At 36.3% G+C, this 144,179-nt stretch overlaps 4 protein-coding genes across 8 annotated transcripts; 3 read left to right on the forward strand and 1 right to left on the reverse strand.

Moving 5' to 3' along the window:
* The first annotated feature begins 20,353 nt into the window (after positions 1 to 20,353).
* On the forward strand, positions 20,354 to 24,873 carry LOC149829541 (NAD-dependent protein deacetylase HST1-like protein). 4 transcript variants are annotated; one of them, XM_090015574.1, is made up of 4 exons: positions 20,354 to 20,425; positions 20,731 to 20,797; positions 21,396 to 21,997; positions 24,404 to 24,873. In XM_090015574.1, exons 1-4 carry the CDS (start codon positions 20,420 to 20,422, stop codon positions 24,641 to 24,643), a joined length of 915 nt encoding a protein of 304 aa, XP_089871700.1. In that variant the 5' UTR covers positions 20,354 to 20,419; the 3' UTR covers positions 24,644 to 24,873. The 4 variants fall into 4 exon arrangements, with proteins under 4 accessions (XP_089871700.1, XP_089871698.1, XP_089871699.1 ...); XM_090015572.1 differs by lacking the exon at positions 20,354 to 20,425 and having other exon boundaries at positions 20,605 to 20,797; XM_090015573.1 differs by lacking the exon at positions 20,354 to 20,425 and having other exon boundaries at positions 20,605 to 20,797; positions 24,410 to 24,873.
* A 15,543-nt stretch (positions 24,874 to 40,416) lies between these two features.
* On the forward strand, positions 40,417 to 43,355 carry LOC149829542 (cytochrome b5-like). The gene is made up of 4 exons (XM_090016013.1): positions 40,417 to 40,492; positions 41,830 to 41,918; positions 42,673 to 42,739; positions 42,875 to 43,355. The coding sequence occupies exons 2-4, from the start codon at positions 41,832 to 41,834 to the stop codon at positions 43,123 to 43,125; spliced, it is 405 nt and encodes a 134-aa protein (XP_089872139.1). The 5' UTR covers positions 40,417 to 40,492; positions 41,830 to 41,831; the 3' UTR covers positions 43,126 to 43,355.
* A 22,428-nt stretch (positions 43,356 to 65,783) lies between these two features.
* LOC149829543 (rab GTPase-activating protein 22-like) lies at positions 65,784 to 76,433 on the reverse strand. 2 transcript variants are annotated; one of them, XM_090016015.1, is made up of 5 exons: positions 75,884 to 76,433; positions 73,694 to 73,829; positions 68,995 to 69,044; positions 67,478 to 67,531; positions 65,784 to 67,304 (listed from the first exon to the last, which is right to left on the reverse strand). In XM_090016015.1, the coding sequence occupies exons 1-5, from the start codon at positions 76,078 to 76,080 to the stop codon at positions 66,053 to 66,055; spliced, it is 1,689 nt and encodes a 562-aa protein (XP_089872141.1). In that variant the 5' UTR covers positions 76,081 to 76,433; the 3' UTR covers positions 65,784 to 66,052. The 2 variants fall into 2 exon arrangements, with proteins under 2 accessions (XP_089872141.1, XP_089872140.1); XM_090016014.1 differs by having other exon boundaries at positions 76,146 to 76,414.
* Positions 76,434 to 125,580: 49,147 nt separating this feature from the next.
* On the forward strand, positions 125,581 to 126,406 carry LOC149829544 (uncharacterized). The gene has a single exon (XM_090015576.1). The coding sequence runs from the start codon at positions 125,638 to 125,640 to the stop codon at positions 126,097 to 126,099; it is 462 nt and encodes a 153-aa protein (XP_089871702.1). The 5' UTR covers positions 125,581 to 125,637; the 3' UTR covers positions 126,100 to 126,406.
* The last annotated feature ends 17,773 nt before the right edge of the window (positions 126,407 to 144,179 follow it).

Raw genomic sequence — 144,179 nt, forward strand, 5'->3', positions numbered from 1 at the left:
TTCATGCACGTATCCTTGCGACTATTTCTCTATTTACTATATATATAAATATATATTTATGTTCTTTTACACACTTTACTTAACTTGATAAGTTGTTTCATTTATCGAGCCATGCTTTACGTACTTTACTTAGCCTGATGCGTGGTTTCATTCATCGAACCTTTCTTTGTGCACTTTACTTAGCCTGATGCATGATTTCATTCACTAGGCTCTTCTTTACACACTTTACTTAGCCTGATGCATGGCTTCATTCATTGGGCTCTGCTTTACGCACTTTACTTAGCCCAATGAATGATTTCATTCACCGAGACCTCCTTTACACACTTTACTTAGCCTGATACATGGTTTCATTCATTGGGCCTTGCTTTATGATATTTACTTTATCATCATGCTGTTATGCACATGTTTCTGCTTTTAATGAATATAATTGTATTATAATAAGCGTACAAATGGTGACTGATCTCTATCGCTCAAAGAGATTCAAAAGTCTTGTCACGTTCAAAACATTGTTTGGCAAAGAAACTCCTATTGGAAAGGTTTTAGATTAGCGCAAAACCATATTTACATAAATAACTAAGTCGCTAGCATAAGGCCTAACTAAGGTCTAGGTTTTCAATAAACCCTGAAAGATACAATGTACACACAATACTGCATATCTATCAAAAAATAAACATAGTGTTTTCCCCTTTAAATAGGAGAAATGCTGCTAAAATTTTTGACAAGGTGCTCTCTGAGCTAAAAAAGAATGTAGTGTGGATGGCATGATGATGCCCTCATGGTTGGAACCCTGCCAGGATGGCTCATTCCATTTTTGCCTTCAAGGGTATCATATTTGTAAAGGCCGCTGTGCCAGAGTAGCTATTGCGCCTTGTTTAGGCCAGTGCTTGTTGTGGCTAAATACGCCTGAGCAGTCGATCAAAAGTGATCCTTGATTATTCATGAATCTGTAAACTACTATATAAGAATAATACTCATAAGTGCCATTATACTAGAGTTGGTTATCCACCTACAAGAGGTAAAGCACTCATGAAGGTCGTAGATGCCATGAGCGATGTCTGCATGCATATAAACAAACATAACGATAGTCTCTATCCACACGAGAATCGGCCCGTGGTTTGAAAAATTGGTTGGGGTTGAGTTCATATTTTCCTTTATGTACAATGCACTGGTTACCTATATGGTACTCAACATTCTAATAATAAAGATTATGCCATCGAAACCCTTTAGGACTTATGATCATCATAGAAGATGATGATGGTACCATCTTGAGTGACATACTTTATCTTATGAGCCAAAGAGTTCAGGCAGTCTCCCGGTCACTCATAGGTTAGGAGGCTGGATTGACTCTAAGACTTAGGAGTTAACCCTACTACTACAATAAAAGGATGCAACTGAACCGCCCTAGCGGGGGTCTCTCGACAAAAATCTGTCAGCCCATTACGGACAAGGCCAATCAAGCTTTTGTGCAAAAAAATACATAGCATAATTAACACCTAGATGGCTTCGTTTGACACCGAAGTTAGGTTCTCTTGTGTACCAGGAGATGAACTTATAATTATCAAAATAATGCATTAGTTATAAGTACACTGACAAATGAATGGAGGAATAAATATACGTTAGTGCAACTCATGCATCAACTTATGTAAAGTACTGATCTCGGTACACTTTTGGACCGATCGAGTGAAGGACCTAAATTGTATCTACATGGCTAAGCTAGGCTCGAGGAGCTTCTGCTTTGGTCCATGGGATACCCATACTCTAAGTTATGGAGACTTTAGCTATGATGTTTTCAACTGCGACCCTCAAGTGACTTTTATGTGTTTGATATATTGTACTTGTTAATGCCTTCGACATTTTTGACATTTTTTCTGCATCCAATGAATTATCATAAATTCTTGGATCACCTATTTAATATTCACATATCATCTTAATCATAAGTAAATTCTTATGTTTAGTCTAACCTACCCCCTTAGGTTAGTCCTATAATTTATATACTACACCTGTATGTGAAGCATCAAAAGTTCTTACAACATCTTAGTACTATACTTAGTATTATATCATATGGTATGCCAATAGTAACACGATTTCTTGGACTCTTTACTTTCTACACAAGATTTGAACTAAATCTGACCTGCTTTGATACCAATTCTGTAATGCCCCCAAAATAAAAAGACTTAAAATCTTGCTAATATTTTTTACTTTTTGAAGCAAAAATAAATCTGCTCTAATCTTTGGACCCATTATAGGTAAAAAACAATATAACAAATATTTCAAAAATATTTCATTCTAATGAATGAATATCATAGTTTATGCAAGCCAAAAACATAAAAACTCAGAGACAGTTCAAATTAACCTAATCTATACCAAAATATCAATTGAGTCCTCATGTATTGTAGCCTCCATCTGTGAACCTGAATTTTTTTTAATAAAAATAAGTGAGACAACTTAATGTCAAAGTAGGTACTAGCAAACACTTATCTAGTCTTTAGTATGAGAAAATTATGTTCCAATTCTCATAGATAACATCATATACATTAACTAGACATATCTCAATTATATGTCTTTCGATAATCACAACATACTATTCATTCATTTATGCCTACTCATTTTCATTATTTTTTATTTCTTATATCATTTGACAATTATAACCGAACTATGCATTCATTCACAATCTCTTAAATCAAAACAAATATAACCAATTATAATGATCATAATGAATTGCTTGCATCTCACAATCCTTTATAATCTAACAATTATAAAGAATTGCATACATTTAACATTCTTTATAATTAAAATATCAAGAAAAAAAGAGAATAATTAGTGAAAAGAAATCAAGAAAGAAAGAAAAGGAAGAAAGGAATACAATACTTAATTTAAACAAATAATTAATTATACATCTATATGCCTATCCAATATGCATGAACCATATTCTTATCTTTTAATCTTAAATTGCTTTTGAATTAAATAGCATGCTTGCAAACATCATAAACAAATTAAATGACCATCCTGATTCAATATACCGAGGCACCACTAACTCGGCTAAAACTACATGCAATCAACCTCCATTTTTAAGGGGATATATATATATATATATATATATATATATATATATATATATATATATATATATTCAAACATTTCATTTTCTTTATGTTTGCCCCTATGCTTGCACCAAGTGTCCACAATTCCTTCGTCAAGGAATCACTCTACTAGAATATCAAAGTACACTGTTAACACACATGTACATGGTTGGATTGTCCAACTTTGCCAGCTGAGTCTACCCCCTTAATTAGCTGTGGTTGAGGGACAAAGTCTCTTTTAACCTTTCAATGTCCAAACTATTGAAAAACTTCAGACTACTTGGTCTTGGGTTTATATTCTCCCAAGACTATTCACATATGAATAACATTTTTTTCATTGGGGTACTCACTTTTGGATATAAAATCTTCATAGTGAATACTGGAAACCCACGGGAGTAGTGCTTACGCCAGTTTATATTTGACCGACTCGCTCGGCCACAATCTTTTATTATGACAAGCTCCAAATATTTTAGTGCTACTTTTCTTATCTCTTAAAAATCAATATCTCATTGCATGCTATTTTTTTTTAAATCAATGCATCATGCTCAAATATTACAATGAGTTGCACTTTTGGGTCAATACCCACATGCATCAATATGCATTTTTAAAACTCATATGCATTAATATGCATTCATATGTATCAATATGAATTTTCAAATTCCACATGCAACAATATACATTTTAAAAATCCACATATATCAATATACATTTTCAAAATTTACATGCTTACAATTTAAATAGTATGGATTCACAAATGAAGCATAATTTCACTTCCTCAAACATTTATGCATCACATTATGCATTTCAAAAAAAACTATATGAATCATTTGCATCTACATAATTTAGTGAATCATTTATGCAATATCCATAAAACATTTTATGCTTATCCAAAATATGTTAGTATGCAGAAATCATAATAATTAGCATAATTTCACATTACAGAGCATTTTTTGTTCTTTATGCTCAATTTTCACAATAATTTATTCTTTTGGATGAATACCCATAAAAACTTTTCATGCTATTCAAATGCATCAATATGCAGTAATTGCCCTAAATTGAAATTTAACATAAATAACATGAATTCACATCACAAAACATTATTTTATTTCAAAAAATATTTTGCATTACAATATGCATTTAAAATCTTTTAATCATATTTGATTGTCATAAATGATTTTTATGAATGATGCAACATTTACATGTACATAATTTAACGTATTACATTATGCATTTTTAATCATTCAACCACAAATGGATCTTTGAGTAATTCCAGAGTCCTAAGTTAGCACTCATGGCTTAACCAAATCATGCAAAACAAAATTTAATTTTCAAATATAGAATTTATTCATTTAAATTCAAATTGAGATCTTTAAGCTCAATTAAACATGACAAAAGTTTCTTATTCTATCTCACTATTTATGATTTTAAAAATTTAGGAATAATTCATATCAGTCATTCTGAGAATTCTTTTTCCTATTTTGGGATTTTTTGAAATGACAAACGACATCTACCTTATTTTTGGGATGCCAAAATTTTGAGGTTTTCTAAAAAATTGGGCAAAGCCTGTTATTAATTCAAATTGAATTTCTCAAAATTTTTGGGAAAGTACCTATTTCATGTTTGAGCAATAATGTTTATAAATCTTCTAAATGTTAAACCATACCTATCTTATAATAATTCAAAATTCCAATAATCATTTTGACAAGACTTCATCTAAATAAATTTGAAATTTTAAGGATCTTTCTCTATATTAATTCAAAAATTCAAAGATCATTTTGACATAACTTCCTCTATATCAATTCAAAACTCCACGAAACTTCCTCTATACTAATTAAAAAACTTAAAAATTCTTATAAAAGTTTTACCAGGGCCTCCTCTGTGCCAGCTTAGAAATCTGAGGATTTTTATAATTTTTTTGGAAGAACCTTCTCTATATTCTAAAAATTGTTATAAAAATTTGGACAGTGCTTTCTCTGTAATATTTTGAATATTCAAAAGATGTTTTGAAAATTTTGACATCTCCCTCTATAGCAGCTCAAAACTACTAAAATATTTATCAAATTTTTGTTAGAACCACTGCTATAATATAGTTCAAAAATTTAGAAATATTTATAAAAATTTCAACAAAACCTCCCCTATAACAATTTGAAATTCCAAAATTGCTTACAATTTTTTTAACAAAACCGCCCCTATATAGGCATAATGAGACTGATTTTTTGGCATAATTGCCATAAAATAATACGTAAAAGAGATCCTAAAAGTCCACAAAAGAGTTAAGAGGTCCTACAAGGGCATACAAATGACCAGATTAGGGCTACAAGTACATACCTACTTTTAGAGAATTTTTGGCAATGCTTGCGTAGTGCTATCTTAAAATAGCTGCTGAATCACACAAAACTTTTATTGGCCAACTCCACTCACCAATTTTGAACCGCTAGAACTCCTTATAATTCTTTTGAAACCGTAGATAGGTAGCATAGGGGACCTAATAGGATTTCTATGGTTTAGAACTAAAAATAATTAGGTCTAAATCTAAAAATTCTAGAGAAAGATTGAAGATTTTTAGAGAGTGAAAGGGGAAAATGGGAGAAAGGAGAGAGGAGAGAGGAGAGAGGGGTGAGTTAGGTGAGAGAGAAAGGAGGTGGGGGTGTGTTTATAGCCCCCCAAGTGGGGCCCACCCCTGGACGTCCTTATTCTGGAAAGGGACTGCTAGGTGTCGACATGAGAGGAGAGTAGGAGGCCAACTCACTCCCCCTTTCCCTCTTTGTGTCAACACTAGAGAGAAAGAGAGAGACATGGTTTTTGAAAACCATTGTCTCCCACTGTTTCTAGGAGATGGTTTTTCGAAAAACCATGGTCTGGATTTTCAAAAAACTCCTGAACTTTCAAAAATTCAAAAGACCTCCTGTAAAATATATTGAAATTCCACTGATCTAATTCCAAGTAACCTAGCTGCCACTTGAGTATGAAAATTACCTTTTTATCCTTCAATACTTTAAATATTTACTTGAATATACCCTTGGGGTAGTAAATTATCATTTTTCCCTTAGACAATTTAATTATTTTCTAAAATATATTCTTAGGTTATGAAATTAATATTTTGCCCCTAAACAATTTAAATATTTTTCATAATATATCCCTGAAATATAGATTCAGATTAATATCTGGATCCATTAAAAAAATATTTGTATCTGTTAAAAATATCCACTTGGATAATGTCCATATCTCCTTAAAGGATCCAGTCACTATTTGAGCATAGATCTGGATGAGTATCCAGAACCAACAAAGGATTCAGATCCTTATCTCACTTTGAACGAGCTTTTGGAACTTGAATCTCATTCAGATTCAACTCAAATTCGATGGGGTTCAAGCTTACTTAAAAAATCACACATCATAATAAAAGAATTTATTAAACTTTTGAAAATTTCAGATATTACAGCTCATGTTTCCACCAAGTTTCAATTAGCTGACACATTCACTAAACCTCTTAGAAAAGAGCAATTTCACTTCCTAGCAGACAAGTTGGGCGTCGTAGATTTGCACGCACCAACTTGAGGGTGAGTCTTAGAGTTACCGTAAGAGTCACCAGTTGTAATGGTTCCACGATTATCGTGATCCTCAACCTACCAGTCGTAAACCTCATCCCCAGCCAACTAACGATGGGTCATCCTCAGCCAACTAGCATCAAATGTGGAAGGCGTTAACAAATTCGAAATTTCTGGTTCTACAGCTCATCCAAATCGCTTTCCATTTGTTACTGTATCATAAACTGCAAATGTAAATCTGCAATCTCTGTCATCCCTATAATCAAGGGATCATTTTCTAATTGTTGTATATATTTTTCACTTATTCAAATGAAAGAACTACACGTTTTTTCATTGTTTTCTGCTCTTCACAAGTTCTGATCCTCAGCCGAGTATGAGATGCCTAGCTTAAATTGCTCAACAATCTTCATCATGCCCTTCCAAATGACAGACCCCCTCTTCCACCTATAGTTTGGCATCCAGTTGAGGGGACCCCCCCCCCCCCCCCCCCCCCCCCCAGCAACCCATACCAGCTGGGGGAAGTCTTCGGTAGCCAACCTGAACCACCATTTGCAAAGAAGAGAACTGACGTTTTTTTTTTGAAAGGCAAGCTGGGGTTAGGCAGACCGCTACCAGTTATACAACTATACCACTGGGTTTTGAACCTGCAACGTCCAAAAACAAGGTGACGTGCACTAGCTGCTCCTACCAGACTAGCTGACACCCCGTTGGTGAGTACTGATGAGCTTGTCCAGATAGCATATCCCCAAACACCCTCCCCCCCACCGGATTCTTGGGATTCGTTACTCTGTCCCAAGCCACCAATGCCTTAATATTGCTGTCCTCATTCCACAGTAAGGTTCTCATCAACTTGTTTAGCTTACATACCGCATCTTTAGGTATTTTGAAAACGCTTAACATATACGTAGGCAAACAGCTCAATGAGTACTTGATTAAAGTGGCTCTACCAGGCAATGACAGGGACTTTGAACACCAAGATTGGGTATTCTATGCCATTTTTTGCTCCAATACCTCCCACATTGCTTTTTCCTAACGTTTCCCGATTAACCTTTCAGCTAGTGCAACAATGTTTTTGGAGCTGGGGGTATTGAAAGAAGGACAATTGCCATTCGTCCTCATTGACCTTCAAACCCCACACAGCTTCAAAAAGCCTTTACAGCAGGCACACTCTACGCAGTTGGGTAGAAGATGCAACACAGAAAACAAAGAAATTGTCCCATTGTTAAAGAACTGCCCATTCACCCCGTTAACCGAAACGGAGACTTGTGCAGTGCTTCCAAGAGTGGCCACATTTCAAGGCCTCTTTGTTGATGTGCATGTGAACTTCAATATCACCCATACTTTCAAAGGAATCTTCAAAAGCAGCATGACAGGTTATTGTTTGCCTTGAAAAATCAGAAAATGTCTACCTTTTTTTTTTATTAAAGTTGAAAAAGAATATGATACATCAACTTTATCAAAAGACGAAATAGTATTGAATTTTGGTTGTTTCTTTATTTTAGGTACCCAAAAGTAGATGGCAATGGAATCTTGGGAAAGCTTCTGAACAGGACCGTGACTAATGGAAATTAAATCATTGAGAATGGAGGCATTTGGTAGGTTGTGTTTTGGTGGCAGCCTTAGTATTTATCAATGTGCTACCGTCAGTAGCATTTTCATAATGAACCCCCTTCTTACCTAACAAAAAGGCGTCAAGCTTCTCCCCCCTACGAGTGATATTCTCGATCTCAAAGATAATTTTCTTCATAATATCCAATGGAGAGCAGTTGCAGTCATATTGTGTATAACGGATTGAGTGTTATATTTAATTTCCACTGCACACCTCACGTGGGAGACGTGAGATATGTTAGAGTGGGGCCATGTACAATTCAATCTAATATTATATACAATATGATGGTAACTGCGCTCTCACTCTAATGCTACCAAAAACGCATAATATCAGAGATTATTGGTGTCCCTACTAGTTGTAGATGCTCGAAAATCAAGCAATGGTGTACCATAAAAACGAAGATCACCCATTCACTTATTCAAGCAATGCTATCCTTGTAGTCCCCATGTTTTACTTGTTGTGTGGCCAAGCACTCTTTGACGAGATTGGTCAAATTTTTTATCAGAGTGAATGACTCAATCACTTGAGACTTGCTAGAATTGAGTTAAGTGTGCTGCTGCACCTTATCACCTACCATCTGTTGTTTCGCTCCACATTGATGTTAGGATCCCAACTCCCATGAAAGTCATTTTTATGGATTCCAACAAGCAACTCTAGAGAGAGGCGTGAGCCATGAGTAGGAGGGTGTGCAACATTGAGAGAGAGAGAGAGAGAGTCGTCTCTCCTGGTCGGTTACACCGAGAAGCATGAAATAAATGGATGGTCGATGATAAGGGAGAAAAGAAATATTCATTCTTAATCGATGATGGGCGTGAAAGAGAGGCGAAAGAGAAATATGTTCTCTCATAAAACAAGAACATGAACCAAGATCAAAACTTAGAGAAATCTCTGAATAAACTTCATTAGAAAATACTTAAGCTTGATACATTTATTCATAGATTTATAAGAGAGCAAAATGGTAAAAATACACACAGTTTTCTACCTTAGAGAGGACTTTAGGGGGCATCCCACCAGAGTCCCAGCCTTTGTAGGACTCCAGGTTTCTCTAGAAGTCCTAGGATAAATGAAAACTCCCTCTGCATAGTTCCAGCTGAGTGGAACTCTAGCTAGATGGGTCCTGAATGAAGCGGATCTGATTGGTTGGACCCAAAGCAACAAAGAGTTTATAACAAACCACCTCTATCAAAATCGCCTTTCCCTCAAGGTGAGATCTCTGGATATTGAGCCGCTAGCTGGTCTTCCTTTTGCTCTTTCTCCCAAGTATCTTTGTAATCAACCTCCACTCTTAGATCAAACACCAAGGTAGGATATTCCTCCTTCGCTGTGAGCCAACCATCTAAGTGGCAACTCAGATGATACTCAAGTAATTGCTTGTCAATTGTACCAAACGTTGCCATGAGCCATAGTTTTAAAACCCGGTGACTCATCACTTGGCTCATCCCTGAGTGACTCATGACTTGGCTGAGTCAACTCGGTGACTCAGTCGGGTCATGTTAACTTTATATTTTACATAAAATATATAAATATATCTATATACTATCTATAATTTATAGTATTTTGCCAATATATTATATATAATATACACTATATGATATTTTTATAATATATTTAATGCATAATTTTATTAATACATGTATAACCATATTTTTATATATATTATACATAAAATATATTATATAAGTATATATATGCATAAGTCACCCATGACTCGCCCCTAACTCAACTGACTTATCCATGACTCGGCCGAGTCAACCCATGACTTGGTCAGGTTTTGTTAAAAATGAGTTTCACATATTTTTTGACTCGGTGACTAGGCAATTTGGGCAGAGTCAATCGAGTCACTAGGTCAACTCAATGAGTTTTTAAACTATGCCTTGAACTCATCGCGTGCATCAGGTTGTTGTAGCCTCACCAACGTCGAGTTGTAGTGATGATCCACCGCTACAGTAAGGTGAGAATTGTTGACAAGGGATGCACGAGCATAAGGCATAGCGATAATGCACATGTCACAGAGCATTGCGGCAATGCAGGGTCCAGTTTTAAGTATTTTGTATTTTGAACTCAATATGTGCCAAATTTGAGGCTATAAACCACAAAGTTGACTAGAAAATTTAATTTTGAATTCACTGCAACAAACCTTGCTGCCAAATTTCTCATGCATTGATGAAAATCATGATTCTGTTGTGCTAGACTAGGTATCACACTACAGTAACATGCTACACTACCATGGGGGAGTTGATTGCGATACGCGTTGACCCACAAATGAAGGAAGCTGAATTCGATGATGCCAATCATTTTCACAGTATAAGAAATCCATAGGAGTTATTTGAGACAACCTCCATGCTTTAAAAGCATGCTAGATGGTATACACGTGTTGCTTGGATCTTCGGTAAACTCTGTGGCCCCTTGGCTCTGATTCTACACTAGGTTTTAAGGCTAACTCTGGACTTTGTCTTCTGGTCAGAGGTCTCAAGTGTGAAAAACAATTTCTTTTGCTTTTTTAGGATTTTTATATGGTAAAAATAATTTATTTTTGGAATGGGTCAAGACTTTACAGGTTCAGTCGGGTTTTTAGGTTCTAATAGGTTCAAAAGATCGGACCAGATCTCAACAATACAAATGAATTTTTTTATCTGTAAATTGGGTTTGAAAGCTCACAGACGTATGTTCCTAAGATAAAAATTTCAGGACCTATGGATCTAAGATCATACCTAGGGATTTTTTTAAAGTTTGAAAATGTGAGATATGTAGAGTGGGGCCATGCACACTTCAATCTAATATTATATACAATATGATGGTGTTTGCGCTCTCACTCCACTGCTATAAAAAACACATAATATCAGAGATTACTGGTGTCCCTACTAGTTGTAGATGCTCGAAAATCAAGCAATGGTATACCATAAAAATGAAGATCACCCATTCACTTATTCAAGCAATGCTGTGTGAGAGTGTCATTGTGGTCCCCATGTTTTACTTGTTGTGGGGTCAATCACTCTTTGATGAGATTGGTCAAATATTTGATCAGAGTGGATGAGACTTGTGAGAATTGAGATCAAGTGCAATGTGATTGCACACTTTGTACTTCTGCACCTTGTCACACACCATCTGTTGTTTAGCCCTACAGCTGACAAGTCTTAAAACTTAGGGTTTTCAAGCACATTCAAGAAGAAACACAAAAGTAAAGATGAAGAAGTAACTTCGTTAGGAAGAAAGATGCTAGATTACAACATATAAGAGACATTTCTATTTGCTAGACTATAAGACAAATTTAGTTGACTATAATCAATTATAAAAATACAAGTGTCCATTATAAATAAAATTATATACACTTGGATAAAGGTAGGAACAAAGATATTATTACATACTCTACAAACATATTACACCCTTCAACAACAGGTTGTATCCCAAAGATGGTGGGTGATCGGCTGCAACAGCACACTAAAAAGTGTGTAATCATTGATCCTCCCTCGACTTGCGAAAGCAGTTCAAAGTCCAAGGTAACATGCACGAGCTAAAAACTATCCAAGGCATCTTGGATATCATTCATTACTAATATGAATGAAACCCAAAGGCTACTAAATACCTTATGCTATTCATTTTTCAGCCATTGATGTCATTCATCTAGAAATTGAATGGCGCTGCTGATTGTTGTGAGACAACCTGTTTACGGAGGGACCAGTCTTTTTGATGGGTTTTGAGTGTTATTTAGCTTGATGATGAATGGCATCTAAGCAACCTTGGACAGTTTTCAATTCAAGGCTTCTTGGACCTGATTTGCTCTAATCACCTGTCCTCTTTTCAACCAAAACTTTTGGGAAGGGACGTGAACTTGCCTACACTATCCATGGTTGCATTTTTTGATCAGCCGGTTCTGTTTCATTTGTGACTATTTTGGTTAAGTGGGCATTGGATCTCTTCATTTTCTGAAAAATGTCCCCACATTTCCTATAAAATGTTAGGTCTATCTTAGGGTTGATTTTTTGAAAGTTCTCTTAGGCTTTGTTTGAGAACCTCACATTGAGATGGAAGCACCATTTCTATCTATTGTAAAAATATGGTTTTGTCGAAATGTAGGGTTAATGATGGAGTTGCCAAAAGCATTCTCCTGTGAATGGTGTTGAAATGCGGTGTTTTATGGTGCTGCCAATTCCATTCCTAAGGAAGTGTTTGTGGCAATACCACTGCTCCCAAAGTGCAGAGAGCAAGAGAGCACTAGAATAAATCACAAACACCTCCCATTCAAGGCTCTCAAACAATGATTTAATGCGTTAAAGGTGGCTTCGTAGGTGTGTATTTTCTGTATGAAGTTATTTTGAGGAAAATAAAAATAAGAAATTGATGTATTGGTTACCAAGTTGAGTTGATCATGTGACGACATTCTATATACAAGCTTCTAAGGTTATTTCAATACTTTATAAACTTGTACAATTGAGAATATATGCATTTAATGAAGGTGTTCATTAATGAGTAGTATTTCATTCACAGTTGTTTTCTATCATGACTATTCAAATATTTTCGGATCACGACTGTAATCAAATGTTTTCTGATCTGATATATTTGTGCCTTTTGTATGTATAAATCATTTTTTGACCAGTAAAGTAACAAACTAAGCACTTGTGAAGATAACAAGATCAGATCCAATGCTGAATCCAGATCCACAATCCAGCGTGTGTCCAGAAATCTCCTAGAAGCTTCCAAAGTTCTCCCGAGGAATCTGGTCTTGTAATGAGTCCCTATTTGATGAGAACTATCATATTAATCAAGCGTCCAAAGATGCCAACATAACTCTTAATGAGAACGACACTCGAAAACATATATCCCAAGGGTGTAAGGTCTCTAAGCTCATGAAGAATGATAAAGTCCAAAATCAAAACCACCTTATAATTTCCTCTATAAATAAACAAGGAACAATTCACCTCCCCTCTCTGCGTCAATTTGAGAGGGAGACTTTATATCGTGGACGTATGTTGATTTCGAATAAACCATGTTACATCATGTGTTTGTGAGTTATCAATTGTTTTTGTGTTTTCTCAATTTTCATGGTATCATAGTCAAGTGGACTCTTATTGTGTTTGAGCCTACCCTGCATTCCCTGCATTTTTGAGATGTTATCATCCTAATCGTTCTTGTTTCCCAATCCTGCAATCCAATGGAACACCTTATCATCCTTAGTGCAAAGTTGGATAGGGATAACTACTTGTGGTAGCGCTCATATATCGAATCTATTATGTTCAGCCAAGACTTGATCAAATATATTGATGGTACTTGCCCGACACCAAATTAAGTTATTATCGTCCAGAGTTGATGTTATGGAAATAGGTAGATCAACTTGCATTAAGTTGGATCAAGGCCACTATTACTGAGGTCGTGTTGGGACAAATTATTTGTGCCCCACTTGCTAGAGAGGCACAAATTACGTTAGAAAAATCATATGCTTCACATTCTAAGTGTTCAAATCCTTTAGTTAAAACATGATCTTTAGAGTATGAGAAAGAAAGAAAAGACTGGTAGATTATTTGAATTATGTCAAATTTCTGGTAAACTCCCTTTGTGCTATCAATAAACTAGTTTCTTATGCAAACCTGGTTCGGTTTACCTTGAATGGGTTATTTCGAGAATATGAGAGTTTTATCACCACAGTTACTACCTCTTCTCTTGAAAAACTTCCCAAATTCAATAAAATTTATGACCTTTTGTTAAATCAAGAAAATAGGCTTTATATGTTAAATACTAAACCTCCTCGGTAGTTAGACACCTCAACCAACTCCTTTTTTTCAAAGAGGGCATGGACAAGTTTATAAAAGATAATCATTGTCTCTTTCAATTCGCTGCTAACGAGTTTTGTGTTAAAGATATCCAGAGCGGGACTACTCTCCTAAGTGGACACAGTAAAAGAAGACTTTATCGATAGCCAAGTGGGTAGTATAGAAGCAAAGACCGGTTATCTTCAATTACTTTTGCTAAAGTTAGCAATAATAAGTTTAGATTTTCTGATAAAGTATGACATTGTCGTTTGGGACATCCTAGTTTTAAGGTTTTGGAAAAACTCAAGAAAAATAAGTTTATTTTATTTATGAATGATAAGACTGCTTTATGCTCATCATGTGCTATAAGCAAGATTCATAAACTACCTTTTGGTAAGGCAAAGTTTTATGCTCATGCTCCACTAAAGCTGATTCATGTGGACATCTTGGGTCATGCTTTTGTACCATCTCATGAAGGGTACAAATTTTATCTACTTATTATTGATGATTTTTTAAAGTTCTCATGGTTGTTCCCTTTAGTCAAAGCTTGCATGTTTCATAAACTTTAAAAACATTGTTGAAAAACATATTGGTAGCCAAATTAATATTTTTCATAGTGATGGGGGTGGAGAGTTTGTGAGTGGTGATTTTACAATTTTTTAAGTCAATATGACATCAAATGTTGGCTGTCATGTCCTCACACTCTCGAAAAAAATTGCATGGTATAAAGAAAACATCGGCATGTTGTTGAAACATGTCTGGATTTATTATATCATGTCTCTTTGGATCATAAATTTTGGGTAGATTCCTTCAAAATTACTACATATCTCATTAATCGTCTTCCTACACTAAACCTTAATTAAAAGTCCCTATATGAGCTCCTCCTTAGATGTGTCCTAGGTTATGAACACTTGAATTTTTTTGGGTGTACATGTTATCTTGACTTGGTTCCCTATAAAAAGTCCAAACATGACCAAAGATTCAAAGCTTGTATTTTATTAGGATATAATACAAATTATAAAGGTTACCTGTGTTGTGATCCCACATCCATGAAAACCTTTATTTTTAGGCATGTCATTTTTATGAAGGTTTGTTCCTCTATGATAAAAAGAAAGTACCCCACATCTCAACAAGTGTCATCTTGGATTCAGAATCAAAGATCCAACCAATTTAAGAGTCCTACTATATTCAAACCTTCAAAAAAGCATTCCTCACCTAACCCAATAAGTCTAATTAACCTTGACGTCTCCTATCCTAATCAATTCGACTTTCTAGATGATCGTCCATAGGACATGTGTCTACCTGCATCTCCTAATTATGACCTAATTGTCTAGCCTAACAAACCCAATGTTATCCAAGATATTCCCACCACATACTTGGATTCACATACGTATGATTTGGATTTACTTGTTTTGTATACGCACGCTTCGAGGTTTAATTTGCGAATATATTGATAATATATTCAATGTTACTTGTGGCTATGTTATGGCGTCAATACATGGGATAATATGCTTCAGTATGATGTTTAAATGACATATGATGTATAGTTATCAATGCATGTGATAAATGTTTAAGCTCAGAATTGAGCTATGATTCATAGAACCCGGTTGGTTAAGCTAAATGCATGATGATATGACTTGAAATTTCATATGATGTGATGTATATTGAATATATACATGCTTATGCCTGAATTGATGGCCATTGACCCTATGAGTGGTCAACTTTGTTTATGCATGTATGCCAATATAATCTACTTCATAAAATAACCTGCTGAGGAACTGTTTTCAAGAAGATGATCTTGTGAGGTTTTAGATATCTAAGATCGGATAGTCTAGCCAGGATGAGCATGTAAGCAAGTACAGGTCCAACACCAATAGTCCAGTAGAGATGAGCATGTGAGGGTATACAGGTCCAATACCAGTAGCCTGACTAGGATGATTCCGTGAAGGTATATTGGTCCAATACCAGGTAGAATGACAAGGACACGCCTGTGAAGATGTATGTTTCTAAGACTAGGTAATCTGATTGAGAACTTGTTTCAATATGCGGTAAATCTTGAAGAGTGTGAATAGGTTAAATATATTGATTGTAATGATCAAATGAGCTGATTGTGATAACCCATTGTGAATCTACGGATTCAGTTGTACTCAAATTATTGTAGCATGATTATATGTTGAACTCAAATAGACTATAGATCATAGTATGATTAGAATGAATATGTTGATATATTAGGTGAATGATACATCATGCCTACAAACGAATATGTTGGCTTATTAGGTGAATGCTACATCATGCCAACTTAGTCATGTTACTAATAAACTGATTATATTTTTTTGATTGACATATATTACATATGTGTATCTGATTAAATGAATTATGTTATCATTAATGTGCTACCTATGTTAACTTTGTACACTCATTATGGGTTATGGTGTAGACCTATCAGGTTTTCACGAGTCTAACTCATTTTATAGGCATATAATTAATTACAGTTTTAGCTGCAGATGCGGGATACTGCGACGACATTGACAAGCCAATCATTTTCCTGTCCTAGGCACTGAATTCAGATACATGTTACTATTGTATTGGTTTCATAATACCCTATTCTTTTAAAATTGAAGTATTTTAAATGAGTCATGTTATCCACATTTAGATTCAGTATAATCATTTTTTTATGGAATGTAACCCATCTGTGGTTTTGAACCAAAGTTAAAAATGTTTCTACTGATGATTATTCAATAAAAGAAAAGGTTTTAATTGTTACGTGTTTTATAAGTGGTTAAAAATCTCGAGGTGTTACATTTTTCAAACTTGATATTGCATACTTAGTTAATAAAACTTGTCAGTTTATGCATGAACCAAGCCAGGACTACTGGGCCCACCCACGTAAAAAGAACCTTAACATGTTGGGAACCATCAATTTGGGCCTACATATTAATAAGTCTTCTTCTTTATGTTTGTTTGCTTTCTCTGATGCTGACTGGCAGGATACCCTGATGATCATAAATCTATAAATGGTTATCTGACTTATTTGAGAACAAATCTTCTGTCATGGAGTTCAACAAAATAATGCACAGTTGTCAAGTCTAACACAGAAGTGAATATATATAAAGCTGTTGTAGGAGCCGTGTCTCAGCTCATCTGGCTCAAGCAATTATTAACAAAGCTGAATGTTCACTCCTGCAAAGTCCCTACATTAAGGTGTGACAATCTCAGTGCCACATATCTTGTAGTAAATCCTATCTTTCATGCACAAACTAAGCATATTGAAATAGACTATCACTTTGTGTGAGAAAAGGTTTCACGGGGCGAGATCAATGTTCAATCTGTCTCCTCCAAAGATCAAGTGGCCAATATCCTAACCAAGCCTCTAGCTAGACCTAAGTTCATCTACTTCAATCCTGATCCACAATCCAGCGTGAGTCCAGAAATCTCCCAGAAGCTTCCACCGTTCTCAGAGTTGCAATGAGTCTCTAATTGATGAAAAGTCTCATATTAATCAAGAGTCCAAAGCTGCCAACATAACTCTTAATAAGATAGCCATTAATGAGAAGGACACTGACAAACATGTATCCCAAGGGTGTAAGCACTCCAGGCTCGTGAAGAATTGTAGAGTCCAAAATCAAAACCACCTTATAATTTCCTCTATAAATAAACAAGGAACAACCTCCTCTCTTTGTGTCAATTAGAGAGGGAGACTTTACGTCACATATCGTGTGTTTGTGAGTTATCAACTGTTTTTGTGTTTCTTGCATTTTCAGCTCTTACTGCATTGAATCCTGTTATAATCAACATTCAGATTCAAACTGTTATTTTTTTTAAAAATTTGCCTTTGAACTTTGATCCAGCCCGTAATTAACCCATTTGCACCCCTATAACTGTGTCCACATGATTACATACCATTCTATGCATGCTCAAGAAAAATTGGAGTAATTGTTTAATAAAGGGGGTTAAGAACCCCACTTTTGGTTTGTCATAGGCATACTGGGTGATAGCTCCACTGTTAAATGAAGTAAGATCAGGTGATAAGGGTGATCACAAGGATCACCTGATCCACCAATGCTAATGGAGGGCATCATTGTGAGTCCGTTCTGTAAGCTGTCAATAGAGTTGAAAAACCAGATAAGCCACTCATGGCTCAGCTCATGTTCGGCTCTTGAAGAGTTAATTAGTTTGAACTTGTGAAATAGGCTTGGCAAGCCGAACACGAAGCACCAATGTTCAGCTTATCTCATCTGTGTGTCGATTGATAATAAATATATTTTATATATATCATGGAGTGCAGATGGTTGAAGTGTTTGGCTTGCAAGCAATAAGTTTGAAGTACAAAATCTAATTGCTTACAAGTTTGAAACGACTATTTAGTTTGTAAGTGAGATAGTTTGAGCTTGGCTAATAGATTTAGGGTTCAAATTCTATTATTTTTAATTTTAAAAAATATAATTTTTTTAATAAATGAGTTTAAAGTCGAAATTCAATTATTTTTCCTATGAGGAGAATCTATTACTCAATCTTGAATGGAACCAGCTGGACGTGGCATCACAAATGTGTGGATTGGCAAAAACGGATCAGGTGAATCAATGGGTGTTCTTCCCACCCACTGCTTTGTTAGCTGTGGGGTTCAACCCTCTGACGAGATTGGCTGAGTTGGTGATTGCCTCCAATCGCCTCATCTTTCTTTCAGCAGACATACGTCATGTAATTATTGCTTGGGACCAGAACTAAAGTTGCTTAAAAGCTCATACTTTCTTGACCGACAGGTGTCATTGACCTTGAAACCCATCGGTTGGCTATCCTCAACTTGTCTGTCAAAAAAACAAAAGAAAGAGAACGAAAAGGTGAAAGGCATTGAACAAAGTGATATATATATATATATATATATATATATATATATATCATTTCTCGTTTTCGTTTTGCCCCCACAGTTTTGAAGTGTTTTATGATAAAATCTGAATAGTTAGATGTGTTTAGCATGCTCAAATTAGTGGGAATCGACTCTTAGATGATGCTTTTTCATAAAGAACATGTTTTTATGAGCTGGTACCTTCGTAGCCATTGATTATATAAGTTAGATTCCGATGATCCAAAAGCCTGTTTCCATTAAACAAAACCTATAAATCAAATCTATTGTGTTAGATGTGAGAAAAAAAAGGCTAAAATTGATGATTTTTTAGGGGGGTGGTCTGAAAAAGCATTTATCTATATCTATATCTATATCTATATATAACAATCTCCCTTTCAAATTGATCTATTAATTAAACCTTGAAATTAAGGAGCATCTGCATTGCATCCCCATGCATGTGAAATAACATCTTCATTCCACTTTGCTAAAATTGATCTTCAAAGGAGTCACTGCCACCTATTATTCAACATGGGTGCCCCAGTGCAGTGTAATTGCACACTTTGGGTATGGTGTTTCATTCTTTGATATACAGCTAAGCCTGTGAAACGAGCCGAGTTTGACTCATAAAGTGCTTGGTCAAACTAAAAAAATAAGCTTTGCAAACTGAATATGAACAATATAGACACTCTCGTGCAAGCTCGTTTAATAAAAAGTATATTTTTGATATATTTGACATTATATATAAGTGTAAAATATATGATTATAGCTTGTAAAAAATAGGTTTGTCATAAAATCTCCTATCTCTGGAACAATGCATTTTTCGGTAATCCTATTTCTTTCAACTCTAAACAATGCCTTTTTTTTCTGTAGACAAGCGAGCTCAAACTTTACTCGGGTTCATTATGAGCTCGAACTGGGCTTGACTCACCACAAGAATGAGCCTCAACACTTCAACCTCAGCTAGCTTACCATCCCAAGATACAGCCTGCTAGCTGTGCTGCCCAACAGCAGATGGTGGTGGTGCAGCAGCACACTTTTAGTGTGCAATTACATTGCACTTGATCTGCCCTCTGCACAACCAGGTATGCCTAACATTCATGCCTCCCATCACGGCACTAGCGTACACACACAATGCCTCCATTCGCGCGTCATGAGCTTATATTTTATCAATCCATGTCTTCATATATGCCTTGGTATGTCGTATTGAACATTTGCCATTTATTTTCTTTCTTTCTTTTTTGCACCAATATATATAAGTTCTTTTCTTTTCTTTTTTTTTGCACTATATATATATATATATATATATATATATATATATATATATATATATATATATATATAAACAATTTTTCCTTTTTTTTTGCACCATATACGTAAGCTATAGCGATCCAGAGTGCGTCGGACTCAGGGTGGGCCCACATATTTGCATTATGGAGCTCGACAAGGACTTTTGGCTACAGAAAAGCACAAACCAAGGACCTATATTATCGTGCTCTATCGCGCGGTCACCTATCTGCACTTCTTTCCATCGCTCTGCCATCATTATTCTCAATCTTCTCATTCTTCACCAAAACGATCATCCTTCCATCCGAGGACATATGAAGGTGATGATGGTGTTTTACTCATAATGCTCGACCATGTATATTTCTCTTCAAGTTGATCTTATATATGCAGCCAGGCCATAATGAACCGTCCATCTGGACATGATATATGCTGCATTCCTCTTGCCTCGAGATGTACGGTTCTTCGTTTGCATAATGATAAAAGGAAGCTTTGAAACCTGCCAACTTGATTGTAACTTTTTATGCTCAACAGCACTGACAGAGAGATTTTCACTTGTTGTGAATTTGAATTGGTTACTGATTACTTTTGCCTTCTCATTTTTCGCTTGCGTGTTTCTCTTGGTAAGATTTTCAGTTGGATACATCACAAATTCCGCGACAACATGGGCTACGACTTGGTTGCTCAAAGCAAAGGTAAAAACTAAAGCTCCGGTGCAGATGCTACATTTTTTTTCCTTTTCGTCCAAACTTTCCTTCTTTTTCTTTTCTCGCAACCTGAGATGGGTTTGCGTAGACAAACTATACCAGGCATTTTTGGTGCAATGCAACTCTAATCCTTATTTCCCAGCTACTTAAGATGAGTGAGAATCGTTTACGATGGTTTGGGTATATTCGGCGAAAGCCTAATAATGCTCCGGTTAAAAGGATGGAGAAATGGAAAAATCTATTACCTAAAAGAGATCGGGGTAGGCCTAAGAAGACTTGGATGGAGATGATAAGAAAGGATATGAATGCTTTGAACCTCACCGAGAACATGACATTGGATAGAAATGATTGGAGGAGAAGGATTCATGTGGAGGACCCAAAATGATTTTCTTTTTGATTCATATCGCCGACCCCAATTGTTTGGGATGAAGGCGTTGTTGTTGTTTGTAAGTAGCTAGCTTAATTAGACCATCTCACCTCTTCCTTCTTTTTCTTCTGTTTCTCAATAAACATTATTTCATTACTTTTGTTCTTCTTATTTTGTATGATCCCTAATGCATGGTTGGTTCTGCCATTACCATTATAGCACCTTTTATTGATCACGAGGATGACAAGGCCGAGACTCTTGACAGCTACAGCAACAGAAAGAGAGACACAGAGGCATTGTTACTTGAGCACGCAGACCTGGTCGAGATGTCACACCGGTGGCGGCTGGACCGCATCCTGACCACCGGCGCATTCGGGTTCGATGGTCTCGTAAACAGTGAACTTGAGGTGGCCATGGCCGATCAAGCTGAAGCCAAAAAGCGAGAGCCCTGCGCCCCGATGGTTAGGTTCGTTTGCAAGCCAGACCAGCTCCGGGAGTTCATGGGCTCGGCCCAATTAGAAGCGGAGCTAGGCTCGACGGATGACGAAACGGACACCGTCGCTTTGTTGCAAGCGTGCATCAAATGGGTCCGGGAGGACAACAAAAAGGAGAGAACAAAAGAGAAAGAAAGGACGACACTTGCAGATCTCTTCATGCGGCAGGACGTTGATGTTGATCAGTCGGTGTCCGAACCGGGTGAGAAGAAGGAAGATGGTGGTAGGAAGCCGACTCGCCCTACCAAACCGGGTGTGACTGTTGCCAGAGGTCAGGCCACTTCCAAGGGAGACCAATCCCAGCCCTGCATTAACACCCACTTCCAGGTTAAAATCTTTTTTTTTTTTTTTTTAATTTATAACCGGAAGAAATCTCACCCGAAGACCTGGTTTATATTCAGGTATTACTAAATCCTACATAAACAGATATGGAACAAACGGATCCAGATTATGTGGGATTCATCATATTCAGATTCCAAACGCTACTACTAAATCCAGACCTGATTAGAGCTAAAGAGCCATATTCAGAAGTGAATCTGAATCCATTTTATTAATCAAATGTATTTCCACTGAAATTTTTTCCAATTTCAAAAAACATCAGTTCTATTTGCATGTGGTTATATATATATATATATAAAGTTTTAAATATTTTGTTATGTTGATAGCTTTAAACATAATGCTTTTATGCTTATTAATTTCTGGTGACATAACACGATCCGACTCGAGACCCAACAACCCAAAGTGAGCTCAAAGTTTGGACCTGAGCTGGCTGAACCCTAGGCCTGAGTTTATCAAATCCAATTGATTTCAGCCTGACCTAACTTGGTTCAAGTCATTACTGGGTTAACCTTAGCGTGAGCGGAACATTTGCAGCCCAAGTTATGAATCAGGCTCTCGTTAGATCTTACTGGTTCCATATAACTACAACTGATGGCTGTCCAGAATGTATCTGTTGGATCTAAGTTTGGACCAGACCCAGAGATAACCAAAAAGAAAAAGAAAAAAAGAAAAGAAAATAAAAAGGAATCATGTTTTGGCGAATTACAGATCCAGGCTGGATATTTCTTACCGGATTCTGGTCTGGATCTTTATGCTAAGTTGGATATGGGTGTTGATCATGTTTAAACTGACACACTGGACAACAACATTAAAAGTTGGCTTGGATCGGCGTCAGACCTGATCCATTGTCAGCCATAATTTCGCTTTTTTCTTTCCATCTGGAAAGATAGAGATGTGACGTCGACCTGCACTCTGCTTTTGGTTCTTGCCCAAAATTACCCAAGTGCGGATCCGGTCAGGGGGACCCCTGACGCTAGATCCTCGTCTAGAGGGTCAACAATCCAACGATGGCGCTAGGGATGCCGTTCATCTCCTGACGATGATCCGAGCCTTTGCTAAAAGCTATCAAAATCAGCCAACTTGGTTTTTTTTTTTAACCAAAGTGCCTTAAAACGGCAAAATCACGGCAACCAATTTCTCTTGAAAAGCTGAAAATTTATCTTGCATTTTATCAGCAATAAATAAATTAATACATAAAAAAAGTAAAATGTAGATATATAGAAATAAAAAGGTCATTTTTCTCATAATATAACAGAATGTCAATGTTGTGATAAATTCATGATATTTTCATTTAAATGATAATTAATATCACTGTATTTTGAAAAATATCACGATATTTTGACGATTTAAAATGGTGACTAAGATGCCACATTTTTCACAATAATTTCAAAATATTGTGAAAATCGTTCCAGTCAAAAAATGGCATGCATGAGAGCCAGCTTCAGGCGCACCATAAGCAACCAGTGGTCGTAGGCCTATCTAGGGCTGTCAACGGGTCGGATACCAGACCCATCATGCTATACCCAAACCGGAAGACATAATAAATTATCGGGTTCAGCTTTTGCCCAGTCAAGAAAATGGAATACCAAACCCGGACCAGCATAATCTTAGAAATTTATTTTTACTGAAAATACATATAAAATACTCGGGTCAGGTTGGGTACATGGCAAAAAAGTTGGGTTGGGTACCCAGAAAAAATCATAGCCCAAACCCAGCTAGGGGTGGCAATCGGGTCGGGTTGGCGGGTCAGCATACCTCAACACGAATCTGACCCGTTTATTAAACGGGTCGGCTGTGGCAAACACGAACCCGACCCATTTATTAAACAGGTAACCCGATACGACATAGTTAACCCGTTTAATAAATGGGTCAGGTCGGGTAAACGGGTTGGCAGGCGGGTTGAGGTCGGGTAAACGGGTTGGTGGGTCGGGTTCAGGTAAATGGGTTGAACCGCCCGCCTAACCCGTTTATTAAACGGGTCAGCCAGGTTGGCGGGTTGGCATACCCCTAACACGAACCCGACCCGTTTAATAAACAGGTTAGGCGGGTCGACCCGTTTACGACACGAACCCATTTAAGCCAAACCCGAACCCGCCTAAGAAGCGGGTTGGCGGGTCGTGTCAGATTTTGCCTAAGCCCAGCCCACATATTTCTCGTGTGGGGTTTGGGTCAGCCCGAATATTATTTGGGGCGGCACTTTTCATGCCCATACCCGAAAATTCGGGTTCAGGTCGTGTCAGGTACCCGGTACAAACAAAACTCACTGACAGCCCTGGGCCTATAAGGAAAAAAAACAACAACATTTTTCAAATCTCTATGCGTTATAGCATTCATTTTGTATATAGTTAGTGTGTGTGTGCACCAGAGCTGATTTTTTCTGTTTGTTCTTTCAAGGTGCAGCTTACGTCTAAGATGTTGAAGAGGTGGATCCATCCGGAGATGAAACACAGCAATAACTTGAAGGGCGCAACAAAGGCAAAGGATAAAGACATTGATGATGGAATACTCACTTATGACTGTGATGAATCTGGCAATGAGAAGTCTTCCATGCTTAGAGGTTCCCCCCAAAGAAGCAAAAGTACCTGGACAAGCAAAATCTCGCACGACAATCTGAGGAGCTCTTATGCACCATGAATTTTGAGAGAATTGGACCATGTTGGGATTTTTCTTTTTCATTTCTCTTTCATTTTTTTTTTTTAACGTTTCCAAGTTTCAGTTATGATTGGTTTGTGCATGTGTGTGTGTGGTTTGTGCATCCTGATATGATTGATGAAGACTTCGAGCTCTTTTCACCATGCAACCCTCCGTCGCTTGTGTGTATTTTCTTTCCTATTTCTGATATGAAGTCATGAAGCTTTCTTTCTGCTTTTCTGTCCATAAAGATTTCTTTTTAACTGGCACTAAGCAGTAAGCACCATCCAAAAAGGGGTGAGGATATCATATGCAACCTGGGCAGTACTTTGGTGATCAACAAATATAATGAAATAATGGTCAAGAGATCCCATGTCCCAACTGCCTTTCTCTCAGACTGCAATGGTAGGCAAATGGGGGGCTTGAGTTTCTTGGTCCTTTAGATCTGTTGTGCAGAAAGGAGATAAGCTCACAAGGGATTGAGAGAGGAATTGCTGAATTTAGCCAATTACTTGCGACAGAAGTGCTTAATCCAATGTATAAATAGCTTCATTGCTAATGCTAGATATCCTAATGATTAAGTAAAAACACAGGGAGAGTTTTTTTTTGTCATGAGATCCATAACTAGCCGATCAGGGAACATGTTATCACCTTAAATAATGCGGAGAGACCCCTTTTAAGTATGAATAAAGATTATTAATTTGATTCTCAAAAGCTCTCTTTCTCTAGTCGTCCCCCCTCTCTCTTCATCTCTCTAAACGTCCTCTTTCTCTCTCTCTCAATCTATTTTCCTTCTCTGGTCTCCCTCTGATACACATAAAGGCCAAGGCCTCCCTTGGCTGGTCGACATCTTCCTTGAAGAGCTTGAGCTCTTCCTGCACCCAGACATTGCAATTTTATAGTTTTGCCACTCTGACCCAAGCTATCTCATTATGGATCTTGTGCCCATTTTCCTGAATGTGTAGGACACTTCTCAGACTTGCTACAAACCTTTAAAAATACCCTAGGTATTGATATAAACCTTAGTTAAGTCTCTACCTGCTTTCCAGAGTTGAAAGATCGAAACTGCACCCTACTAATTCGAGAAAATGAATAGTTTGGCCAGCTCGACTTCACCAACCTCTTTCATGACCCAACTTTTTATCCTTGACCCCTAAAACATATATCAGACTCTTATACATGTCCCTAGGTCACCTTAGAACCCCTAGACTAGGTCCTTTTAATTCTTGACCGAAAACCCTAGCTGAACCACTTATCGAACCCAAATCGCACTTACATGATTAGTCATTTGACATTGTTTCTCGTCATTTTGCCTCAACCGCCACCATGAGTGTAAAACACAAGATTTTTCTTTGGTAATTAAAGTGAATAAATGATGAATTATTAGTACATCTATGACTATATTGTGAATTCTTGATTTTGATTAATTATAAATTTTCATCTCATGTTATCAAAATTAAATTTGGCTAGAATAATTATAAAATTTAAAAGTTGTTTTAGATTTTGGACATTGGTTTTGGATCTAAATTCAACATTTGAATCCAATATGGATCTGAGGTGATATTTGGATTGGATCCAATGGTAATGGATTGGACTTTCATAGGAGATGTCTTATGTGGACCCCCATTCGGATCCCAAAGTCCATATGGATTAAAGTCTTATATAGTTTTAAATTAGTAAATAAATACATATAAAAAGAAATAATTAAGTTTTTTAATTAGAAAATTTAATTAAGTTATTAATCAAGATATTAAAGAGAGTGAAACATCCCATACCTCTTGAATAGATAAAAAATTAGTTTGAATTGTTAGTGGTTAGTTGTTGAATAGTCAAACTTAAGAATCTTAATCAAATAAAATTTTAAGAAAATTAAATAACTAATGAAGAAGGAGTCTAAAAGATAGAGTCTTTCTCAGAAAGAACTCCTCTCCCCCTCGACATGATTTTGGAGGGAAGAGTCCTTCACCACTTAAGACTAAGTTTGGTGAAAAGGTTATTTATACACCCTCCCACACGCCCCTCTCATTTTTTCAGAAAACTCTCTCTCTCTCTTCTCTTTTCTTTTTTTTTGTTCTTCTTCTTCCACTTCTCTAAAAAATGTCTAGGAGGTCTAGAGTAGTGGTAAGCAGCCATTAAACCTGCAAAACCTTTGGTGGTGGTAGTGGTGTAGAGATCGGACTACCCGATTTCCTTTTGGTTTAGAGGAACTATCAATTTTTCAGGTAAGATTTATGTAGTAGATGTTTTGTACCTACACCAAGCATGCATATATGTATAATATATTATTTTAGAGGTGTATTTACATGTTTAGATCAGTTATACATATTTTTCTTTATGAAGAAATTGTTATTTAGATTTGCAAAGGGTGAATCATGGGTTTTTCATCAAAATGATTTTGAAAACCATGTCTAAATAGGGTTTCTTTGTTGATTCAGGTTAGATTCAGTCATAACATATTTATTTTTGGTAATATTCATAAGTTAACCCTTATTAGATTAGGTTAAATCTAAAATACTAAAATTTTAAAGGTTTTATGATCTCAAGAAGATTTTTAGCAAAAATATTTTCTGTGAAACCTAAGTTTGAGATGACTGGTATATTATTCTTGACCAGTTTCAGAATTAATTTGGTATCTACTCAAATATTAGCCCAAAAAATCTAAATAAAAATATTGTGTTACTTGGACTTGATTTTAGAATCTTATTTTACCTGATTTGGATTTGTATTAAGGAAGAAACATCTGTCCTAACAAAGATCCAGTTTTAGGCTCTGGTTATAGGATTGTTTTAACCTATCTCTTTAGAAAGGTATAAAAGCTCAAGAAAAATGACTCTAAATATTTTATAAAACTTTTGGGTGAAGTCTAACACATAATAAAAGACGGTGTAAAAAGGGTTTTGTCAAAAATATTTTCTATAAATTCCAAGAAAATCTTTAATCTAATAAAAATCTTGTAGTTTACAGATTCTGGATTGAAATTCTATCAGAATAAGGTTCATTAGAAGATTTGTAATTATTTTTTTAATCATCATTTTTAAGATTGGTTTGGGTTATATTCTTGACAGGTACAAAAAGTCGCAGAAAAAATATAGTGATTTTGTTTGTGATCTGTCATTTTTTATACATTTTATAGAAATGGGTTATCAGGGATCTGAATTTTCCTCACGACTTGTATTTGGGATTAGATAATACCATGTTTAGATCTTATTGTTTTACTATTTTACTGTTATATTCTGTATATTATCAGTGTTGAGACACCTTATTGAATCATGAATAAAGAACCAAACACTGAGAAAAAACTGAATTTGAAATTATGCAAGTTATAGTTAAAAAATATTGCCAAAGTTTGATTGTTACACAAATTAATTATTTTGGTTTATTGCAAAGAAGATTATTTTTATTTGTATGATTGTAATCTACATTTTTAGCTTGTTAAATATCTGAACTCATACTTGACTTAATGAAAATTGAATGATTTGTATTTAAGAGAATCAAAACCCAAATTTCTCATAAATCAATTTAGGGTTTTAGGCTCTTTCTTGTAATTTGATTCATATAAATGCATATGTTGTTGAGATGTGATCTTTCTAAGTTATGTATAGTATGAACTGAATTAAATCATATGTATTTACCTTGAGTAAATATGGCTACAACTGAACATAATTGAAAACATATAAGCCTTTCGATTTGAGCTTATAGGGGCCTGGACTGGGAAAATTGACTTATGTGTGTTTTGTTATGAGTTAGTTGTAATAGATTCATTGATTCAAGTTGTTATCATAGATATTTTAATCAGGTCTAATATAATTTAAATTATTGTAAAATCAGTATATTAATTGGAGTCATGACGATTTGCTCGATAAGGGTTTATAGGAGCTCTTATCAGGAAAGTCGAGGTTCGTGGCTCTAATTATGTTTTGATATTTTTTTTCAAATTTTTTTACAAATTCTGTTTTGAATTATATCAAATCTGATATAAATATTTATGATAGAGATAGAGATAGAGATAGAGATAGAGATAGAGATAGAGATAGAGGTGAGTTAGATCTCGACCGATGAGTTATGGTTTTGGTGTAAGGATGCCATGTTTCTAAGAAATAGGCTCCTACACGAATTATATTTGATGTTCATGATCTAATCCATTCATGATATCATAATTGTATTTATTTTCATGATAAATTAAGCATAATCATAATCTTATTTGCAAAGCATGTGAAATATGAATATGGTCATGTTTTGATTGTATTGTGATTTGTCAAAATATGTTTCAGATGTATAGTTTTGGGCTACTTTAGCCATAGGACCTAAATAACTTGACAATGATTTAGAATTGTGGTCCATTGAATGATTTATATTTAAGATAATGATGCCTATAGATTTCTATTGAAATTATTTGATATCATATGAATAAATTGTTGAATAGCATGTTGATATGATTCATTATTTATGAGAATGCATGTAATGCTTTGAGATGCAGTATTTGTGAAATGCATGTAGGGTGATAGAAATCTCATAGGGTTGCATGGGCATTTTGACCTTCAATAAAATGTTGATTTAAGGTTTCAAAGAGGGAACAATAAAATTACAATATACTAGCCTAAATGGTAGATGTATTTACCCATGGCCTAATTAATAAGATAACCCTGAGCAAGATTTTAGGTATGCCTTTACCGAGGTTTGCTGACCCAAAATGGTCTTTGGTCTACCTTAGAGAAGGTAGACATTATGAAACTCCCTGGGCCTTTTGTTTCTTGTTATACTATGAGAGAAAATGCTTCAATGGCCCCCCAACCCAGAGTATTTAGGGGGGTCAGGATTGCCTCTTTTGCCTTAGCTGGGTACGTCTCTAGGTCTTTTGCAGAAGTGTGTGGTCATGATCAACGTATGGCACAAAGTCATTCCCCTAAACAGATTCTCTCTGAGCACATAGTTATGTCTCACAGCCTAACTCTGCTCTTGGAGGGACTATTTAGTCAGTTACTCAAGAAATTAAAATACATAGTATAATAAACATCCGAGTAATCTAGTCTATTTTATAGAGGGCTTATGCATACCCGATAGGCTTTTTGGTAATCAAGTGGAACTTAAACTACATGCTCACTTTACTTTTCTATACTTTTATTTATGCTCATGATTATGTGGATTCATTCATAAAATACCTCTTAATTTTATTCAAAATTTTTACTGAAAAATTATAGATCTTACATCATTACCCTCTAAGAATTTTGTCCTCAAAATTCTGTTGCAAGTACTGTGTGAATAGCTCAGAATACTTTTCCCACATATTGGATTGACAATGCTATCAACAACAAAACTAAGTAGGTGTGACATTTTTTTTACTAGTATGTCAATGTATCTATCGATTAGATATCAGATAAATAATTATGCAATCATTTACAAGGTGTCTAAGTAGGTGTGGTGTGTCATTCACCTAGTTCATTATCACATTTGTTCCAATCACAATCTTATATCACGAACTACAATCAATGTGGGTGTGCTTCTCATATTGAAGTTTAATATCAAATCATGTTACAAGAATATCAATATTGAATCCATAGTTTTTCAACTATCTATCAACCATAGTCATTCCATGTAACTATTTCATATAACCTTATCATCCTCACAAAGATTTTTACCATATTAGAAAGAGTTCTCCATCAAATTACCTGGTCTTAGAAACGTACCTCCTCACAGGCTTATCCTCGTCAGACTTACCTAATATTGGAATAGTATACCCTCATAAAATCGTCTGAGCCAAGCTATTGGTATTGAACATATACACTCGTGCAGGGTATCTTAGGACTGCCTGGTCGTGGAGTTGTACATCCTGATAGACTCGTCCTGGCCGGATTATCAGATCTTAGACATGTAAAACCTCACAAGATCCTTCTATTGGGAACCGTTCTTCAACGGTTTATGAATTTTATCAAGTGACTTCTAGTGTCATAATTGCACAAACACAGTTACCCACTCATAAGGTCAATGGTCACTAATTTGGGCATAAACACATATAAATTCAATTGACAAGTCACAAGATTATTTACCACCATTTTGGGACAAAAACACATATCCATTCAGATGACCATACACAAGGTCATGAGTCACTTGTCTAGGCTCAAGCATTCAATTGATCATATGTTATTTTCTAGTTGCTTTCTACCCAACACAACTTTTACCTATCAAGGGTACTTAAGTTTCTTGATAAGCTCGTTATTTGTAAGTTGTTCAGTTGATACAATATAGACACGACCTGCCACGAGTTTCTTTTGTCTTTAGGGTTGGTGGCAGCTAGAATGGGGGATGCTGCTGAATTTGTTGGAAGGGTCCTTCAGATCTCATATTTTTTTATTGATCATTTCAGGCCTTCTTGCGATATTCTCTTATATGATAGCCCTGCTTGTCATAATATAAGCAACCACCTGTATCACGGTGATAGGCCTATCCGGGGTGATGTGCGCTATACCTCAAGCAACTAAAGTTGAATTGTTGGTAAGGCTAAATGGCTCCCTCCATCTACTGTGGCCCCTCAGCTAGTGAAGCAAAGTCTTTTTCATAGAACTCTCTCTTACGAAAAGGTGGTCATGATTCCTGCTCACCTAGGAATGACTTCTTGTTGTTCTCATCACTTGTTGTTGGTCTTTTTCATGTGATCCCCTTGGATCACTCTCAGTCCATATTTAACGTTGAACCTGCCGCTACTGCAACTTGGAACGTCTGGGGCATGCGAGACCATAATCCATTGATATACTTGTTGGCCCTTTTCTGGTTAGTCTCGATCAACCTAGAGCATTACCGCTCGAGGTTTTCAAATTTTATAGTATAGTCGATAAGACTCGTACTACCTTGTTCAAACTTAAAAAAACTTTATCTTTTTTTTATAACTAGAGTGTATAGAGAAGTAGTTATCCAATAAGGCCCTTTAAAAATTACCTAGAGAGATGACCTCGTATTCTAAAAACTAAATAATTTTGGTAGTGTCCTACAACTTTTGTGCGTTGTCCTTTAATCGGTATGTGCCAAAAAAATTGTTCCTCTAGCACTCCCAATACTTGAAACACATGCTCGGTCTCCTAGATACAACTTTTTGTGAGTTCTGGGTTAGCTTTATCAATGAAGACTGGTAAGTCTAGCTTGAGAAACTTCTCGTAAGTGATTCCTTCAGCATTTTTGTTATGAAGCATGACCGATTTTTGCCTTGTCTCATAAATGACGATAAATAGGTTGTTGAGACTTTCCAAAAGAAACCCCTGAGTGTGAGACTTCTCACTTGACACTGTCCTCCTCATCTTAGAAGTCATTTGTTTATTCATGCATAATTAACGTAATTTAGTTCCTTCAATTATATGTAAGAAAGCAAAAATTTTACTCTGTATATATATTACAAAGCATTGCATGTTGTTGTAACCCTCGATTCGTGAGTTGCCATTTATATTGGACAACAATTTTTTCAAGGTTATAATATTTAAAGTCATACTTACAATGCCATATCACAAGCATGGTGGATCTCAAATCAGGTTTCCCAAATTTAGGCTTTGATACCAATTCTGTAATGCCTCAAATTTTCAAAACAAAACTTGGTCAAAATTTCATGGATTATTTTTTCTTTGCAGCAGAATTTAGAAAAGGTTTTTAGCAGCAAAAATATTTGATAGTTAGTTGTGAGTTTTAGAAGATGTTGAGCAAGTCATAGGTATGTATCCAAGCACTCATTGTGAAACAAAGTATTTCATTTAAGCAAACCAAAATGAGTCATTTATTATAAACAATACTAAATAAAACTGAGCCTGTAAACAAAATATCCAACACAGTCTGGAGAAACCCTGGATCTTGATGTCACCCTGCTCCTCATCCTCCATAAAATGGGGTCAAAACTATTGCTAGTCTGGTAGAAAAGCACTCCAATTCTAACAAATATAATACGTAAAAACATGAAAAACCACTTCAGAACCATAGTTGAAACATCGTAGCTCAAGTCTCTATGACTTAGCATATTGGTATACCATGAATCGAAGCAGGATCTCTCCGAGCTTAACTTAGCCATGCGAATACAATTTGGGTCTTTTGCCTAATCAGACCAATAGTGTACCAAAATCATTACCTTACACAAGGTGATGCATGAGTAACACTAATGCACGCATCCATTCATTCACCGTTGTACCTATAACTAATGCATTGTTTCAATATTAACCGTTCACCCCCTAGTACACAAGAGAAACTTGACTTTTGCATCAACGCGACCATCTAAGGGTTTATTATGATATATATTTTTATATACCCAGAGGCCTAATGATTGTATTCATAGTGGGGCAACAGTTTTCATGCTGGGAGAATCCCACAAAGCCATTTCAAATGCATCCTTCTACTATAATAGTGAAGTAAGTCTCTAGATCTTAGGGAGAACTCGACTTCCTAACCTCCGAGTCATCGAGAGACTGCCTAAACTCTTTGGTCTATAATATAATGTATGTCACTCGAGGTGGTACCATCACCGTCTGCCATGATGAACATAAGTCTTGAAGGGGTTCGATGATATAATCTTTCTTATTAGGATGTTGAATGCTACATAGGCAATCCAATGAATTTTGCATGAAGAGAATATGAACCCAACTCCACTTAGTTTTTTGAAAAATAGGTCAGTTTCTATATGGTCAGGGACTACTTTTATGTTTTGTTTATATTCATGCAGAACCTCGCCCTTAGCATCTATAGCCTTCACGAGCATTTTACCCCATGCGGGTAAATAATCAACTATGGCATAACTGTCCTTATGAGTGTTATTGTAGTACAGTGTTTCACAGATGCATGCATAAACAAGGATCACTTTGGATCAACTACTCAATGTATTTAGCTGCATTGAGCACTGGCCTAACATGGCGCAATAGCTACTCTGGCGCATTGTTTCTTACGAGTACAGTGCCCTTGAAGGCAGAAATGAAATGAGTCATTCAGGCAGAGTTCCAACAACGAGGACATCATTGTGCCATTCATACTAGTTCAGGTGAGCATTTTGTTAAAAATTTTGGCAGCATCTCCCTTGTTTAATGGGAAAAGTGTGATGTTCTTTTTTGGATAGATGTGCACCGTTGTGCGTAGTTTGCATCTTCCATAGTTTATGAGACACTCAGACCTTAGTTAGGTCAAAAGTTGGTGACTTTGATGTTTACGAAAAAGGGTTTTGCACATATCTAAAATATTTCCAATAGGAGTTTCTTTGCCAAACAATATTTGGAACAAGGCAAGGCATTTGAAATCGCTTTGATGATAGGGATCATTCACTATTTATATGCATGTTATAGTATAACTAGATTTAATAAAAGTAAGAGTCTGTGCACATAACAACACTACGACAAAGTAAAGTGCGTAAGCAAGGCCCGGTGAATGGAACCACACATCAGACAAAATAAATTGCATAAAGAAGGAGCTTGTGCACATAATAGCGCAACAGTAAAGTAAAGTGCGTAAGCAAGGTCCAGTGAATGAAATCACACATCGAGCTAAGTAAATTGTGTAAGGGAAAGTATACATATAATTTTACATATATATAGTAAATAGAGAATTAGTCACAAGGATATGTGTGTGGATACCGAAGCAAGTTTGTGGTGCCATAGAGAGCGTAAACCAAAGATTAAGACAATATGGCACTTAGTTCACCATAAATATCGAGCGATAATCGCAAGGGTATGCGCATGAACACCGAAGCAAGCTTGCAATGTTGTAAAGGGCGTAAACCAAGAACTAGGACCAGATATTATTTTAGAAAAGTATACAGGAAGGAAAATCCTACCGTACATGATAGTTATTTCATCAAATAACTTGAAAGAGAGAATGACGTGCAAACCTACCAAAATTCAGTGGTAGCGGCTCAACGTAGCGTTTGAGGCAATCCTAAATCGTAGTTGGCACGTCCATATGTCTCGTACACTCATAACTAAGAGTGTCTCTTGAAGAACTTGCCGGCATGATGAAATGATGAGGTTTAGGTCAAAAAATGGATTGGACCTAGTTTAGGTTCAACTGGGTTCGAACCTACCTCAAGTGGGCTAGGTTAGGTCAGATGGGTTGGATCTATTCATGAAAAAGTTAGAGGAGGTCAAGCAATCAGAGCCAAGAGGTCTTGACCCAACTGGGTTCAGTCTAGGACAGGTAGGTCCAAGCTCACCTCAAGTAGGCTTAGTCTAGGTTAAGTGGGCTTGACCCAGGCTAAAACCATAAATAAACGAAGAAAGAGAAAAGCTAACCTGGTAGGCCAAGTGGTCCCGATCTAAGCTAGGCAAACTCAAGCTCACCTCAAGTGGGCTTGGTCTAAGTCAACGAGGCTTAACCTAACCTAGAACCAAGAGAGAGAAGAGAGAAAGAGGGCTGAAATTTTTTCTAAAAGGAGGAGGGTTCTCCTCTTATTATAGAAAAAAATATAGACCTTGGATCTGTGTATGGACTGTATCTAATCCATCTGATCCAAGATCCAAACTTAACACAATACTAATTTAATGACATTCATGTCCTGTGGGGGCCTACTTGATATTTTTATAAGATATTTATGTGAGTCCTACAAGATATTTTTGTGAGATATTTATGTGGGGCTTGTCAGATATTTTTGTGGGGCCTGCTTATTTTTGGGGTTTTGCCGATATTTTTTGCAAAAAAAGGTGAGTATACCATTTTCTTTGTCTCGATGAGATGAAGCGGATTGGCTATATAAAATTCTTTAATATTATCTAGGGAGTGAGTTATGGCTCCTTGACTGTTTAAACATATATCCCTAAGGATATATTCATCCTAAGTATAACCGACTCTACGAAATTCGTTTGTTTTGCATTTAGAGTTAGTACAATAAATTTACATAAAATACATCTTAGTTTTATTCAAAATCTTTACTTAAAAATTATGGGTCTTACATAGACCAACACTAATCTCAGTGGTGTTGAAACTTGCATGATCGGTTTCAAAACCAGCCTCCAAAACATCACAAGCCTAGCCCAACAACATTTTCAATTCGCTAGCAAAGGCGGATGCTCTTATAAGGAGCATGATGATCGCGAAGAGGATGTGTAAGGATTCATCCTTAGACATCACCCAGAGGAACGGGGAGCTAGATTGAGGATACAACAATTTTACATTTTCCTTCTGCTTCCCACTAAAAATCCCTTTCTCACCTTTGCGGGAAAAAACCCAATGATTTGATGTACAAAACCAAGCAACACTTTGTAAGCTAAACGATTCACCCTGAAAATAGATTAGGATGCGTTGTAGCTCACCTCAATGGTAAAGCTCTAAGGTGGTAGCAATGGCATGAGAAATGCCATGGGACACCTACTTGGCATGAGTTTGAAAAAAAAAATCTTAAAAAGCTTTGGACCTTCACCCTCCGTTAATTATAATGTAGAGATAAAAAATATCAAGCAAAAATGCTTCATCCAATAATACAAAGTGAAATCTTTCTCTCTCTATATATATATAGAAAAAGTGGTAGTTGTACTACCTTTAGGTACCTATGGGATCACGTTGGCCATCCATCGCAGGGCATGATGGACGGCCAATGTTGTTACGACAATGAAGCCATATATGATACTTCAAGTACAAGGTTTTGATGATGAGCAAGTGGAATCAACTGCATTTCAGCTAAGGCTATGAAGAAATTGAAGAATTCGATCAAGAATCTTTGAAGACTAGTGTGCAAATGTTTAATTCATTAAAACTCTTAGATTCTTGTAAGAGCCTTACTTAGAGTGCATATTTAGGTTGCATTACACCTTAAAAGTCTTTAGAAAAACTTTTCTAAAAGAAACCCTCTTGAAAATATTTTTAGAAAACTCTTTTCTTAAATTTTCATGTTTATTAGTCGACCAATAGACTTACCAGTCGACTAATCCTTTCGCGCCATATTTTCTAAAAAGTCATTCTTGTCAAATTAGTCGACCAAAGGTTTTATCAGTCGACTGGACAGAATGTCTGTTTTCTGGAAAATTAGCAGCAGTTGACTAATGGTTTTATCAGTCGACTGAACAGAACATGTGTTTTCTGAAAATTTAGCAGCAGTCGACTAATGCTTTTTATCAGTCGACCGAACAGAATGTTTATTTTTCAGAAGATTTTAACAGCAGTCGACTAAAAGGTTTTTCAGTCTACTGATGATATTATCAGTCGACTAACTTTTCTCAAGTCGACTAAGTTTCAAAAGTTCAGATTTTCAAACGGCTCGATTAACAGATCAGTCGACCGACGATAACTGTCAGTCTACTAATAACTAACTATTAGTCGACTAACTGATGTTTCAGTCGACTAATTTTGTCGTTTTCCTGAAACTTCAAAAAGGTGTATCTTTTCATTTTTCAAGCGTTTTGATCGTTCAAAATGGACTGTTTTGACACCCTTTCATACTCTCAACGTATGGAATCTTTGAACTATAAATATGAGTGCATTTTACACTCAAAAGAAGAAGAATTCAATCGATTTGAATTATTGCTTTTCACTCCTATTCATTCAAGTATTTGTTTTCTCACTCACGTGATATTTTCACTTCAGTTTTTCACTCAAATCACTTTAAGAGATAGTGAATTCGTGAGTAGAGTATTTCAACAACCTCAAAAGCCAATTGCATCTCATTTGCATTCAAAAGGAAGGCTCATAGGTTGTATTGTAAGTTGTTATTTCTTTTCTGTAAAAAGGACTCCTTGGTGTAAAGGAGTTGTTTGCTTTCAGTAGGGTTGTTACTGAAAGTGGGACCAGTTATGGTCTGTGTGATCTTGTAGTTTACAAGGTTGATAGTGGAAAATCTCAAGCGGGTTTTGTTTGGGGACTGGATGTAGACCGAACCAGGATAAAATCTTGTGTTCTTTGTGTGTTTGCTTTGAGATTTGCAAAATCATTCTATATTTCGCAGACAAATTTTGAAAGCACTATTCACCCCCCCTCTAGTGCTCGTTGCCTCGATCCTAGTGCACTTTCAAATGCAAAATCTATTAAAAAAATGCTAAATGCACTTTTTGCACATTTTAGCATTTTTAGCAATGGTTTTTTTACAGCTGCTAAGGGTTTAAGTGAAAATCATACCTTTAGCGATAGTAAAAAACTATCACTAAAGGTCCCAACAAAAACTAAGACCTTTTGTTACTACTTTTTTTACCACTGCTAAAGGTTACATTTTTCCCTAGGACCTTTAGCGGCGGTCAAAAACCACTTCTAAAGGGCAAAAATATACAAAACGTGTGTTTTTGTCCCTTTCTTCATGTTTTTTTTGTTTTCATCCATCACGCCCTGTGAGGGATGGCCTGTGTGGTTGCGCAGGTAGATGTGCACCTAAGGGTTGCACAACTACCACTCACTCTCTCCATATATACATATATATATATATATATATATATATATATATATATATATATATATATATATATATATATATATATATATATATATATATATATATATATAGAGAGAGAGAGAGAGAGAGAGAGAGAGAGAGAGAGAGAGAGAGTTATAGAGTAACCCATATCATTAAACACATAAAGTGTTTGAAGATACGTTGGACAAACTGTCGTCATTTATCACGTGCGACCAAACGGTGATGATTTGTTTTTGTTTTTTTTTGCATGCTCCAGAGATTTAGTAGCGGTCTTTGACCGCCGCTAAATCTCTGGGTGAAAAAATGACATTTAGCAACAGATCAAAACCACCGTAAAATGTCCTTTTTCCAAAAAAAAAATGTGCAACATTACGCCACGTGTTCGAAGGAATACCCGTTCAAAGATACAGGTTTTCCTATATATATTTATCTCAAGGGTTTGGCCCTCTCAGTGTCTCTCTTTGTTGAACAAGACATCGAGTAGGTTGAGTCCGCTACTTAGAGATTAGGTTGTTGCCCAAGGTTTAACTCAATTGGCATCATGTGGCTAACCTGAGTATCGTTAGTCGGTACCTACCTGAGATGAAACCTAGTGAATTTGACCTCAACCAACCAACCCAGCCTCTATATAAAAACCCCTCTAAGTCACCCTAGCCCAAGTAAGTCAGCCAAGTCCGTTGCCTTATCCCAAACCTAAGTTTGAACCTACCTAAACTCCATTCAGCCCACTTGATTTCTATCGAACCTAGAAACTTCATCAAACTTTACGAATTAACCCAACTCAAACTGTGAGGGATTTGAGTCTAATTTTTGGACTTAGTGTTTTTCAGTGTGTCTAGAACTAAACCTCTAAATTTCATGATTTATTGAGTTCTAGCTTTGAGAACTCGATTTTATAATTCAGGTCTATCAGATCCAAACCCAGTGAGTCCATGCATAACCCTAAATTTTCTTGCAATTTTCAAAAATCATATATCCATGTTTTCGAGTTCTTTGACCCTCAAATTTGGTCAGTATTCAGTTTAGGGTGTCTAAAATAATCCCTCCACTTTTGAGTTTTTCCTACTGCACCATTTGGGAGTTCTTATTTTTCTCTCTGAACCTATTAGAACTCAATACCAAGTATACCCGAGTTAACCCACTTTGACTTTGACTTTGACTTTACCAAGCCGAGTCTACCCCTTTCCCATTTCTAAATGGTAGGCCCAAGTACGCATCAAGAACCACCTTATATATATATATATATATATATATATAGAGAGAGAGAGAGAGAGAGAGAGGGGGGGGGGATAAATTAGGGATTGTGCTTGTGTTGCTCCATTTTCTTATTTGGTTAGGTTAGAACCTTCAAAAAGTCATGGTTTTAGGTGTTTTTATGCTATATCTGAACTGTTAAATGTGTCTAACATTGTTTATTTTATAGAAAACGTGCATTTTTATGCTCAGATGTATATTTTAAAGAGGTTGAAAAATCAATGGTTGATATTGTATTAAAATTTTATAATAAAATATTTGTTTTCATCAAATCAATTCAAAACAAAGCTGGATTCTTAATAAATAAACAATGATAAACACATCTAATGGTTCAAATCTAGCATAAAACACTTCACACTATGAATTTGGACCCTAATATTGTTTTACATATAATAGGCCCGATAGAACCCGTTTTTGGATATGATACCAACACCTCTTAATCAGATCCGAGACTGATCCCGCCCGTTTCTGGTCCGCCCCGTTGACAGCACAGTTAGTCCTGGATAAGAGTTTGGCCACGGTGGGACCAATCAAAAGCCCCAATTGCAAGTGAACATTTCTGTTAGGACTGTTAGGTTTGTTAGTTAGTTAGGGTTTCGGTGGGACGAGTTTGTTGAGCCCATTGGAACCGCCGTCATTGCTTGGGAGGAGTAGGACACCCTCAAATTACCACACATGCCTCACGTGAGCAACTTGGCAAGATAAACGCCAATTCTTATCGTAGGATTGGCACTTATGAGACCAAATAATCGTGTCTTCATATGGGAAAGAACAGGCAAAATACAATTTAAAAAAGATAGTCAGCTGATAACCATCTTTAGTTGGTCAGGGCTATCCCAAGTCGAGTTGCTCAATCATCAACGAGACCAAGCAAGGGGAGTGTTGTGTATTTTCTCAATATTTTTTTTTTTATTTTTTTTTTGAAAGGCAAGCTGGGTTAGGAAGACCCCTACAAGAACAACAGCCCCCCATGTTGCAGAGGGATTCGATCCTGAGCCTTCAGCTTCCACATGGGATACCACCTCGCTGATTATTTTCTCTATATTTACGAGAGTAAAAACATGAGAGGAATTAAGATGAGTGTTTTTTTTGTTCCTGCAGTAGTTACTGAATTTTTTCACTCCCCAAGAGACATCTCTCTCTCTCTATATATATATATAATATAAGTAGTAGGTTTTCTCCACAGGTAGCTCGGCCGTCTTCCAACTTGGTGTTCCCCAATTCTATTTCTGTGTAGCCAAGATTTCTTCTTCTTCCTGGTAATCCTTTCAATTGGTTATGTTTGCTTCGCCCGTTTCCTGTGACTCTTGATCACTTTCTCAGGACTTTTCATAGGGCCTTGCAAGCAAAGCAATTTTGGCCCTGTGATTCAGAGTCCGGCTGTGATTTTTGAGTGTCTTATAAGTTGTGAAAGTTGGTCACAATCTTACCCAGTGACCAAGTTTCAGAGATTGAAGATTCTCAGTTGAGAATCTTCAGAAGGGTGAGGCGGAAGCCTTCTCGGTGGAAACTGAGCAGAGTGTGAACAAAGAGACCTCCTTTCTCTTGTTTTCTTTCCTGTTTTTTTCTTTTCTCTTTTTGGAGGTTTTGTTGATGACAGAAAGAAGGGGGAGGTGAGAATCCAGTTTCTGACGAGCTGCAGCTGAACAAAATGGGCTTGGTAGCAGGCCCCTGTAACGTTTTCTTTATAGTTTCTTAGAAAGGGTGAGGGTTGGACTGCAAACGGATCGGATATCGTTGGATGTTCGATCCAAAGCCCAACATCTTTTTTCTGATATGGATCCTCTAAGTGAAATCTGAATGTGGATTCGAATATGTTCAAATCCGATTACTTTCGGATTTAGGTCAGATTGGGATCAGCATTTTGTTCTTTTTTTTCTCAGGATCCAGTATTACTGCACATATTTCGGATTTGGATTCAATCTAACATGCTCGGATTTTGATTGGATCTGGATCTGGATCTGGATTCGGATCTACTGTTTGTATTTTTTATTCGGATTCAGATCTGGCAGTATTCGGTTCTAATCCGACACTTTTGCTTCCCTAAGTAAGGGGAAAGCCTGCTCGCCAGAAACCCGTGAGCAGATATTTGTATCTCAGAATTCCAGATATCTGCTCAGATTTCAGAATTTCTGACATGTTAAAATGTATTTGTGCTGGATCAGATCTCAATCCAAACAGATTTATGCATTAAATTGCATTCAGATTGGATAAACAAAGATCCACTTTAAAATGCAAACAGTTCAGATCACATCCGATTCCAAACAAAGATTTGCTTTAAAATATAAATGGATCAAATCAGATCCAAATTCAAACCAAGATCCACTTTAAAAATAATTTTATTTTGGTCCAAAAAGTATCCCAATGTATAAATCCGAATTTGATCCAATTTAAAAGCATAAAGTTTTTGCTTACCTCAAGCATCGAAAAACATGAGTGTGTGAATCACAAGTGAGAACGAAAATTACAATCCAAAAATCACACAAAAAAAAAAACATGAGAATTTGTGCCTGAGAATGTTAATCATGTGAAATACATTCTCAAGAATCTGGCAATTTGGTGATGCTTCTTCCTCTCTTTTTTTTTTGATGAGCAGAAATGGGATCCGAAGGGAAGGTTCATACGCTCGAGGAGGTCTCCAAGCACAACCTCCCCAATGATTGTTGGGTCATCATCAAAGGAAAGGTTGGAGTTTTGTGTCTTTCGTACTTTGGTTTTCGGTTGTCTTGTCGATCAACTTTGAGTTGTTTATATGGTTGGTTTGCATGTTCTACCTTGAATCCTGGTTCAGATCTTTGGCAGTTGGTTCTATTTCTCATCTTTTGGTTGTGGAGTTTGATTGTGAAAATTGGTAGCTATGATTTGATCTTTGCGTCTGGGTTTGAGGCTCTAGGCGGTGGCCTCAAATATCAAAGAGGCCAGCCGGCCATACTACCAGTGGGTTCATCCATTAGTTACAACTTTAATTCAATGTTATACTGACTGATCGCATTCTGATAAAGATAGAAGATGTTTTTATATTTACATGGAGAAACCGCCCTCAGGAACATAGACTTAGCCGCGGTGGCTCTGTCTGCTGTACTTACAGTCACTGTCCTGACAGCATAAAACTAGGTAAACTTACTGCTTTTCCCCTCAGGGAGTAGCCAGGCTTTGGCTTGTGCAAGGGGTGGCACGCCCATGAGATTTGATCATAGACCGCCTGCCTGTAGTTGGATGGGGTACTTTTCAAAGAAAAAGTCCCAACAATTCTCCAATATAAGATGTCTTGCTTTGACTGACCTGTCAAAATCCAAATTGCTAATGTACCTTAGCATTGATAATCACATGTGAAGAATGAAGTCTATTTTGCTGTATATAATGATACCCTTGTTCACCTTCGATCCACATTTTTGTTTGGATACTTGAGTTCCAAGCTCTACTTTTTCTTGCTCACCAGGTGTATGACGTGACCTCATTCTTGAAGGATCACCCTGGAGGAGATGAGGTCCTGCTTACTAAGGCTGGTAAGCATCCACAGTTTGTTTGGAAGGAAATTTTAAAAATATGTGTCCATTTGCATGTAAAGACTTTGCTTTACATGAGAATCAAACAAGCAAGTCCTAAGGAGATACCCAGCTAAGTCAGTCCTCCTTTTGCAGGAAAAGATGCAACAAAAGCTTTTGAAGATGTGGGTCACACCGACAAAGCTAAGGTCTTGATGGCTCAGTACTGTATAGGCAAGCTTAATGTATCAACTGTTCCATTGAAGAACAAGTATGTTCCTGCCAATCAGAAGCCTTACAAGCCAGATAAAACCCCCAAGCTTGTGTTCAAGATTTTGCAGTTTCTGGTGCCGCTACTGATTTTAGGACTGGCCGTTGCAGTAAGAAACTATACCAACAGCAGCTGAAGAAGTATACTTGATGGTTTTGGTCTTATCATAAATGGTCAGTTGGACCTTTTGTTTGCGGTCTTAGATTGAGCGAACCGTTGATTGTTTTGGTGAAAATCTTTGTTTCCTTTGATAGATTAGATTGCATGTTTGCACATTTTTTTCTTTCTGTTGCTCTGTAGATGCTGCAAGCGATAGCTCATCACCTGTAGCTATGATTTGAATAAAAGTCAACTTTCATTCAATAAGAAGTTTGCACATTCTTATTGCCAATCTTCAGTAGCATGAAGGTTTTGTTTGCTTTGAACTTGTAATAATGGAGATGATTGTGAACTTGTTATGTGCAACTGGTGATTCAGTTACCTGAGTATTCTGCATTTATGTATGGGTGTGTGTTTCTTAATGCTGGGATCCAACTAGCAACCGACCTCTGTTTTGAGTCTGTTTTGAGTTTGGAAGCAGAAATTCTTGTTACTACTGCAGTGGTTGCCTATGTGGTCAGCAAGGTCCTGTGTCAAGCTGAAGGCCCAGGATCGAATCCCATTGGTGCATGGGGGCTGTCATTGCTTTATCACGGTTGCATTGGGGCACATAAGGTTGGTTACCAAACATGAGCAAGAGCCACTTAGTGGCTTAAGTTTGGGCATCTCTTTTTTTTTTATTGCAAGTTTGGTCCATGTCCCAAGTTTCTTTCTCTGAAAAATCTCAACGATGGAAAATCTAGCAGTAGTTTAAAATTTTACATTTTTCTCAAAAAAAATCTGTAGAAGAGTTTTGCATATATAAAATGAAATGTTTGTGTGACACAAAAGTGCTACAAAATCTTTTTATTGCAATAATATCGTGATAAATATTTATATACTTTCAAAATAGGTCTCGTTTCAAAACTGGCTACCCTCGAGTGTACCATGCCCCCTATAGTGGAAACAATGTTTCTTCACCTTTTTTTTTTTTTTACTTTTTTTTGTAGATGTAACCCCATAGATATGATCTATATAGCTTGTTTAGTCAAAGCAAGTTTGAGATCGTCCTATCACGTCATAAGGGGTAACATTTGATAATGGTGCCATTGAGCTCAAACAATCTCTTGATTTCCCATGCACAAGTTGTTTTGATTAATCCGACTTCATAGATAGATTCAGCATGTTCAAAATAGTTGAAACCGACTTTTTGCATCATATTTTTCCAACGAAAAACATGATTTTATTGTTGGAGTAACCCACGTTACGTGGTAGTTACCCACGAGGACTCCTCAAAAAGGTGTCCCTTCCGATAAACACTAAAGATTAGAGGGAACAGTTCCCTAACTAAAGGCTATAAAACGGGTGTTAATGAGAAACCCGGATCATGTGAGATCAAGTGTGATCAAAAGAAAAACAAAGAAAAGATCAAGATTTATTTTTTCTACCGAGTGTTTTTCAACTAAAGAGGGAAAGAGGGATCCTGCTCACCGACTACTGAAGAAGCCTGCGCTCATTGGAGGGCTGCAGTTCAGCTGAGGAGTGAAACTCACCTTGTTCCACGAAGCACCATCTGCCATTGCCGATTCTCAATGGCTTCTTCAGGTACACCCTCCACTCTGGTTTTATTATGCGCAGCTTTAATCCTAACATTTATGACTTTGGAAAAATATCACACATTATAGGCTGTTGATTTTTGAAGCCTTAAAAAAAAAAATCAGCCTATGTTTGTAATTGGATTATTCAAGAGCCGATTCTCCCTAAGTACAAAATGTAGATCACATCTGTAAAAGGTTAGTTTCATGAAAAAACAACTGAAAAAATAAAAATAAAAAGTTGTTTGCATTTCAGCTGTTAGCAAATATCATCCCTTTATATCATACTTCCCCATGATGGTTTGATATGCTTTACAGTTATAACTATAGCCTGCGCATATAATTTTGTAAATTCAGGGATGAATTAAGTGAGGCTTTAGTTAGGTTAGGGTTTGTTGAGAGCATTGGGTGCTTAATAAACTTGAGCAAGATTTGGTAGCCCCAAGGGGGTTGGCGTAGTGAGGTGGAGCCTTAGCTGCTAGACGGCCAGTCAAGGTTTGATTAATTCTCATGGGCGTTGTCCTTGGGAGCAAGCCAATGCGTACGCTCCTAGGGCAGAGGTCCTAACTAGGGATGGCAGTGGGGCGGGGAGGGGCGGGGGACAAGGTCTTCACCCCCGCCCCGCCTCAAGATTTTATCCTCCACCCCCGCCTTCATCCCCGTTTCATGTCCTCCATCCCCGGTTCAAACGGGGATGAGGCGGGGCGGGGCGGGGATATTGTGGGGAATAGTGGTCGGGGCGGGGACGGGGCGGGGCGGGGCAGGGAAAAGTGTGCATCCATCCCCGCCTCCACCCCCGGACGGGGATGGATTTTAACCTTCGTCCCCGCCTCCATCCCTGTTTCATACCCTTCATCCCCGGTCCAAACGGAGCGAGGCAGGGCGGGGCCCCGCTTTCCCCCAGTCCACTGCCATCCCTAGTCCTAACCTCAAGTTGTTCTGCCTACTCAAGAACAGGCTTGAGCCCTGAATGCTGCCAACGCCATCCCAAAAGAATGGCCCTGCCCTCGGTATCAACTGGTCAGGTATGACCTCCTCCTGACCATTTGCCAGGTTCAATTGGATTCGGGTTTGGTAGGAAAGAACGTGATCCGATTGTGTCCTATTCAGTCAATTCCTTGTTTAGTCTTCTTGTCAAAGTCTGGCTTAAGAATTCACGTCAGACCTATCAGGTAAGATTAATATACGGATAGGATATGGTTTATAAAATTTCATACAGGACTTGGGTTTAATCCAGTTCTTATTAAGATCTGGACTTGGGTTTGATCCAGTTCTTATTAAGATATGCAATTTTTCAATGTAATTATTTTTTGTTAATTTTACCAAGTATGGGCCGGGTTGATCTAACCCTAAAGTGGACCCCGATATTGTTGATTGAGGGTGGACTTGGAATTTTCGATGCTTTTTTAGTGAAAAACACTAAACCTACTTTGCGGTTTCTGTGGGCGAGTTGGTGAGCCCATGGACCGCAGCTACTGGTTTTCTAAATTTCAGACATCGTTTTTTTTTAAGGCAAGATGGGGTTAGGCAGACCCACCAGTTGCACAACATGCCATTGGGTTTTGAACTTACAACGCCCCAATACGTGACATGCACTAACAGCTCCTACCAAACAACCAGAGCCCCGTTGGTAAATTCATGTCATCGTTACAAAGAGTAGGACACCCTCGAAAAAAACAAATGCCAATTCCCAATCTCATATAACACCCATGTTTGGGCTTTGGATTCTAAGGGGCATTTGTTTCTTGTCCTTTCCAATGAAAGGGGCTTTTTTAATAGGAAACAGAAACTTTTCTCTAAAAAAGGTAAAAAAAAAAAACATGTTCATGAGAAATATGAGGTGGGAACATACAAAAAAACAGCTTTCCTATGAAAATAGGTTCATACCTCCTTCTATGGGAAAACACTTTGCTTTCCCTCCAAAATGACCCTTTCAAAAGAAAAGGGCTTCCTTTAGGTGGGAATGTCACAAACGCCTCCTTATGTTTCAATAAATGTGATTAAATGAGATAAGGGCCTTGAATCTATTGAATTCCTATCTGGTCAATTTCATCCCATAAGGGTTTGTTTGATTGCCTTGGCTGACAAGAACCAAGGTTTAGTGGATCGAGACGTAGGGCCCATGCCTTGATCCAACTTTCTTACAAACAAAGTATCTAAAATTCAAGTTCTTTGAGATCTTTGTTTTTAGGCCAAAAATCTTCCAAAACCAAGGTTTTCAAGTCAACCCTGCAGGGAGGGGGGGTTGATACTAGAGAACCTAGGATTAGAGATCCAAGAATCTCTACTTTAAAAACCTCATATCTTTAATTCGAGACAATCAAACACACCCTAATTGTAAACATCATGTGGTATAGAAACACACTCTTGGATTTGTCTTAGGCTTTGTTTGTGTAACGCCCCGAATTTTCAAAACAACACTTTATCCAAATTTCATAGATTATTTTTTTCTTTGCAGTGAAATTTAGAAAAGACATTAGCAACGGAAGTAGACGATAGTTAGTCATTGGTTTTAGAAGATGTTGAGTGGGTCACAGGTATGTACCCAATCACTCATTATCCACCAAAATATTTTATTTAAGCAAAATCAAAATGAATTATTTATTACAAACAATATTGCTTAGTAAAGCAATAAATAAACTAGGTTTATAAACGAAATGTATAATGAAGCCTGAAGAAACCCTAGATCTTGATGCTGCCATGCTCTGCATCACAAACCGCAGGTTCAGTACCTATATCTTCGATAAAACGATGTCAGAACCATTATTGATCTGGTAGAAAAGCATTTCAATTCTAACAAGTATAATATGTTGAAGATATAAAAAGTCACTCCAGGGTTGCAGTTGAAAACATTGTAGCTTAAGTCTCCATGACTTAACATATATGTATACTATAGACCAAAGCAAAAGCTCATTGAGCTTAGCTTAGTCATGCGGATACAATTTGGGTCCTTCACCCGATCGGTCCAACAGTATATCGAGCATTGTTTCAATAATTACAAATTCACCCCCTAGTATGTATGAGAACCTAATTTTGGCATCAAACGAAGCCATCTGGGTGTTTCTTATGCTATGTATTTTTGTTCTCAAATGCTTGAGTGACCCTATCCATAGCGAGACAACATTTTTTTATTGAGAGACCCCTGTCAAGCCGATTCGAATGCATCCTACTACTGCAGTAGCAAGGTCAATTCCTAGGTCTTATGGATAACCCAACCTTCGAGTGACCGGGAGACTATATGAACTATTTGGTTCATAAGATAAAATATGACACTCAATGTGGTACCATCATCATCTTCCTCGATGAGTGTAAGTCCTAAAGGAGTTTGATGGCATAATCTTTATTATTAGAATGTTGAGTGTCACATAAGCAACTAGTGCATTATGCATAAAGGGAATATAAACTCAACCCCAACCAGTTTTTTGAAGCACGGGCTTATTTTCGTGTAGACAGAGACTATCGTTATGTTTGTTTATATGCATGCAAACATCGCTCTTTGGTGCCTACCACCTTCACGAGTGCTTCACCCCATTGTGGGTGGATAACCAACTCTAGCACAACGACGCTTGTGAGTATTATTCTTGCAACAATAGTTTACAGAAGCATGCATAATCAATGATCACTTTCAATCGACTGCTCGGACGTATTTAGCCGCAATGATAATCGGTCTAATAAGATGCAATAGCTACTCTGGTGCAGCGGCCCTTACGAGTATAATGCTCTTAAAGGCAGAATTCCAATAACGAGGGCATCATCATGTCATCCATACTAGCTTAAGTGAGTATTTCGCTAGAATTTTTGGCAGTATCTCCCATGTTTAATAGAAAAAACACTACGTTCCTTTTTATCTTGGAGAACACATTGTCAGAAATTTTGGCAGTATCTCTTCTGTTTAACAAAGAAAATGTTACCTTTGTTTTTTGATAGATATGCATTATTATGCATATATTGCATCTCCCATGGTTTATCAGAAACCCAAGCCTTAGTAAGGCCTTACGCTGGTGACTTAGATATTTACGTAAATATGGTTTTGCATAAATTTGAAACCTTTCCAATATAGGTTTTTTTGCCAAACAATGTTTTGAACGCAACAAGTCTTTTAAATTGTTTTAAGCGATAGGGATAAGTCACCATTTGTACGCTTATTATAGTGTAATTATATTTATTAAAAATAGGAGTCTCTGCACACAATAGCACGACAATAAAGTAAATAGCATAAAGTAAGAGCATGCGCTCACAACAACACGGTGACAAAGTAAAGTGCATAAAGGAGGGCCTGGTGAATGAAACCATGCATCAGGCTGAGTATCTTATGTAAGAGAATGTATATATATAGTAAATAGGGAAGTAGTCATAAGAATATGTGCATGAATACTGAAGCAAACTTGTGTTGGCCTAGAGGGCATGAACCAAGGACTCGGATCCTATGGCATGTTATTCACCATAAATATCAAGAAGTAGTTGCAAGGATACTCCAGTGAACACTGAATTAAACTTACGGTGGCCTAGAGGACGTATACCAAAGACTAGGACCCGATATCGTTTTAAAAAGGTGTATGGTAAAAGAAATCTCACCATACACAACAAATATAACTTGAAATAAGGAACGACATGCAAACTACCGAAAATCTGATAGAGGTGGCTTAGCACAAGCGTAGATGTGTTCTTAGGTCATGGCTGACACGTCCTTGCGTTTGGTACGGTCACAACCAAGAGCATTTCGTGTAGAACTTGTCGGTGCAAAGAAATACAGAGAAATCTCTTTTCTAAAGAAAGTAAAAATCTAAAGAGATGGTTCTTTTTCTAGAGAGAGAGCAAAACTAGAGAGAGGAGAGAGAAATCTAGAGAGAGGGGGTGGCGATTTTCTAAAAAGGGGGAGGGGTCCTATTTATAGAGATTGGGTGTGGGCTCCACCCCAAGGGATAAGTATGCCCTTCTTTCTGATTTCTCCTTACCCTTTTTGGATAAGAGCAGATATATCTCTTGTAGGACCCACCTAGATATTTTTATGAGATATTTATATGGGGTCTACAAGATATTTTATGAGATATTTATGTGAGGCCTACAATATATTTTTTTGGAGATATTTATGTGGGGCCTACACATTTTCAGGGTTTTCACGATATTTTTTGCTAAAAAAAGTGAGTATATCATTCTCTTTGTCTCAACGAGATGATGTAGATTTTCTTTACGTAATTCTTTCTACAATTTTATCTTTATGTAGAATTAGCCCTTAGGATTATACTTGTATTCCTAAAAAAGGGCTGGATTGGGACTTGTCCAATAGAGAAATGCCCCTTCAACACCAAGGGTCACAACCCTTAACCTAGACTAAAGTATTCATGCTTTTTGGGAGACATGTAACCATTGGAGGTGACCCTCCCCAACTACTATCATATGGCCACATAGACCCAACGTCTCTCATTTGGCTATAAAGGGCAATTTGTATTACCAAGCTTGCTCCCACTTTTGAGTTTTGTATTGGTACACTTATGATACTTGTATGCTAATAATGCATTCTGCAGATTTTTTATACAGTAAGGATTTTATTACATGTACACTAATCATGCATTCTACTACTTTTTCACACATTTTTTTAAGACTTTTATTCATAACTATTTAACTCTTCTATGACACATGCCTTAGAGGTCATTTTCTTTCAATTTTAATAAACTTTCATATCACATAGAAGTAAATAATCCACTGTTATCTTTTTTTTCATATTATGCACCAAACAAAGGGTTAATTATCTATTTTATGTGACATAATTCACGTCATAGAATTATTTATGATATTAATTATTATACTAATCATCACCAGTGTACATCTCATAGACATGTAGAATTTTATACTCATCACAAATTTGTTATTCTATACATAAAATAGATTTTTCATAATATCTTAAAAATAATTATCTTAAAGATACATGAGTTTTCATGTCAACTTGCATATTAAGAATTGAGATTTATTCACTACATTATAGATTTTTTTCATGACATCATGAGGTCTTTTTGCTAGCATTTCACTATCATGATCTAAGTCATGTCTATTTCACATAGATATACAAAAATTTTAATCATCCTTTATTAATAACCTTTAGCGCAAATAATGCATCAATCTTATGCATCTTAATAAAACAAATAAGCATATACTCTTACGTAGAGTACCAACATGGTAAAGTTTCATCATGCTTTTGCTCATACATCATATATCAACAACATTGTTTTATCTTTTATAATCCATTCTTCATGAAGCTTCGTATATAAATTGATCAACTGATGTCTCTTATGACTCTCCCATGACTTTAAGACATCTTGTGCCAACAATGCACATAATTTATACTAAGTCATATGTTGACTTACAGATAGCAGCTACATGCACATTAATGGAAAACATTCATCACTTGCATGATGGATCCATGACAAAATACACACACCATTTTATACCAATAAACCAAACTCTCACTATATATAGGGGTGGCAAAACCTGACATGACCCGCCAACCCGCCTCTTAGGCGGGTTTGGGTTGGGCTTAAGCCAACCCGTTTAATAAACGGGTCGACCCGCCTAACCTGTTTATTAAACGGGTCGGGGTTGGGTTGGGGTATGCCAACCCGCCAACCCGGCTGACCCGTTTAATAAATGGGTTAGGCGGGCGGGTCAACCCGCCAACCCGACCCGCAAACCTGAGAACCCGTTTACCCGACCCAACCCATTTATTAAATGGGTTGGCGGGTCGTGTTGGGTTACCCGTTTATTAAACGGGCCGGGTTCGTGTTTGCCACAACCGACCCGTTTAATAAACGGGTCGGGTTCGGGTTGAGGTATGCTGACCCGCCAACCCGTCGGGTCAACCCGCCAACCCGACACAATTGTCACCCCTAACTATATATATACATTACTAAAAAAAATCAATATTATGTGAATTTCTAAACATGTACTTTTATTTATCACATATTTACAAAATATATTTTAATTAGATGTATCAATTTTTAATTATTTTGGATTGATATATATCCAAATCCAAACCACCATGAATTGAAATATTCAATTCATGTTATACACCATGCATTAGCCTTAATATATTCAATTAGATTTTCTTACAACAAACTATTTAAGGAGTTTAATTCATGATGATTATTTATCATCATTATTCACATAGAAAAGCAAAACTACTTTTTCATGCATATCAATTTAAAGCATCTCATGTCAAACACATGTTATTTCTTAGGACAAAACACAAGTCCTCTAATCAAAACCAATTTGATATGAATTACATCCAAAACCCAATGGATTTTTTTTATCTCATCACAATGATTATGTCAAAGTCTATATCCGTAAAATTAAATCATTCTTTCTCAAGCCATATGAGGAGAAAACTTCATATACATTTTCAAGTGGAGGGGTACTGCACATCCATCTATCCTAATGAGCCACCTATTGAACCCATTTTAATATTATATCAAATGAACGCATGAACATTTAGATCTATATATAGATCTAAGATCAGGTTCATTGGATTTAATTCATATTCAAAACCGACTTGATATATTTTTATCAAGTCAAACAAAATAGACATCAAGTTTATTTAAAAACAACTATATATCATACAAAATTATACTATCGTCAAAATTCATATGATTATCATCTAAGTCGAATGGATATAATACCATATCCAAACATAGAACATATCTACTTGGTTATGCATTTGATTATGGGTTATGTAGAATTTGATTATAGTCCAAATCCATGCCATTGGCATACCCATTTTCACTTGAGATGTTAACATCAAGTTAAAATTTGATTTTCATGCAAGGCTAGAAAGCTTAGGCAAAATCTTGGGTTACGTAGGATTTGACTATAGTCCAAATCTATTATATATGTGGATCCAAAAAAATCCAACACCAAACTATTTAGACCAATCATAAATTTGTACCAAATCATGGATCATTCATAAAACATAACCCTCAAGATATTTTTGAATCTCATTATACTATTATAGATTTTATATATTCTCATCAACTTGAGATATTATCATCAAGACATTCAAAATAGGCTTGATTCAAGCACAAAGTTAAGCAATTATATGGATATAAACTAATTATATATCAAGTTCATTCATATGCTTAATTATGAATCACTATGATTCAATTGTAATCCAAATCATAATTTACATATAAGTTCAAAACTTATCCAGATTTACCTTATTCAGACTCATAATAAAAATCTAGACTAAATCGAATTCAAGTATCAATAGGATATAATCATGAAATAACAATAAAGCATATCTAACAAAATATGCAGTGTCAACAAAACATAAACCAATTATCCATCTCACACTGTCAATATGAATTCATATCAACATGATACTCTTTTGATACAATATAAAATTTAGACTAAGGTTATCCAAAGCAATAGAAAAGTAAAATATTTCATAATTCCGTTATGTTTATCTAGATTCATCTCCAACCTGGATTCTAAAATATGTTGCATGAGTTTGAGCCAAAATTTCAATTTTTAATTCACATGTACAAACACATGGGATTTAACCCATTCAGTCAAGGTTAATTATCATTAACTTGAGTCAACCAATATAATCAACATTAATTATCATTGATATGATATAACCAATGTGTAACGCTCTAAAATTTTATCAAAAATTTTGAAGGAATTTTTTTTCAAACACAGTAGAATAGTATAATTGAAAACTAATGCAACTTTGGGTGGGTTATAATAAGACAACTACACACACCATTGAGTTTAAATAACTTAATTAAATAAAATAATGCAAATCAATACTCCATTAAATTCAGAGTTTACATGTCTTAACAAAATCTAACTTAATTAAAAAATATTCCAAAAAAGAAGCTAGATTCTTTAAGAAAGTCGAATGATGATGATCCGTCTGATGTCGCCGAGCAATCTGACATCACACCAGCTCATGCATTATATGAAAAATGTTAAAGTAAGAGGCATTAATTCACAACCTACACTAAAACACATGAACATGGATATAATTCAAACATAATAGACAAACATTGGTACATTTTTAGATAAATAACTAAAGCATGTAATACAACATGTCAATATAAGACCAATGCACATATTCACAACCAAACATGCTTACATACGACATTCATGACAATTATCCTACTATGCGTAATTTCAAAGTAAATAAACAATTCATCTTAAACCCTACAATCATGCACAAACTGTAGTAATGTCAGTGATTCAGTACTTAATGTTTTGTTCATCTTTTCTTGCCTTGAAAGGTATACACTCAGGGTTCCTAACTCTAATTCAACCAATTCAATAAGGTGTCTGTTATGCCATGTAACTTATTAGCTTCATTGGTTAGAAGAATCTGCCAACTCCTTTCAGAGTTTTTCACTGGAGCGGTCCATGACTGAGAGAACTTTTAATGGTCCATACTCTGCAGAAATTTGGGACATACCAGCTAGGCCACACGGTAGTCCATCCCCCTATGATCAGCGACTAGAGACCAACGAAGACGCCAAGCTCTCCAAAAAGCAACAACGGTCATCCAGTCAAGTGTACCACCACCCTCTCCAAGGTGGTCATGAGTTTGAATGGGTCATTAGGTGTTATTTAACATTAAGCTCATAAATTAATTCTAAGTGTTTTTAGCACACGGGCTTCTTAGCTCAGGCTCCACTCGCGGATGTCTTCATAACACAAGGTCATTCCTTAACTCATTCAAACTGCTCACGGTACAACCCTCATCTCTAGGTAACCTTGAGCATGGCCTCCTTGAGATAATTATGTGATTATGTGCATGCCTTTTTAAGTGTTTTCTTTTCTCGGTGCTCCACAAGCACCCATGAGTCTCATCGAACCCAGGCTCACTTATGAGCCATGTTTATGCTCATACCACATATTCATTATCATCATACATACTCCATGTTATTTGCTCACATGTTTACATAAAGGTTGCAGACATAATTCATTCATGACAATGCTCATTCAATAAAATCACATGTGCATTCATTTCTTTCTCAATGATCATGCCTCATGATGCATAATACACCTTATCATATATGATATATGAATCCTTAACATTAATGATTCAGCATAAAGAACTTTCAGTTAACATGCATATCACATCACAAATCAGGTTTCAAGCATCACTCATCATGTTTAGCAATGTAGGAAACAACTAGGAATTAACACATGTTAATTGTATAATTTGGATCCCTGTTTACCTGATTTAAAAAAAATCACAGAAACCCATTTTAAACCTCAAACTTTAACTAGAGTTGCCCTAATATATTAGAAATGCAACCCAAGAAATAGAACTTTAAAATCATGTGTAACAAAATTATAAAAAATTTGTAACCGAACCCTATTCTAGAAAACTATAGGACAGATTCTGTAAACTGCAAAAATTTATCCCAACTTGAAGAATTTCTTAGGATTTACTGTGAACTCTTTTAATAATTTTTTTTTATAGAATCTTCTTATATGTATTGGTTTTCACTTAGATTTTTCATAATTTGTTTTGAGTAATTATTTAAGTATTTTTATGCTAGCAACAATCATAACATTATCATGTATCACCCCTAAATCATGTTTCATTTATAGATTTATCTAAATAGGCATGCATCCATCCATTAATCGCATAGGAACTAATCAAGACATCAAATCATGGTTTTCCAAATGTACTAACATGCTAATTAATAGTACTAACATGAAATCAACTAATTAATATGCTACTACTAACTAATTTTTATCATACAATAAAAAGACCTCAACTCTAATGTTTTCTCTCAACCAAGGAAGAAGGAGAAGAGGCGAAAGATAGAAGGGAAGAGAAGAATGAACATGAAATTAAGAAAGAGAGAGATATGAAGGAAATAAGAAAGAGAGAGACTTAGAAAATTCTAAAGAAAATATCTTTATAGAGTTTCTCCCCTCTTTCAAACATGTCCTAATTTCTCAAGTTTCAGCCCAAACTTACCAATTTCTAAAACCACTTAGCCTAACACTACTAAACACTTATTTGGTAAGTTTTGAATTTGTTTTTCTTTATTTTCCTCTTTACTTGTTTTCTTTTTAGGAAACTTTTAGAAAGATATTTTAGCTAAGGTTTTTAACTTGCACTTTTAAATTAAATTCCATCATGAGATGCCACATTGAATGGGCCCACATAGGGGGGATGCTCCACCCTATGGACCTCTACCATTTTATTAAACATAGTTAATTCAAGTTTTTCATTTTGTAAAATCTATATTTTATATTTTATATTATTTTGGAATTTGAATTTCAAATCCATACAAACCCAATTCTAATTTAATACAATTATATTACATATATATCAAATTAAACCTAAATTCGTCTGAAATCCTATTTGACTTTATTTTGACAAAATTTGCTAATTACTCTATTAAAATTCTATTTTTTTATAAATTCAATTTTAAATGCAAATTTCATTAAAATCAACTCTAATTCTTCATAAAAGATTTTTTAAAATTAGATTTAAAGTACTTTACATTCTTACATTTCTTTTACATAAAAATCCTTATTAATATTAATATTATTTTATTCATTAAAAATGCTCTAAAAATTCATAGTTGTTACATCCATATTTAATTTAAAATTCAAAATTTAATTTTACAAGGATTCAAATTATTGTATAATTTAAATTCTGAATTAACATTCAATTTAATTATAGTGTAGTTGCAATTTTATATAATTTAAATTTTGAATTGACATCAAAAAATCCAAATTTAATTTCTAAAAATTAAAATCAAAATTTGATGAGACTCTAAATTCAAATGCACACTCAATTCAAATCCCAACTAAATTGAAACTCAAATTAAATTTCAATCAAGTCCAACTTAAATTTACATTAAATCTGATTAAAAATCAAAACCCAATTCAAAATAAATTCTCAGTTTAAGATTTCTTCTAAATCCAAATTAAAGCTCAAATTACAATTAATTCTCATCTTAAGTTCAAATAATATGTTAGCATTAAATTCACCTTTATTCTTTATAAAAATATCAAAAATTTATGGGGTTTATATCCTTTGCTCCTTGAAGAAATTTCGTTCGCAAAATTTAACTAGGGTTACTTACTGCTGAATAAATTCTCAATATATATATATGTATATATATATTGCTTTTTGTTATTATCATTTATTTGCTTAATAATTGTAGAAATTTTGTGGGTATTAAACAATATATATGGTTAAAAGCGATTGACCTATACTTTGCTCCATCTAGTTTAAGCCAAGAAAATCTAAAATTTAAATACTGGGTTTTATTTGGTCCAACTTGACCAAACTAGTCTAATTGGATCAAACTGCCTCAACTGAATTTTTTCAAATTCATTCTGATTTGATTGTATCTAATTCAGTTCATACAACCTTGAGCAGTCCATTAAGGCACATCCAGATTGAATCATCAGAATGAGTCTAAATAAATTTGTCATGATTCTGATCTAATCACAATAAACATGATTGAGCCTCATTCAAACCGATTTTGCATACAATCCATCAGGTTTAAACCAAAATGTTGAATTTAAACTAATTTAGTAAGAGTTGCATGACTCAAATAAGTCTAATAAGCTCTTCTAAGTCCAAACACATCCTATAGACCCAACTTGGTGTAAATAGATCCAAACAAGGTTCACAATATCAGATATAATCTAACCTTGAACTAAAACAAGAATTTGTCTTGTTCAAAATTGAGTCATCAATTCTTCTAGTTTCACATGACCTGATCTAAATGGATCTAATACAAATCGTCGTGATTTGTTCAATTCAGTGAATAATACAATCCAATGGATATGATTATGTCTAATTTTGGATCATTATAATCCAAAACACATAATTTGATCCAAAATGACTTAATCAATCAATTCCCAATAGAGTGATTCATTTTTAATGGATGATTACCTAAGTTGTTCATTAGGACCAACTCAATTATATATTTGTTATATCCATAGTACATATCTATTATATCCATAGTACATCTCATAAATCCATTTTTTCAAAATAATATGATAAAAATAATGTCAAGACCAAATTCATCATCATAGCATGATATAAAAGAAAACTTTTCACACATAATCATGTATAAGCACCCATTCAAAATACTAAATTGACCCATGTTGCATCATATACAACATAATATGAATTTTATTATAATGGATCTCAATAACTATTTCAGGTCTGGTTAATCACATAATTGAACCCAAAACTGACCAGATTCATACCTGCAACCAATTATATTTCAGTTCGATATTGATTGCCTTACTAAAACTAAAACCATGATTATTTTATTTTTCATTTGCCTAAATATAGAGAAATATAAGGATTAACAAAGTGTTTTGTCAACTAGTAATTCTTATAAATATTTTCCATAAAATATTCAATTTATGTATTTTCTGTTTCTATTCTAGTTCAGGCATGCCACAGAAATCTTTTAATGTGCAAAAAGACACACAAAATATTGAATTTCATGCAATTTTGACAAAATAAGGCTTCAACAGGTTTTCCGTAAAATAGAACTTCTTTTCTGTAATTTCAAAAAAGTCAGAGACCCTATTTTGTGCTAAACAAGAAACTAAAACTGTGTTTGAGATCTTTCGAGTTTATTAGAAAAGAGTAACTACCTTTATGTAATATCAAAAAAGTCAAAAGCTTATTCAAAGCAACAAAAACAATGTCACAAAAATTTCCAGCAAACAAATCTGGTTCTGGAATATTACTAAAACAAAGATTGTGTTTTGAATTTTTGTAATGCCTTAAAATATAAATAACAATAATATCAAAGATCAAATATGAAAAAATTCAAATGAGAATTAAAACAATAAGAATCAGAAGAAGGGTCAAGATCCTTCTTCCTCCTCAAGCCGAAACCATAAACTTTCACAAGATCCCTTTGGTGATCTCCTGTCAGAGCCACCGGCGAGCAGCAGTGCACGACAATGCTTACCAAGGATGTGACTCAGTCTCCCAAATAGAGAGACCCTCGATTATCCTCCTCTAGTTTTTGTTATAAGGGTTTGAGAAAAAGAGGGGAAATGATTATTTTGCCAAAAGAGAGAGATTTTTTGGCAACTCAGAGACTGAACGAAACTGTGGATCTCTGTCAAAGGGTTTGTCACCCTTGACATGCTGATTTTCAAGGATGTTCCTTCTATCCTCTCTCATTCCCTTTTCTCTTGTGAATAAGGGTTTTCTCTCTTTCGGGCAATTAGTCACCACCGAACAAACAATTATTTTTTGTGCTCAGGAAGCTACTTTGGGAGGGTTTACTCTTGTCATCAACAACTTCGATGACAGTTGATTTTTCGATGACACCCAATTTTTTAAATGATGCATGAAAGCTCTTTTTTTTTAATCACACTCCTTTTTTTTATTTCTATTAATGTACAGGAAACAGTGGATTTGAGTTTGTTGGACTACTATAGGCAACTAGTGGTGGGCACTTTCAACGTCGTTCACCACAGACAAGGTACGTTCTCATAAATAAAACCCCTTTAGCTTGTTCAAATAGGATTTTATATTGTCACTGTTTGTCGAGAAAAATAAATATTTCACTGATCTCTTGTTCTCAAAATTATTGTATTTTGTTTTTTTGAGATCGGTGGTAGTCTGTTCCTATGCCAATACGCACACACCAAGGGTTGATTCAAGCACCGATAGGGTGAATCAATATATGCTCTGATACCACTGTTGGGACTTGAATGTGCGCAGATTGCAGTCCCAGGTTCGAAGGCGTACGTAGTTATGCAAGAAATTGCTATAGACAGATATTTACTCACAGCCGCTTGACCTTTCAATCTAATTTCTTATTCTTCAGAAATCGGTAATCATTTCTATAATGTCATCCCTATGTAGAACTGCTCCCTAAGGTTATACTTGTATTCCTGGAAATGTCCAATGGAGAAATTCCCCTTCAACCCTAAGGATCACAACCCTTGACCTAGTCTAAGTATTCTTATTTCCTGGGAGACATGTAACCATTGGAGGTGCCCCTCCCCAACAACTATCTTATGACCACATATACCCAACAAATTCTTGATTTGTAAACTTGGTAGTAAGGCATGGCATACTCCTTGCTGGCATGCCATGAATGTTGTAGCCTTTTGTCAAGCAAATCAAGAAGGCTATTTGGGTTGCTTGTTGTGAAAACTTTTACAAGCTTGATTGGCCCCAGGAGCTTGAATGCTTGGTAAAGGTTTTGGAGCCATGAGCGAGGGATCACTAGAAGTGTCTCAGGGTTTGATTTTTCAGGTAGCTTCACTCGAGATAAGAAGCGAGCTAAAAATTAGGTGGCTGAATGGACTGCAACTCCCTTTCACATCCTCGACCTCTTCCAAAGGGCAGTGAAAAGCACGATGCTTCGCACAACCTTGGTGCAAAAGAATCCACCTCTCTTACTTGTTTATAGGCTAGTATAGTTTAAGGATCTTCATCCTCTAGTGTTACATTGAAAGCTTCGTTAAAAATGGAGACTCGATGCAGCTTGAGATCTCTCAAGAGCATTATAATAACATGTTTGATCCATTTAAATAGACTCTTATGTCTAGTTTCATAGGAGTCAATCAGCGGAAATACATTGAATGCCTATACGCCTTTCAAGAACTTCGTCCATAATGAAAGTTTGCAACTTTGATCAAGCTCTCTTCTCTTATGCAAGGAAGGTTTCTTATTCATTTGAATAAGATTGAAGAGATAACTTGAATCATTTTTGAAGGTCCATGGAGAGTTGCAGGGTGTACTTTGGTTGCCAATCAATAGACTTCGAGCATGAAGTTAAAGTTGCAGGCAACGAATAGAATCCTACTATGGATTCATCTTACTGAGATCTCGACCAAGTGTTAGATGGCAGACATTTTTGAGGGGATTGCGACATTTCTTCAAGGCTCCCTGTTGGACGTGGATAGTCATACGAGGGTGCAAGAACAATATGCATTCACTTGAATCTACATCTCAGTGCCATTGAACTTTGTGCCTAAGCCTCATATCTAGATCACCATTTTGAATCGATGATCCTTCATTCAAGACATTGTATATGAACAGTGTATCCATTTTTGTGGGATGTGTGGATCAAAGAATCATTCGTCCATCGCATGCTCAAAGCGACATACTCCTTCATAAGACGAATGGATGCACGTGCAAATGCATCATCTTAATAAACCTTTGGTGAATCGATCCTCAAAAATAAAGCATCTTAACAAGTTTGAGAACCTCTGTAATGAAGATGTAAACCTCCCTTATATGAATATGGCAATGGATTCTAAGCCCTTGCCTTTGATTCAGGGCTTTGTTCCTCCCCACAGGCTGAAAATGTTCCATAGGAATGAGGTGTCTCTCTTGCTGTTACCCACAATCTAGGCTAGCATCATCCCTCTCCAAAAATTCTAAGGAACTCAGTTGACACGCCTTCCAACAAGTTGCACAATCATTCTGGTGGTCAGCCAGCATCCTTCACAGCCACATAGGCAACACTGAAGCAATTGGATAACAGTTCTGATGTAAATTGATGGGGCTTGATTTATGAGGGTCGCACTGATACCATTTGATGTAAATCGAGAAGACTCGATTTATGAGAAAACACTATGTTACCCTACTCCTATGCACGAAAAGCAAGAAACTTTGAAAGAACTGGAAAAACAAGAAATAACTCACTTAAATATTCTCAAATCAACTTATGTAATGTTTTAAAAACCCCAAAACAATTATTTATAAAAAACAGAAACCCTACCCTACATTGGATCTTGAATATGATCCAAATATCTAGACTAACAAAAAGAATTCAATCCTAACATGCAACTATGGATCTCACTGGATCTCCTCTCTTTGGATTCATCAAATTCAATCACCCTCTGTTCTTTTTCTTGCCTTTCATTGGAGTTGGTTTTGGTTTTGGATACACGATTGCACCATCCTCCTCAAGTTATAAAGGATTTGTCTCTGGCGAATCACTTGTAGTATCATCCACAAAATTGGATATGGGTCCACATACAAGAATCATGGCATCATAAATATCAGGACGAAGACCCATGATATACCTGGTAACTTGTTGGTCCTCAATCTCCTGAAGCCTACTCTGAAGGTTTAGGCAATGAAACTTTGCAGTGTACTCGACTACTAATTTCTCGCCCTGCCAAAGTAAAAGGCATCATCGATAACCTTGTTGAGCATAACTGTAGGGTATAAACTTGGCTTCCAGGACCTGTTGCATCAGAGGTAGCCTCTTTGGTTCATAGCTACGGGGGATATCTGCTTGCCTCTGGTCTTGACGTGCACCTGTTGGGACATGAACAAGCTTGTCCAAATGACACCCTGTAAAGCGGGTCACGATCGAGCATCGTGAAATGGACCCTGGTTCTAATTAGGCCCAAAAATGGGGTTTCAGTTGATTTGGGGAAGCCAAGGTGGGGGATTTGTAGGACCAATTGGTCATTGCGGGTAGGTTACAAGCTGATGTGGATGGGTTTGGGCTTGGATTTGGTTTGGTTCATGGGTTGGAACTAGGTTTGGGTGGCCAAGATAATAGATTTGGTAAGGATTCGGTTGCAAGAGGATATTGGATCGTTGAACCCGGATTGGTATGGGGCAAATATTGGATCAAAATTTGAGGGTAAAAGGTTTAGTTAAGACCCAATCCATAGCCAAAATTGTATTGGGTTTGGCCTTGACCCGGTCTGAATTGGAACTCAAGCTCTGTCTCTGTGCGATAGTTCAATTTGCGTTTGGATCTCATTATTTGGACAAAAATAAGAGTTTTGGACCCAATCTGAAGGTAGAACACCTTGGGTTGGACCCATAGTACCCTGCACCGGGGTGTTTGGGGTGGGAACCAGTGGAAACCAGCTCGGACCACTAGGTTCTGCACTGGTCTTGTTTTATGAACCAGTTCCTAGTCAAAACCGGTTATGCTCACCCGACACCCTAACTGCACGGGTTCTTGTGCACAACTAGCCACTGCCAGCATGGTGGTGGCCCAGGGCCGGTCGGCGGAAGTTGTTCATCACCAGCCTGTCCCGTCCGACAACAACCCATCGGACAATGGCAGTCCGATGATGAGGAACCCAGGCACGACGGTGCATTAACCGTTTTTAAGGACATCACCTCTGCCAGTAAATCCATCACTAATCTTTGGCTTCAACTATGATTTCTTGAATATATTTTTTGTTCGCCTTCCGCCATTGGCACGAAATTGAAATCTTGCTCTAATACTACAACAACAACAACTACGCCTTCATCCCAAAACAATTGGGGTCTGCGATATGAACCAACAAAGAAAATCATTCTAGGTCTTCCACATGAATCCTTCTCCTCCAATCATTTTTATCCAATGTCATGTCCTCGGTGAGGTTCAAAGCATTCATATCATTTCCTATCATCTCCATCCAAGTCTTCCTAGGCCTACCCCGACCTCTTTTAACTAATATATTTTTACATCCTTCTAATTGGAGCATCATTAGGCCTTCGCCGAATATGTCCAAACCACCGTAAACGATTCTCTCTCATCTTATTTTCAATGGGTGCGATGCCTACCTTCTTATGTATCTCCTCATTCTGAATCTTATCTTTTATTGTATTTCTACACATCCATCTAAGCATACGCATCTCAGCTACACTCATTTTTTGAATATGATGTCTCTTGGCAGCCCAACATTCCGTACCATATAGTAAAGCAAGCCTAATAGTCGTCCTATAAAACTTTTCCTTCAACCGCAATGGCATTCTACGATCGCACAACTCTCCAATTGCACTTTTCTATTTCATCCACCCAACCTTTATTCTATGATTTATATCTCCATCAATTTCTCCATACTTTTGAATGATAGATCCCAAATATTTGAAACAATCATCCACCGGTATTTCTTGCTCACCAAGCTTCACTACACTCCTATCACTACTTCGTTGCTTACTAAACCGACATTCCATATATTCTGTCTTACTCTTACTCAACTTAAAACCTCTTGCTTCCAATGTTTGTTTCCATAATTCTAACTTAGCATTAACCTCAGCTCTAGACTCGTCAATCAAAACAATATCATCAGCAAACAACATACACCACGACACATTTTCTTGAATTGATCTCGTAAGCTCATCCATCACTATAGCAAATAGAAAAGGGCTTAAAGCAGATCCTTGATGTAACCCAACCGTTATAGGAAAATTGGTTGTCACCCCTCTACAAGTGCGGACATTGATTACTACTCCTTCATACATATCCTTAATTATACTAATGTACTTGAGAGAAACACCTTTCTTCATCATTGTCCACCAGAGAACGTCCCTAGGTACTCTATTGTATGCCTTTTCCAAATCAATAAAAACCATATGCAAATCTTTGTTCCTCTCTCTATTTCTCTCAATAAGTTGTCTAAGAAGATGTATAGCTTCCATAGTTGATCTTTCAGGCATAAAACCAAATTGATTATTCGATATCATGACAACCTTCCTCAACCTAGACTCAATCACCCTCTCACAAAGTTTCATAGTATGACTCATGAGTTTTATACCATGATAGTTTGTGCAATTTGTATATCACCCTTATTCTTATATAGAGGCACCAAAGTACTCTTCCTCCACTCATTAGGCATCTTATTTGTCCGCCAAATCTTGTTAAAAAGATTTATCAACCATTCTAAATCTTATCTTGCTCTAATACTCATTAATGTAAATTGAGAGGGCCGTTGATGTAAATCGAGAGAGCTCAATTTGCAAAAATAATGTTACTTTACCCTACCATGCACGAAAACTAAAGAAAAACAAAAAACTGAACTAGAAAAACGGGAAATAACTCACTTGAATATTCTCAAATCAACTTATGTATTGTTCGAAAGAACCCATAATAATTAATTATAAGAAACAAAAATCCTACTCTACATTGGATCTTGAATTCAATCCTAACATGCAACTACATATTCCACTAGATCAACTCTTTGAATTCATCGTATCCAGGTCCAGTCACCCTCTATTCTTCTTCTTTTTCTTCTTGTCTATCGTAGGAGTTGAATCCGGCTCTAGATCCACGATTGCATCAGGTTCTCAGGCGGGAACTTAGTAGAACGAGGGCCGACAGAACATAGAGCAGCCCAAGTCAGCTTCTAACTGCTCAGGAGCAAGCGTGGCCAGGCCTGCTCAATGGGTCCTGCCACCCATGTCACCTGAGAAGGACACGCCAGCAGAACAGCATCCATGCCTTGTTTCCAATTCTGCTCTATGTCGAGAACAGTGGCTGACAACAATATGCAGAGTTTGGCGGTCCCAGGAGCGACGAATAAAGTTCGGTGATGCTACAAAGGAGTTTTTTATGGTGTGTGACAGCCTGCGTGAGTTGGTGAACCGCAGGCCTCCGGTTCGTGAAGAACGACTTCAACACTGCCGGTGGATGTGTAGCATGGTGGAAGGTCGCCGGCAGCTCCACCAGGCATATCAGAGCATCCACCGGAGTTGCTCAAGCTTTCAAACCAGACAATAGCGTTTGAGCTTGCATTGTTAGTTCAAACATCAAGATCAAACCAACTTTGAACAAGTCAACTTCGAGTCTGGCTGATGTAACTAGGATCGATAACCAACCCAACCCTTATGCAAGCCTGTGCATGATGGCGCCATATAAATCATCTCCAGCTAAGCTTTTAATACACCATCCATGAACACAGCCAGGCAGAATGAAGGCCATGTGTCGCCTTCATACATCAACCCTAACTGAAACTCAGGATCGACGCACACTGAGATCATTCACCCCCCTCACAGTGCTCTCAAACCAATGTCACAAATGTTAGTATCAGGTGATGGAAAATCTTGCAATAAATAAACTAAAAAAAACTTTTTTTTAAGAAATCTTGAGAATAATATTGGCGCATAAAACATTCAAAGTTAATATATAATAAAACTAAAAAAGCATTTTCTTTGAATATAAAGGGATAATATTACCTCAATATCACAACAAAGTTGTCGTATTTAAGCAATATTTTAAAAATAATTACAATTTTGTTCGGCATTTAGTGATTCCTGAAATTCTGTTGACATAAACTTCAAAGAGCTTAAAGGAAAACACTGAAAAATTTTTACAGTAATGTGAGAAGGACGTATCTAATGGAATGCATTCTTCCCCCAAGGCAATATAATGGAATCATTTCTTTTGAAGAATGAAATGAGGATTCTACATTGAGTGGATACGGCATCATTACAATGGCCGTGACACCCCTAACTGTTGTGTCCATGGAAATTGCCCCACCTTCTCATCATAAGATGGTTACTCACATGGGGTTAGAAAGACAAATTAAGTAGTGCTGCTTAATTTTTTCAGCAGCAGTGGCTGCCCCAACAAAGCTAGAACAAGTAATGGGGATAGCCAAAGAAGATCTTGGAAGTGAGAGAGGTTCCTCTCAAAGCTATATCTTGTCATGAAGAGTGACCACCAAGTCATGAGCATCATCCAGCAACTTCCAAACATCCAGTTGTCCGGCCATATTATTGCATTCCCTAATGATCTCGTCCATGCTGCTGTATTTCTCAATTATCAGCTTCCTTCTCTGCAGAACACATGCAGCTATTGCGTACAACAGCAGATCATTGGTAGGTGGTGCCCGCTGCCTTATCCTTCCCCATGCAGATTTGCCAATCCCAGCCCTGATTGCAGCCTGGTCTGCCCACATGACCTCCCACAGGCACAGTGTCTGTTCAAAATTCAACTCTCTTCTGAATAGCACCACCACCATTCTGTAGACAAAGAAACAGTCCTCGGCCTTGAGCTTCTCTAAATGTTTATATAAATGGGAGTCCTTAGACTTTATGATCTTAGACACTGTGTTCAGCTGCCTCCGAATTCCAACCTCATCAAGCCTGAAATTGTGCCTAGCGTTCTTCATAAAACCAACAAAACACCAGAACGCTTGGTCATCTTCCTCCATGACAGCAATTATTGGTGAAAGTAGATCGCTCATACCCTGACAATAACCAATCTCTGGGTCATAAACTGCATAGGCATCAAGTATAGCAACCAAACGGGCAGCATGATATATCCTGCACGGATCCAATTCGTCATAGTCTTTCAGGCCCACAGATTCAGCCAGCTTTCCTGCCATGTCCTCTGAGACTTCGGCTAGAGCAGGTGAATATGGTATCCACTCAGCATTCGCCCGGACAGCATCAAGCCGGATAATTCTCTGCCATGTGGCATAGTCCTCGATTATCTGTCCCCGAGATTTGTTCCCCTCAAGGGGATCTGTCAAAGCATTCTTGGTGTCATTTTCCATGGTGGGAAATGTCTGCATGCTTTCTTCTTCTGTTGAGGATTCACTGTCTGAGGATTCTGTCTCCAACACATCAATGTGGCCAACAGGTGATTGAGTGCTACAATTAGCTTCTTCTGTTATACATGAACTAATTTGACACTTCTCCGCCTGATCAGGTTGATCATCCACACATGCTACAGTAGGCCCACTATCATCTATACTTCCTCCCTCAGTGGAAAGAGACTGCCTGACGCTAAGCACATCCTCAGAACAAGGTGATTCTGGATTCTCCTGTAAACTAGAATCCTCTCCTCTGCTGCTGCTATGCAACTCCTTGGGATTTTCATTTACATCAACAACATTCTTTAAAAGATTTTTGCATCTTTTTCTTAGGTCCTCGTACTCTTTTCTGCACACACAAACCACAATCGATGCATTTTAATAAAAACCAGAAGTATTGCAGCTGAATGTAACATAAATGATCAAAAAGGAAACCTAACCATTCCAGACAATTAAGCGCATTCCATATAATTCTAAAGATCACAGGAAAAACAACATAGTTAACAAGGACATGAGATATACCGTTTCCGAGCCCTTGTAGCATCTCTATCCATCTCTGTACTGGCCAATTCATATCTGCATCTCAGAATGTCATCCTACTTAGAGATAATAATTACAAGAAAACTGACTTGAATCAAATACATAAAAAGAACAAACTTGTCAGTGCATCAGATAAATTATGCAGAACACAAAATAACCTGAGTGACAAAAAATAGATGGCATTAAAACCACAATTTCAGTAAGAAACTTAATCAGAACCCAAGAAAGTGTTTGCATTCCATAGATCTCAGATCATAAATCTAATCCCTCCTCATCAGACCATAAAGCCAAAGTTTCTATACTACAAAGGGATTTAAAATCTATAACTTTTAGGGGAAGCAAGATCCCATGCTTGAAAGTCTTGGATCTCTGATCGATTCCTGGATCATAAATTCAGGGAAATAAAATACTACCAAATGTAACAAGTTCTTTTTTCCTCCATAAGTGGAATCTGAGGATGCCCACAAGGGCTCCACTCATCTGGTAGTGGTGATTTGTGAATGTCACCAAGTTGACGGGACGGCACAAGTTTGAAACCACGGGTGGCATCCCTTGCCACAATGTCAAAGCTGGGTGTACTCCCTGGTGGGCAGGGGAGACCTCAAGGGTTTCACCAACTGGAGGCCAGCCAATGTGCGATCAGTGATGCGGGGTGTTTCCCTTGGACTATCCAAAAAAAAAGTGGAATCTGAGAATCAAAAAGGTATACCTTGTGGCTGAATTGACCAATAGGTTCCCACACTACCCTACCAGCAAGGCCACAGAAACTTTTCAAACATCTAGTTCAAACTTGATTTTAAGGTGAAAACCAGGTCTGAGAAAAGGAAAAAGAAAAAAGAAACAAATACATGGAAAAAATAACACATCATAATAACATCAGTAAGAAAATGAGACATTATCATAATATTTTCGCAATATCAGGAAATCACAGAAAAACTCTTAAGTTTGAACATATAGACAAAAGTATTGAAGGCAATTGCCCACTGGTTGCAGTATAAAATGCCACCTTAAAGCAGCATGACTTTGCAGAAATGTAACTTTGGTGCCCAATATAAAGAAAAGCATGTGTGCACGCACGTGTACACACACAGGGTAATGCTACTAATGCATGAAAAGCTATGTCACACGGACTCTTCAAACAGGGCACCGCACCCGCATCGCACCCAGGCGGGTGCGACACTTGGACACAGCTTCCTTTATGTTAGGTGAAGTCAACCACACTGAGGTCCATTTCTATCCAAAAGTAGATTCAGTTAACCGTAATCAAGCCCATTTTTATCTATATTATATATATAAATAAATAAATGCACACAAATACACATAGTGTTAACTTAAAACTGTTAAAATATATATATATATATATATATATATATATATATATATATATCCTTACCGCACCCCGCACCCAAGTTTTTTTAAATTGCCGCATCCGCACCCATACCCGCACCAATGTGACATAGATGAAAAGTATCAAAAGAGCAGAGTTGATGAAATCTTACACTCCAAGGAGAAAAGGCCAAACCTCCTTCCTTATGCCAGGTTCAATTCCCTGCATTATAAACAAGAATGAGAAACAACATATCAAGAAAGCATTACTACAGGTAAAGAACTGGCAACATAGCCTCTGCAGCAACAACTGAAGTAGGGATGAAGATTTTAAGAATAGGAACGCAAAGCAAGGTGTCACAAAAGCTAAAGCAGAATAGGTCCTGAATAGGACAAATTGACCAGAACAAACCATCAATGAGATATCCATCTCTGAATAGACAGGCAAAACCAGTTAGGCTTCTTGGCATTAAATCAAAGCAGGTCAAGCCTAGAAAACTAGCTAACCATCTTACACATTAGTTTAAGCTAAAAATACAAGTGCAACAATTATGGATTGTTTTGTTGTATATGTAAGAGGTAGTAGACATCCAGGGATAGGAATCGCTCATTTCGAGTCGGCAAGGGTAGGCTACATTCGCAGTGAGAGTCACTTGCAGCGCTTTTGCAAATGAACGTGAGCTGCTATACCGAATCCCCCACTGGTCATCGGGGACCAAGTGTAAGGCCATGATCTGCAGGGGAACGGATCACTCATTCTTCCATTGGGGACAGGTGCACAAACGACATGATTATTCAGTGACCTGTTTGAATTATATATATTACAGGACTACTATGAAAGCCCTCAAATTGAGAGAATGTGGCTATCGGAAGAGGTTTTAATATATGTGAGCCCCACCTCTCCCACTGGTTTATCAGGGTCGTCTTCCCGAGGTTAATATTTGTTGAGCTAGACTTATCTGACCTATAACCAATCCAGACCCACATACACCTTCCTTGCATATACATGGGTGTGAACTAACTCCAACCCATCCTAAACAGACCCATTTTCAGTTCAATATCATGCCCATAAAGTACATCATTAAGGATGTCACAAACCCAAATGTTTGATGAAGTTGACATTTCTTTGATAAGATGATTGAAAGTGATCCACAAAGATCATTTGTCCTTCATAACGGGGTAAACAATAAAAATAAAAATAAAAACAATGATGTCCTCCTCTTCCCAATCCCAATCCTCTGATTACATTCTAAGGTCACTGGCTATAAATGACTACATGCACCAGTGCCAGGATGAAGCCATTGACTCGCCTTGAGCTGCACCTTCAGGCCTTAATTAAAGCTTGCACGCCTATGTCACACGGACTCGGCTAGGGAGGTGCCGCACCCGAGTCGACACGCCCCGACACGGGTGCGGCCTCGGACACGGCCTGGACTCGGTCAACGCCGAGTCGGACTCGGTCAACGAGTCCAGGCCGAGTCCGTCTTAATTTTGGACTCGGTCAACGTTGACCGAGTCCAAAAATGTCCATTTTTAGTACAAAAAAAAAGATCTTTTTATATATTTTTTAAAAATATATATATATAGCATGAGTCTTAAACATTAGGCCCAGAAAAAAAATTTATTCTTAAATATTATCATTTAATTCTCTCTCTCAATCTTAAAAGCTAATAAATTCTCATCCACGAGTACCAACACTTTTCATCCACCAAGTTCTCTCTCTTATAAAAGCTAATAAATTCTCATCCACGAGTAGCAACACTTTCTCATCCACCGAGATCTCTCTCTCTCTCTCTCTCTCTTTCAAATCTAGCTTTGAAAAATTAAAAGCTTTTAATGCTTTTAATTAATGTTATGAATTTTAGCAAAAGATATTTAATGCATTTACCAGAACATGCTTTTAGTTAATGCTTTTAATTAATACCTTGATGATGTTTTATTCCCATGATAGCTAAGACTCGGCTGAGTCAATGATAAACTCAGCCTAGTTTGGTTCTAACCCAGTTATACTACTATTTTAACTCAGTTAGTTCAGGATCTGAGACAACTTGGAAGTCACGAGCCGAGTCCAAAATTTATATAGACATATGCACACACTGGATATATATATATATATATATATATATATATTTAAATATATATATATATATATAGCCGAGTCCCCGTGTCCAAAATTTTTAAAATTGCGCCGCACCCGTGTCGCACCCGCACCCGCACCCGCACCCGCACCCGCACCCATGTGACATAGTTGCACGCTAATAACATCAATGTTGCCAATAAGAATCATACACACATTGTTCTCATTCAATTTATCAAGAATTTTCATCCACTAAAGCAGTGTACCTTGAGTCCAACCTAAAAAAATAAGCATATAATCCCACTTTCTTTTACATTAAGCCACAACATAAAGGATACCCACACAATACAACCGGCATGGCCTCTCCACAGCATTATAGTTGCTTCCATCACACCATGAACATTCAATAAGATCATTTTCCAAGGGAATCATGAGTCTGTCCATAGTCCATACCACATGTACTTTCCGTCTTTTTAAGCTCTAGAAATACGACATTGGAACTACTCCAGGCCAACATCAAGTCTGCTGACTTGCTAAAACCTTAAAAGGAAATTCTAGCTTTATAACATAGCCTATATCACAATCTCTTTCGCAATTCATGTGTATATGCTATACATATTTACACACAATAAAAAATAACCCAGACATAACCATCGCAACTATATGATGGATTGTGGTCTTCAATGAGTAATTATTCCTAGACAATCATAATGTAAACTTGTTCCTCCTTTCTGTTGTCAATCTTTTGATGCCCAATGTTCGATTTATCTTCTCTCCATTTGTCTAGAAAGTCAAGATGTATTTTACCAGTTCTCAAGGGTGGGAATATGAGCCAAACTTAACAACGAAAGCAGTGCAGCATGAACTATATGTCAAAAGCAATTAGAAATGGAAACTTTATATGCAGGAAGCATCAAGCTTGGCCTGATTCTTGTAAAGTAGTCAACCTGTAAAGTGTGAGGAGCAAAAAACATAAGGGCTCAAAAAGGAGACCAAAATCATAAAAAAGGTATGCATCCACAAATACAAAGGGGTGGATGATATTTCTAGGATAGGATGAGATGATAAAGGTCCTGAGTCAACATCTGGAAGTACTGATGCTTGGGAATCACAAGAAGGTAAAGAGGAAGATCCTTTTGATATTCTTATAATCAGAAATAGAGGAGTTTCTTTGGAACATTTGGAAGTGGTGCCTTGCCATCTATATGTGAACTGATAGAAAATAATGCATCACAACAAAGTATAAAATATGGAAGCCAACCAAACCACAAGACAATTTTTATGCTGATACCTTTCTAATAAAAACATGGAATAGCTTAGCCAGTACACTGATAAAAACCATTCTAAGTGAAACTGAAATACTGTTCAATACAAGAGGTTATCTCAAGCAGATATAATGTGGCTTAAAGCTACAATGAATTACAAGAGAAACAACTAGAGATGGTGCACCTCCAATACAAGACCCTTTTTTTTTACACCAAACTCTGACAAAAGTTGCCACTGTACATGTCAAGATGCCTCTCCAACCTTTGAGAGCACTCCAAAATCCATGGCCTCTCTTATTCTCTCTTCCTCCTCTCTTTTGCTGCATTTGCATTTGAATGTCTCACCCTTGTGCACTTTATATAAGCTCTATTCCTTGATCCTTACGTTACCACCCATATCATGTAGGTTTTTTCTAAGGATGCCAGAACCCACTTTTAGTAGTTTTTTTATTAAGAGTATTCTATCTTCCACTAAGTTCAAGTGGGACCCACTGCACATCGATCTAGAAAACCATATCGATACCATAAAGGTAAGGACTCCACAAATATCAACATTGACATGATTGAGATAATAATCAAGACCATTGGATAACTTGGGTGTAAGAAGTATCGAATTTCCATGAACCACACAAGTGCCTTCTTTAAAGAAGTAAATAACGGCATAAAACAAATTCATAGAAAAATGTTAACAAGCAACAAGTAAAGAATGGATGCACCATTTTGTCTGGATTGGATGGTAAGGGTGTAAGAACAGTTAATTCTCCCAAACAGCCCAATAACTACTGTGTTCTTAGAATTGGTCAATACAACAAACCATATCGAAGAAGTGGGCTGAAGAAATCATGAAAGTAGATACAAAAGCAAATAGAAAGCACTTTCTAACCAACCAAAAAGAAAATCATGTATCTCATATCTTTTAGTATTACATGAGCATGCATGTAAAGTAACAAGAAGAAACAAAATATTATGAACAAGTTTGTATAATGAAACTAAAAGTTAATGGACTTTAGTTCAAGGTTGTTAAACTAGGAAGCGGAAGCGGCAAACGATACGGGAAGCGGAAGCAAGAAGCGAGGCATTTTAAAATTTATAAGAAGCGGGAAGCGAAGTATCAATTTGAAAACGAAATAGGAATAAAAAATAAGCAATATGGTAATTGAGTAGGAATTGAACAAGAAACAAATAAAAACTAAAATAAAATTGATTATTCTTATATCATGATTTTTCAGTAAAAGAGTTAATTTTTTGTTAAAATCTAGCAATGATGGTTATCAATTTAGAGAAAGTACAAGGGAAGTGAGTGGAAGCATGTGAGGAAATACATGAAAAACATGAAAAGAAACGTGAAAAAAACATATAGGAAGTATAGACCATGCTTGTGGGAAGCATAGAAGAAGCGTGGGGGAATCGAGATTCCCATAAAGTTTCAAAAGCGAGGAATATCGCACTTCTCACCTACCTAAGAAGCTTCCGGTAACTCTGGTTTAGTTTGCTTTCAACAAAAAAGGATAGAGCACAATGAAGACTCACCCCACTACGAACTTTTTTCAAAAACTTCAATCCACCATCAAGAAGTTTTCCATCTGATGAAAATAAATTATGCCATTGTTGATGTGTTAGGGCATGCTTTCTCCTCCTACGAGACCATGGAGATTTAAGACTACCTCTGCAATTAATTCAGCAACATCATGATCAGTTGATGTTAAACAATGACAAGGAAAGAATATGTTCATTATTTCAAGAAACAAAAAAGTAAACACATCAAGGAATGAAAACATGGCAAAGGATGTCTAAGTTTAACAAACATCAAATTTTTAAAGTAACAAAGCTAGCATTATAATTTCTGAGCTATGAAATCAACAGTAAAGTTAACAATGTTAGATATGAAAAGTCGGTTTTCAAGCACTGATAAGAGCAAATGATATTTAACAACATACTAGGAAAATGTACTTCAAATTTGAAAAATAATACATATAATATCCAATTAGTCATGTTAATGTGTTTTTAACATATTTTAATATGATTTAACTTGATATTTCATAAGATCTTTTCCAATGGATTATAATAAATGACATTTAATAATCTAGTAGAGTAATTTTAAAGTTGTCATGACTAACATGTCATTTTGAACAGAGAACCATTTTATGGTACCTGCAACTACAATCATGCTTGTGTATTATCACTAAACTGTAAAAGATGCACATTTTATAAGTACAAGAAATGAGATTAATTTTCTCCAAAAACTCTTGGATGTTCATGCATTACCAGTTTACATTTTATAAATCAACAGGTGTATTGCAACGTAACTCAAACCTACCAGAAGACTTGGCTGTGATCTACCATCTACAATTTTACCAAAGACTTCACCAGAAGTGTGCAAATCATAATAAATAGACATCTAGGTCACCAGAAACCCCAACAACAAGGCAATAAACTCTAGAATCTGTCGATGGTATGGTTAAGGAATCAGTTTTAGACCATCATCCAAAAGCAAAACTAAGCCTAAATGCTCAGTCAGCTCCTCAATTTTAAAAACCCTAGGAAGGCCATACAAAACAAAAGGCTTATACAGAAAACAAAATGACTGCCAAATAAGAGGCACATCTTGACAAGGCTTGTTTGAATCTATACCAGCAAAAGTCATCAGCACCCAAGACACCCAATTATCCCATCCAGAAGAATTCAGCATTCAACAAACCAGAACCAAGTCACAAACACCAAAAAGAATTGAATTCACCAAAAGGTCATCTTTGTTAATCATGTCAACGTATAAAGGACCAGAACTTGCCGATCAGTCCAACAACAATACTAGGCCGATGTCTATTCCCTTCCGCAATTCCCTGTTGGTTGCTCCAATCACAACCTATCCTACTCCCTCCTCTGAAAAGAAACATGTGAAGAATACACACAAAAAAAAAGTCTTATTTTTTCTTTCTGCATTATGACTTATGAGAAACAAATCTTTCGGTGATTTCCCATCATAAGAACCACGCACCAAGTCAATCACCTAAACCAAGCTTGGTTTCTTCTTATGTAGTTGAATTGATGGATGAAAAATATTATAAAAAGAAAAAAGAAAAAAGAAAAAAAGCAGATCCAGAAGAACAAAAGATCTAATCTGCTTACTAGCATTCATCCAGTAACTGGGCACCCTTCAAGTTTCTGGGAACTGAACAACAGGGCTAGATTTTCTACAAATAGTACGTCTAAATTAGTCAAGCAGGTCTTCCAGACGCTTTTTCTGGTTGCCGCAGATCAAACTATTTGTAGACTCAGTCACTGATGCTCATTCATCAAACAAGCTGTACATTCAAAGGAAAAAAAAAAAGATAATGGTAATACAAACAAAGGATCAATCATTTACTGTAGCATTTCACCGAAAAAAAGAAAAAAAAAACACCAACAAATTCACACCAAGCATAAATCAAATCCCACATAAAATTCCTCCCTTTGAAAACTAAAAGGGGGAAATTCCAATATCAGATCTATGGAAACACCAGAACTAACTCATTCTAATTCCCCTATCTCGAATCACATAAAGAAACAACAAACGCCTAAACTCCGATAAGAGATCATGATTATCCAATCAAAATAAGAAAAAAACGAGTATGACACAGATCCAGGACGAGAAACAACAGAGAGAAGCAGAAAATCAAAGACGGTGAGAGTAAAAAAAGAATAGCATAAAGAGAGAGAGAGAACAGGGAAGGGAGGACTCACCGTCTGGAGAGGGGAGAGAACGACGATGAGGACAACGACAGCAGCGGCAGCAGCGACGACGACGAAGAAGAAGAAGGAGGTGAGGAGGACAAGGAGGAGGAAGACACAGACGAGGCCGCCACGTAGAGAAGCGATCGTATGTGAATCCACGACGAGGAAGAAGAAGAAGAAGTATGGGATCTGCCTAGGATTCTCATTTACATCTCTTTTTTATTTTCCCTTTTTTAATTTCTTTCTGTGGTGGTGATCTACTGATGATTACCTACGAGAGTAGATGAGGGCGGCCGCCAAGGCCACGCCCGCCATGGCCGTGACGAAGAGGGCTAGGCCATTGGAAGCGCCCCAGAAGGCCTCACCGCCACCCCCAACGCTACTGGTGGTGCTGCTGCTGGCCAAGGCGCTAAAGAACATGGAAGACACGCGAACTCCGATTCCGTAACCGCCACCACCTGCTCCGCCTCTCGATTGCCACTCCACCATCACCCAACAACCACCCCCCTCCCACACTGATCCTGCCTCCTCCTCTCTCTCTCTCTCAATCGGACCCCCTTTTTTCAAAATAAAGGGCGAAATAAAGGAAAAGATGTGGGCTCGTGGAGGGTAGGGCAGATTACGGTAGACTCGTGCCCCCGCTTTCCTCTAGCGGTCTTCTTGCTAGTCTGGATTTACCAATTTGCTCTTGTGCTTTTGAATAAATTTCATCGGATGGTGTCTTCGGTAATATGTGTCACAAAGATACGTGAACACGAGGACACGTTATGGATAGAGGTGGCCTTCAGGCCGGCTCGACCCGATTAGGGCCCGACAAGTCTGACTCATATTTTTTGGCCCACAACCCTGTTATAATAGGGCTCCAGCCGAGCCCCTTAGGCCTGACTTATTTAATGGACAAGGCTTGTTGGCTTTTTTTACATTTTGCAGATGAGCCCGGCCCAATTCAGGCCTGATTAAGCAATCGGATCTGGCTCAGCCCAACCTCAAACGGACCGGGTACCCGATAGCCCATCAGTCACCTGGCCCGATGGCCACCCCTAATTATGCAAGTTTGAAATTTTTTCGAAAAACAAGAGACGAGAACACAGAATTTTTTAATTCTTTTAACCAATGCAAAATTGTTATCATTACAAAATTTTACTTTTGCAAGTGAAACTGACATTTGAAAAAGATTTTGAAAATAACTCGCCGCCGTTTTAAAATGCAAGATAATTTCGAAGAATGGGACTCGCCCGTCGGTACGAGGTTCAACTATTCTGGGTGCCATAATCAGGAGTAATTGAACCAATGATCAATCATGTATTTTGCTTTGCTCAACTTGTTTAAATCAATGTTTTATTCCTAAATGAACAAAGAATCAGGCATGTGCTATGACTTTTTGAAAATGCAGATTTGAAAATATGATGTTTGCTTGGAATATTTGAAAAATACTTGAATAAATGACACTTTGGAAAATCATGAATCACATTGAGAAACTATTTTGAAGAAAAGGAAAACTGATTTCTGAGAAAGTATTTATGTTTTGAGAAAATCGAATTCTGAAGAAAACTTTGGAGATTTTGAGAAAATTGATTTTTGAGATGAAATTAGAAAATATATCAAAAGGGATGGGTGTGTGGCCCTGTGAAATTCTTTTCATGATGCACTTTAACCTAGATGCATGGATGTAATTTGATAAAATATTTTCTGAAGAATTTGAGAAAAATCTTTGAAAAAAGAATTTATGTGCCTTATAGAATTTTCATGAAATAAATTCTCTACATATCCCTGACTATGACCACGAATACGTATAGAATATAGTTCATTTGATTCTAAAAGGGCAAAATATTTAAAAAAACTTTGAAATATGCAATAATTTCTGAAAATGCCTAAGAGTGTAGGTCATTTATGGCTTAGAAAAAGATAATAAATCTGGGTTTTGTTCGTATTCTAACTATGACCATAAATACGAAACCCACCAAATTTATCAACTGCTTAGAAGCTAGTGCATGCACCATTTATGTAGACCATTGTGAGTTTGAATATGCATGAATCACACATTAACATTATTGAAGAATAAAATTATATGCAATGCAATCATATTCTAAGTAGGAAATTAAATTCTTATTCCAATGTTTACAATTATAATTTATATAAAAAGGGAAAAGAAAATACACTCTTCAATGTCCCTGCAAAATTAAAAAACTTGTTAGTGAAAATATGTTGACTTTTCTGAATTTATCCAATAATATCTAGAAATTATTAGATTTATCCGGATATAAGCCTTTTTCCATAATTTTCTGAGATAAATATAATAAAATATGATATAAAATTGAATAAATAATAAAAATAAATAACTTTAAAATTCATAATTTTGAGAAAAATGACAAAAATATCCCTGGAAACAAGACTATGGCCTTGAAATCAGGGTTTTCATAAAAGATTTTTGTAAACCTTTAGATTTAAGGATCAAATAGATTAAAATAAATACCAAATTGATTGTGAAGCACCCTAGCATGATTATAAACATGATCAAATATTAAAAATATGAAACTTTTAAAAAAAATGAAATATCATAAAAATAGTGATTTTTGCCGATGTTTTATTCGAACTGGGACTTTGTGGGCACCCTGTTTTCATGATTTAATCAAATAATATATCAAATGAATTCAAAAATCTGTAAAAAGCGACATGAAAAGTTATGATAACCCTAAAATTAAAGTGCATTCAAAAAAATATGCTTTTGACATTATTTTAATATGAAAATTGAATAAAACCTTAAAATACGTGATTTTGCTTATGGGCACGTACCTATCACAGTGTCAGGCTTGAATAGGGTATTAAACCACCATTGAAATTCATAAAAACTTATATAGAGATACTAGACAGATAAACAAAAAAAATTCTTTTTACATATTGGAAAAATCATCTTCGGTTAGGGAGATATCGCTCTGGCAATATACGATTGATTCTGGCTTATATGTAGCGAGTTAAAATAAATACATCCAATTTTGGGTGCAGAGAAATATAGTAAACAATGTTCAAAAATTACAAAATTTTAGCATATGACAGTAGACACACAGATAAAGATTCTTTTTTTTTTACGGATTATTGATCAAATCTCCGGTTAGGGAGATACTATCTACACAAGTCGATATAGGGTTTAGACAATGCATAACGGGCTCTGTAAAACAGATTATGATTTGTGACAAAATAAAAATAGAAATCAATCAAAAAAAATCTAAAAATTTTATAAGATATACTATACCTCATGATGAATACACTGAAACTTACGGATCATCGATTGGATCTCTGATAAGGGAGATATCATTCTGACAAGCCGTTCTCGATTCCACGTAGTGTTTCATATTTCAAAAATCATAGTTCAGTTTCTGATTTTTTTAACAAAGTTATAGAACTCAAAATACTTCGAAGTTTTTATGGAAGATCAGTGACACATGTACGGTTCTACCCTAAAAAAATCATATTTTTTTGACATAAACTTGAAAATAAAATAACATGATTCCCGCGTGCCTGGGATCGAGAATCACATATTATCGATAAAACATGAAAAACCTTAATCTAAGCATGGAAAATAAAAACAAAACTTGCAAATAACATCATAAATTTGGATTTGATGTTTTAATGAATATAATAAACATTAATATGATGAAATAAAATAAAAAAATCAGGGAAAATATGATTGGAATTTGATTTAGTCTTCGAAAGAGGGATTTGACCAATTGAACAAGCGAATCTCATCTTTTATTCGGCATAAATATAAAAAATATGGATCTAAGCTATTCTAATGGATCAAGAACATAAAATACATCATGGTACAGCATTAGATCATGTTCTTGAATTTTTTTATGGTTTTGAACTAAAAGCATGCTTAAATTCAACAAATAAAGGGCAATAATGGTGAAATCAATAAAATAAAGCAATAAAAATGATTAAAATAACAAAATAAATTAAATAAGACCTTACCTTGGGGGCTGAAACAATGGAGGAAGATTATTGGAGGAGATGATCATGAATTTTTGAGAGGGAGAGAGGGTGAGAAAGCATGGGCTAGACCCCCTTTAGGTGCCCCTATTTATAGATTTTTTTTTCGGATTTGATTTAAAAAGAGTTCTAGTTTGTCTAAAATTTCCTTAATTGAATTAAATAAGGAGGGAAGGTTTTAGCTTGAATTTTCAACCCTATTAATTATCTTAATTGAGTCCTAACTTAATTAAAACAAAATTCAAATGTGGCACCACCTATTGTGGGCCCACATTTGATTTTAAAGGCTCTAATTTCAAGATTTTTTAAAAATAGGGTTTTAAAAGGTGAAAACAAAGGTTATATTTTGAAATTAATTTTGATTTTTCAAACTCCTAATCTAGTTGGGATACTAACTAACCCTAAGCTAACCCTAACTCTTTCAAATGTGGCACCACTTAAGTGGGCCCCACTTGGCTTTTCAGAAAATGATTTTAAAACTTTAAAAACAAAGAGGTTAAAACGATGTTTTTTAGAAACTTCAAAAGGAACATCTAAAATAACTAATATTTTTTTGTACTTTTGAAATATGAAAGCTATAAAATGAAATGAAAGGAAATTGAAAATTAGGGTTTTGCATCCCTGCAGGGTGGGTCCCGCTTGAAGAAAGTTGAAAACTGATTTAAAAATCAAGTTTTTGAAATAAAGAGTTTTAAGAAGAAAAAAAATTTAAAAGAAAGTTTGAAAATAACACCGAAGTTCTAAATCAATTAAAGTCCTAAATGGATTGAAACTCTTCCAGATGTGGCACCAACTGTGTAGGCCCTACACCAGGATTTTGAAAAAGTTAAAATAAAGACTGAAAAGGGTTTTGAAACAGAGTTGAAATCACCATATGAAAATCAAAAGTTTTAAAAATAGAGTCCTAAACTAACTGAAACTCTGGAACATTCTTAAAAATTTGAAACTCTTGAAATTCGGGTTTTTGAAAGAAAACAAAGATGTTTTGAAAGATCCTTTCAAAAATTGGTGAAAATGAACAAAATACGAGACCAAGGTCAGAGTCCTAATCAACTGGGATTCTAGGATAGAGTCTCAAAATTTTGAAATTCTTGGAATTGAATCTATTTTCGAAAAACAAGTGAAATAAAAGTAGAGAGAGGAAGTCAGAGTAGAGTTCTGGACCGACTGGAATTCTGAGACAGTCATAAAATTTTAAAACTCTACAATGAAGTCCTGAAATTTTGAAATTTGATTGTTTGAAAGATGAATGAATAAGTTTTTTGAAAGATTTTCTCAAAAAATGAAGTCAGGGTTAGAGTCCTGATCCAACTGAAACTCTGGAACAGATTTTTGATTCGACTGAAACTCTAAAATTTTGACTTCTTTCAAAAGATTTTCTTAAAAATAGGTGAAAATAGCAATGAGAGATAGAGTTTTAATCTGACTGAAACTCTAAAATTGATTCTTAGTCCGACTGAAACTCTAAAATTTTGGCAAAACAAAAGATTTTGACAGATTTTATTGAAAACAAGTAAAAATAGAGATGGAGGACAGAGTCCTAGTCCGATTGAAACTCTGTGATAGAGTCCTAGTTTGACTGAAACTCTAAGATTTTTGTTTTTTGAAAGTCAGATGAGAAAGTTTTTTAAAATATATCGAAAACAGAAATAAAGAATGAAATCGGGATAGAGTTCTAATCCGACTGAAACTCTAGGATAGAGTCCTAATTTGACCGAGACTCTAAAATTTTGGTCAAAATGAAAAGTTTTTTCAAAAATAGGTAAAAATAGAAGTGAAAGGTAGAGTTCTGATCCGACTGAAACTCTATAATAGAGTCTTAGTCTAACTAAAACTCTAAGATTTTGGCCAAAATAGAGGAAATTGACTAAAGATAAGACTACTTCTGATTTAAAACCAAAATGGGATTTTGAAAAAGGTTTAAAAGGTAAAAAGATAGAGTCCCGATCCAACTAGAACTCTGACAATTTGAGAAATCCAGATAAAATAAGTGATCCAGAAGCGATACCACCTAGATGGGTCTCATGCGAGAATTGAGATCAGTTAAAAATGAGTTTAAAATGAATCTAGATCATTTTCTAACAAAAATATTTTGAAATAAAGAAACATAAGATCCTGGGGTTTGACAAAAGGCAAATATCGATCTAAAACCCAGGTTTTTGAAACTGATTTTGAAAGAAAAGTTTTAAAACTTGAATCTGGATTGAATATTTTGAAAAACAGGAGTATTGGATCTAAAAAATGACATGCAATGTGATGCAATGACATGAAAATGTCATGAAATGACATGAAATGGTATGAAATGATACAAAATGATATGAAATGAGATGCAAAGAGCAAACCCTGGATGAGGGATTTGAAGTCCCGAACCCTTGACAAAAACAAAGAATTGAACATTTTTGTTTGGAGGTAAAGATTGATGATTAAAATTGAACCATAATGGAGATTTTTTTTGGAATATTTGAATTTGGGGCAAAATTCAGGCTCTGAATGGCCCTAGCTCAGATATCGACCAACCGGTTCCCTGAAGGATTTAGAGAGCGAGTCTCAATGGCAAGAGAAAAGGGTTTGTAAGTGAAGGTGAAAATTTTGAGGTGTTTACAAATGCCCCTCTTTGCTATTAAGCCGGTTGAAAGCCGAACTTAGTGGCAAAGAAAAACACACCAAATTTGGACTATAAAAATGCCCCAGTTAGAATAATCTGACTGGGTGTGAAAGAACTGGCTCTGGTGATTATGGTAGGTATGGAATGAAGAATAAAGAAGAAAATACACCTCATCGGAATGAGGCTCAGGCTTAGCCCTTAACCTGGATGGGACGAACGATACCTCGTGCAAGAATGAGATTTAGGTTTGACCCTTAACCTGAAGAAGAATGACGGAATTCTCGAAAGGAGAAACCATGATGGAACCTTCAGATTTTGCATAATAAATTTTGCAAAAGAAAGAAAATAGGGGTCCCTAAAGCTTGAAAAGGGATTGATCTTGAGCGTCTCATTGTTGAGACTGAATGGCTTTTAAAACTGATGACCTTTTGTAAAAACAATTCAGGTTTAATCCTTACCCTGAATGGGAACTGTCTATGGCGGGACAACGAAGAACACAGGGAAGTGTGTAAATCTAAGAACTCAGGCGCTCAGATTAAAACAAGAAGATAAGGATCTTGAAAACTCCTGTTATCAAGTCCTAAAGAGGGATAATAACAATGCCAAGATATATCAAAATGAACATCAAGCTCTCACTTTATGTCATGATGACTTAAAAATATTGCCAATAGGATAAAAGTTATAGTTGATTCAAGATAATTGAAATGTAAGTACATTTGTTTGAATGATATTTCCTCTTCTACCTAGAGTATTACCTTCAACTGGGCTAACTCCGTAGAATTCAGAATCAAAATCAAATTTATTACTGTTGAGTTTTTTCAAGGAAGCTATCCATTTCCTTGATATGAAAAGAAAGAAATTTGTTCTCAGGATCATAAAAGCAATTTAGAAAAAGGTATTGATAAAAGAATTTCACATAAATAAAGAGGATTCTTGGCAGTTTGATATCTAGGGTTTACACATGACGATCTTTTTGCACTCTCTTAAGACATAGGGATTGAACTTTCTTGGGGTTTGGCGAGAATCTCATCACATCAGCCTTCAACTCGATGATGTTCTGATTTTTTTTGGAAGGACACATTACACACTCCTTCAACTCAGAGATGTTTCGAGTCTTCTTTAGTCTCAAGAATTAAATTAATGATGTTGTCTCTTTAATTGAAATCTCTTGATGATCTTTTGTGCTCTTTTGAGACATGAAAAGTAAGTTCTCTTGAGATTTATCAAGAATTTTATCACATCAATTTTCAACTTGGCGATGTTTTGATTTTCCCTAAAAGGGCATGTCACAAACTTCTTCAACTTGAAGATGCTTCGAGTCTTCTTTAGACACAAGAATTATATTGATAAAATTGTCTCATTGGATTAAAAATCTTTTATGATAACAATGATTAAATATCTTTTAGGGATTGGCGGGAGGTTTATCACATCAGCCTTCAACTTGGCGATGATTTAAACTTTCTCTGGAAGGACACATCACAAACTTCTTCAACTTGGAGATGATTTGAGTCTCCTTTATCCTCAGGGGTCTAACTCATCCATCAGTCATCAACTTGATGATGATTGAGATATCTCTTTTGCAGATAGTTAATTATAGCTTGACAAATTTGAGGGATATTGAAATTGAGTGAATTCTTTTTTGCTTAGGATATTTTCACTGCCTTATTACCAGAAGAATAGTTTTTAGAAATGTGCCATAGCTATGATCAATACCGATTCACTTATGGCTTCTCAACATCATTCAGTTTTTCTTTTGCTGGTCATATCGAGGATTTTTCTTCATCCTTTTGGTTGACCAATAGAAAAAACTTGAATTTTCTTCTTTCTTCATAAAAGTCTTGTCCTTTTGGAAAGAATACTGAAGGTAATTTGAGGAAAAATCTTTGTGCAATAAAATTTTGAGATCAATGATTGTTTTTCTTTTATGACAAATTGGCAAAATATTCTTGAAATCCTTGGTGAAAGAAATCACTTGAGGTCCAATTGATACATCCGTAGCTAAATTCTCATCTCTTTTCTCCAAAGGAGAGACTTAGGCTTAACCCTTACCTGAACGGGTAATCAAAAAATACTCTTCTCTTTCCTGAAGAGGAGGTGTTTGCAAAACAAACTTTCGAAGAGAAATCAAGTTTTCGTCAAAACTCCCTTTCTCTAAGCTTTTCTTATGGAAAGGTGGCCGATAACAATGGTCAAGAAAAATATCATAGAGGAGCGAGTCCATCACACTCTCCCTGAAAATAAGGTCCTCAATGACGGGGTGACCTAATAAAAAATATTGGGGGGTCATAAGGAGAACGAGCTTCTGTCGAAGCTCTCCCTAGAAACATGGTTTCTTATGTGATAATAAAAAAAAATACTTTGCAAATTGTTCGCGTATCACAAATCTCTTCAAACTCTCCCTAAAAATGAGTTCAACAAACCAACAAAAATTGCATGCAAAAAGAATGAGCTCCCTCGAACTCTCCTTATAAGAAAGGATCTCTCGCAAGAGAAATGATTGATAATTGATTTGGAGCCTATTGGCAGACGAGTTTGACACAAAGGTCGAATCTTGAAAAACCATGATTGGCGGATGCAACCCAGAGGTTGGAAAATGATTGACTTTGGTAGAATTGGTAACCGAAAGGTTTGCTTGATAAAAATTGATGACCAGAGGTCTGACTGTCAAAATTGATGAAATGGGCAACACAGAGGTTTGATTGATAAAAATTGATTGACCTAGAGGTCTAAAAATGATTGATTTTAATAAAATTGGTAACCCAGAATTTTGCTTGATAAAAATTGGTGACCTGAAGGTCGATTGATTATTTGAGCTAGGATCTTAGTGAAAGACCGGATCATAAGGGATGGTTCAAAAGGGGATTCACATTGGTTCCATAGGAACAACATTGGTTCACTTAAGAACAACATCAGTTCACTTAAGAACAACATCGGTTCAACTTAAGAACATCATTGATTCGCTTGGAACAACATCGGTTCAACTAAGAACAACATTGGTTCAATTAAGAACATTGGTTCACTTAAGAACAACATCAGTTCACTTAAGAACATCGCTTCACTTAAAAACATCGGTTCCACTAAGAATAACATTGGTTCACTTAAGAAGAACATCGATTCCACTAAAAACAACATAGGTTCAACTAAGAACAACATTGGTTCAATTAAGAAGAACATTGGTTCACTTTAAGAACAACATAGGTTCAACTAAGAACAACATCGGTTCACTTAAGAACAACATTGGTTTTACTAAGAACAACATCAGTTCACTTAAGAACAACATTGGTTCCACTAAGAACAACATAGGTTCAACTAAGAACAACATCGGTTCACTTAAGAACAACATAGGTTTAACTAAGAACAACATCGGTTCACTTAAGAACAACATCGGTTCCACTAAGAACAACATCGGTTCACTTAAGAACATGGGTTTCACTAAGAACAACATAGGTTCAACTAAGAATAGCATAGGTTCAACTAAGAACAACATCAGTTCACTTAAGGACAACAATTTTGAGAAACAGAATTAGTACGAGGACTGAGTTTTAAAAATGAGTTGATCTAAGATTGACAATTTTTTAAAATAGCCTAGTACTAGGACTAGGTTTTAAAACAGGAATAGTTCTTGATAAAATATGCTTGATCCATAGATTGAATTTGATCAAGACTAGTATTGCAAGGGATTTGACTCGCATGCTGAATTTGGTAAAAGGATCAACTTGAAGCTGAATTTTGGAAGGAAGGAAATTTGAGTCGAAACTCAAATCGCCAAAGGAAAACTAGACGAATTAGATTTGAAAGAAAATTTGAGTCAGAACTCGGATCTTCTAGACCGATTCTTGAGTTTGAAAGAAGGTTCGAGTAAAAACTCGAATTTTCAAAGAAAAACCAAATGAATTGGATTTGGAAGAAAGTTCGAGTTGAAACTCGAATTTCTAGACCAATTCTTAAATTTAAAAGAAGAAAAATTAGATGAATTGGATTTGGAAGAAAGCTCGAGTCGAAACTCAAATTTTCTAGACCAATTTCTTGAATTTGAAGAAAACAAAATTAGATGAATTAGATTTGGAAGAAAGCTCGAGTCGGAACTCTGATTTTCTAGACCAATTCTGGAATTATAAGGAAAAAAATTTTGAGTGAAAACTCGAACCTTTAAAGGAAGATTAGACCAATTAGGATTTTAAAGGAAAGAAAATTCAAATTGGAACTCGAATCCCTAAAGAAGTTTAAACCAATTAGGTTTTAAAGGAAAGAAAATTTGAGTCGAAACTCGAATCCTGAAAAAAACTATACTAATTAAAGGAAGAAAAATTCGAGTCGAAACTCGAATCCGATGGACAACTGGAAAATTTGAGTCAAAACTCGAATCTTTGAAGGAAAACTAGACTAGTGTGGACTAGGTTCAGAAACATTGACCCGTAAAAATCGGGTTTAGAGAGTTCGACCAGTAAAAACTGGATTTAGAAAAAGACTTAACCCAATTTCTGATTTTGGCAAGACCAGCGAAGATGGTTTTGATAAAAGGCTTGACCCGAAGGTCAAGTTTGAAAAAGATCGGTGTTTTGAAAAGTGTTTGTTGATTGTGATGGGAGTTTTTCACTCTTCACCCTCACGATGACTTGAATAACTTGTCGGGGTCTTAGGATTTGTCCCTTATTCTGAATGGGAAATGATTTGGTGCAAATGCAAGATGGATGCAAATGAATGCAAAATGCAGATGAATTCAAATGAATGCAAATAGATGGTGAGGGATTTTGTTTGATTCTGTCTGCATACATGACATTTTGAAGAAAAAACAAATTTTCAAAAGATGCCCCAGTGTAACTAGGGGTAAGATATTGAACAAAAGGATAAATAATTGATATTTGAAAAGCGCTCTCTAAAGGTAACAGGGCGACAAACTTCTTGATTGATTCGAAAGGCACTCTAAAAGAGGTCACTCCTAGCGAGAAGACATTTTGCAAAGAAGGAAAAAGTGAGGAAAATTGATATTTTTATTGATGTATTTGAGGAAAGAATAATAAATTGAGGAAAGAAACAAGACTAAATAGTTCCTTTAAAAGCAAAATGAAAGGAAGGAGAAAACATTGGCATTGTCAGCTTCAAAGAAAAACTCGATCAGGATGGCTGATTAGTGTCTTCTTCATCTTTGACAAAAAGATTTTTGTCAATGCAATCTTGAACGATGTTTTTAAGGATGAAGCAGTTCTCTGTGTCATGCCTTACTGCCTGATGAAATTTGCAGAACTGTTCTTTAAATCTGCCCATAATTGCTGGGGGATCAGCAACTTTAGGCAAACGGATCATATCTCTTGCGAGCATATACTCCAGAACACTCTTGAGCATCTGGTTTAGAGGGGTGAACTTGCGACCAGTACTCCAGTCTTTGCACTTTAGTTTTTTCTGAATTTTCTCTTTATGTTGAGGATTGGATGGGAGAGGCTTATCGTTATTGAAAAACTTTCTTTTTTGGCCTTTGAATCCCTCTGAATTGTTAGCACGATTATTTTTGTTGCCTTTATTATTGTTGGAGGAATTGGCAGAAAGAGTGAAATGAGTTTTCTTCTTGGCATCTTGACTGCCTTTTGAGAGTGTGAGGCTCTCATATACACCATTCTTCATCTCCATTTCGATCCATTATGCTCGTTCTGTTAATTCACTGAAGGATTGCGGTGGGGAGGTAGAAATGACGCCCCTTAGTGGTTGGAAGAAATTATTTAGGATCATTGACAATGCATGCCCTTCTGATATCAGATCCCTTATCCTATTGCAAGTATATCTCCATCTGTGAATAAAATCTCTAGCCTTTTCGCCCTCTTTTTGTCTCAGGTTACAGAGATGGTTCAATGTGGGCAAGGTTTCAGTATTGAACAGAAATCACTCAATAAATAAATTAACCACCTTGTCAAATTCCTTCAATTCGATAGGATCGATATGCTCTGAGTACCACTTGGCAGCGACGCCCTCCAAACTGCGTGGAAAACAAAGGAACAGAGCTCGATTATCTCTTTTGAACTTGGAACACTCAGCGAAAAATATGGCAAGATGGGCCTTGGGATCACCAGAACCATCGAACTTGATAAATTTCTTGGGAAGATTATCGAGATTATCATCCCCTTCCAAACCATTGTAGAAGTCTTAACTTGTGAAAACCTTCTTGCCTTTGTCACGAGCTTGCAGGTCTTTGACTATCTTGGCCATTTCCTTCAACTGTGCATGAACTGGGTCATCGACAGACTAATCTTTAGATTTGTTGTCTGGCCCTTGCCCCTGAGTTGACTTCTGACATGCATGCTGATCCTTACACTCTTTATCGGTGTCATTCGCTGACTCAGATTCATCAGAGGTATCTTCGTGGTGACTCTACTTTTTTGAGTTTTTTATATGCTTTTTCAATGTCCGACCCATAGCCTTCTTCTTGGCTTTGCCTGAACTAGCCTCTATTTGCTCAGTCAACATCTTTTGGAACAATACATACATCTGAGGATCCATATCATCATTGTTCTGCTCACTCTGTTCCCTAGGAGATCAGAGAGATGAAATTTCTTTTTCAAATGCGGAGGATTGATCGATATGCTTGATGAATGCGGTCTTCTTGCCGAACCTTTTCTGAACCATATAGGATTGCAAATGCTCTCTGCAAAATAAAATGGGCAGTTAGATTTGAAGAATGGTTTTAGGATAAAATAAATAGGGGGAAAATATTTGATGAGAGTTAGGTTGACAATTTGACAGATATCTCATTATCAGGGATTGGGTCATCGCTAGAATCACAACAATTGTGTTGTTATTCTTATAAAGGAAAAAAACAACTAAAATATGCCTTGTTACCTAGGTGAGATCGTCAAACCATAATAAAAAGATTAATTGTTGAAGAAAAATAATTTTATTAATAATAGACTTGACAGAGAGGGGGCGAACAAACAATTTTCCACCACTCATGGTAATAAGAAGACACTCAAAGACCAGGAAAAATAGTGAGAATAACAAATGAATCCCAGCTATGCTTGGCAGAATAGTATGTTTCGGACCACTGAGTAGACTTCAGATCAAATTCTGGCATAATGTCTGACAATAATCGAGTTTCAATGCACTTCTGCATCTGTGAGAACTACTTGACGCATCGCTCTGGTTGGTAATAAACAAAGAAGAAGGGTCCGAGTAACTTAAATCTTTTGCTATATGCATAAGTGTATCGAGGGGGTGACTCTTGATGGTAGAAGTAGTCCCGCACGATTTCTTCTTCATGAAGGTTCTCGATCAAGAATCTATACCGAGAAGTGGGTAATGACTTCTTGCTGTTATATCTGAATGAGCTAGTCTGAGTCAGCACATGTCGGAAGAACCAAGACTGTAATGCGTAGATGCATGCTTCTACTAAGATAGAATCTTTAAGCACAAAACAGGTCAATCCACGGTATAAGAAGGCAAGCACGACCATGACAATCGAGAGACAGTTGGTCTGTCGACTTCCCTATCTTCACATAAGTTGTACAGTTCTGATATCAATGCAGTTCTATCCGTCCTGTAAGAAAGCTAGCCCTACAGTGCACAAGATCATTGCATGCTGAATCCTTTCTCGTGCTGCTCGGGATAAAGAGTCGACTTATTTAAATTCTCTATATTGTTGGTATAGCTCAAACAAGTTGACATATTAGCTCTCATATGGCTCTATCAGTGGCCAGGATCTGTGTCCGGTCATACAGGCTAAAACATCTCGGGGGTCAAGTTCATTGATGTTGATCAGAAAGTGCTGCACCATAGGATCATCTGGCTGACCAACTGACTTAGATAGACCCATGATGTCTGAGAATTCGTCCAGTAGTAAAGTCATCTCTCCCCACGGGAACTAAAAGGTATAGGTATGCGGATTCCACTGCTATGCTAAAGCTTGAATCAAATTGCCATTAACGATCTGTTCTCCCACTGCTAATGCCAGTTTCAATCCGCAGTCACTCAGATGGTCTGGAAACATACGGAAGAAGTTTTTAAACCAAGAATAGTACCACCAGAAAGTGAAAGGTTCGATGTTCAGAGTTCGATGATCGGGGAGACCTTGCCGCACCTCATAAGAGATATGACCCTCAGAAAAAATTAAATCGAGTCGACTAGATGCCATCAGGATCAACTGAAAAATAAAGAGGAAATCAGGATAAGACTTGAGAAAAACCACACGATTTTTGAAAAAATTGCAAGCATGATAAAAACAAAGCTGGAAATTCAAAATCCAGAGGAACTGAAGGATAAAAAGTTTCTTGGAGTTTTGAAGAAAATAGAGGTTTTCGGAAAATCGTCCAGGGTTTGAGAAAATAAAAGGGAATGTATGAAAATAAATGAAAAATAGGGTATTTTGAAAATCGTCCAGCATCTTTAGAAAAATTATAAAAAATATGAAAAAATAAAAAGAATAAAGGAAAATAACCAAAGTATATTTAATCACATCCTGTATAAACAAGTATGCACACACAACATTCCCCAAAAAGGCTGACTCTAAATGCACAAATTTTGAAATAGTTGTAGGACCTTAACCCTAACTCTAAGGCTTAGATCATTTGTGTCCAATCATGCTATGCCGATATACTCGAGTCGAGGCTCGATGTACGTGGCATAAATGAATTTCTCCAGTTCTATGCTCATGTTTTCCAACATACTTGAGCGTCTGCCGATATACTTTGGACTATGGTACTCGGTATGTGGCAGAGAGGATCAACCCAAATAGGTAGCCCAGTTATGAGGCTTTGTCCCGAACTATGGTTCTGGAAGAAAGCCCAATAACGTGGTGGCTAGGTAAAAGTAGGTGGGGTTGTTTTTAAAACATGATCAACATGCAAGAAAACAAAAGGCTCTAATGACCTAAAGAAGTAGAATTTTTAAAAAATTATAAGAAGCAAACATTGTTTTCAATCAGATCCTAGATTAAGGATGATTGTATTTGACCTAAGTCTAAGTGAGCATGAATAATGCCTCCTCAATCGGTCCTACCAAACCATGCATAAGTCTACATGCATCCATGTCAGCTAGGTTTGAGTCCAGGCTCTTAGGTTAACATGAAATAAAGCTGACATTCTAGAACATGATTTTGATAAGTTGAATAGAGCAAAGCACAAGATTGATCAGGCAAAGACAGGTCCCATCACAGTCGCCAAACCTGTTATCATTGCAAAATTTTACTTTTTTTAAGCAAGAGATGGGAGAAGAACTTAAGAAAAATAAAAAAGATGGAAATTTCAGGAGAAATCATTTCATGTGTTTGATTGTAAAATGTGATTTTGAATATACATTTTTTGAAAACATTTTTTAGTTTTTAGATCCAATCCAAGATTTTAGATTTTAAACACTTTTTTAAACATATAGAACTATATCAAATAGTGTGGTTGGTTTGTGCGTAGACTCACTCTTTGTTAACTAAAATGGTTATCTATATCAATTATTCATATTTTGAAAGATTAAATTAGTGACACATTTTATCCATCATTTGCACATCAATTTGTCTTTTAGGTACGATGCTAAAATTTGTTTAATTTAAGATAGATTAGCAGTCTTTTTGTTTCTTACAGAGGATATCCTAATTGGGAATCAAATTACAAGAAGGGGGCGAATGCGACATGTGGTTTAGCAACATCTAACAAAGATTAACCAAGGGCTTTCAAGTTCATTTGTGCTGCTTTGCACTAGAATATGAGAACATGGCCTATCCAAAAATCCACTTTCATAGCAGGAAGGCAGGAAAATTACTAGTCTTTTTATTCACTATTATGTCATCCAAAACTATGGCAAAGCATAAAATATAGAGAAGTTAGCAAGAAAGCTAGAATAAAAGATCTGAGTGGTGTAGTGTCTTGGCAATTGAGACATCAGAAGTGTGTGACTCTATCTACTACAGAGACAAAGTTCATTGCAGTAACAAAAGCAAGTGAAGTGTTACTGTGGTTGAAGAAGTTGTTGCACGAACTTTGTTTTACTCAAGAGAAGTATGTTTTGTATTGTGATACTCAGAGTACGATTTTTCTTGGCAAGAATTCTACACTTCATGCAAGGTTGAAGCACATTGATGTAAGATATCATTGGATACATGATATGTTAGATGCAAAGCTACTTGGGCTTAAAAAGATTCATACTGATGACAATGGTGCAGATATGATGACCAAGGAGTTGCCTCGTGAAAAGCTTTAAGTATGTTGCTCCATCACCATATTGAAGAAGTTCTCTACATAGTCGGTGAGAGAGAGATATGTTAGATCGAGTCACCTTCATGTGGAGGACTCGGTCCACTTAGGGCAGTGAAAAGATGCCCCTTTGAATGGTGCATTTTTTTATTGAGAAAAGAAAAGAAAAGAAAAGAAGGGCAATGGCCCTGTTTTGTCTGTCCTTTTTGTGGTGACTGGTTGCTCTTAGAAGACAGAGAGAGAGAGATTGTAGAAGAGAAAGAGGAAGGAGGAAGGAGGAAGAAGGAAGAAGGAAGCGAAGTTTGGCTTGGTTGTATTTTGTTCTTCATCTTTTCCAACTCCTCTTATTGTTTTTGTGAAGATTAGGGCAAAAGAAAGAGGGTTTTTGTTGTGGGAAGGTCATCACTCCTTATTAGATATTTTTCTTTCAATTTAGTCTCTTTATTTACATTGTTATTTATCTATTGTGATGATGTATGAGCTTATTGGAGTGTAGGCATTGTGTATGCCCTTTTGTAGCTATTTTTTATATTATATAGTGGAGTTGTTGTTGGGTTATTCTCAACTTTGTAGGATTTACCACTCTTTTGAGAGGGTTTTTTACATTAAAATTGGTGTGCGTATTTCTCTTATTTGGAAAGATTTTCTTGAAAACAGATAAAAATAGCAATGAGAGATAGAATCCTTATCCGATTGAAACTCTAAAATATAGTCCTAGTCCAACTGAAACTCTAAAATTTTGGCAAAACAAAAAATTTTGACAAATTTTGTTGAAAACAAGTAAAAATAAAGATGGAGGACGGAGTCCTAGTCCGACTGAAACTCTATGATAGATTTCTAGTTCGACTGAAACTCTAAGATTTTTGTCTTTTGAAAGTCAGATGAGAAAGGTTTTTGAAAATAAGTGAAAAACAGGAATAAAGAATGAAATCGAGACAGAGTCCTAATCTGACTGAAACTCTAAGATAGAGTCCTAGTCCGACTGAGACTCTAAAATTTTGGCCAAAATGAAAGATTTTGAAAGTTTTTCTCGAAAATAGGTAAAAGTAGAAGTGAAAGATAGAGTCCTGATCCGACTGAAACTTTATGATAAAGTCCTAGTCTAACTAAAACTTTGAGATTTTGGCCAAAATAGAGGAAATTGACTAGGGATAAGACTAACTTTGATCTAAAACCAAAATGGGATTTTGAGAAAGGTTTAAAGGGTAAAAAGATAGAGTTTTGATCCAACTAGAACTCTGAAAATTTGAGAAATCCAGATAAAAGCAGCGATCCAGAAACGACACCACCTAGATGGGTCTTATCCGAGAATTGAAATCAGTCAAAATTGAGTTTAAAATGAATCCAGATCACTTTCTAAGGAAAATATTTTGAAATAAAGAAATATAAGATCCTGGGGGTTGACAAAAGGCAAATATCGATCTAAAACCCAGTTTTTTGAAATTGATTTTTAAAGAAAAGTTTAAAAACTCGAATCTAAATTGAATATTTTAAAAAACAGGAGTATTGGATCTCAAAAATGATATGCAATGCGATGCAATGACATGAAAATGTCATAAAATGACATGAAATTGTATGAAATGATACAAAATGATATGAAATGAGATGCAAAGGGCAAACACTGGATGAGAGATTTGAAGTCCCAAACCCTTGGCAGAAACAAAGAATTGAACATTTTTGTTCAGAGGTAAAGATTAATGATTAAAATCGAACCATAATGGAGATTGTCTTTTGGAATATTTGAATTTGAGGCAAAATTCAGGCTCTGAATGTCCTGGCTCAGATATCGACCAACTGGTTCCCTAAAAGAATTAGAGAGTGGGTTCCAATGGAAAGAGGAAAGGGTTTGTAAGTGAAGGTGAAAAATTTGAGGTGTTTACGGAAACATTCAATGTTTTTTATAAAAAGTGTATTTTTTAGAAAACTATCTCAGCAAAAAAGTCTCTTTCGTTTGGAAAGATTGAAAAATCTATAAGAATTTTTCTATTTTGCATCACTTTTCTTACATCTTTATAGGATGTTTGACCTAAAAGTGGGAGTCAAATATATTTAGAGCTTGGGGGATGTTTAATAGGTCAGCCTTGGAAACTTATGAAGCACTAGACCTTGTGGAAGTTGCATCTTAGTGGGGAAGATTTAACTTCATATTGAAAAATGCAAGCTTTCTAACTTTTAAAAGCAAATTTCTCATAAAATTTTAAAAGCTTGAAAAAAGCATGCAGTTTCATGCTCCTTATGTTTTAACAAGCTTTTGATAACTATGACTCTATCTTTCTCTCAAAAAAAGAAAAGAAAAAGAAAACTATGATTCTATCTGAAGCTAATTTCTTAGGGTCAATTTGAACTTGAACCAAGTTAGCAAATGAACCAAAATAGAATAAAAATGCACTCAAATTACGAAAGCAACAAAACCAGGTTTGCTCAAACCTCTGATCCGAATTTGCTTCTTTGTTTCTGGGTATGGATCCTTAAAGTAAGATTTGAAAGGATATTCAGATTAGATTCAAATTTACGTTGTTAGTATTGGATCATATTTGGATTGGTGTTTCATGTCAGATCTATGTTCAGATTCAAATCTAATCTGATCTATTGGCGCATTTTGCATGCAGAAACATTGGCTTCGTTCTTCTTCTTCCAGATCAAGTATTATCATATGTATATTTCAGATGCAGATTCAATCTCGCATGATTGGATCTTATTTGGTTGAGACTCAGATTTGGATTGACCACACAACATTGGGATTCAAATTTGGACCAGACAGGATCGGGACCGTGTCCGATCCGTTTGCAGACGAATTTTCGTACACCCCTTGAAATTTTCGTTTTTTTTCTTCTGCAGGCCTTTTGATAGTTGTGCAGACACGTGTTTATGGGTATTTTCGTCATTCGTAGTTCAAGGGCACTTTTGTTATTTCCCGCGTTCAATACCCTCCTTCGCTTGCTTAAACCAAACGCCGCCTGGTCAACCCTCATTAACGAGTCACGAGTCACGACTCACGCCTAGCAACGAAACCGCCCGAAGCGATTTTCCAAACGTACCCCTAACAGACAAAAACGCGCTTCCCATGTATTGCCCAAGAAAAATCGGTAAATTACAAATCGCCCCAAGTAGGTAAGCGCCTTGGACCATAGAAAAATAATCGGGTTCACGTGGCTCATATCCACCGGGCTCGTTTCTTTATTCGGACCTGCTCGGCTTTCCGGGAACCGCGTGAGCCCAGCACATGGGGTTCCCATAATCTTGTCCTTTTAAGGGTATCTTAGTAAATTTTTCGATATAGGGGTACTTTTTTGCAAATAACTAATCCGTGCCTTCCGTAAATAAACTCTCAGATAAGTCCGTGCCTTGCTGCCCGATTGGATTCTTTTCTTGAAAGAAAGAAAAAACTTTTCTTGTTTTCCGCGGAAAAAGAAGTCCAACAGGCAGGCAAACAAAATACAGCGTTTGCTTCGGTAGCCACGGTGGGGCCCATGGAAACGCTTCCTTAGGAAAACCCCAGTGTTTTATGTGGGCATGCAAACGCACCCTTGGGGTTAACCTCATGAGAGTTGCTTCAGTAGGCTCTTTGGTGTATGGGAGGAAACGACAGACACGGTTAATTGTAATTACTCAAATATCATGAGTGCAATAGAAATACACGAAATATTAGCCCTGCACTTCCCAGCAGTTGACCGGAGGACAACCGGACTCCGCCCCGTTTGAATAGGGGATGAAGGGCATGAAAGGTTAAAATCTATCTCCGTGCCGGGATGGAGGCGGGGATGGACTTAAGCTTTTCCCTGCCCCATTCCTGTCCCCAGTGGCATAGCTAGGATTCATGTGAGGGGGCGGGGCAAACAGGGGTGTAGCAAAAAAAAGAAAAATGTGTGATAGTCGGGGGTTGGGGGGCAGCGCCCTGATTTTTTTTTTTAGATAAAATAAAAAATAGCTATAATTATTAATAAAAATCTATTTCATATGGACGAATCAAACTATTTGCTGCAATCAGGGCTGGGCTGGGCTACAAAAATGGATAAAAATCTATTTTATATGGAATCAGGGCGAGGGCTGGGCTTTTAAAAAAAAAAAAATTAACTGTTTCGGGAGACAGGACTGCCACCCCCATCCCTAACCGTAACCCGGTGTGGCAAAAATGGAGAGGGAGAAAAGGGAGGGAGAAAAAAAAAGATAAGATGATGTACCAAAATGCCCTAATTCTTAAAGGGAATTAACGAATGTGCACTCCAAAGATCCGGGTGGCCTGCGAATGTTATTTTATTACGTGGCTGTCTGCTCCTGCGAATGTTGAGAATTTCCATTTCATAATTAGCCTCACCACATTGTCAAAAAAGCAGTAAAATAATCAGAAGGGAATTCCTGATGCCGTTCATCATCACAGAGATGAATGGTATGATGAACGGCGAGCAAGAGTCAACACGCAGATGATAGTTACAGTATCACCAACACGCAGATGATAGTTCACAGTATCAATTGGCAGATGAATGACTTCACATGGATGATGGTCCACTGTGGTGGAGTATATATAGCGTGTCTTTCTTTCTTTGAAAACCATATATACCCAATCACCCACCTCAAAGACTCCAACTATCAGGCGACGGTCAAACATTTGTTTCATTATGGCAGCGTCGGCAAAGAAACACGGATACGACTATAGTTAGTCGAGACTTCTGGCCGGTTTCACAATCCTTTAGAGCATGTTTGATGGCCGGTTCTGTGTGTCTCATGGGAAGAAAAAGACGTTTAAAATATTTTTTTTAAAAAACATTGGACGTTATACACATTGTAATTATCGATCCACCTCCTCCTTGTTACAAAATGAACAGGAACGGAGGGGACAAAAAAAATAAATTTGTGCATAGACGGGCGTGCCAAAAATAATCAGGAACAGTACTCTCTCTCCTCGAAAGCACTGAAACTCGAAGACGGGCGCCCTATTCACCCTCTGTGAGCAATCGTTCTTCTCCTCCGAAGTGCTCAAACTTGAAAAATACTGGAAATCGACGGGAGCCCTATTCACCCTCTATGAGCGATCGTTCTTCTCCTCCGGACTTCGGTTTCTGATCCCATTCATCTCTTTCTTACTGAGGTACTCTGTTTTTCGTGAGTTCTTCGATTTTTTTTCCTTTTGTAATTTTTAGTCTTCGTTTGACAATAATGTGGGTTTCGATCCTTGGTGATCCCCTCGTTAAAATCTCTCTCGCGCGATTGGTTGTTTTCTTGAAACCCTAGTAGGTGCTTTTCTTTAAACCCTAATAGGTTCAGTTGTAGGTAGTGTGAATCACTCTGCGATAATGTGGTTTGCTTCTGCTGAAATAGAGTTGAAGAACCGAATGGAACACACAAACGCTAGTGCCCATGACCGCATCTACAAATTTTGCACTTTCTAGGCATCGATGTTACAAACTTTCCCAGATTTCAGTTAATATGCATCTAGCACAATCTGATAAGTAACTGTTGTATTTGAACTTGGAGTGTTGTTAAAAAAATGCACGAGCCTACTATACCCGAATGACAAACAAAGACAACGACAATAAAGAACCTAAAAAAGAATCGTTTATATGCTTTGCACATGTCACTTAAAACAACTCTTTTCAGCCAAGCTCTAAAATAAAACCCTTATCATCCAAAGAATACCACAAAAATATATATTTCAACGCACACAAGCAAGAGATAATAAAAAAAATAAAGAACACAATAAGAGAGATGCACACACCAATTTTAATGTGAAAAACTCTCTCAAAAAAGTGTTAAATCCTACGGGGTTGAGAACAACCCAACAACAACTCCACTATGTAATATAAAAAATGGCTACAAAGGGGGCATACACAATGCCTACACTCCAATAAGCTCATACATCATCACAATAGATAAATAACAATGTAAATAAATAGGCATACACTTAATAAGGAGTGATGACCTTCCCACAACAAAAACCCACTTTCTCTTGCCCTAATCTTCACAAAAACAAGAAGAGGAGTTGGAAAAGATGAATAACAAAATACAACCAAGCCAAACTTTGCTTCCTTTCTTCTTCTTTCTCTCTCACAATCTCTCTCTCTTTCTTCTAAGAGCAACCAGGCACCACAAAAAGGGCAACGACAAAACAGGGCCATTGCCCTTCTTTTCTTCTTTTTTCTCAGTGAAAAAATGCACCATTCAAAGGGGCATCTTTTCACTGCCCTAAGTGGACCGAGTCCTCCACATGAAGGTCACTCGATCTAACACATCTCCCTCTCACCGACTATGTAGAGAACTTCTTCAATCTGGTGATAGAGCAACATACTTAAAGCTTTTCACGAGACAATTCCTTTGTCATCATATTTGTACCATTGTCATGCCTTATGAGCTAGAAGATGTCTCATAGGACTCTCTCGCATTACACGCCCCCTAGGTGGACCATACTCCTTAATTGTCATGCCTTATGAGCTTGACATGTGTCCTGCTTCTCATTCTGTTGACTTAAACTCTGGATCTTTGACTTTTCCATAATTAGAAAAGTCATGTCAACTGCCACATCATCAACTTGAGACCCATACTTTGTTGGTCAACCTCCAGAAGGTTTTGAAAGTGGCATCTGGTTCTACTCTCATATTTTGGGTCGTAACATTATTTGAAGCACATAAGTTGTAATATCTGATAATTTTTTAACTTTTTGTAATGCTAAAAAATGGTAATATAGATAGATTTTTTATGCAATTGACATGTCTAATTATGTTCTTACAAATTTTCAAAAAGAACAGTCTTTGTTTTATTGAAATCATAGTGGAAATGAATTCAGAGCACACTCGATAAGTTTTGAGAGTATTTTGGTCATTTTTGAGTTGCTTTGAGGGCATTTTTATCCTGAAGGACATAGTTGTCTAACTCTAAGTTGATCAAGTGAGTCAACTTTGTGAGAGAACATATCTGGTATAATTTGAATTGGTTCAATGGCATTCTTGTGATTTGGGTTTAAAAAATAGTTAGAATAGACCCTTTTTTTTTAAGGGCAATTTGATTATTTTGGCTGCTACCCAGCTTAACCAACTCTAGCAGGTGAGACCTGCCAGGGTTAGCCTGACTTTGCCACATGGCTAGCTTCCCTTTTGTCTGGTTTTCTTTTTGGTCAAACCAACTAGGTGGGGACCTAGTTAACCCAACTAGTGAGCTAACTAGGAGCCCATGCCCCCTTTATGGTTGGGATCTGGTTGAAACTCAACCAAATCTGGACCACTTGAATCTAGTCTTTGCCCAAACCCCTGCCAAGTGAGTGAAATCATATTTAAACTCAAGGGGAGATACCATGTTCTTTTTCCTCTCTTATGCTCGTTCCTTTTTCTCTGCCACCCACACCCTCTCTCCCTACACACTCTCACCTTCTCCCTCCCTTGGCAGACAAGGCTGCATACTATTGGAGCTTTGTTGTCGTTGGAGCAGTGTGTGGAGGTACCCCCAACTCGTGCATAGGCTTCAGCTTGGTGTGGACAACTCCCTAGTTTGTGCATTATAACTAGGAAACTTATGTCGTGCGTGAGAGTTGTGTATAGTATGTTGGGAGTGTTCGTGTTTCACTTTTTGTGGTCTTATATCTGTCAAATAAGCATTTCGAGGTAGGTGCTTAATTTTTCTTCCCATAGGTAGTGAGCATGCTAGGACTATAAGTAGTCTTGTGGTGATTTTTGTGGAAAAGCATGCCTTAAATGTTTTGATGTATTTCATGTTTAGGATCATGTTTAGAATGCTCTAAATATGTTAAAAATCTGATTGTTGATGATGTTATGGTGTTTATTGAAGTGTTAATCGATTGAAAACACCCTTAGATGTGTTGGGTTGAGTTTCGTTGGATTTTGGTGCTTTAAACCCTGAGTTTTCAAAGTTTTGGAAGTGTGGGACTAAACTAAAATGCCTTAGGGGTCGACTCTTATGCATTTTCATGTTCTGATTAACGTGAGGGTCAACTCCTCCAGCCGAACATGGGTCGACTCCTTCATGCATGTTCTATCTAGTGTTTTTATGAGGCAAAAGAATCGACTCCTTTATGCATTGAGTAGACTTCTGAAGTGAAGAGTCGACTTCTTTATGTTGTTTAAGGTGCAATTAGCCTTAGGATCAACTCCTAAGTCAGAAGATTCGACTCTTGAGCATTTTTTATGCTTAGTTTAGCTCAAAGTCGACTCTTGTGCTTAGGAGAGTTGACTCTTGAGTAAATTTTTGCGATAAATATGTGTGCTTTTTTTATTGTTATGCTTAGGTTTTGGTAGAACCAGCCCAAAACATTTATGCATTAGTTGGTTAGACCAATGTTCAAGTTTTTTCTCGAGTTATGTTTTAAGAATAGAGAAATATGTTTTTGTAGCCATTGAAAAAATGTATATGCAAATTTGTATTAATTGTTATTGCATAAAGTGTTCACAAATTGGTTTTCTGTAACTGTTCTATGAACTGAAATTTTTAGTAGCTCCTTGTTTTTCAAGTGTTTACAATCTGATTTTTGTACATGTTAGATAAACAAAAAATTTTATAGCCCGTTTGAAAATCTAGTTTTATACCAAATATATGAATTAAAACTTTGTTTTAACTTGATAGCTATTTTTAAAAGTGTTTTATCTTAAATCAAGACTGTAGTTTTTAAGGAAAACCCATGTTTTAAAGATAAAATTTTTAGAAACTGAATATGCAGCAGATTTCATGTGAGAATGAATGTTTGAGGATGTTTCTTAGTTTTACATGCTTCTACTGGTAGTGATGTTTAGGCTTTTGGGTAAAAGCTATGCTAGAAATGAATTTTGGTTTGAAATGTATATGTTTTAGCTTGTGCAACTCAGGTTCATATTCATGTTATGAATGTTTGAGAATCTTTTTTATTCTTGAGATTTTATGAACAATATATGTTGGATCATTTCCTACATATTGAGTTAGAGTTGTTCGAGTAGAACCACCTTTTTTATGGTGTTTCTTAGTTTATAAATGAAAATTTGGGAGCTACTCGATTCTTCAAAGGGTAGGAGTTAGCCCCTGCTAAACAAGAAGTCAACCCCTATTGTTTGCAGAAGGTTGGGCAGACCCAAGGGTCAACCCCTACTTCTGGGTGTTGACTTTTCTCTCTGGATAGGATCGACCCATATTTTTAAAACAAGAGTCAACTCCTACTTCTGAAGAGTCGACCCATTTCAAATGAGTGGACCCCTGTTCAGAGAAGTTGACTCTTTGTTTTGAAAGAGACAACTCCTTCCAAAAGGTGAGCTGACTCATGTTAATGTCTGAGCTAACTCTTTTCATAATAATCGATTCTGGCTCCCTGTAGAGTCGACTCTTGCAGACAACGAATCAACCCCTGTAGTGGGAGAGAACTATTTCTGAAGAGAGTTGACCCCTGCACCCTGTGAGTCTACTCTTGAACTAGGAGAGTCGACTCCTAAGAGTTGTAATTGAGTTTTTTGGCCCAAGAGTCGACTCCTAAGCATGATTCATGATTTGTTTGGCCTGTGAGTTGACTCATGTGCTCAAGAGAGTCAACTCATATGCATCAAAATGCGAGATATTGATGTTTTGAGCTCTAGTAAAAGTTATTAAGCTTAGGATTCAAGTAAATCATCTCGAGAACAGGTTGGTAGACTTGTGTTTGTTGTACTTTTGAGCTTTATACACTGATATGTGTTGGATGGTCCAAAGAGAGACCTGATTTATGTTGAAGTGCATAAGTGTGTTAGCATGCATGCATGGGAAGGTTGTACATGTTTAAGTTTATGCTCTTTTCGTTACAGTTTGGTTGATAAGAGTAATTGTAAGTACATGTCAGCATGACATTGTGTGGTTTAAGCATGCATAGTCTTGTTTGTCTCATATTTGCAAAGGTTGCAATATAAAGTTGTGGTGTTCATATGGGCACTAGATAGTTGTATGCATAACATGATATACATTAGGGTACAAGACTGACCTCATACATACAAGGGCATTTGCATAAAAAGATTACATATTGCATAAATAAATTTATGAGTAGTTGGTTGGGCAACGACCCAGGGTATTGGTGTGGGTAACTAGATAACTTTCATTAATGCACATAAATTAAATTTTAATCAAGTTACACATAGATTAAAGGTGATGCCTTGAAGATAGGGTGACCTATAAATGGACTATGCTCGTTGAGCGAGTTAGCATCAACCTCGTGGGATGCTGAGTTGCCGATGGAGTGCTCTCAGCAATAACAAGTTTGTACTTGTCTTGCTCATTGAGGGTGGAATACGGTGGCTTAGGAGACGAGGACTCCTTATGGAGGAGGCCGAGCTATGTATGCCAACAGTAGTGCATTAAGACTTTTTCAAGGAAAGAAATCTTTGACAAAGGGTTCTAGACTCTTGGTGATGGTGTAATTGTGTGCTCTTGGGGTTAATAAAATACTTAAATTGCCTATGTTTGAAAATACACCCCCATATAGACTGGTGAGCCTATAGTGTCCCAGGCAGTGGCGCTCCTTGAATATAATTAATTAATATCAAAACAAGTTTCATTTGCATCATGTAGAAAGTAAAATAGATAAACCTAAATGGAGAAAGTAATTAAAATATATACATGCATTTAGGATTGTGCATGCCATGATCTGTGTGACCTGTTATTAGTATTTTCTCTAAAGCTAAAGGATGTGTTGAGTTTTTTCCTTGCATAGGGATATATGTTCAACCTATGGTTATGCTTTGGACCTTTGGTAAGCCAGTTTGCTTGTAGACCTAGTCGTGTTCACTATTATGAGATGGTAGGTCGAGTTGCTTGCTGAGACAATGGTTAGTCTCACCCTTGCTTACATCTCCTTTTTTAGGTACTCACGGGTAGGGGTACTTGGTGGTGATGGATACGAGAATCGAGTATCTTTGGAGCTGGATCATAGACCCTTATAGTCTTGAGACCATTGTGTGTTTTGATACTTTCACATATTTTAAATTTTGACATTTTGTATATACATATTTGTTGCTCATCAGATTGTGTAAATGGACTGTATATGGATGAACTATTTTTTGAATGAAAAGAAGAAGAATGCTTGGAGTTGAGAATGCTTTCTCTTGAAATCGAGTTTCACAAACCAAGTTTCCTTCCACTGCATTCTCCTTTCAATATCATTTAAATATTTAAAAAAAATCCATTGATTTTCAGGTTCATCACACAAGTAATCCTTGTGTTGCTTTCAAGCAGCTTCTTGTCAAGCTTGAGTTGGCGGATCTCCGACGACTTACTCATTAGCAGAAGTCAGTGTTTTGGATTAATACATATAATTCATGCATGATGAATGTTTTCAGATAAGTGCATTTGTTGGTTTACTATCATATGTTTTTGTTTGATATATTGAATCGAATATTGCATTTTTGTTGTTCTACTTATCTCAAATATGATGGTGCATTAGCTAGTGAAGAAATATATTGAATCTGATTTTTGCATGATGGATTATGCTTAAATTTTTACATGCTTTACACCTTTTACCTAATATTTTGCATCCCATGGTGCATTTGTTGTCATCAAAGTTGTTGTTGGCATGGATTGCACCTAATTCATTATTGTGTTGATCATTAAACTTGTAAAACATTTAACCCTATGGAGGCAATTCTAGAGCATGGAATACCTGATAGCCCTCACAAAGTTGTTGGATTAATGAATAAGGTATGTCTTCACTACATCCTTTGGAATTTGCAATTCTCAGCCAGTAAGTTTAAGGTATAGCAACCAAAATTAGGTGTTCATGAACCCATAATTTTGTTGTAGGTCATTCGTAATGTTGGTGGCCACATGCTGAATGTGTTGATGATTGGACATTTCATCTTCAGGTTGCCTTATCATTCAAATCATGTAAGTTTGTTTATATTATGCTTATTTCATCTTAAGGTTTCCTTACATTTGTCTACATGTCTATACTTTTGTATATCTATATCTGAAACCATAATTGTTGAGCCATTAACCATCCTAGGTCCCTCTTTGGATCATGTGTACTTTAGTTTTTAAGAGTTTTGCATTTTAATCTATATTTTTGTTATTTATTAAATGAATGCATGATAAATCTGATTTTTTTTCTCATGCATGCTTTAGATTTTAGGGATTTTGCATTACAATCCATATTTTTATTATTTATTGAGTGAATGCATGCTAAATCTGATTTTTTCCAAGTATGATTTAGATTTTAGAGATTTTCATATTAATTCATAATGTTGTAATTTCTTGAGTGAAATAATGCTAAATCTGATTTTTTGGCAACTAAAAATTTTTTTTCCACAAATATTCCAGGCCATTACACTTTCTAAACATAATTAGAGGCATTTACATGCCACCACAGAGTAAAATTATTTCTTTTACTTCTCTAAATATCATAATCATTTCTGTTTTATTCTCAGAAAATCAAATATATACATGTCATCATTTATTTCTCCTCACTTATATGTTTTCTGCTCAGGTTTCTCAAAAATTAATTCTAAGCAGTGAACTTAATCTTTATGCTCTTGCCTTTTCTTTCTTTTATTTTTTAATTTTTATTTTTTTTCACATTTTTTTCTTCTTTTTGTTGAGCACTATATCAAATTTTCTATTTTTGTGACCCGTGTAACGAGCTTTGGGTCAGTGACTCTCAGGCCAAACGACCTTAGGGCACCATATACAAAGTATCTCTTGAACTTAATTGCTCGAGCCACTAGACATTCTATTTTAATAATTTTATGTATAGCTTGCTTCTTGTCATGTACAATGTCAATATCTCTTAGTCTCTCTATAAAGTTAATGTAACAGGCTTTTGGGCCGGTGGCTCCCAAGCTAGATGACTTTAGGGCATTAGGTGTAAACACCCCTCAGGCTCTACTTGCTCAAACAAAATAAGGCACATATATCAACTTAGTCATAGAAGTGATTTCCTTCGTTATCCTTTCCGACATGAGAATCAAACACTTTAACTTACGTCTAAGCCCAGCTACTGACGAATACGAAGACCTCAAACAATTAAACGTATGCTCTTTTTCACTTTTTAAGCTCTTATTTTCAATGTTATTCATTTGCTTAGTTTTCAAAAATAAATTATGCATATTTATACTTGAGATTCAAAATAAAACTCTAACATGCATCTATCATCATTTCTTTGAAATCCACATAAATGACTACATTTTTCTAGATTAGTGTAAAAAAAAATCATGAGGCTTAAAAATTCTCTAAAATATTAGATTATGTAAATCATTCATATAAGGTCAAACTCATTCCTTAAAAGCCCATTTTTTATGAATTTTCATCAGTGCAAATACATGGATAGAAAAAAAATGGGTATACAAACTATACCCCTCCGCCATGCTTGAATGACACTATCCTCAATGACACTCCCTCATGCTTATATGAAACCAGATGAATGCACACTATGGAACAAAAGACATACAAGAGAAGTTATAGAAGTCACCGGATCCATGCTATGGCATCTGTCTTGTTACCTATAACTCATAAATCATACAAAAAAAAGAATGCAATGTATACATGATCTATCATATCTGCTCATAAAACAAAAAGAAGCAAAAATTGCTGATTACTAGAATTACAACAACAGTATGGGTTGCCTCCCATAAAGCGTTAAATTTTATATCTTCAGTCAGACGAATCTTTGGTTACCCTCCATCATCCATGAGATCAATGGACTGATGGCCATGCTCAATCGGGAGGTCTAAGGTATATAGTCTCATTTTTGCCTTGTACACTAAGTTTTCTAAAAGTCAACCCCTCTGAATCCTGAAATGACTCTTTTCTATGCTAGAAATGAGATTAGCCCCCACACATATTTTAAAATCATTTGGACACTTATGGGGACACTTTTTAGATAATGAGCTATGAATCGAAGTATCATCCATGTATCTCTCCAACTGTGATAGATTGGATTGCTTTCATTAAGGATGAGTGCCCTACATATGAAAACATTCATCATTTTTTGTCGCTCTTATGGCAGTATCAAATATGTTTATCCACAATCGCTTATTGCCAAAAAAAATATCCATCTTCCCAGTACGACAGTGAATACATGCATTAGCAGTGGCCAAGAATGGTCTGCCAAGAATGACGGAGGTCCGATAAGTAACATCAGTACCTTTCATATCCAGAATGAGAAAATCAACAAGGAAGTAAAAGTCCTTAACCTTGACTAACACATCTTCCAATATTCCTTGAGGAATCTTGGTAGACCTGAAAACTAACCATGGGATGGTTATGGTGGGTTTTAAGTCTGCAATCCCCAAAATATCATAAAAGGAACCCGACAATATGTTCATACTAGCCCCAAGATCGAGCAAAGCACGCTCAATGGTCATGTTCTCGATGACACGAGAGATGATCGATGCCCTTGGATCTTTCAGTTTAGGTGGGGCTTGGTGCTGAAACACCGAGCTCACCTGCTCAATCAAGAAGATCTTCTTGGGCAACAATCTTGATTTTTTTATGGGTATAAAGTTCTTTAAGGAACTTTGCATAGGCAGGTACATGTTGGATGACATCGAGCAGGGAAAAGTTTATGTGAATATGCTTGAATATCTCAAGCATTTCTTACATTTTTGCTCCCCTACTTGCCAAAAATTTTTGGTCTCTCTAAAGCTTGAGGAAAGGGGGCCTTTGGTATATATGATCTGGAAGGAGGAGCCCTCCCACTTTTCTGGATTGTCTCAATAGGGACTAATTGCTCAACAATCAGTCTCTCTCTTTCTTTTGTAGTCTCCTTGGTTCTATAGAATTTCTTCTCGCTTCTGAGGGTAGTAATAGCCTCAACCTGGTTGTGGTGTGAGTTAGTCATGTGCAGACCAGAGACTAGAATGCATGGGTTCCTTGCCCATCGGGTTGACGATAGGCTGACTAGAAAGTGTCCCCTCACTTCGCCTGCTTAATGTCTTGGCGAACTGTCCCATCTGCATTTCTAATTTGGCAATAGACTGTGTATGGGAGTTTAGGTTCGCCTTGATATCTGAGAAAGCCTGTAGCATCTTGTCCTCGAAGGACTGGCTAGAAGCAAGCTCTTGGGACAGAAGTGGACTAAAGAGGGTTGGGCTGAAGGGTGGTTAGATCTATTAAAACCAGGCGCATAACCGCTTTGCCTAGGTTGGTTCTGAGAAGGGATGGGGGATTGTTGTGATGGACTCCTCCACAAAAAATTGGGATAATTTTGCCAACCCGGGTTATAGGTGTTGGAATAAGGATTGGGCACAGGTTTAGCGAAACCTTGCACCACCTGAGCCTCTTTCAGAACAAACTCAGGGTACTGTGGTGTCGCAGGGCAGTCAAAAACATGGTGTGTTGGGTTAGCACACAATGCGCATACCTGCACGGCTATTGAGGGATTTGATAATAACTAATTCAATTTTAGGGTCAACATGTCAACCTTGTTTTGTAACTTAAGGTGTGTCCCTATCTTAAAAATCACAACCTTCTTCGTTCCATCATGAGCAGATGCAACCCTCTCAGAACATGAGGCCGAAGTGTGGTGCATCAAATTCTCGATAAGGGTCTCAAATAAAACCTATGCTTCATCCTCATTCTTCAACATAAAAGTCTCCCACAGGCTGCATTAACCATCTAATGATTTTTCTCGGTCATCCCATCGTAAAAGTACTGCACCAGTTGCCAATGGGGCACTTGGTGGTGGGGACACTTTCGGAGAAGATATTTCCTCTCCCAAGTCTCATAAAACTATTCTCCCTCAATCTGAGAAAAATTATTGATGGCTTTTTGAAACTGGTTTGTCTTACCAATTGGGAAGTATTTCTTGAGGAACTCTCTTTGTATTCATTCCCAAGTAGTAATCAGGACTGTATCTAAAGCCTTCAGCTAGTGCTTAACTTTATCCTTGAGGGAGAACGAAAACAACGTGAGCCTTAACGCATCATCTCTAAAATTGTTGATCTGCACTATCGAGTAGATCTTGAGAAACTCATCGAGGTGACGATATGAGTCTTCATTGCTAAGGTCATAAAAAGAGGGTAGCATTTGAATGACACTAGCCTTGATTTTGAATTGGTAGCCTCCTACATCTGGTCTTGTGATGCAGGAGGTGTGAGTGTAAGCATTAAGAATGAAGTACTCCCTGAGAGGATGGGTCAATTGTTGATCCTCAACCATGGGGTCGGGTCTGCGGGCTTTCCTAACGAGGGACTCAGGGTCCTCTAGAGTATCCATAGGCTTGAGGTCAAGCTAGCATCACCCTTGCATACACCTGAGGGTAGACCGGTGTAGCAACCATCCTAAAGAGGGGTTTTCTACCTACCTAATGCGCAAATGCGATCAAACCACAACAAATCACGAAGTGGGCAAACTAAAATAAAACAGAAAAACAATATACACGCACCACACTTGCACCCAAACAGATATCTAAAAAAAACAAACTATGAGCACGGTACCAATCGTGCACATTCACCTCCTAAGAGAAAACCTACTAGGTAGGCTGTGCAGAAAAAGTAAATTGGTTTCTAGGGTTCACAAGTAACGAGGTGCTAAAAATCCTAAATACAAAAGCAAACTAGCAGTCCTAGTTAATGAACAGGAAAAATAAACTAACAATCCTAAATATTATGCAGAAAGGAAACTAACAATCCTAAGTAAAATGAGAACACACAGAGGCAATAAAGTGAATACTTGTTTCAATCGTTGTTCCCCAGCAATAGCACCAAAAATTTGGTAAGGTTTTATGAACTAGATTTTTAAAAAGATATTTTTGATAAAAAATATTTATGCAATCCAGACATCAAATGATAAAAACCGGCTCACACTAGGGTGAGATCCAAGTCAAACTCAGAGATTGAGAGAAAATTTTGTATTCCATAGAAATCTACTCTTTATTGCCTTAAAAATAAAAATAATTAATTAACTAATCAACTGAGAGTACGGTCCTCTGTGGAGGGCTTAAACAAATAATAATTAGTTACAAGCCTTTTACAAATTCAAATTAATAAAATAAACATCCCTAATCTAAAATAAAAGAAAAAAGGGTCTTCGGTGCTTGAGATTCTAGTCCCTCATTTCTTCTTCTATGCTTTAGCTGGTTTTCTTTCTTCTGAGGGGCTCAAAGCGACCTTTTAAGGGGCCTTTTTGAGGACTTCAGAGGGCTCTTTGAGAGTTCATCGCACGATCAACAACTTTTCTGCAAAACAAAATCACAAACAAGAACAAAACACAAAGAAACTAAACAAAAATCTAATGTTAGTTTAGGCAAAAATCACAAACACAAGAATATAACTAACCTATAACAAACTAACTACATGTAACAAACTACTTCACTAAAAGACCAAATAGCATACTAACTAACTAACAATCAAGAAACTAATCAACTACTAACAAATTATGAAACTAACAATCAAACTAACTACTTAACACTAAGAATCATTGTAACTAAATGAAAACAAACTAAACAAATTAATCAACTAATTATCAAGAAAGAAAATAACTAATATAACAAACTAAGAACACATTAACTAAAAGACAAAAGAAGACTAAATGAATCCAAAAAGAACTATATGTGGTCCGAATTTCCAGCATTAATCAATAAAACTATAGAGTAAAAATTAACCAAAGCTATTTAATAATCAAATAAAATAAGCAAAAATTGACTATCTATTCATTTAACTAGAAATGCATGATAAATAAAAATAATAAATCTAAAGTGGTTAACATGAATTGACTCGCATCTAAACTAACTAAAATTAATTAAGAATTACACTAAGCAAAATGTGATTAACAAAATATTCTACACTATAAAAAAATGATAATTAAGAAAGAACAAAAAATGGCTAAAAATAAAAAAAACTAATTAAAAATGATAATTATGATTAACACTATTTTCCAAACTAAATAAAAGAAATACATGCTAGAATTAAAATAACATGAATAACTGATAAAGAATAGCAAATCACATGCTCTATTAAAATCAGCTGAATTAAAAGATCTAATTAATCTAATCTACTTCAACTATCGATTATCTAGATTGACAATAATTTAAGTAAAAACTAATTAACACAATTAAATTTACTAAACTAATATAAGAACATGATCTAACTGAATGTAAATTCACCCAATTAACATAAATACATGCATAAAAAAACAAAATCTAACAATCTAATATTGAAAAGAATCGAAAGTAAGACAAGAAACCCTAATCGACTAACGTGATTAAATCTAAACTAAATTAAACTAATTTATGTCTAATGAAAGTAACTAATTAATTCTAATAAAAATAGTAGTTGACATGAATTTTAAATTATGAACTAACTATATAAAAAATACCACTATCTAACTTAGCACGCACATCAAGAAAAATGGCTACACTAAACTATTTTATATTTTTTCTTTTTATATTTTTAGATATTAAAAATAAAACTAATCTAATCTATATGCAATAAATATGCAATGATCAAATAAACTATATGCAATGATATGATGTATATATGCAGAAACTAAAACTACGAGGAGACGGGAGAGAAGAAACATAACTTTTGATCTATTTTTGACGGAGGGGTTGAGAAAAAGAAAGTGGTCATACCTTTGAGCTGCACTTGCCTCTGTCGAGAGGGGGTAAGAAGAACCGGTGCCAGAGAAAAGTTAGAAGCGATACAAAAATGGGGAAGAAAAGAAGAGATTGAGGGAGAATGAATTGGGAATAAGGAGGGAGAAGAGAAGAGAAGAAGAAGAAGAAGAAGAAGAGGCCTGCATTTTCTAAAAAAAGAAAAACATGTTCCATGGCTGAAAACATACTATTTATACTAAAAAATTAGGTTACACATTTTTTTTTTAGAAAACTCTAATTAATTTTCAAAAATTTCAAAATAGTACTTCTGAAAAAACGTGTTTCACAAAAAGGACTCTTCTAAAGTGAATGAAATACTAATTAAACACTTCTAAACTAATTAGACTAAGAATTAAAAAGTTCTAAACAAAACTTAACACTGAAAAAAGCAGGGAAGAACTTGAAATATGCAAAAAAAAAATATTTTTAATTTAAAGCAGTTTCTCAAAAACACTGATAAGAATGAGTTTTTAATGCAATTTTTCTATAGATCATGTATAAAATAGTATGAATAAAATAAAATATATATGCATGATCAAATTATATGTGGTTGCAGCCTTTATTTATACATGTGAGCATATAACATGGTAACAATGATGTGTGTTATGAGTATGTGTGTGTGGCTCGGATGTGAGCCTAGGTTCGATGGAACCTATGGGTGCTTGTGGTGCACCAGAGAGAGAAAGGATATCCATGCACATAATCATATAATCGCCTCATGGAGGTCATGCCTATAGTGTTAAATGTGAAAACTGGATGGGTAAAAAACAGACTTGCTTATAGAATCTTCAATGGAGAGATTGGACTGGTGAGCTTGGGTGCATGTGTGGTGTTCACATGTAATTTAATTTATGAGCCTAACAATTAAATAACACCTATGACCAATTCAGAGTAAGTCCATTGGATTGTGACCCAATTCAGAGGGGTTACACATGACCGGGTGACCATTGAGTTATTTTGAAGAGCAGCAACATCTCCTTGTCCCCTGTCTCTAGTCATAGAGGGGCTTAGACTATCATGTGTCCTAGGTGGTAGGTCCAAAATCTCTATAGAGTCAGAATTGATTTCGTGCTAAACCACTGGGAGTTTCACTTGGTTAAGGACCGCTCCAGTGGGACCTCGGTGAGAGGTTAGCAGGTTTTTTTAGTTCAATGAGGTTAATAAAATACATGGCATAATATACTCCTTATTGGATTGGTTGAATCGAAGTTATAAACCCAGATGTGTATCATCGAGCATGAGAAAAAGTGGCATATAAGAAATAAAAAAGAAATCATTATAACATTTCAGTTGTGCATAAATTGTTATTTTATTGGCATAATGCATTATAGCATATTTATTCCTGTAATATGAATGTAAGCATGATTAGTTACATAATTATGAACTATGCTTAATTCTGATATTGTGAGGTTGCATGATGTAGATCTTATCTGAAAATGTGTCAATGCCTATTTATGTGATTAGAATATTTGTGTTCACGTGTTTTTGTGATTACCTACTGATGTTGTGGATTTATGCTTCTATTTATAATATTTCAGGTAATGAATAGACCGATGGGTGATAGCGGTAGGCTTGGGGTGGCACCAAGAGGGTCACAGTTCTTTACGGTTTCGAGGGAACTTAATATTTTGATATTTATTTATTTGATTAAGTCCTATTAACTTTGATAAAGTTTGAGACTAGTATTTGATTTATTAAATGCATGGTTTGATTTAATTATTCTATTTTCATACGTATGTGTGGTGTTTATAACTTGCCCAAGGCTTGAACTGTATTTAAAAAACGTTTCCACTGTATTTCTTGAAAAAGTAATAATTTAAAGATTTGTGTCATTTGGATGCTTTAATTTCAAACTTGGTTCTACAGAGTTATTAAATGTCAATGCTTGCGCAAGCTAACTCCCTAAAGCTTAATTTGGTTAAGGCAAGACCAATGATGAAATACTGAGTTTAATAATTTCTTATATGTAATAATTCAATCAGATTTGTTGACAGTGGTTTCGTACTGAATCCGGTTCTAGAAGGCTAAGATACGCTCGTGCTTGCGCTCAGGCGAGCCATCTAGTACTTGGTATGGTTGGAATGAGTATTTTGATGAGACAATTGCATTATTATATTAAAAGAAAAAAAAATCCCTAAATTTTTGGTTTAAAAAATTCAGGTGTTACAAGACGAGAGGGGGCATGAATCCCAAGGATGAAAAATGTCCCTCTCTCCTCTTAAACTCCTTTTTATAATGGGAGCTTAGGGTTAAAAGAGAACTTTTAGAAATAAAAAAAAAACTTTGAATTTTAATAATTTTCAAAATGCCTCATCTAAAACATTATTTCTAAAAACTATGTTAGAAACTAAACTATTTCTAAAACATAGGTGGGTCAAATCTGGAGTTCAAAATTTTACCCGATCCATTTTTTGGGGTTCGATCTAAAGGTTATCAAATTGCTCATTTTAACTCCAATTTCAATGAAATTTGAAACAAAGCTTTCTTGCTTGAAAACACATTAGAATCAACTAAACATCGACATTTAAACTTTGAATTTGCACAAGATCATGTATAAAAGTATATAAAAAATGTGTAAAATATGCATGATCAAATTCTCCTATGCTTATTGTTTGCTAGTCCTCGAGTAAAGTCTATTCCTAAACTAAGTGAAAGCAAAACAAAGCATGCAAATCAATGGCCTAAATGCAAAAACTAATATGCAACGCCTCATTAGCCTAACTCACTTTTATAGGAATCACGGTTGCATCAGTATATGCAACAAGCCTTTTAAACCTCTGAGTTACCCCAGTGGACCAGTGAGGTCTCGTGAGGGTTTGCAGTGATGCTACCCACAAGCATCTCTGTCATGTATACATTCAATCTTTTTTTTCTCTAAAAAATATTAGGCATTTAAGAAAGCTAGCGTAAACACATATTTCATGAAATTGTAGTCTCAAGGCAAATTAGAATCACGCCGTCATAGCAATAATTTTTTTTTTTACCTTTCTAAAATTGGCAATTATTTATGTGTTTCTCTCAAAAAATCATGCATATTCATGTTATTGCCTATCTATCATCACACATATGTTTTCTACACAATTTTCATATTTTTTCCAAGCAATGAATTTTTGTTAGGCTTTTCTTTTTTTTCATCAAGCACTATGTCAATGTTCAAGCTTTCGTGACTCATGTAGTGAGCTTTGGGTCAGTGGCTCTTAGACCAGATGACCTTAGGGCACTAGATATAGAGTATCCCTCAGACTTAATCGCTCGAGTCACTAGATATAGAGTATCCCTCAGACTTAATCGCTCGAGTCACTAGACCCTAGATTTTCATAGCTACGTATAGTTTTCTCCATGTCGTGTGTAATGCCTACACCTCTTAAGCTTTCTAATGAGTCCATGTAGCGAGCTTTGGGCCGATGACTCTCAAACCAAGTGGCTTTAGGGCATCAGGTATAGAACACTCCTTGAATTTAATTGCTCAAACCCAAAAGGCCACAAGTGTTGACTAGACAGAAAGTTTGACCATCCTAGTTGTCTCATTTTCGTGAGCTCAAACAATTTATATTGTGTTTGAACCCAGCTACTAAGGATCAACTAAGATAATCAAAATAAACTACATGTGTGCCTTTTTCTTTCTTTATATATTCATTGCTTTGTTCTTTTTTCTAAAATTTATGCATATGCATATATATGGTTCAAAACAAACTTTAACATTCATAATGTAACACCCCAATTTTTATAACTGGAAAAATGGTGAAAAAATTTTTGAAATACTTTTACAAATTTTAACAATTAATAGCAAAAAAACTCATCGAGTCTAAAACTTGGCGTGCTACTTCATATAATCGCTTACAATAATACAATTATAGAATTTAAAATTAATCTAATGATTAACCATATATAAAATAAATCAAAGTCCACCACCATTCATAATTAATTATATTTGCCCTTTGAATTAAAAATTAAATAAATAATCAGAGTCTAAAATCTTAGGAGGTATAGGAAAGGTAGGCTCGGTCCCCGTCGCAACCTCCGGCCTTCGAATGCAAGCATCTACTCACTTCCTGAAAAATATTAAATCATATGGGGTCAGACATAACATGTCTCAGTAGGGTGAAATATAGTAAACTTGAAAAAGAAATTATGAAATAAGAATCTCGTCTAATTTTCTATAAGATTTCACAAGATAATCAAACAAGACTAAGGAATTCAACATACATTCTAATTAAGCAAATAAGCACATTAAGATCTAATGAAATAAATATCCATGAACAAATAAAATGCATGTACTTACCATATGCAGAAGCCCTTCGATGCATGAATCAATTCTTGTCCTTAATTATATTTTTTTTTCTTAAATGTGGCATGCTATGCCTAACTAACATGCATACATAGTAGGTTTCACTTCAGAGCCCTGTGGGTACGACACGGGCTTAAACCTGGATCTGGGCCATGGTGCAGGAGTATTTTTATACAAAATGATGGCTTTGACCTAGCTAGGCACCTTTCACCAAGGGAAGGGTGAGGGATGATAATTCGAGAGAGATTCCCAATACCTTTAATCCTGATGCATCAGATTTTCACTCATGAGTATCTTCTCTTTACGTTGCAGTCTAATGCAAAGGGTTTTCTTAAAATCATAGGAGGGGAGGAACAACCCTCTGTGCTCGAAACTTACTTACCCCACAAAGTTTTATACCACTTGCCACTCTCCCAGCAAGTATTTTTTACTTGTGATATTACATTGTTTTACTTTATTACTTAATATCTTATATGAAATCATAATTGAATCCATCCAAAGGATTCAGTCTCTTATAGGATAATGGATGCACTTATAAAGCATTGACATTGAAACATTCATTCATGCTTTTAAACAGAAACATGTGCATATGCATAAATGCAAATCTCATTCATTACTTGGCATTCATCCATGCATACATAACATCATCATCATAATCATATGTACTTTTATACAACTTTAGCAGATATTCCATTAACATTCATAAACACATTACGCAATTTAGACTCTTCAGTCCATTGCTTGCACATAGTCCCCTTTTAGGCAACATACTTTTTATTGAACATACATGCATGCCTTATCATAGGCACATTATACCCTGCATCAAATCAGATATTCTCATGCATATACATTCTGTACATTGACTGAAACAAGCAAATTTATTAAACACATAAGTAACTACCCAAGTATCGGGGTTCGGTCCTTAGACCTGTTCTAATTTACGAAACTCTCAATTTTGTTTGACTGTTATAGAGTTAATAAAAAACTTTTTAGTTGGTTAACAGAGCTAAAATTTTTACAAATTATAGAATTTTTTTTCAGCTTTCCTTAGCCACAAACCATTAATAAAACTTCATTCGTATGAGGAAGTTACAAATGTTTTACTATAGACATGTACTTTTATGTTATAACTATCACAAAATCGTACTCAGTCTATAAACAGAGCCCAAAATTTTATAATAGATATAAAATTTTGTTAGCTTTCTAACGCAATAAAGCGGTCTTCAAAACTCCTTCAGATGAGGGAGTTATGAGTGTTTTATTGGTCACATGTCTGGCAGGAAAACATGCATACATGGTCTTCAAAACCTGAGATGCATGGATATGTAGCACGCTGGACTGACCAGACTGTTGGTCTTCCTCCATCATGTAAAGCCCTTTCTTCTATAGTCAAGAGAGAAAACACCCAAGGGCTTGGTGTGGGAAAGAGAGAAGAAAAAAAGAAAGGGGAAAAGTAGGAGTTGGAAAAAATAAAGAGCTCTAGAAAAAAAAATCTCAAATAGTGGGGGGCGTGCGCCCCTCCTCTATATTTATAGTGGTTGTGTTGAGGTCAAGGGCTGGTGAAAATCTCTGCCCTTGATCATAATCAAGGGTTTCTTTAAAAAAAAAAGATTTACTTCCATTCTTTTTTCGGTATATCCCTTTCCATGTTTGAATTTTCAAACTTGCTTGCTTGGCTATTCTATAAATTTTTTCTTTCTTTCTTTCTTTTTTTTTTCTTTTTTTTCTTTCTTTCTTTTTTTTTCTTTCCTTTCTTCACTCATTAGTCCAGCCCCTTCTAGAGGGTTCCCTAATTGATTCCACCCCCTTATGGGGTTTATTTTGAAAATAGCTACTTAGACTTTTTCAACTCCTTTACTTTGTTTTTTAGTAAGTTTGATTTTAACTCTATTTTCAAGTTTATTTTTGGTTTTACCAATTTAAACTTTAAATTGGGATAACACATAGGATGGAATGTCCCACCTATGGACTCCTAACATTTTATAAACCTTAGTTAATTTTTGAAATTTATTCCATGAGATCTATGTTAAATTTATTTTAAATTAAACTAAAATATTTCATAAATTATTTTAAAATTCACATAAAATTCTAATACATGTAATTTAATTTAATTAATGCCTAATACATTTTTATTAATAAAATTTCAAAGTTTTAAACATTTAATTTATTTATTTTAATTCATTCCCTCAAGGCTAAATCTGAATTTTACCAAAATATGATTCAAAATTCCCAAAAACTCTAGGCATGTAAGGTTATATACATTTTTCCACTTTTTAAAATTTTTGACTAACCTTACAAATCCCTTTAGTGCATTTCTAGCTAAAATTTAGAATTTAGAATTTATCACATAATAATTCAAATGCCAAGATTTAAGAAAAACCTCAAAAAAAATTGGGTATTACCTCCAAATTTATATTTATATTTAATAAAAATCTGAATTCAAATTTGTGTGAAATAGAATCTAAATTAAATTCAAACTTCAAAAATTCACTTCAATTAAACTCAAATTCACTTGAGATTAATTTTTTTACTCTTCGTAACATGTAAATGAAATCTTGATTTAGTCTTAATTCAAATTTTACATTTCACCCAAATCTAAAAAAATATTTATGTATTTATTTATTTATTATTAGAAATTCTAAATTCAGTTCTAATTTCAAATTAATTTATCATTCAAACTTGAATTGACATTTAACTAAATCTTAATTTAGACTTGAACCAAACCCAAATCCAACTATAAGGTTCAAGACAGTGATTAAATCCGAATTCAAATCCAAGTCCGATCTGAATTCAAATTCCCAATTTGAAATCCAAATTGATAAAACTCCAGAAATTAAAATTGAAATTAAAATTGAAATTGAAATTGAAATTCAATAAGACTTGAAATCTTGACTAATATTAAAACCAAAATTAGGTTTTCATTTAAGTTCAACTTAAATCCAGATTAAATCTGATTAAAAATAAAAACCCTAATTCAGAATAAATTCTAAGCTTGAAATTTATTTTGAATCCCCGTTAATACTTGAATTATAATTAAATTTATAGCTTAATTTTAAATAATATTTTAGCCTTAATTTACTTATTTCTCAAAAAATGTCGAAAATTTATGAGTTTTACACCTACATTTGTTTTTGTTGAACTCTTCATAAATAACCACTAGCTCTAGATTGGTTTAAAAAAAAATCACATGGGGCTAACAAAAATCCTCTAAAATGTCAAGTCTTGCAGAATTCACTAATATAATGTTAAACTTGTTTTCTCAAAGCCTCATTTTCATGAATTTTACAAAAATAAATATATGGACAGAAAAAATTTGGGTGTGCATACTATACCCTCCCTTATGCTTAAATGACATTGTCCTCAGTGGCACTTCCCCATTCTTATATGCAATCTAAATGAATGTACACCAGAAAAATAAAATAAACATGAGAGAAATGATAGATACCACCTAATATATACGATAGAACCCAGCATGCTCTAATTTATACCTCGGTAGTACACCAGTACCATACATATGCAGATACATGATTTTCTATCGAGTTGGCTTTGAAATTACTCCTCAAGAGGCTCCAAGCTGTCCTGTCACCTGCAACTCATAAATACTAACCAGAAGGTGAAATGTGTACATGATCTGTCATTCATGCTCATATAACGAAAAGAAATAAATATGCAGCAAAAACTACTTATCTACCAAAAATGCACCCTATTCCTAAGATAATGTACACATGCTCGCTACTCTATACATCAACGAGGTCAATAACATCGATGTCTTGGTTCACTGCAATATCTGAAATACAGAGCTTCAGCCTCTTCCCATTGACTTTGAATCTCCCGCCCGTTCTAGGGTCCAAGACATCAATTGCACCATGTAAAAATACCTCCTAAACTACAAACAGACTGTCCCATCTTGACTTAATCTTTCATGGGAAAAGCTGGAGTCACGAATTAAATAACCAAATTTTTTGTCTAGGCTCGAACTGCTTCATCAAGATATGCTTGTCATAAAAAATCTGGTTCGAGCTTTATAGATTTTGGCACTCTCGTATGCATCATTACGCAACTCCTCAAGCTAGCTCAACTAAAGCTTGCATTCTTTGCCAGCTTGGGCTATGTCAAAATTGAATTTATTAATAGTCCAATAGGGCATGTGTTCCAACTCAATAGGGAGGTGGAATAGCTTCACGAATACCAACCGGTAGGTGGACATGCCGATTGGGGTCTTGAAGGCAGTCTTGTATGCCCATAAAGTGTCATCTAAGCATTGAGACCAATCCTTGCGGTCTGGTCTGACCGTCTTCTCCAAAATCCGCTTGATCTTCCTGTTAGAGACCTCGACCTAGCCACTAGTTTGTGGATGGTATGGTGTAGCAATTCTATGATACACTGAGTACTTCCTAAGAAGGGAAGCAACTTGTACATTATGCTTACCCCCATCACTAATTACAGCTCTAGGAACTCCAAACTTGCTAAAGATATTGTGCTTAATAAACTTAAGCACCTCTTTATTATCATTGGTCTGGGTGGATACAACATCAATCTATTTGGACACATAATCCACCACTACCAAAATGTAAACATATCGGATCGATGGTGGAAAGGGACCCATAAAATCAATTCCCCAAACATCAAAAATCTCTACCACCAAAATGGGGAGCAAGGGCATCATGTTTCTCTTAGAGATGTTCCCTGTCTACTGAAACTGCAAGCATCACTTGCAAAACTCATGCGATTCTCAATGTAGGCTACAAAAATCCAAATTGGCGGACCTTTGTTGTGGTCTTCCGACTGAAAAAATGTCCTCCACAAGCTAGGGCATGGCAAAAGTCCAAGACTGACAAATCATCTAGTCAGCGCATAACTTAAACAACTCTGGGTCCTCCTAGAAATAATGCTTCACCTACGCCAAAGATTGATTCTAGTCATTTTTACTCCAATGCACAGGAAACTTTTCGATCACCAGATAGTTAATAATGTTAGCGAAACAGGGAAGATGCTTAACGTGCAATATCTGCTCATCCAGGAATGAGTCATCTATTTGTCCATGATCAGTGGATGACTCCACTGTTAATCTAGACAAATGATTTGCTACCAGATTCTCGCATCCCTTCTTATCTCAAATCTCGATATCAAACTCTTGTAATAGCATAATCCATTGAATGAGTCATGCTTTTGTGTCCTTACTCATCAGGTACCGCAGGACGACATGATCTGAGTAAATCATGAACTTAGAGCCCAATAAATATGATTGGAATTTTTCCAATGCAACCATTATAGCCAGCAGTTCCTTCTCTATAGTAGTGTAATGCATCTGAGCATCAGATAGGGTTCTACTAGTATAGTAAATAATGTATGGCTTCTGATTGACCTTTTGGCCTAAAATGGCTCCAACCCCATAATCTGAAGCATCACATATGATCTCAAAAGGTAATGACCAGTCGAGAGATCTCAAAATGAGCACTGAGGTCAAGGCCTCCTTGAGAGTAAGAATTGCCTTCATACAAGCATCATCAAATTTGAAAGGTTGGTCCTTCGCTAACAAGTTACAGAGCAACCATGAAATCTTGCTAAAATTCTTTATAAACCGCATGTAAAAGCCTACATGCCCGAGAAATGATCTAACATGTTGCACAAAGATCGATGGGGAAAGTTTGTCAATGGACTCCACTTTTTATTTGTCGACCTCAATCCTCTTCTTATATACAATGTGTCCCAAGACAATCTCTTGCTTAACTATGAAATGACTCTTTTCTCAACTAAGCACAAGATTAGTCTCCATGCATCGTTTGAGTACTCTAGATAGCTTTTGGAGACAATCATCAAAAGATGAGTCATACACTGAGAAGTCGTCCATAAAAATCTCTAGGACGTCATCCACCATATCTGAAAAGATAGACATCATGCACCTCTGAAAAGTTGTTGGGGGCATTATAGACCCCGAACGGTATACACCTGAAAGCAAATGTTTCATATGGATAGGTGAGCGTAGTCTTCTCCTGGTCCTCAGGGTGAATGACCACTTGATTATATCCTGAATATCCATCAAGGAAACAAGAATATCTCTAGCCTGCGAGTCGTTCTAGAATATGATCAATGACAATGGGAAATGGTGCTTTCGTGTTGCATTATTTAACTTCCTGTAGTCAATGCACACTCGCCACCCTGTGGTAGTCTTTGTGGGGACACTTTATCCTTTGTCATTAATGGTCACAGTGAGCCCAAATTTCTTAGGAATGACCTGAGTTGAACTATCAAAGATAGGATATATTATCCCAACATCTAACCACTTTACTACTTTCTTCTTAACCACCTCCTTCATATGAGAGTTTAACCTCCTTTGCAACTTCCTAGAGGGTTTAGCACCCTCTTTCATGATGATCTGGTATATGCAAAATGAGGTATCTATTCCCTTTAGGTTCACCACAGATCATCTTATTGCGTCTTTGTGCTCTTGCAAGACCTGCAAAAGTTGGCGCTCTTGGGTGCTCATTAGGTTTGCTGCAATAATAACAGGCAAGGTCTATTATTTTCCTAAGAAAACATATTTGAGAGAAGCTAGTAAAGGCTTCAACTCAAGCTCAGGCGAATTCTTGATTGAGGGTTTGGCAGGTTGCTCTACCAGATTCAGGAGAGGCTCGAAGTTCTAGGTTCAATTAAGCTCACCAAAAAGTCTATATATTAATCCCAAGTTATCCTCTCTGAGTGATTCATCATCCTCATCTTCATCCTCATTCTGAGGTGGATCTCTCAATATCCAAAGGTGCTCTGCTTCTACCAGGTCCTCAACTAAGTCGACCTTAAAGCAAGCATCATCACCAGCAGGGCCCATGCCATCATTGAAAATGTTTAGCATCATCTTCCTGTTGCCAAAGGACACGTCCATGGCTCTAGTACCGTAATTGATGCATGTATTGTCTGTAGCCAAGAAGGGTCATCCTAAGATAATGGGTGTCTTCCTGACGTGGTCAACTCCCTCTATATCCAGAATAATGAAGTCAACAAAGAAATAAAAATCCTTCACTTTGACCAACATGTCTTCAAGAATCCCTCATGGGACCTTGATTGATCTATCTGCTAACTGCAGGGTCATAGGTGTAGGTTTTATATCATTTAACCCAAATGTGTCATAAAAGAAACTCAATAAGATGTTCACATTTGCCTCAAGGTCGAGCAAGGCATGGTCAATAGTAATGTCTCCTATGATGCATGAGATAATAGGAGCCCCTAGGTCCTTGAGCTTGGGTGGAGTTTGGTATTGCAATACCACACTTAGCTGTTCAGTCAAGTATACCTTTTTTGGTATATTGGACCTCAATTTCTTCTATGTGCAAAGTTCTTTTAAGAACTTTGCATTTTCAGGGACCTACTGAGTGGCATCCAACAAGGAGAGGTTTACTTGCACGTGCTTGAATAACTCAAGCATCTCTTGCATTTTCACCCTTGCTTGCCAAAAGACTTCAGCTTCTCTAATGCTTCAAGAAAGGGGGCTTTGGGTATGTATGATTTGGGAGGCTCAGGTTGTGGAGCCCTCCTACTTTTCTGGGGTGAATCTAAAGAGACCAACTTATCACTCTTCTGTCTTTGATGCTCTTTAGTCATCTCCTTGGTAACATGATATTCCTTCTCATTCCTAAGAGTGGTGATAGACTTGGTCTGCTCTTGGTGTGAGTCAGTCATATGCAGGCCATGGATTGGTTCCTTTTCCTTGGGATTGACCATAGGTTAACTAGGTATCGGCCCCTCACTGTGTCTGCTTAATGCCTCAGCTAGTTGTTCCATCTGAGTCTCTAGTTTGACTATTGACTGTGTGTGGGAGTTCATATTTGCCTTTATGTCTGCAAAGGTCTGAAGCATTTTCTCTTCAAAGGTTTGACTCGATGTAGGTTCTTGAGAAGCAAGCTAGCTAAATATAGACTGAGCTTAAGGGAAATTGGGTTTCTGGTAGCTTGGTTGATAGCTACCTGGCCTAACCTGGGTGATAGCTACCTAGTCTAACCTGGGTCTGGGGAGGAGCAGGTGCTTGTTGTCGTGGATTTTTCCATGAGAAGTTAGGATGGTTTCACCAGCCAGAGTTATAAGTATTGAAAAATGAGTTGTTCGTGGGCTTAGTGAAACCTTGTGCCACCTGAACTTCTTCTTACATAAATTCAGGGTACTGTGGCACAGTAGGATAATCCATAACATAGTGTGCTGGGCTCGCATATAGAGTGCACACATGCATAACTGGGTTGGGATTTGACAACAACTCATCCAATTTTTGGTCAAAAGGTCTACCTTGTTTTGTAACTCAAGGTTTGTCCCTACTTCATATATACCAACTTTCTTAGCCCCCCCCCCCCCCCCCCAGTGGCAGGATTTGCCCTTTCTTCTCTTGAGACTGAAGCATGATGCATAGAATTCTCACCAGAGTCTCGAACAAGGCCCATGCTTTATCCTCACTCTTGAGAAAAAATGTGCCCTCACAGGTTGCATCAACAATTTGCCTATTTTTCTCTATCAGCCCATCGTAGAATATTGCACTAGTTGCCATTTGAGTACCTGGTGGTGGGGGTACTTTCTGAGAAGATCTTTCAACCTCTCGCAGACTTCGTAGAACTGTTCTCCCTTTATTTGAGTGAAATTGGTGATAACCTTGCAGAATTGATTCATCTTACCAATTGAGAAGTATTTTTTCAAAAACATTTTTTGCATTTGATCTCAAGTAGTAATTTGAACCCTATCCAAAGTCTTCAATTAGTGTTTGGCTTTGTCTTTGAGGGAGAACGGGAACAAGGTTAACCTAAGTGTGTCATCTTCAAAATTATTGATCCTAACAGTGGAACAGATCTCTATGAACTCATCGAGATGACAGTAGGGATCCTCATTACTAAGGCCATAAAATGATGGTAACGTTTGGGTGACACTAGCCTTGATTTCATTTTGTGGGGCTCCTATATCAGGTCTCACGATTCATGAGACGAGAGTGTACTTAGTAGGGACAAAGTACTTCCTCAAAGGATAGACTTGGGCAAGGTCTTCTACCATGAGTTTGGCTTTACAGGATTTCCTGAGGATTAATTCAAAGTTATCAACCAGCGAAATTCTAATCACAGTGGTCATGTAGGCTCGCTTCGCGGTTGTAGGCATGGTAGCAGTTGGGCAAAGATCTAAAAACTGTGGATTGCAGACCTGTTTTCAAAGCCAGTGATCTGGCCCCATGTCTGATAAGACCTTTGGAACTGAGATATGCAGCAATCAAGCTTCCCTTTGGGGAAGACAGTGAAAAGTAGTAAAGGTTTTCGCTAGTGGAGATGAGCAAAGCAGCAAGCTATCTACGTCATCCCCAGTGCATCTGTTCCCAGATCTTGACTGCTTCAAACATGGGCATGGGTTTTAATTACGAGCTCTAGGCCAACCACTCACAACTACCCCATATGCCATGGCAAACTTCTGAGACCACCTAGCTCAGTTCCACTCATCCCCTATATCTCACATTTTCATACCCCTCTTAGATCATGATGCAAGTTATTTTGATCAAATCTGACCCCATAGATGGATTCAACATGATAAGATTTGGTAGGAATCAGCCCTTGTATCATATTCTTTTAACGAAAAAATATGATTTTTTAAACCACAAAATTGTGTTTTGTCAACCCTTGATTTTTTGAATCGCCAAAAAATCCAGAACACATCGGTTTTCGGGGATTTAAATGCCTTCACTAAACCAATGATGTAGATTACATCTGTGGAGTCCGATTCGATCATAACAACCTGCATCAATGAAATCCCAAGAAGTATTAAGATGGGAATGATGACATAGTGGATGAATGGAACCTATTTGTGAGACCAACAGGAGGATGCTACTGTGCTGGGGGCCCTCCACCAGCAGCAAATATGCAGGTTAATTAAATTAGAGTCAAACAAAACTCATAATGAAATCACCAAACCGACCATAATGTGGTTGACAGCCTGTTTTCTTAATGGAAAGAAGTAAAGACAACAAATTAAAATTGGACCCCATGTTCTCCAATGCTTGTTATAGCACTTGGAAGGGACCTTTCCGATGCAATTTGTTGAACAAAACCCAGTGTTAGTTGAACTCCCAACTAACACCCAGCGACTGCGTTAGCATAATATAAGAATCCCAAGAGCCTCCAATTGCCTCCACCCAACAGAAGCCCAGAAATTAAAGTGGAAGGGAGCAACTACAGGCAGCACTACTGAACCATGGCTACCGTCTTGTTGAGCGACCAAAGGGCTGGTGCAGAGGTGGTTTATGGCGCAGAGGAGTGCTACCGTCACTCCTTGGAGCTCCTGGAGGAGCTGGGATTCCCCAAGGGAGTCCTTCCCCTCAAGAGCTTGGAAGAGTGTGGGAGGGTCAGGGACACGGGGTTCGTGTGGATGAAGCAGAAGGAGCCGTACGAGCATTTCTTTAAGGGCACCAGCACCAAGGTGAGCTACGCGACAGAGGTGACGGCGTACATAGAGAAGCACAAGATGAAGAAGATGACAGGCGTCAAGACCAAGCAGGTCCTTGTGTGGGTCCCACTAACGGAGATGAGCATCGACGACCCATCCAGCAAGAAGATCTACTTCAAGACGTCGCTGGGGTTGGGGAGGTCTTTCCCTTTCTCCGCGTTCGACTCCGAAGAAGAGGAGGAGAAGAAGAAAGAGAATGAAGCCTATTGAGTTTATCAGTCACCCAGAATCCGTTCTCTGTTTGTCGATCAGGAATATAATATTTGTACTTGGTTCTGCAGAATAAGCTGAATGTCATGTTCTTCCTTTTCTTTTCTATTACATGGACAAACCACACCATGATTGGCCATGTTGGTCTTAGCCTGCAATACGTACGCTCGCTGTCCCGGCAGTAAAACTCCTCAATGTCATGTTATTCGTCGATACCTTACTTTTTCAGTTGCTGTCAGTTGTCTCAATCCTTGTAACCCATATTTAAGATTTTCAATGCGAAATGCTAGCGCAGCAATTGCATCTTTTTGCTTATCATGAAATGATAATCAAGTGGCATGAGTTATACAAGAGTTCGTATTGTTAAAAAGTTTTGATTACAATAACCAAATTGGTGAAGTCAGAGAAATTCGGTTGAAACTAAATTGCCTACGAGTTCATGCTTATCCTTTTACTGGATATTTTGCAGTTTGCATGGAAGTAATAGAGTGCCCGGAAAGGAGACTATTGTTAGATATTTCATGAGGGCCTACGTATGTGACCCATTATAAACTCTTTAAGATGCATATCTTATATCGTGGGACATTTTATGATTATAGATAATTCATGTGTCTTCGTATGTCAATTTTTTATTTTATGATAGGTTAAATTAAATAAAAAAGATTATAAAGTGGTTAGAATTAGATTAGGGTCCCCAAAATCATATATAGTGGTTGTTCTCTTTTTGCCTCTCTATAAAAAAAAAAGTTATCATTTTCTCATTAGATTTAGAGAATAAGGAAAGACCACCTATAGAGTTTTTGAAAGATCTAACCCATCAAAATCCATTGGTGTGCTTTCACATTATTTTTATTTGTTTATTTTATATTTTTTCAATGATTTATCATGAACAAATTTAGAGATTAAAAATATGATTTTCTTAATCAGGAATCCAATAATTGGTATTAGAGCCTCTTGTTCATGTTAAATCGTTGAAATATTTGATTTTGCTATTATTTTCTTTATTGGGCTATCAGAATTCCATCGAATTCGATTTTTTCCTTTAACCACCGACATTAGGGGTTGTTAATAATAAAAATAAATAAAAATTTATTTTCACCGCAGTCAGCGGTGTAAGATGAGGTTTTGTTGGGACCTGGGACCGGCGACCAGTCGTGGGCTGGCATACCCTTTCGATGGTGCAGACCACCAGACGACATCGAGCGATTTGTTGAACATCATTCGATCCTCCCCGATCTCTCATTGATTTCAATGAGGGGCCGGATACCCCCCCCCCCTCGCACCATTCGGGGACCAGTCGTGGGCTGACATACCCATGAAGGCACATGCAGAACAACCCTCCTCGCACCATTCGGCTGCCCTCAAACAGAGGGAGGGTTGATCTGGCCCTCCCACTAAAGTTTCGAACGGTGGAGGGGCCGATCAGCCCCCTCCCCTTTCAGTTTCAGAAAGAGGAAGGGTTGATCGACCGTTCTATTATTTTTGAATGATTAGGGGGTGTCAACTGGCCCTCGATTGGCCACCCTCATCAGACGCCGACCGACATCTGACGATGGTGGTCTGAGGCTTTCGGTTCGCAACAGCCACCGCCAAGTGACCAGGATTCAGCGGTCGGCCTGGTTCGATCCCCATCTGATTTGCGGGGACCCACAAGTTTGACCTGACCTGCAGGTCAGGTCTGGGCCAGACCCCTTTGCAAGTACTATGGACTCATAAAAAAATTTAAGAATTTTGTTTTATTTTATTGGGTCCAGGCCATTAAGTATGCATTTTGAGTCCCTTTAGAGCATTGACTTTGGATATATTTTTTACTCTATTTGGATTATGGCTTTATTTTCTTTTTGTTCATATGCATGTAACCACATATTATATTTGAACTATGGCATTTTTTTTTTGGAATAAGGGCCTGATATTCTAAAATAAGTTAATTGAAACAATATGTTACCAAAGTAACCTCTCTTATGAAGATTGACTTGTTTGGAATATTAAGATATTTGTATATTTGAGGTTCATGTGAATAGTGATTGGCCTAAAGGAAGATTATTATTTGGCAGAACTCAAATATACTTTCAGTAATAAATATATGATGATTATCAAGTTTTCTATGTGAAGAATGAGTTGGTCTAAAAAAAGGCTTGCTGTTTGACAAAATTAATTGTTTATATTTGATTACTATGATAAGAGTATCACTTACAAGTTGACATTTTTATTCAAAAACTAAATGTCAATGTTGTGATGGGGTTCACCATAGTTTAAATATGTTTATTAATGTTAATGCATGTGAATATGTATATTAATTGTGAGTATGTTATGGTTTGTTTTATTCTTAATTCAGTTAATTCTTCTACTTCTACAATATCTACAAATGTCAATTCAATTCCTATTTTGAATGACACAAACTTTAAAAACTAGAAATAAAATATTATGATTTTTCTCGGGTGTATGGTTCAATGATAATAAAATACACTATGAGAAGTAGGATCAATCCAATCGCATGAGTCTTATGATCATGAAATATGCAATTTCAGAAACCTTCAGGGCGTTATGTCTAAAGAGGTTAATGTTAAGAAGGTCCTTGAGAAAATTGAAAAATATTTTGCTAAAAACAAAAAGGCTGAGACAAGCACTTTTCTTTCGAGTTTTGTTTCGATGAGGTATAAAGGTAAAGAAAATATAATAGAGTATATTATGGAAATATCTCATCTTGCTTCAAAACTAAAGGTATTAAGGTTATAGTTGTCTGAGGACTTACTCGTGCATTTAATTTTGATATCTCTTTTTGCATAATACAGTCAATTTAAGGTCAGTTATAATTGTCAAAAGGATAAATTGACTCTAAATGAGCTCATTTCATATTATGTGCAAGAAGTTAATGATGAAACAAGGATAGAAAGTGTTCACTTGACAGTTATCTCTAAAGATAGATTTAAGAAAAGAAAAAAGGATAAGAAAGCTGCAATAGACTCTTCATCGCAGAAGAAACATCATGATCTAAAGTTTAGTTATTTCTTTTGCAAGAGCGAGAGTCACATGAAGAATGATTGTACTAAATATCATGTTTGGTGTAAAAAGAAAGATACCCTCCTTTGGTTTGTTCTGAGGTTAATTTAACTTATATACCCAAACACACTTGGTGGATGAATTCTAGTGCTACCACTCACATAAGTGTGTTTATGCAGGGTTGTATAAGTTGTTGAACACCAATTGATGTTGAAAGATTTATTTATGTGGGCGATGACAAATCAGTTCAAGTTAAGGCCATAGAGACTTTTAGGTTATTATTAAAGACTGGTTGTTATTGAGATTTAAAAGAAACATACATTGTACCATCATTTAGACAAAATTTGATGCTCTAAAGCCTATTTTGTTCGAGTAAGTAGAGCCTGAGGAGTGTTTACACTTGATGCTCTAAAGCCATTTTGCTTATGAGCCACCGGCCCAAAAGCTCGTTACATGGACTTTATAGAGAGCCTAATAGATGTTGACATTGCATATGATAAAGAAGCAGAATATACATAAACTATAAAAATGAAAGGTCTAATGACTCAAGCAATTAAGTCTGAGGGATACTTTGTATCTGGTGCCTTAAGGTCATCTGGCATGGGAGTCACTGACCCAAAGCTCATTACACGAGTCGCGAAAACTAGAAATTTGATATAGTACTCAACACAAGAAAGAAAGAAAAAGTGTGAAAATATGAAAATTAAGAAAAAGAAAAAGTCCATTGCTTAGATATAATTATTGAGAAAACCTGTGCAGAAAACATATGAGTGAAGATAAGTAAATAATGACATGTATATATTTGATTTTCTGATAATAAAGCATAAATGATTATGATATTTAGAAAAGTAGAAGAAAAGGTTTTACTCTGTGGTGGCATGCAAAAGACTCTAATTATGTGTTGAAAATGTAATGCATGAAATATTTGTGAAAATGAACTCATTGACTATCTAATGATTTTGGAAGTTGATAAGTTTATGCATACATGACAGAGATATGTGAGTAGTATCACTGCAAACCCTCACGAGACCTTACTCGTCCACTGGGGTAACCCAGAGGTTTAAAGGGCTTGTTGCATAAGTTAAATGCAACTGTGATTCCTACGAAAGTGAGTTAGGTTTTTGTCTTGATTAGCTTAGTATTTTTGCTTTCTTTTTCAGTTTGCTCGAGGACTAGCAAACGATAAGCATGGGAAAATTTGATCATGTATATATTTTGCATTTTATTTATCTCTATTTATGCATGATTCATGAGAAAAATTATATTAAAAACCTATTTTTATCATTAGTTTTGAGAAACTGCATTGAAATTGAAAATCTCATAAAATTGTGTATTTCAAAGCTTGTCCTGCATTCTTCATTGTTTAATTGTGTTTAGAACTTTTTAATTATGAGTCTAATTAGAGTATAAGTGTTTAAGTAGTATTTTAATTAGTTCAAGAAATGTATTTTTATGAAACATGTTTTTTTCATAAGTACTCTTTTGAAATTTTTGAAAATATACTAGAGTTTTCTGAAAAAAAATGTGTTAACCTAATTTTTATAGTATAAATAGTCTTCTTAAAGAGAGAGAACATGTTTTTTCACCCTCTGGATCCTGCGCCCCTCTACTCTCTTTTATGCCTCTCCTTCTTTCTTTCTTCCTCATTTTCAATCGACTGGTTACCTACCTTCTTCCTGTCTTGCTTCTTAGGATTCTCAATCTATCTTCTAAATCCCGTCATCATCGGTTCCTCGCATCCCCTCTGTCGGAGAGAGAGTTGAAGTTCGTTGGGTGCAGCAAGGTAAAAAACTATTTTCTTCTCCCCTGTTTCACCGTAGTTTAGTTTTGCATCGCATAAAGCATAGCATTGCATATAGTTTTAGTTGATTCTTACATATTTTGCATATTCATATGATTTAATCTAGATAGTTTAGTTTTCTTGCATCTAAAAAAATATATTTTGTTTTGATCTAGTTGAGTCATTTTCTTGATTTATGCATAGAACAGTCTTGATTTAGGTAGATTGATAGCTTTAATATAGTTTTTTCGTATTTTTTTATTCTTGCTTAGTTTTAGATTATATTTAGCATAGAATAGTTTACAACACGTTTTCATCTTCGGTCTTGTTTTTAGATCACATAAATAAAAAAAATATAGCTGATTTAGCCTTTTTATATCATTTTCTAAAAAAAAATTATGACGTCAAGTAGATCTGAACCTTAGCTGTTTGTTTTCAATATCAGGGTAGTTTAGTTAGTGTTAAATCAGATTCTTTACATTTTATTTAGTTAGTTTAATTGCTTTGATTAGTTTAGTTTTTAGATCAAATTAGAAATCGGTAAAACATAGCATAGCTTTCTTTTTATTGCAAGTAGCTATTTAGTGTGGATTCAAGTGTTGCCTTCTTTCATCAGTTAGTGCATTATTATTTTCAGAAGTAGAGTAATCAAGTTAGATTTGTTTTTTGTTTTTTGTTTTTTGTTTTTTGTTTTTTGTTTTTTGTTTTTGTTTTTTGTTTTTTGTTTTTTTGGTTATGCCTTAGTTCAGCCATTGTGTGTCAACCTTGTTTAATTAGAATAATAACCTAAAGCAAAGTTCTTGCTTTTTATGTAACTAACGTTTTCGCTATAATAAGATTAGATTATTTAATATAGTTTGATTTGCGATAATTATTTATGTTAGATTTCTGTCTAGCAAGTGGTTAAATTAGTTATTTTGTTTATTGTAATTAATCTAGTTGTGTAGATAAAATAGATTAGTTGAATCACATTTTGAATTATTGTTTTGTGTTTGTTTCTTTTTTTAGTAAGTTACCATTAGTTGAGTTAAAACATAGTGGCTGGTTAATTATTTTTTTTTTAAGTTAGTAGTTCTTGTTAGATTAGTTAGTTAGATTAGTTAGTTAGATTAGTGTAACTCCTTTCTTGATTTTTTGGTCACTCATTTTCTTTTGTTTTTAGTTTTGTTTTGTAGTTAAATTGTTATTTAGTCTTTTTAATTAGTTAGTTAAGTTGTTTTGCTATTTTGTCTTTTAGCACTTTAGGTTGTTATTAATTAGTTCTTAGTTACATGTTTAGTTAGTTTGTTTCATGTTAGTTATATTTGTGTTTTGTGATTTTTTCTTCATATTAACCTGTGATTTTCTTGTAATTTTTTTTCTCTATTTTGCATTTTGTAGTTTTTGTTTTGCAGAAAAGTGTTTGAACGTGTGGTGAATCCCTTTTTGTACCCTCGAAGTTCCCTCTGAGGTCCCTAAAAGGTTCCCTCAAATTGCCCTTCAGGCCCTCAGAAGTGCCCTCAGGGAGCCCTCAGAGAGCAAAAGAAAACATGAACTATACATAGAGGGATACAAGAAGACTCAAGCACTGAAAACTTTTTCTCTTATTTTTAGATTAAGCTTTCATTTATTTATTCATTTGGGTCTATAATAAAACTATTTATTTATTTGTTTAATCCCTCTGTAAGGGCGGCACTCTCTTGTCTATTTAGTTAATTAATTTTTTATTTTTCAAGGCAATAAAGTATAGTTTAGATTGTGTGCTTGAATACAAAGTATTTATTTCAGTTCTTTGAGTTCGACTTAGACTCCACCACTCGTGCGAGACGGTTTTTATGATTTGATGCATGGTTTGCACAAATATTTTTATTGAAAATATATTTTTAAAATGCTTTATTGAAAAAGTTGCATCAGACATCTTATAAAGTGTAGTTATAATAATGTGTAGATACCTCATGTGCCCTCATATGTCAATTTTCGATTTTATGATGGGTTGAATTGGAAAAAAGACTATAGGATAGTTACAATTAGGTTAGTTCGTTGGGTGCAGCAAGGTAAAAAACTATTTTCTTCTCCCCTGTTTCACCGTAGTTTAGTTTTGCATCGCATAAAGCATAGCATTGCATATAGTTTTAGTTGATTCTTACATATTTTGCATATTCATATGATTTAATCTAGATAGTTTAGTTTTCTTGCATCTAAAAAAATATATTTTGTTTTGATCTAGTTGAGTCATTTTCTTGATTTATGCATAGAACAGTCTTGATTTAGGTAGATTGATAGCTTTAATATAGTTTTTTCGTATTTTTTTATTCTTGCTTAGTTTTAGATTATATTTAGCATAGAATAGTTTACAACACGTTTTCATCTTCGGTCTTGTTTTTAGATCACATAAATAAAAAAAATATAGCCGATTTAGCCTTTTTATATCATTTTCTAAAAAAAAATTATGACGTCAAGTAGATCTGAACCTTAGCTGTTTGTTTTCAATATCAGGGTAGTTTAGTTAGTGTTAAATCAGATTCTTTACATTTTCTTTAGTTAGTTTAATTGCTTTGATTAGTTTAGTTTTTAGATTAAATTAGAAATCGGTAAAACATAGCATAGCTTTCTTTTTATTGCAAGTAGCTATTTAGTGTGGATTCAAGTGTTGCCTTCTTTCATCAGTTAGTGCATTATTATTTTCAGAAGTAGAGTAATCAAGTTAGATTTGTTTTTTGTTTTTTGTTTTTTGTTTTTTGTTTTTTGTTTTTTTGGTTATGCCTTAGTTCAGCCATTGTGTGTCAACCTTGTTTAATTAGAATAATAACCTAAAGCAAAGTTCTTGCTTTTTATGTAACTAACGTTTTCGCTATAATAAGATTAGATTATTTAATATAGTTTGATTTGCGATAATTATTTATGTTAGATTTCTGTCTAGCAAGTGGTTAAATTAGTTATTTTGTTTATTGTAATTAATCTAGTTGTGTAGATAAAATAGATTAGTTGAATCACATTTTGAATTATTGTTTTGTGTTTGTTTTTTTTTTTAGTAAGTTACCATTAGTTGAGTTAAAACATAGTGGCTGGTTAATTATTTTTTTTTTAAGTTAGTAGTTCTTGTTAGATTAGTTAGTTAGATTAGTTAGTTAGATTAGTGTAACTCCTTTCTTGATTTTTTGGTCACTCATTTTCTTTTGTTTTTAGTTTTGTTTTGTAGTTAAATTGTTATTTAGTCTTTTTAATTAGTTAGTTAAGTTGTTTTGCTATTTTGTCTTTTAGCACTTTAGATTGTTATTAATTAGTTCTTAGTTACATGTTTAGTTAGTTTGTTTCATGTTAGTTATATTTGTGTTTTGTGATTTTTTCTTCATATTAACCTGTGATTTTCTTGTAGTTTTTTTTCTCTGTTTTGCATTTTGTAGTTTTTGTTTTGCAGAAAAGTGTTTGAACGTGTGGTGAATCCCTTTTTGTACCCTCGAAGTTCCCTCTGAGGTCCCTAAAAGGTTCCCTCAAATTGCCCTTCAGGCCCTCAGAAGTGCCCTCAGGGAGCCCTCAGAGAGCAAAAGAAAACATGAACTATACATAGAGGGATACAAGAAGACTCAAGCATTGAAAACTTTTTCTCTTATTTTTAGATTAAGCTTTCATTTATTTATTCATTTGGGTCTATAATAAAACTATTTATTTATTTGTTTAATCCCTCTGTAAGGGCGGCACTCTCTTGTCTATTTAGTTAATTAATTTTTTATTTTTCAAGGCAATAAAGTATAGTTTAGATTGTGTGCTTGAATACAAAGTATTTATTTCAGTTCTTTGAGTTCGACTTAGACTCCACCACTCGTGCGAGACGGTTTTTATGATTTGATGCATGGTTTGCACAAATATTTTTATTGAAAATATATTTTTAAAATGCTTTATTGAAAAAGTTGCATCAGACATCTTATAAAGTGTAGTTATAATAATGTGTAGATACCTCATGTGCCCTCATATGTCAATTTTCGATTTTATGATGGGTTGAATTGAAAAAAAGACTATAGGATAGTTACAATTAGGTTATGGTCCCAAAAACCATATATAGTGATTGTTCTCTTTTGCCTCTCCATCAAGAAAGAAAATTATCCATCTTTCATTAGGTTTAGAGAAGAATGAAAGAGATTTTTGAAGATCTAACCCATCAAGATCTACCGGTGCAATAATGGATTCGGGTACGCTTTCTCATTATGTTTTATTTGTTTATGTATGAGCTTTTCAATGATTTAACATGAATAAAATTAGGAATTAAGAAATATGACTTTTCTAATCAAGAATTCAACAATTATCAAATTGATTGTGATATACATAGGATCCTACTTAAGTCAGCCAGTAGTAAGTATCCGTTGCAAAATTTACATATAATACAAAACAACGAGTCTTAGCATACACTTGAAAGCAAGAAAATATCTCATATCTTGGTAGGCCTCCCTGCTGAATACTTGGCCTTCAAGACTTCTATATTTAACAGATCTGACCGTGTTATTACGAGCTATACATATAGTTTATTGCTCTCACAAGAATCACACCTTGTTGATGCTGAACGAGATTCGGCTAATCTCAACACCCTTGCTACCAACTTTGTTCAACATCAAAACTCAAACAATCAACAGAGATTCTACAACATGGACAAAAATAATAACTATAGTCAGCAAAGAAACTGTGGTCGATACAAGGGCCAACAAGGAGGACGTCATCATCAACAAGACAATGGTGGTCGAAGTTCTATTGTGACAAACCAGGTCATAGTGCTCGACAGTGTTATCAAATCACAAGGAACTTGAGAAACAATTCATCTGCCTCTAGAGCTTTATCACCACCCCAAGCTTATCTTGCTTCAACATCATCCATGGACAACGGGAACTGGTACCTAGACTTCGGAGCGTCACGCCATGTGACACATGATCTTGAACTCCCTCTCGCTGCACACTCCTTATGATGGGAAAGACTGGTCATGGGGAATGGTACAGGTCAGGATATCCAAAATGTTCGCTAGCTCATCTAAATTTTATGTTGATGGGCTCTAAGTTTTCTATAAGTTTTATAATTTCCCCAAATAACTTGCAATCTCCTTTCGGTGAACAAATTTACTGCGATAATCAAGTTCTCTTTGAATTTCATCTTAATTTTTGCTCTGTGAAAGACCAGGTAGCGGGGAAAGAGCTCATACAAGGGAGGAGTAGCCAAGGACTATCAAATTAAATTTTCTGCTGCTGCAAATAAAGTAGGAGCCAAAGGAAATAAAGTTGCCTTAGTTGGTGAAAAGGTGTCCCTTCATCAATGGCACCATAGACTTTGACACCCAGGATTTTGTGTGGTTAAACAAGTGTGTGAGTTTGATCTTCCCCATTATCAAACTTTTGAAAATAATACTTGTGATGTATGTCAAAAAGGAAAGTCTCGTGCTTTACCATTTTCTCCATCATTATATAAAACTTCTGAGCGGTCAGATCTCATATATTCTAATGTGTAGGTGCCAGCTCCCATCATGAGTGTGGATCGATATCGATACTGTATGCACCTTGTTGATGCAGTTTCAAAATTCACCTGGAATTACATAATTGCCAACAAATCCTATGTTGCAGAATTTTTTTGGGTTTTTCAAAGCCAGTGCAGAAAATATTTTTGACAGAAAAATAAATTTTTTACAAACTTATGGGGCTCTGCTTGTCTGGTAGGAGTTGCTAGTGCACGTCACCTTGTGTTGAGACGTTGCAGGCTCAAAAACTAATGGTATAGTTGTATAACTCGTAGAGCCTGCCTAACCCCAGCTTGCCTTCCAAAAAAAAAACAATGCTACAGAGTGAAAGCACCGCCACATAGTGAATACAGGCCTGAGCTTGATGGAACAAGCTGAAGTTCCTACCAAATATTGTTGTATCATTGTTTACCTGATCAATTGTCTCCCTTCACCTGTTACAAATCTATGTCCCCATTTGAGATTTTATATAAACAAAAGCCAGACTACAAGTTTCTAAAAGTGTTTGAGAGTGCATGTTACCCATGTCTAAGACCCTATCGGACTCATAAACTTGATTTTATGTATGAATGTCATGTCTTTAGGATATAGTAACAAGCATTGGTGATATCAATGCCTTGACCCCAAGACAGAAAGTTCTGGTTTAAAAAAAATGTCATTTTTGATAAAACCATATTTCCATTTCATGAAGAGACTCGGGCCAAGCGACCAAACTTTGGACCTACTCCTATGACCATACTCATTACCATCACATCCAATCCGGTTACAATAGATCAACGTATCCAACCTTAAATAATTCAATCAGAACCTCTCAATTACCCATCTTCTTCAAACACTAGTGAAACTAGAGAACCAAGATGCAATATCCAGTGTCCATTGACTCAAATGAACTCAATTTAAAAACCTATGCTCAACCTATCCAACCCACCTAACTCTCTGACCCATACGTACACATCCTATGATCACTTGATCTCAAGATAAGACCCGTATTCCCAAAGTGTAGTTATCCACAGTTCATCCCATACTTGTTGCTCTCATTGCCCAGTTTGTCCAAGATGTTGAACCAAAGTCCTTCTGTCAAGCCAACCAAATCCCACACTGACATGAAGCTATAAACAAGGAGTATGTTGCCCTGATCCAAGATAAAACTTGGATCCTTGAACCACCTTAGCCATCAGAATTTGACTGGATGCAAGTAGATTTTCAAAGTCAAACGAAAAGTTGATGGTTCATTAGAATGGTACAAAGCTCATTTGGCTGTCAAGGGCTACTACGATCAAGAAAAAGGCATTGATTATTTTGAGACAATTAATTTTGTAGTCGAGCCCACCACCAGCCGAATAGTTCTATTCATTATTGTCAGACGACAATAACATTTTTCTTCATAAAAATCTTACTGATACTGTTTTTATGGAACCCCCTGGGTTCAAATATCCTCAACATCACAACCATATATGCCAGCTTTAAAAAGCTCTTTATGGCCTCAAACAAGTCCCATGAGCCTAGTATCAACAACCGAGCAATGCCTTACTCTCAATGAGTTTTTTCATATCAAGAATAGACATGTCTCTCTTTATTTTCAAGCAATCATCTTTGGTGGCCTATGTCTTTGTCTATGTTGATGACATTTTCATTACAGGAAACTCTGCCACCTATATTCACTCTCTTATTTCACATCTAAGTCAAGTCTTTGCTCTAAAGGATTTGGGATCATTACATTTCTTTTTGGGCATTGAAGTCGCCTGAACTAGTCAAGGACTAATTAATGTTATCTTAGAAAAAATATATTATGGATTTATTACAGAGAACTAATATCAGTGGCGCCAAACCTGTCACCACACCTCTATCTAGTGCTTCGAATTTGTCTTTTGAATATGGATCCACCTTTCATGATCTAATTTAGTACAGGAGTATAGTGGGAGTACTTCAGTACCTCACTTTCTCGAGACCAAATCTTGCATATCCAATCAATAAAGTGTGTCAGTTCATATATCATCTAACAGAGCAGTAGTAAAACAAATTCTTTGATACATCAAACACACTATTCACTTTGGTTTGATCATTCTACCAATTATGCATATGTAATGGACCATTTTTTGCTTCAGATTCGACCAACCAGATCTACCCCAATCTGAACCTACCTAAATGGAGTCCTGCCCAGTTGGGAGTGTAGAGGGAGTTTATTTTTCTTATAGGACTTCCAGAGAAACCTGCCCAACCTAGAGTCCTACCCAGGCTGTGACTTTGGTGGGGTGCCCCCTAGAGTGCTCCGTAGGGTGGGAACTATGTGTACCTAGCTTGGTTTATTCTTTTTACCTCTTGTAAGTCTATAAATAGATATATCTAGCTTGGTTTATTTTTAATGAAGTTTATTTGGATATTTGTCTAAGCTTCATTCTTGGTTTGTGTTATTATTCTTTGAAGGAACATGTTTCTTCCTCACTTATCCATCGACTTAGAGGAAACACCTTTTCTTCCTTCCTTTTTGCCGACCCCCATCCACGTCATGCTTCCCTGTGTAGTTGACCAAGAGATATGATTATCTCTCTCCCCCAACGTTGCATGCCTCTCTCTCTGGAGTCATGTCTCATGTCCAGCTCGCCAGAATCCGTAGGACCGACCTCCCCAAGGCTCAGGTCCTAACAGTGGTATCAAAGTATCTTAGGACCCGTGTAGTATTTTTGGTTTATGTGCAGCAATTCTGATAACCACATCATCCATCCATCGCTTTTGATGCCACAGTATGAGCCCACGCCCTTCATGATTTTTGTACAAGTTCGATTCGATGCCCGTATTTACTTTTTTAATCATATTTTATTCAGTTGCATCGAACTTTTATCGTAAGTGGTGTTCGATCAGTCCCAATGTTGATCTGCATTGAAACTGAAGGATTCAGTTTGGTTCACATTACCCAGGATATTTTTTGTGTCTTCTAAAACCAGAGGACAGTCCCAACAACTTAGTAGTCATGTAGTTAAAAAAAATTCCAGCCCACACCAAGTCTATATTCATATTCTAGTGCAACCTAGACACTTTTAGGAGGGTTTAACCAACCCAAAAGCTCAACGGTTGTCGTGAAATGTGTCTGCCTTATATGCAGGAGCTCCATGCCAACCCATCCATTTGTACGCACGGTGCTACCAATACCATTTATCGATCTCTACCCTGTTAGTTTTGTGTCTCTCCAGTGAGGGCTCATGCCTTTCTTGAATCTGATTTCGATTTGATACTTCATGGTGTATGATTCATTATGGCCAGCAATTATCTAGTCATCATCTGCAACTTTGAGATCAAATTCTATGTTTCTGACTTTTCCAAATTAAACTTGGAATCGTTTGAATCTGACCTTTGGTGACTCTGATCCAACCTTCAGAAGTTAGGCCAAATTTCTATATGTTCTTGAGAAGGGCCGATACAGGCTTAAATGCAAGTTTGGTTTTCAAATTTTCATTTTGGTGGTTTGACAAACCCAAAATTCTACGAAAAATCATCGTAGTTAGCTCTACATGTCCTAGACCAAACCTAATTTACAGATCAAAAAAATCAGATCTTAATCTATAGATATCCCCTTTTACTAAAACATGTCAAATCTAGCGTTAGATCCTAATGACCTAACAATTTTTAAACTTTAAAAAATTCTCTAGGCCTGATCCTAAGCCCTAAAATCCTACAGTTTTAACCTTAAGAATGTACATATGTTAGCTTTCAAACCCAATTTACAGATTTTAAAAATTCATCTAGATTGCTAAGATGTAGTTCGATCTTCAGAACCTGATAGAACCCAAAAAATCGATTGAACCTGTAACGCCCTGGCTCATCCCAGAAATAAATTAATTTTGACCTTGTAAAAACCCTAAAAAATCTCATAAAATTATTTTTACATACCTGATATACCAAACCAGACGACCAAACCCAAAGCCCCCTTTAAACCCCTAGACTACCCCTCTGCACCACCTAAACTTCAGACCAGTGTCATGTCCTACAAGCAGGCAACACTTGACTTAAAGGGTGTAGTCAAGATGGATTCATTGCGGTGCAAGATAGACAATTCAATTGACAAGTGAAACAGTAAGGTGACAATAGACTCACATTGTCTTCTGGAGTTGTTAAGCGACTTGTTATAGTGGTTGAGTTTGCTCCATATCACAAACTCTCAAGATCCCCATAGAAAAGTAAATGAATATGCTTAAAAGGTCTTTGAGTTGTTGCAAGCGCGAATCGACGATAAATTCAAGACTACAAAATTAGAGATTTTATGGGGCGTTAGATAAGAACTTTAATGGGTACAAATGTGGATTGGGTCTTTTTAGCAAACATCAAGCCAAAAATCTTGGAGGATGTCAGGTCGAATCTGACGACATTATATGATATGCTAAGAGCAGGATCCAATGTTGCCTCCAACCAAAGCCACCCAAGGAGGTCCATCCAACCAAGCCACCCAGACTAACTCTCCCTTTCCCTCCTCATTATTCTTCCTCTCAATTAACCTCAAAGGGAGTTGACTAGACCCCCAACGTCGACCATCATGAACTTGCCCCACTACCTGCCCAACAACTCTGACAACTCCTTCAGCGGCGACTACTGCCGAAGGATGACCTTCGCCTGGTTCAAGAATGACTTTCGTTTCCACAACAACGAGGCACTAAGCCCCATAGACCCAGAGTTTCGGTCGCTCCTCACCATCTACGTCTTCAACCCACAGGACTATGGGGAGTCAACGTTCAACTTCGATAGGACCAACCCCACCGCCTGACCCTATGGGAGATCCCTCTCCCTCTCAACAAAAAACGACATAAGGAGAGGAGGTCGGGACAACACTTGACAGCCAACCCGCTTGTGACCATCCATCAGACCTCCATCGAGCCATAGGGCATCAACTAAGAGGTGGCTCATACCGATTCTGACTCGGTCCTTACTGGTTCTCAGACCATGAATCAGTTGTCATTGTTTCTGAATCTATATCCACCTCTCCCTTACTTAAAGTGGCTCTTAGAAGTTAAGTGAAACTAGAAGAAACGAAAGCATATCATACTCGAAGGTGAGCTGTGCACTAGGTCTGAAGAGAAGTAACAAAGCCCAGCTATTACACGCATTTAGAGGTTGAGAATGAATGGTTATTTTAGTGCTTGGAGTTTTCACCTTGAGGACAAGGCGCGTTTGCGAATATGGTAGATTGTTACAAATCATTTTTTGCTCAGATCAGACCAACTAAATCCATCCCAGTCAGGACCTGTACAAATGGAGTCCTGCCCAACTCGACTGTGCAGAGGGAGTTTCCTTTTCTATCAGGACTCTCAGAGCAAGTCACCCAACCTGGAGTCCTACCAAGGCTGGGACTCTGGTGGGTCGCCTCCTTAGAGTCTTCTCTAGGGTGGGAACTGTGTTTATTTTTTACCCTTTTTCTCTCTAGTAAATTTATAAATAGATGTACTTAGCTTAGTTTATTTTTAATGAAATTTATTCGAAAATTTCTCTAAGGTTCATTCTTGGTTTGTATTCTTATTCTTTGAGGCAACGTATTCTCCCTCGACTCTCTTTCATGCTTGTCCATCGACTTGGAGGAAATACCTTTTCTCCCTCTTTTTTCGTCAACCCCCATCCACCTCACGCTTCCCTATGTAGCCAACCAAGAGAGATGACTATCTTTCCTCCAATGTTGCATGCCTCTCTCCAGAGTTGTGGCTCATGTCTAGCTCGTCAGGATCCGTAGGACTAACCTCCCCAGGGCCCGGGTCCTAATAGGATCTTGCTTTCAATGTCTACTCGGATGTTGACTATGTTGGATGCGTCATTCATCGTAAGTCCACTAGCAGGCATACAGTGTTTATGGGTCCCAATATTTGGTCTTTGAGACCTAAGAAGCAAAATACAATTGCTAGAAGTAGTACCGCAACATAATAAAGGGTAGTTGCCAACACCTCAGCTGAATTAATTTGGGTTAAGTTCTTGTTAACTGAATTACATGTTTCTTATTTCAAACCACCAATTCTCTTGTGTGATAATGTTAGTGCAACATATATGGCAACCCACCCTAATTTTCATAATTGGAGCAACCATGTTGAGATTGATGTCTACTTCATTCAAGACATCATTGCCAAGTGTGGATCCCAAATTTTGAAAAACAAAAAGAGGGTTTTTTAAAAAAAGAATTTGTATTTAGATAAAAAATTGAATATGAACTTGAGATTTGGTGAGAGTTATGGGGTTTGCTCTTCAAGTTTTGCATCTTTCCTCCTTCGTTGAGTAAGGATCAACTGCACCAGGAGCTCAAAAACTTCAACAGAGGCTTCAGCTTATGATTGTTCGTACATCGTACATTGGTCCTAAAAAAGCGAGATTGATGGTGTGAAATACTACCAAAGCTCGAAAATGACAAGAAACACAAACAATATATGAAAGCTAGGGAAATCCACACTTATAAAATAAATTAAATAAATATAAAGAGCAAACCAAATCTCACTGCAGGCTTAGGTAACCCTTTTATACGATGTGAAGAGCTTGATGAAATTGGGGCAGCACTCTAGCTAGGCGTGAACTCCGAAGGTGGGTGAGATAGAGGATCTGGGTCCTAGGCTAAGCTAAGTGGGCTCAGCTGGGCTAGAGCACCAACTCTAAATAGATAAGGATTTTAGAAGAGTATAGGTGGGGCTAGGTCTCTAACTCTAGATTTGGAATTCGAGGTGGGGGTGGTGAACCCCTATTTATAGTTTTTCTGGCAGATTCTGGTGAAACTCCCATGTATCCGGATTTATCCAAAGATGAAATGGTGGGATCCTATTGGCGAAGTTTGAAATGGCTCATCTTATTGGTTAAGGTGATTACTATCCTAAATCTAAGGATTAGCATGATAATTTAGGATTGGGCTACATCTTATCTCACAGTTTTGTAAGATAGGGATAAAGAAATTGATGGTTTTTCTAAAATGGTACACATTTTTTAATCAAATGAACTGCTAATGACACTATAGAAGTGCTAATGACACTCCAAAATGCTAACTACACATTAGGATTTGCTAATGATAATTCATCATTTTTGGACCCTCCTAACGATACATGAAAAACTGCTGACACCACATCCAAAACTGTTAATGACAATCTATGTGTTAGCATTTTCTAACGACACATCAATTGTTGTTAGCAAAAATGGCTAAAACAACCCCGATATATTAACTTGTTTTTACCATCACTTCATAGTTGGATGTCCTTTTGAGGTAATTTTTGATGTGTTAGAAAGCTAACATCCTTTAAATAAGTGAAAACTCAAATTTAATAATTTTGGTTGTCAAGAATGGGTTTACCTGAAAAACAATATTTTTACTAAACAAGTAACCTTGTTTTGGTCATAACTTTTGACTCTGATGTCGGATTGACCTGATTTTTTGGCTTATTTAAAAGATAAGATCATTCAACTTTAATTGATGTTTTTGGACAAAAATCTTGAAAATACAATTTTGAAGGTCAAAAATGATGTTGAAGTTAGCATAACTTTGAAATGGGCCAAAAACACTAGATTTTGGTATGTGGCTTCTGACATGGAATGACTTGGTTAAAATTGAGGTGTCTACACCAAGAAGTAGCTCATTATTTTTTAATATACCTTGAATTAAGCCAGGACAAATACAGGCAACCAAGCTTTGAGTATCTATAGCAGCATGTGCAATGCACAGAATACAGCTAAAACTTTGATATATTTATCTCCTAAGTTAGACATTGAGTTGCTTTTTTGTTGGATTTTTGTTGAACATTGAAACAATCATATTCTTTTACTTATATTACTACATTGATATCTGTGTGTCCCAATTAATGTAGATGGCACATCCCAAAAACACTC

The sequence above is a fragment of the Nuphar pumila genome, chromosome 8 (assembly GCF_984573655.1).
Source record: "Nuphar pumila chromosome 8, dmNupPumi1.hap1.1, whole genome shotgun sequence".
In the NCBI taxonomy this organism is placed as follows: Eukaryota; Viridiplantae; Streptophyta; class Magnoliopsida; order Nymphaeales; family Nymphaeaceae; genus Nuphar; species Nuphar pumila.

Excerpts from the sequence above, each read along its gene's own strand:
- LOC149829544 (XM_090015576.1), top strand. The coding sequence starts at position 125,638 with ATGGCTACCGTCTTGTTGAGCGACCAAAGGGCTGGTGCAGAGGTGGTT.
- LOC149829542 (XM_090016013.1), top strand. The coding sequence starts at position 41,832 with ATGGGATCCGAAGGGAAGGTTCATACGCTCGAGGAGGTCTCCAAGCAC. Across the intron at positions 41,919-42,672 it reads GGGTCATCATCAAAGGAAAG|GTGTATGACGTGACCTCATT; the intron begins GTTGGAGTTTTG and ends CTTGCTCACCAG. Across the intron at positions 42,740-42,874 it reads GGTCCTGCTTACTAAGGCTG|GAAAAGATGCAACAAAAGCT; the intron begins GTAAGCATCCAC and ends CTCCTTTTGCAG.
- LOC149829543 (XM_090016014.1), bottom strand. The coding sequence starts at position 76,363 with ATGGTGGAGTGGCAATCGAGAGGCGGAGCAGGTGGTGGCGGTTACGGA. Across the intron at positions 69,045-73,693 it reads TGAAAAAAGTTCGTAGTGGG|GGAATTGAACCTGGCATAAG; the intron begins GTGAGTCTTCAT and ends TTTATAATGCAG. Across the intron at positions 67,305-67,477 it reads GCTACAAGGGCTCGGAAACG|AAAAGAGTACGAGGACCTAA; the intron begins GTATATCTCATG and ends TTGTGTGTGCAG.
- LOC149829541 (XM_090015572.1), top strand. The coding sequence starts at position 20,626 with ATGCTCAACAGCACTGACAGAGAGATTTTCACTTGTTGTGAATTTGAA. Across the intron at positions 20,798-21,395 it reads CTTGGTTGCTCAAAGCAAAG|CACCTTTTATTGATCACGAG; the intron begins GTAAAAACTAAA and ends TTACCATTATAG. Across the intron at positions 21,998-24,403 it reads GCATTAACACCCACTTCCAG|GTGCAGCTTACGTCTAAGAT; the intron begins GTTAAAATCTTT and ends TGTTCTTTCAAG.